The 128,327-nt window shown below is 43.7% G+C and overlaps 3 protein-coding genes and 1 long non-coding RNA gene across 7 annotated transcripts in view; 2 read left to right on the top strand and 2 right to left on the bottom strand.

Moving 5' to 3' along the window:
• LOC110503590 (SH3KBP1-binding protein 1) overlaps positions 1-4,846 on the top strand; it is an 11,385-nt gene extending 6,539 nt beyond the window's left edge. For 2 of the 3 annotated variants that reach the window (XM_021581996.2, XM_036961596.1), the window contains exons 13-17: positions 32-220; positions 505-660; positions 810-1,091; positions 1,206-1,338; positions 2,197-4,846. In XM_021581996.2, coding sequence (XP_021437671.1) covers positions 32-220; positions 505-660; positions 810-1,091; positions 1,206-1,338; positions 2,197-2,851 — 1,415 coding nt within the window. In that variant the 3' untranslated portion in view covers positions 2,852-4,846. The remainder of the gene's footprint in view (positions 1-31; positions 221-504; positions 661-809; positions 1,092-1,205; positions 1,339-2,196) is intronic. The other variant, XM_021581997.2, reaches the window with a different exon arrangement.
• A 2,211-nt stretch (positions 4,847-7,057) lies between these two features.
• On the bottom strand, positions 7,058-13,859 carry LOC110503588 (estrogen-related receptor gamma-like). The gene is made up of 7 exons (XM_021581995.2): positions 13,660-13,859; positions 12,814-13,235; positions 11,136-11,252; positions 10,502-10,612; positions 10,229-10,390; positions 9,795-10,064; positions 7,058-8,149 (listed from the first exon to the last, which is right to left on the bottom strand). The coding sequence occupies exons 1-7, from the start codon at positions 13,716-13,718 to the stop codon at positions 7,905-7,907; spliced, it is 1,386 nt and encodes a 461-aa protein (XP_021437670.1). The 5' UTR covers positions 13,719-13,859; the 3' UTR covers positions 7,058-7,904.
• A 6,559-nt stretch (positions 13,860-20,418) lies between these two features.
• Positions 20,419-91,198, bottom strand: LOC110503587 (latent-transforming growth factor beta-binding protein 4). 2 transcript variants are annotated; one of them, XM_021581993.2, is made up of 40 exons: positions 90,659-91,198; positions 87,106-87,176; positions 83,488-83,857; positions 71,758-71,972; positions 67,163-67,375; positions 54,404-54,628; positions 47,715-48,004; positions 47,187-47,289; positions 45,024-45,086; positions 42,898-43,020; positions 41,057-41,233; positions 39,253-39,618; positions 35,236-35,352; positions 33,928-34,056; positions 33,495-33,620; positions 33,101-33,226; positions 32,782-32,901; positions 32,495-32,614; positions 32,214-32,333; positions 31,977-32,096; positions 31,577-31,816; positions 31,378-31,497; positions 31,114-31,233; positions 30,908-31,027; positions 30,690-30,809; positions 29,324-29,449; positions 29,067-29,192; positions 28,609-28,737; positions 28,294-28,419; positions 27,577-27,702; positions 27,215-27,358; positions 26,632-26,883; positions 26,153-26,221; positions 25,678-25,806; positions 25,381-25,527; positions 24,975-25,127; positions 24,490-24,778; positions 24,121-24,392; positions 23,799-23,948; positions 20,419-21,882 (listed from the first exon to the last, which is right to left on the bottom strand). In XM_021581993.2, exons 1-40 carry the CDS (start codon positions 90,949-90,951, stop codon positions 21,749-21,751), a joined length of 6,579 nt encoding a protein of 2,192 aa, XP_021437668.2. In that variant the 5' UTR covers positions 90,952-91,198; the 3' UTR covers positions 20,419-21,748. The 2 variants fall into 2 exon arrangements, with proteins under 2 accessions (XP_021437668.2, XP_021437669.2); XM_021581994.2 differs by lacking the exon at positions 42,898-43,020 and having other exon boundaries at positions 90,659-91,197.
• Positions 91,199-96,765: 5,567 nt separating this feature from the next.
• LOC118944097 lies at positions 96,766-107,998 on the top strand. Its single transcript, XR_005039405.1, has 2 exons — positions 96,766-97,274; positions 106,465-107,998. It is a non-coding gene; the product is annotated as an uncharacterized LOC118944097 (long non-coding RNA).
• The last annotated feature ends 20,329 nt before the right edge of the window (positions 107,999-128,327 follow it).

Genomic DNA, 128,327 nt, shown 5'->3' with positions numbered 1-128,327 from the left:
GTTGTGGCTAAAATAGTGTATGGGATAAAAGTCCCCAATGTGTCGTCAGGCGACAGCGGCAACTGGATCGAGATCGCTTACGGGACCAGCTCGGGCACGGTGCGGGTCATAGTGCAGCACCCGGAGACCGTTGGCTCTGGGCCCCAGCTCTTCCAGACCTTCTCAGTCCACCGTAGCCCCGTCACCAAGATCATGCTCTCTGAGAAGCACCTCATATCAGGTGAGAATGGTTGGCTAGGAGCCTCCACGTTTTAGGGATGATCGTTACTTCGCTGTGTATTCTACCATCTCCGCTTGTGAGCTGTTGGATGTTATGCTTCTGAATTAATTTAGCTACATTTCTCATTGGGGTTGATTTGATTTTTGCCTTTTCGGATGTCAGCTGACACGGCGATACGTTAAACATTGATGTTGCTGACAGAGAAACGTTGGTCCTCCAAGTTTAGTGCAGAAGATGGGGCCCATCATGCAGATGTGTTTGGGCTAACCCTGTTGTGTCGTCAGTGTGTGCAGACAACAACCACGTGCGGACATGGACGGTGACTCGCTTCAGGGGCATGATCTCCACCCAGCCAGGCTCCACCCCCCTCACCTCCTTCAAGATCCTCTCTCTGGAGGACATCGACGGCCACGGGGGCTGTGCTGCCGGCACTGAGATAGGTAAGCAGACAGAGGTCAGGGGTCAAAAGTGGACACTGGTTTGTTAACATTTTTAGAGATGCAATGAGAAAAGGACTGTAAGGGTACGTACTGTAAGGGTACGTACTGTAAGGGTACGTACTGTAAGGGTGCGTGTTCCTCTCGAACAGGTCCGTATGGCGAGCGAGACGACCAGCAGGTGTTTATCCAGAGGGTCGTCCCCGACACAGACAAACTCTACGTGCGCCTCTCGTCCAACGGGAAGAGGGTGTGCGAGGTGCGCTCTGTGGACGGCACCTCCATCACCTCCTTCATGGTGCACGAGTGCGAGGGGTCCAGCCGCATCGGCTCACGTCCCCGCCGCTACCTCTTCGGTGGCCACGCCAACGGTAGCATCCAGATGTGGGACCTGACCACCGCCATGGAGATCGCAGGGAAAGTGGACATCAGGGGTACGACGACCTCCGCTCTACAACACGTGGCTTTTTTTTTTGTGGTTTGCTTAAGTGATGTGTCCTAGAAGTTGAGTTGAGGCCTCTGACTGTCTCTGTCTGGTTGTCCCTCAGCGCTGGGAGGCCCAACAGAGGAGGAGCTCCTGGAGCTGCTGGACCAGTGTGACCTGGCTCTGACCCGTACGCCCGACATGAGTCCCGCTGCCTCCTTCACCCACTCCTCCACACCCCGAGCCTCCACCTCCAGGTACACCAGCCACCATTGCCAACTGCCCATGTAATCACACACCTGCTACATGACCCATACAGCTGCGTATATTAACCCACTGATGCTATCCTTTCTGCAAGTGCACATGTTCAGGGCATAAAATGAACACCCACCAAAATGCGAGTAGCTTTAGTTTGGGGGGGTGGTCAATTTGCAGGGCTCTACAATGTGAGCGTTGCATTCGCATTTGTGAATAAAAATAGAATCAAAAGTAAAGTATGAGAGTATGTGCGAAAAATGCTGAAGTAGGTGCCTTCAAAGTATAGTGTTTCTAATTGCACAAAGGAATACAAATCCCACCTCACGCAGCAACAGCTTTGCGCAATGTAAGTGAACCCCTGATAGATTCATTTTTTTGTAGGCACAGGCATAAAAGTTGGTCTAATTTACTCAAGTCATCAAAGTGAGACTTTGTCCTGGTGTTTCTTGGCTATTTACATTGTTGTGTTCACAAGCGCCGTTGTTTTTCAATGTTTGTTTGAATCTGCTGCTTCAACTGATAGTGAAGACGATGTCTACTACGAGTCACATCCCAAATGTTACAGACGCATGGCATGACTCGATTAGCCTCGTTACCACGGTAACCTTCCGCCCTTAAAAGGGGCAGCTGAACATTGTCTCATCTGATATTTTGGTTAAAAGAAAAAATTAAATGAAGCATAATACCACATTACTTCTTACTAATACATTTTTTGTTTTGGAAAAATTCCAGAGATTGTAATTATGGCAAATTGTTTTTGGGCTGGTAAAAAAAAATCTGCCTGCCACAGTGGCTGGTGGAACAAAAAGTACATTTTAGGCCCTGATCATATATCTCTCTGTTTCTTGTCTCTGCAGTTTGCAGTCCCAGCTGAGTGAGAGCTCCAGAGAGCGTGGGACCAGAGGAGGTGTGAGCAGCTCGGGTCCCTTCTCTGGTAGCCTGCCCCGCCAGGCCCCTCCGGTGCCCCTCACCAAGCCCCGGGACATGGCTCTCTCCATGGCGGGGTTGGGCATCCAGCCCCACCACCTGGGTCTGAGCCAGGCCTCCCTCAGCAGCAGTGGCAGCCCCCGGCCCGGCCGCACCGTCCCCCAGGACAGAGACCGGGACGGTGGCATGGGGTCTCTGCGCAGGGGTAGTTTTGTTGAGCGTTGTCAGGAGCTTGCCAAGGTCTCGGACTCTGCAGGAGGGGCGGAGGGGGGCACGCGGCGCAGCCTGGCTGTATGCTCGGAGTTGGAGGCTAGACTGGGTCTACGGACCCCCGCCTCTTTCTCCAGCCCCCCTGCAGCCTCCCCAACTTCATCGCCGCGCCGGCCGCAGCCCACCTCACCCAGCCCTGCCCCTGCTACAATCGTCAGTCCAACCCGCTCCCAGACCCCCGTGTCGCCTCGTCGAGCTGACACCTCCCCTACTACAGAAGTCCCGCCCCCTGAGGCTGCAGCAGCCACTCCAGAGAGCTCCTCCCCTGTGCCCCCCACCAGTTCTAAACCCCCTATGAATGAGACCAGCTTCTGACTGGCTCGGTGATGTATGAGTGAGTGGACAAACAATGGACGCTTTTGGTGTTTCTGAGCATGTGTGGTTTAGTGACGGCACCTATTGTCGCATTTATGGACATTTTCTTTTTTAGCATCAAGGACACATCAAATGTCATTCTTCTGTTTTCAAAAGATGAATATACAACATATATCCAAACTGTCAATGTGTTGATGATACACATTGTAAATCTAGCCATGTATACAGTTGTTCGGTTGCATTTGGTAGAGCAGTCCATTTAATTAAATTACACTGAACAAAAATATAAATGCAACAATTTCAAAGATTTTACTGCGTTACAGTTCATATAAGGAAATCAAGTCAATTTAAATAAAATCATTAGGCCCTAATCTATGTATTTCACATAGCTGGGAATACAGATATGCATCTGTTTGTCACAGATACCTTAAACATTTTTGTAGTGTGGTCAGAAAACCAGTGAGTATCTGGTGTGACCACCATTTGCCTTATGCAGCACAACACATCTCCTTTGCAAAGAGTTGATCAGGCTGTTGATTGTGGCCTGTGGAATGTTGTCCCACTCCGCTTCAATAGCTGTGCGAAGTCGCTGGATATTGGTAGGAACTGGAACATGCTGTTAAACAAAATCGAATCCAGAGCATCCGAAACATGCTCAATGAGTGACATGTCTGAGAATGCAAGCCATGGAAGAACTGGGACATTTTGTGTACAGGTCCTCGCAACATGGGTCAGTGTATTATCATGCTGAAACATGAGGTGATGGCGGCAGATGAATGGCACGACAATGGGCCTCAGGATCTCGTCACGGTATCTCTGTGCATCCGTGGAGGCTGGTGGGCTCATAGTAATGGCTGGAATGGAATAAATGGAACTGTGTATTTAACAAATCAAATATATGGAAACCACATGTTTGACTCCGTTCCATTCCAGCCATTACAATGCGTCCGTCCTCCTGTAGCTACTCCCACCAGCCTCCATTGCCGTGCACTCAAATTGGCATCGATAAAATGCTCTTTTGTTTGTTGTCCGTAGCTTATACCTGCCCATACCGTAACCCCACCGCCACCATGGGGCACTCTGTTCACAACGTTGACATCAGCAAGCCTCTTGCCTACACAATACCGGGATTAATCTGTGAAGAGCACACTTCTCCAGTGTGGCCATCGAAAGTGAGCATTTGAGATTTTTTTTAGGATGAGCACGCAGATGAGCTTCCCTGAGACAGTTTCCGATAGTTTCTGCAGAAATTGTATTATTCGGTTGTGCAAAACCACAGTTTCATCAGCTGTCCAGGTTGGCTGGCCTCTAAACGTTTCTGATATCCTCTATAGATTTCTCTTTCAGTCTTCCTGCTTTGCGCTACGGTTGGCTTTCTGTACCTTGAATGAATCAATAAGCCTACTGCACACGCAGTATCAAATGTAGTGATGATTGTTGACGAAGAATCCGATGGCAAATCTATAGATAAATGATAGACATTTTATCATTCATATGTTTAGTTACATCTGACTAACTTACTGCCATTTTGGATCATTCTTTTTCAAGTCTTCGTCCAGATCACAACCCAGTGCCTCACGTACCTGTGTTTTATCTTTTTTTTTTTTTTTTTATGGGTTATGACCATTTTACCCAAACTTCGTTACAAGGACAAGCAACTTGATTGTGGAGTGATTCTACCAAATGTCGGTAGAGGTCTATCTCTTTGCTTTTTCTGAACACATGTTTGTGTATTTAGTGGTTTCTGTCGCAATGTTAACCGGTTTGATTGATTTGTCACTGACAACAACGTAGTTCAGCGGTATTTCCTGTTGCACCAATAGCTCAGATGAAGAGGCGTGTTCAAGTGTCTCTGTTTACTGTCTTGTCTAATACTTGTCACACTTCTTTTTTTTCTTTTTTGTCTTTCACTTTGGTAGCATTTGTTTTTCCTCTGCAATTCCATGATGTGCCACATAAATGAAGCAGAAAGTCATACTATTAATCAAACTCTTACATTTATGTGTGTGTTTGTGTCATTGGTTAAACTGGCACCACCTTGAATATTTTGTGAAATTGTAAGAAACACAAAGGTAGGCTTTTAACCCATTATCCTACGTTGTTTTAAATGCCATTTTCTGACTCTATATATATAATAATATATACACACACAGTAACAGTCAAAAGTTTTGATGTCTTCACTATTATTCAACAATGTACAAAATAGTAAAAATAAAGAAAAACCCTGGAATGTGTAGGTGTGTCAACTTTTGACTGGTACTGTGTATGTATGTATATATACAGTTGAAGGTGGAAGTTTACACACTTAGGTTGGAGTCATTAAAACTCGTTTTTCAACCACTCCACAAATATCTTGTTAACAAACTATAGTTTTGGCAAGTCGGTTAGGACATCTACTTTGTGTATGACACAAGTAATTTTTCCAACAATTGTTTACAGATTATTTCATTTATAATTCACTGTATCACAATTCCAGTGGAATTACGTACACTAAGTTGACTGTGCCTTTAAACAGCTTGCAAAATTCCAGAAAATGATGTCATGGCTTTAGAAACTTCTGATAGGCTAATTGACATAATTTGAGTCAATTGGATACATTTCAAGGCATACTTTCAAACTCAGTGCCTCTGCTTGACATCATGGGAAAATCAAAAGAAATCAGCCAAGACGTCAGAAAAAAATGTGTAGACCACAAGTCTGGTTCATCATTGGGAGCAATTTCCAAATGCCTGAAGGTACCACGTTCATTTTCTAGACTACTAGACTACCTGCCTCCTCTAACCACTAGACTCATCTGTACAAACAATAATACACAAGTATAAACACCATGGGACCACGCAGCCATCATACCGCTCAGGAAGGCGACGCGTTCTGTCTCCTAGAGACGCACTTTGCACCAAAGTACGTTCAAGTCATTCCCAGGACAAAACCAAAGGACCTTGTGAAGATGCTGTAGGAAACAGGTACAAAAGTATCAATATCCACAGTAAAACAAGTACTATATCGAAATAACTTAAAAGGCCGCTCAGCAAGGAAGAAGCCACTGCTCCAAAAGAGTCCATAAAAAAGCCAGACTACGGCTTGCAACTGCACGTGGGGACAAAGATTGTACTTTTTGGAGAAATGTCCTCTGGTCTGATGAAACAAAAATAGAACTGTTTGGCCATAATGACCATCGTTATGTTTGGAGGAAAAAGGGGGAGCCTTGCAAGCCGAAGAACACCATCCCAACTGTGAACCACTGGGGTGGTGACAGCATCATGTTGTGGGGGTGCTTTTCTGCAGGAGGGACTGGTGCACTTCACAAAATAGATGGCATCACGAAGAGGAAAATTATGTGGATATATTGAAGCAACATCTCAAGACATCAGTCAGGAAGTTAAAGCTTGGTCGCAAATGCGTCTTCCAAATGGACAATGACCCCAAGCAAACTTCCAAAGTTGTGGCAAAATGACTTAAGGACAACAAAGTCATGGTATTGGAGTGGCCATCACAAAGCCCTGACCTCAATCCCATAGAAAATTTGTGGGCAGGACTGAAAAAGCGTGTGAGGCCAACAAACCTGACTCAGTTACACCAGCTCTGTCAGGGGAATGGGCCAACATTCACCCAACTTATTGTGGGAAGCTTGTGGAAGGCTACCTGAAACATTTGACTTAAGTTAAACCATTTAAAGGCAATGCTACCAAATACAAATTAAGTGTATGTAAACTTCTGACCCACTGGGAATGTGATGAAATGAATAAAAGCTGAAATATATCGTTCTCTACTATTATTCTGACATTTCACATCCTTAAAATAAAGTAGTGATCCTAACTGACCTAAACAGGATTTTTACTAGGATTAAATGTCAGGAATTGTGAAAAACTGAGTTTAAATGTATTTGGCTAAGGTATATGTAAACTTCTGACTTCAACTGTGTGTGTGTGTATGTATATATATATATATATATATATATATAAATCAGCCTATATATGTCTATGTAACAAATATCTTAAATGGAAATGTAACATTGAATGTTCTGTGTTTGTCTGTACAAAGTACATATGTCTGTCCATGAACTAATAATTATTATTTTGGCAACAGTGGGATTGCTTTGTCAGTAGCAGAATGTTAGCCGAGGATGCTGGGAGTGCATTTCATATACAATACCCTCGAGTTTCTCCCTTTTTTGACTGTACTTTTCTAATCTGATCTTCATAAATCGAATAAAACTATTAACTAATTAGTGAGCCTACATTGGGGTTCAACATGAAAAACAATGTTCACGCTCCAATGTCTGTCACACTCAAACCGCATTTAATTCCAAAAGCATTTTATTCAAACGCATACAAACTAGTAGGAAAGCAGTTAATGTCTTTGTACAGCGATCATGTAATAAATAAATAAAATACAAATGTCATGGCAACGCACCTTCTTAGTACATTATAAGGCAGGTAAGTCCAAAAGAATGTTCTGTTTGTAATGATAGCAGTACTAATAGTCTGGTTCAGCCTGGCTAACAGTTTGCAGAGGCCTTTGGCTATGTGATATCTAGCTAACAGAATGCATCATCAATAAGTGCTATTATGTTTTCATCATGAGTGACATTCTTTCATATTGACTGAATATCATGGCTGGAAAATCCCCACGATATAAAAAAAAACCAATGTAGTGTACATACTCTCTTCTGTAAAAAGTACCAAAATATATGAATCTACTAGACTTGGAACTCTATTCAAACTGTATCGCTGAAGAGTTCCAGATTGCCCGACAGCAATGTAAAGGTCATTTCTGATTGAGCTGACATAAGCTAGTATTTAGCGTGAATGCAGTCTCCGCTGACGCAAGAACTTCCGCGATACGGATTGAATAGAGCCCTTGGCTTTTGCCCTAATGAGAAATGAGATCTATCACTTGTATATGTTGTTCTACAGTACGCAGTTATCAGGCTCGTTCCATGACACCATGACTTGTCATTAAACTGTGACCCACCAAAACCCTGAACTTCTGACCCCACAACAATGGGCCACCTGGTTACGGTTTGTGAGGGGCCAATGGGAGGTTAGGTTAGTCATATGTTGGCATCCAGCATCTCCAGGAAGAGTTTGTGCATGGGCACGTGGCCCTCCAGGTGGAGCCGGCAGAAGGTGTCCACGGCACGGTTGGCAGTCTGCCGGAGCAGGGGCAGGGTCATGAGCAGTTTGCCTGCCCGGTGGAGCTCTGCTGTGTGCTGGGCGCTCTCGTACTCCTGCAAAGCCTCATGGAGTCCGTCCTGGAACTGCTGCACTGCCTCCACACTCTCCAGGTTCTCTGCGTCTGAGCGGGGAGAGACAAGGTCAAGGGAGGCCTGTGGGTGTTTGGGTGTGGGTGGAATTGTGCGATAAACCTCCCCTTGTTTCGGCACGACAGCGTGTCCGATCCCATTGTCCACCTCATTTGTTTCGCCATTGAGGGCTAATGGACGGGCCAAGGTTAAGTTGCATGCAGCCGACCCTCATTTTCTCTGAAAGGACTGTAAATGTAAAAACAAAGGCTCTCTCCTCTGATCCTTCTAGCCACCTCAGGCAGTTGTGACTGCCCCGGAGTGTCAGGCTAACGCAGCCAGACTCGCCTAATGGATTTCTGAATTCCTGTGATAATTTGCAGGGCGCTGGGAGGCAGATGGATTTATTGATCAGGGCTGAGGGCAGAAGCAGCCTTCTCACTGCTAGGATATTGATCAGTTTCCACTTGCTGTGGCCTGGGGAATAACAGCGGGAGCCGGAAGGGAGGGGAGGGAGGGGTGAGAGAAGTGGGTGTTGGAGAACAGATTTGGCAGACGTCTAGACCTCCCCACTCTCTGTCATGGTGGTCTGAAGACTGGCAGTTTGTACAGAGGTAATGGAAAAATGATTCATCAACAAATGTTTTGGCGCACACAAGTATGTAGTATAGCATCGGTAATACCGTTAGTCATTATATACAATTATTAATGGTAGTTGTAAAAAAAGAAGTGGAGGGCTGATAGTGACATGGGTCATGCTGAGAGAATCCCATTACTAAAACACGAGACCTGTGAGGGACGTTTGCCAATATGAGGGGTCTAGCCACTCATTCAGTCCCTGACAGCTAGTAGCTTTTCAAGGTATTGACCATCATTTAACAGCCTTGCCCTGCTAGGGGACCTGACCCTGGAGCAAAAGTGTTTTCAAGGACACACCCTGAGGGAAAGTCACTGTGGCTCACACTTAGAGGCTTGAATCAATCTAAAGCATTTCAGAATACAAGATAGACATGTAAAGGGTAATTTCCGATCGAGCCGACATCTGCAGCGTTTACGTAAATACAGTCTCTGCTAACGCGGTAACATTGCCTCTACATTTCAATCACGCTGCAACGCTGAACTTCCACAATACGGATTGAATAGAGCCCTGACTCTCTCCACAGTCCTGAAGGAGTGGCTGTATGTAGGGCTGCCTGAGGACGGTGTCGTAGATTTTGTACCAAGCCAGTGTATTGTAAAGCTGAATTGAACACAATTATTTATTGTAAGCAGTAGCCGGGCAGATTAGATAGTTGTGTATATTTTTGATAGTTCTGTCATTCTTATACTGCTTTCTAAGAGGGATTGTACAAAGGGTACAGCTAGGTCTCTTGAGTTTGCTCTGTCACAGTTACAGGATCCTGAGTGGCGCAGCGGTCTGAGACATTGCAGTGCTAGAGGCGTCACTACAGACCCGGGCTCGATCCCGGGTTGTATCATAACCGGCTGTGATCAGGAGTCCCATAGGGCGGCGCACAATTGGCCCAGCGTCGTCCGGGTTAGGGGAGGGTTTGGCCGGGGTAGGCCGTCATTGTAAATGAGAATTTGTTATTAACTGACTTGCCTAGTTAAATAAAGGTTAAATAAAACAATAAATAAACAGCTGACAACACTGAACTACTGATAACAGATATCCAGTGCAGGCCATGTAGTTAGTACCTGAGTTGGCGAGGGCCATAGCCTTGAGAGTGACCACTTCCTCTCGGCTCAGGTTCATCTGCCTGTACTTGGTGGTCAGCTGTCTCAGGGCGGTGTAGAGGTCAGAGAGTCCGGCCGCTCTGCACTGGGCCTGGCCCAGACGCAGGTTCCCAGCAAACACCAGCTCCTCCCCATAGCCCAGAGACTGAGACACAACTGACAGGACCAGTGTCTCCATCCAACCACTCTGCAGCAGGGCCATCTGGTCCACCAATGAAAGGGCAGAGAAGCCTGGAAGGGCAAATATGGAAATGTAATACTCTATAAGTTCTCACAGTATAAAAAGTGAACTTTGTCCCTTTGTACCAGTGTAAAATGGCATAGTATTTTAATTGTTTTTAAGCAGGGAGTCACGCTTATTTAAGATGACCTACAAGAGCAACAGGAGTGGGTACCTGGGATATGCTTTGCCCAGCCAATCATGACCAGGAGTTCCCTGTTTAGGAGGTCACAAAGCATCAGCAGGGCTTTAAGGTTGTCATCCTTGGTTGAGTTGTCAGGCGTGGCACACAGGGGGGCTGGCTCTGTCAAGAGGAGCTGGGAGATCACTTTGTATCCTGAAAGAGGTCAAACAGATATATTAGTAAGGCACTCTATTGTACTCCCCGCTTGTGACTGACAAGACTCTTATTGGAGTGTGTGAGCGTTGCACGACAGAGGGTACACACCGTTGGACTTGGCGGGGTGTGTGTCTGGGGCCTTCGTATAAAGAGAGAGGCCAGAGTCCCCCCTTCTCTTGTACTTCTGACGTCCTCCTCTGACTCGGTCCATGCGAACACCTGTGGTGACACAAACATGATGATCAGTGATCATCCTCTTTGCTCATTGATTGAGCCACAATCCCCAAGTCAAGAACAGACTATGGGAGGTGCACAGTACTACATAGAGTCATGGCGCCATTGAACTCTATTCCACATCGGGTAACTGATGCAAGCAGTAGAATCAATTTTAAAAAAGAGATACAAATAAATGTCTAAGTCACCCCAAACCTCTGAACGGTAGTGTATGTGGTAGAAGAGTAGTGGCCTAAGGGAACACACTTAAAGTGTTGTGAAAAGTGTTAGGAAATGTAATGTTGTGTAATATTTAAAATGGTATATTACTGCTTTAATGTTGCAGGACCCTAGGAAGAGTAGCAGCTGCCTTGGCCACAGCTAATGGGGATTGAAAATAGAGGTTGAGTAGTTAAACACTCTAACTCAGGCTGCATGTGTTCTGCAGACCTGCACACTTAAGCATGTCCGTTTATTGAGCCCATTGATCCCACTGAGATGAGTTGCTGAGTTGGTCATCAAGTCTCACCTTCCTTCATCATGCCGGCACGCAGGCACTTCTGGAAGCGGCACGCTTGGCACGACTTCCTACGACGCTTGGTGATCTCACAATCGTTCATCAAAGGGCAGCTGTACTCAATGTTACCTGGAAACAGAGAAAAGCGCAGCTCTGTTTACACCACGCACACTATACTTGAGGTTTACCAGTCAGAAAAGCCAATGTCGCAAAAATGCAATCCAAATGGTGACACTGTATTTTGCAGTATCTCTCTCACAGTGCATTCTCGATGCTTAACTTTTCAGAAAGCCTAAAGGTCAAATTGCCATGCTGTAAAACAAAGTGTGTTTTTAGTGGGGCGTGCCACCATGGCTAACCCTTGCCATCTGGTGGTTTACTGAGTTTCACTGTCTGTGGCACTATGACAGAAGTCCTTTGCCTCTGTGTCCGCTGGCACCCTGAGCTTTCACACAGCAATCAATAAAAGCCCAGACAAAATACAGATATTGATTGGCTTTTTCACACTGAGCCTAACGACCACAACAAGTGTTACAACGTTTGGTCTCACACAAGACAAAAAGGGGATTTAATAGAGTATTGATTCATTTATCCCACACATCTATACCCAGACAAGCGGGTCTGGATCTGGGGGTGATCTAGGGGCCAAGGGCCCTCGATCAATGAGCTCACCCCTAAACCCCCCACCCCCCTGGACAAGAGGCTCTGAGATTAGGGCATCCAAATTACAGCTCCTAGCTTTTAACAAGAGATTGGCACCTCTTCAGAGTGCCATTCATCAAGAAACTAAAATGTGTTGTGTGGTGTTATAGGTGCAATAACACATGTTTAAGCTGCAGTTTCATACTTTGAGATGGGCACTGTTGCTAAAAGAACGCATTATGAAAAGCCACTTTTGATCAATGATAATACAATAAGTATTTTCATTCAACTTCATACTTGAAATTAGACGCATAGTCAAATAATGTTGAGATTCAGTCGTTAACGCATCAAGCGCCACTGGATCAATATCACGCGTCAGTTATTTTGGAACATTTGTAGCAGAGAATAATCCGCTCTGGTTTCAGACTGTAAAAAACAAATATTCAGGATTATATTAAGAAATCAAAACCAACGAATATACAAAATACATTTTTCCCATTTAGAAACATGGCAACAATAAACATATCGTTGTCGCCCCCCCTTAAATTAACTACTAGGCCATAGCTCTCGCGGCCAATCCGTGTAACATTGTAAATGCCGGATCTCTAATTGCAAGACGCATCAAAATCGGCCCAGTGCTGTTTGAGATAGCAGATTGGCCTATCGCGTGTAACGAACGTACGAACGGACCGTGATAGATCCACAGTCCCCTCCCCGATTTCATATTGGGGGACAATAAAGCATTTCTGGGGCCATCAACCAATATGAAGCACATTGAGTCTTCACACGAAAATCAATCCCATAGCTGAGTCTGCGGCTGACAGAACTATTGGAAATCTGTGTATGCCGCAATCAGCCTAATTTGCGCTTCCCCCTCTAATAGATTATTGATTATATTATTAATTAAGATCTAGCCCAGAAGTTCGCCTTGTCCTAAAAGTATCACACGTGCACGCTCGCACACAGTGCACGCAACACACACCATCACAGACTGCTTGATTTGATGTTCTATCAGGTTTTTGCAGAAACCTATACACTTTTTGTTTACCTTGAATTGTCCTCTTGAAGAAAGCCTTGCATGCCTCACACGACGCTACTCCGTAGTGATATCCCGATGCAAAGTCGCCACACACTAGGCACAGCCTTTTAGGTCCAGAGCCCAGCGACGATAAGTAGTCACATTTGAGGATGGAGTCAACGTGCGAGGAGAGCGCCAAACTGCGATCCGAGCAAAACTGAGATGCGCTGCTAGAGTCCGGTGCTGCGCTGACACCGCTGCCGCTGCTGCTCGAACTCGGGGATTCCGGGTCCAGCGAGTGACCCGGTGAGAATAAATTGTATCCACTGCTGTCCGAGCTGGGACTGAATGCTGTGGTTCTGTCCAGGGCGAAGGTAGGGCTGGGGGGGTCCGTCTTGATACATATATCATCTAGTAAAGGAGCGTCGTCGGTGTTTGAGGAGTCCAACAGGCTGATGGCACAATTGAAATTATCATGACAACAATATCGTGCCACTGATATAATGCCCTATTATTTATAGAACTGCTACGATAACAGTGTGGCATGCAGACCACAATATAGTCTGCCTATTAGGTGGACCACCTCAAGGACCAACAACTCTATTCATGTTCCCTATGGAGGACACCAAATTTTGCATTTATTCTGCAGACAATTAATAATAACTTTTTTCCCCCCCAACTGAATTAAGCCTTATATCACGCTTAAATTTAAAATAAACACACATCAACAGCACATAATTGGTGGCAATCAGATTAACGACCAATAAAATGTATCTATGATCACATTCAATTGTTCATTGCTTTCATACCAAATATGAATGTAATTAAAAAAAAATAAAAAATTAATAAAAAAAAAATAATCTCAATAATTCTTACTGGTTGTGCTGGCTGCGGAAGTGGACGTTTTCACTCAGGCAAAAATCCTTTAGATCCATATCCAGGAAGAACGTGTCAAGGAGATGAAATGAGAACTATAGTTGTCAATGCAGTAGTAGTATTCTAGTATTCTGGTTTGGGAGCTAAAGGTAGAGAAATGGTGACAGAGCGAGGACACTGAGACAAGGGCCACAGTTATAGTTGCAGGTTTATTTAGCTGAAGACTTGTGTCATTGCAAAGGGGCGGGGCCTGGAGGACAAATCCTGACAAGCACTAAACGTTTGTTGATGGTTTCATTCTCTTCTCACTTCCATTGTGTTGAGCATACAACATACATATGTACATATTTACATACTACACAGAAGGAAACATGTATACATGATACACTAGTCAAAGTATGAATAAGATTTGTTAAAGAGGATTTTCACTGGTACCTCTTATTGACAAAGTGTTATCAAAGTGAAGTGAAAACATGAAACGTTTATTGCTTATGATGGAACACCATGCACTATGTCCGTCATTAAATGCATTTTGCTATTCTTGTTTTCCAGACTCCGCCCTCCCTCACCTCTGTAATTGTTGGACCAGGATTTCCCTCTTCTACTGTTTGGTGTAAACAGAGAAAGCACTCAGAACAGACTCACGGACACGGCATCCTCTTTGCTTTCAGGTATTCGTTGTTCCTCATAACAATGTCTCACTTTTAAAAGCTATAAATTGCATACTGGTGACAGCACTATTCCAGTTCCTGAACCAAAATGCATCACTTATTACTGAAGCATTTGAATTAAAGATTGTCCAGTCTCGCATAGTCCTTTCTCTTTGAAGTGTGTTTTCATGGTTACTCTTTGAAAGTCAGGTAAGGTGAGCTTGGAGCTTGAGAGAAAGTGAGAGGCAGGGGGGGGGGATTAGAACAGGCCGGAAAACCAAGGGATAGAATTAGACTAGAGAAAGGGAGGGGAGGGAGGTAGTGGAAAGAGAGAGGGGACTTTTACTTGGAACTGGTCAGTAGGTCAGGTACATGTGTACAGGACAGGGCTTACATCTGGTGAAAGGGGAGGCGGTGATGAGGTAGGAGGGCCAGGGCGTCTGGAGGGTGAGGATTATGAGCCATCCGATGCCAGTGCGTTGGCAGGGGTGCTAAGGCAGCACTTTTGGACAACCCTGATGTGTGAAAGCCCTGTGAGGAGAGAGAACATCCAAATCCAGCCATCAGACACCTTAGCCAAGTTTATACCTGGTGCTAACATGGGTCCTTTGTTCTGATCTTGTCTGCATTCTGATTGTGCGCACATTTCCAGAAATGTGTCTCCACACACGGCATTCAAATGTGTCGGTTATCCATCTACTGTGTTTGCATTGTGACCACATTTCCTGGTCCCTTCTTTTATGCAAATTATTTCACAGCTATTCTTTCAAAATAATATGTATTTATTTTTTGTAAGACACATTGATATAATCATTCACTGGTGCCACCTGTGAATGATTTTAGAGGGCGGAATGATGACGATTTAAACGGTTTCTCTGTCCAGATCTGTCTACACGTGTAAGGTATCCACACACAAGGCGTGTCTGACTTCCTCTGGAGGAGGGCAGGATGATCTGATCACAATCTTTTGATGTCTGCACCTGTCCAAAAATATCGGCACAATCCGAATGCGGACAAGATCAGGACAAAAGACGGAAGTTAGAATCAGGTATAAACGCTGTTCTAGATACCTGCTTCACTTGAGTTACTGGTATTAGCTGGATCCCAATAAGTTTCAAAATAGATTATCCAACAAAAATGAATCAATCCATTTGGCATATTATACAGTGCAATTGGAAAGTATTCCAACCCCTTGACTTTTTCCACATTTTGTTATGTTACAGCCTTGTTCTAAAATGGATTCAATCGTTTTTTCCCCCTCATCAATCTACACACAATAACACATAATGACAAAGCAAAAAACGTTTTTAGAAATGTTTGCAAATGTATTAAAAATTAAAACAGAAATATCACATTTACATAAGTATTCAGACACTTTACTCAGTACTTTGTTGAAGCACCTTTGGCAGCAATTATAGCCTATCGCTGCACAGCTATTTTCAGGGTTCAAGTCCGAGCTCTGGCTGGGCCACTCAATGGCATTCAGAGACTTCACCTCCTTGACCAAGGCCCTTCTCCCCCGATTGCTCAGTTTGGCCAGGCGGCCAGCTCTAGGAAGAGTGTTGGTGGTTCCAAACTTCTTCCATTTAAGAATGATGGAGGTCACTGTGTTCTTGGGGACATTTAATGCTGCAGAATTTATTTGGTACCCTTCCCCAGATCTATGCCTAGACACAATCCTGTCTCGGCGCTCTACTGACAATTCCTTTGACCTCATGGCTTGTTTTTTTTCTCTGAACTGCACTGTCAACTGTGGGACCTTAAATAGACAGGTGTGTGTGCCTTAGCAAATCATGTCCAATTAATTGAATTTACCACAGATGGACTCCAATCAAGTTGTCAAGGATGATCAATGGACACAGGATGCACCTGAACTCAATGTCGAGTCTCATAGCAAAGGGCATTTCTGCTTTTTATTTTTAATACATTTACAAAAATGTCTAAAAACCTGTTTACACGTTGTCATTATGGGGTATTGTGTGTAGATTGAGGAGGAAAAGATTTTGTTTAATTAATTTGAGAATAACAAAATGTGGAAAAGGTCAAGGGGTCTGAATACTTTCCCGAATGCTCTGTACAACTAATACATTACGATTCCTTTTTTCCCCCTCTAAATTGTGGATATTCCAAACAAATATGATTTTGGCTAGTTCCCTGAGACATTTCCACATGGTATCCCACCATATGAAAATGATTTGGGATGAAAGGTTCCCACAGTGGACCCCTGATGCCTCTTCTCTATTGTAACACATTCCCCTGCCCTTGTCATCCCCCAGCTGTGAAATGTATTACAGCGCAGCAGCACACTGACCCGGTTCTGACCCGGGTAGGCACCCAGTACAGGGAGATAGGATTACTGTCTAGTCTGACACTACCTGACACTTCTCATTCCTCCTCAGCCCTAATCCAACAACGGCTACATCAGCAAGATATCCCCACACACACACACACACTCAACGCACACACACACTCACACAGATACTCACACTCACACAGAGAGAGAGAGAGAGAGCCTCAGTTGACCCTGTTAACACAACCAGCACCATCAGGGCTAATGGGTGAAATCAAGTGATTATATAGCTCCCTGGGTGTGTACTGAGGCGCGGGTCAGCCTGGGTGCAGTTTTCATGCTCTGTTACAGTGTAGGTCAATGGTACATACAGGACTGAACTCTCTCCCTCTCTGTGATGGAGACAGTGGAGCAGGAGGATACTATTAGCCCATCTTGTCCCTTGTCCTGATCCCATATCATTACATTGTAACAGGCTGAAAGTCCACTTACAAAACTATAATAATACTAATGCCTGTTTTTAAGGTACTCTTACTGTTTGAATGATCATTTAATAAAGGCTCCATAGTCACGACATGTTTTAAGGCTGAGTGATATACACTGAGAATACAAAACATTAAGAACACATGCTCTTTCCATGACAGACTGAACAGGTGAATCCAGTTGAAAGCCATGATCCCTTATTGATGTCACTTGTTAAATCCACTTCAAATCAGTGTAGATGAAGGGGAGGAGACAGGTTAAAGAATTACTTTTAAGCCTTGAGTGAATTGAGACATGGATTGTGTGTGCGTGTCATTTAGAGGGTGAATGGGCAAGGCAAAAAATGCTGGTTTGTGTCAAGAACTGCAGCACTGTTGGGTTTTCCCATGTGTATCAAGAATGGTCCACCTCCCAAAGGACATCCAGCCGACTTGACACAACTGCGGGCATTGGAATCAACACGGGCCAGCATCCCTGTGGAATGCTTTCGACACCTTGTAGAGTCCATGCCCCAACGAATTGAGGCTGAATTGGGGGTGCGGCTCAATATTAGGAAGGTGCTCCTAATGTTTGGTATAATGTAATTGTAGACCCACTCGAGTGGGCTATATTTGTAATAAACAAAGGATAAACAAAGGAACAGCAAATGTAGTTGTTACTGGTTATTGGTGAACACAGTAATAATGAGGCATTACAATTACTCCGAAGCTGCCACTTATCGTATTTGTGTTAACACCGGTCTTCCAGTCATTTGGCCCAGATTCAGGATAGTTCATGAGGAGAGAAAACAGAGAGTGTACAGTCCAACAGAAAAAGCGGATATTTGGCTAGCCCTTGCAATCCGCAAGAGATAATTAAGAATGAAGTGAACCTCTTTAATCAGCTTTGTAGTATGTGGTGGAGAAGGATTGGCCTATAAAAGAGATTAGACATGGGATCTTTATAAACACTCCTGGGAATTAGGGTTAGAGTAGCAGGTAAATGGATTAGAGGCCTGGCCACATAGAGCATGTGTGAGAGAGGTGGAAACTGCTGTTATGATAGTGTAAGATAGGGACAGTGATGATTCTAATCAAAATTTGCCTGGCTACCCACACTCCTTTCTCCAGCCAAACGCTACACCACGCCCACAGACGTTACTTTCTTCTCCGCAATGAGTCTGGTTCTGAATACCTCTGCAACCCTTCACCGAATGCAACCACATCCTGGGCCGTCTGATTGGTCCAGAAACCAATAGGTTGAGCCAAAGCTAGAACACACATGGGTAATGTAGTGGTTGGGAAATTCGTGATTGGTTTTGATACGCTGATTGGTTAGAGATGATCCAATCGCTGATGACTTTGTTTTGTACAACGCCCCTTGTGCCCCTCGTCAACACAAAGTATGTAGCGAACGATAGTGCAGCGGAATAATTTACTTTGAGCCATCAGGCTAAATCAAAATACTGTGTAATATCTACACCACTGGTTTACTCCTAATGTATACTGAACTAGCTTCCAATATGTTACTACTTTATAACAACAACCTTGCAGGCCCAGACGGCATCCCCAGCCGCGCCCTCAGAGCATGCGCAGACCAGCTGGCTGGTGTGTTTATGTAACAGTATAACTTTAGACCGTCCCCTCTCCCATACCCGGGCGCAAACCAGGGACCCTCTGCACACATCAACAACAGTCACCCACGAAGCATCGTTACCCATCGCTCCACAAAAGCCACGGCCCTTGCAGAGAGCAAGGGGAACCCCTACTTCAAGGTCTCAGAGCAAGTGACGTCACCGATTGAAACGCTATTTAGCGCGCACCGCTAACCGTTTCACATCCGTTACATTTACGGACATATTCAATCAATCCTTATCCCAGTCTGCTGTTCCCACATGCTTCAAGAGGGCCACCATTGTCCCTGTTCCCAAGAAAGCTAAGGTAACTGAGCTAAATGACTACAGCCCCGTAGCACTCACTTCCGTCATCATGAAGTGCTTTGAGAGACTAGTCAAGGACCATATCACCTCCACCCTACCTGACACCCTAGACCCACTCCAATTTGCTTACCGCCCAAATAGGTCCACAGACGATGCAATCTCAACCACACTGTGAGAATGCTGTTCATCGATTACAGCTCAGCATTTAACACCATAGTACCCTCCAAACTCGTCATCAAGCTCGAGACCCTGGGTCTCGACCCTGCCCTGTGCAACTGGGTACTGGACTTCCTGACGGGCCGCCCCCAGGTGGTGAGGGTAGGTAACAACATCTCCACCCGCTGATCCTCAACACTGGGGCCCCACAAGGGTGCGTTCTGAGCCCTCTCCTCTACTCCCTGTTCACCCACGACTGCATGGCCATGCACGCCTCCAACTCAATCATCAAGTTTGCGGACGACACTACAGTGGTAGGCTTGATTACCAACAATGACGAGACGGCCTACAGGGAGGAGGTGAGGGCCCTCGGAGTGTGGTGTCAGGAAAATAACCTCACACTCAACGTCAACAAAACAAAGGAGATGATTGTGGACTTCAGAAAACAGCAGAGGGAGCACCCCCCTATCCACATCGATGGGACAATAGTGGAGAGGGTAGTAAGTTTTAAGTTCCTCGGCGTACACATCACGGACAAACTGAATTGGTCCACCCACACAGACAGCGTGGTGATGAAGGCGCAGCAGCGCCTCTTCAACCTCAGGAGGCTGAAGAAATTTGGCTTGTCACCGAGAGACTGAAAAACAGCTTCTATCTCAAGGCCATCAGACTGTTAAACAGCCACCACTAACATTGAGTGGCTGCTGCCAACACACTGACTCAACTCCAGCCACTTTAATAATGGGAATTGATGGAAATTGATGTAAAATATATCACTAGCCACTTTAAACAATGCTACTTAATATAATGTTTACATACCCTACATTACTCATCTCTATATGTATATACTGAACTCTATATCATCTACTGCATCTTTATGTAATACATGTATCACTAGCCACTTTAAACTATGCCACTTTTGTTTACATACCCTACGTTACTCATCTCATATGTATATACTGTACTCGATACCATCTACTGCATCTTGCCTATGCCGTTCTCTACCATCCCTCATTCATATATCTTTATGTACATATTCTTTATCCCTTTACACATGTGTGTATAAGGTAGTAGTTTTGTAATTGTTAGGTTAGATTACTCGCTGGTTATTACTGCATTGTCGGAACTAGAAGCACAAGCATTTCACTACACTCGCATTAACATCTGCTAACCATGTGTATGTGACAAATACATTTGATTTGATTTGAAAAGTATATACGATAAATGTGATTCTGTAACAAAGAATGAGATCCAAAAGTCACTTGGAATGGAAAGTGTGCAAATATATTTTCAAATTGTTTTCATAGCAATAAAGTTTTTTTTTTTTTTTAATCACTGACAAAACAGTTAACCAGAAACAAATACAAAAAATTACAACAACAAAAAAATATTGTTTATAAAAAGTACACAACGGCTATGTTGTCCACAAATACAGTGCATAGTGTTATACATCTTTAGGTGCTGGAAGGAGGAAATGTTTTCGGGTTTGTTTCAGTTTGTAAACGACACCAGGAAGGAACATTTACAGAAATGGTTCTACTCACTGAAACAGATATCATTTGGTAAAAAAAAAGAAGTTATTTCTCAATTGTAAATATATACATGGTATGTTATCACTGATTGTTTATTGATCACACAAACATTTCAAATTGTGAATACAAAGTCAACTATCTTATATCAGCTTTAAGGTACATTCGATTCTCGTGTAAAAAAAAAAAAAAAAAGTCTAAAGAAATAAATGTACAGACAAGTCAGTGACGTGTAGCTTCCTCTTCCGCATATACATTTCTATAAAATAATACAAGTTATTATTACACAAAGAGTCATTTCACTTTGAACAGCATAAATTAATACAAGAAGCAATCAGAAACATCAGTGGGGTTGTAAAATCAACAAATGGAGAGAATACAAGTCACTGACATTTTAGAGGAATACAAATTTGGTTCAGCGATGTCATGATGTTGCTGTGTTTTTTTGTACAGTCCAGCTGAAGAGAGCGTTTGTTAACAAAACATCCACAGACAGAGATTCTGACTTAGACAAAGGCTCTGCTCGTCTGTGGCAGTAGCGTGTCATCTTTGCCTTGGAGACTACACTGTCCCCATTCAATGGTTCCCGTCTGCCTCAGGTCTGGGCACAGAACACGGTGTGTTGATCATGATTGAGCTCAAAGTGAGCAATCTCAATGGGCCGGATACTACCTTTAAATACGTGTTTGTATCGTTAGGATTCTGGACAATGTACATTAACCTCTTTTTCACCACTATGCATTTCAACTTCAAAGGAAAGGATGGCTAAAGGACATACTTATTTACCTGCTTTAAAATAGCAGTCTCAAGTGTGTGTGTGTAGTTGAGCTTATGTGTATGTATAATGAGTTGTGTGTGCTGTATAAGACTCAAACTGTATTAATATCAGAGTTCTATGGACTCAAATCTCTCTCAGACACGATACGTCAGTACGTTGACGTTTTCTTCAGAGAACAACCCTCTCAGCTTTTTTGGACAGGTATTTTAGTGAGCCCCTGACACTTCCCTAGTAGCAGATAGGACTGTTGAGTGGGGGAAGACAATGTTCAAAGTAGTAGCTGTGTTATGCTGCCACACAGTGGTTGGGCCGGCGGGACATGACGTAGCCCCGGTGACACACACAGCGATAGGAGCCGTCTGTGTTGATGCATCGGCCGCTCGCACACACGTTGTCAGGATCCTCACATTCATTGATGTCTGGGCATAGAAGCAGAACAAGGAAACAAGTGAAAACACATACATGTGAATCAGTGAACGTCCAAATGTATATACAGTACCAGTCCAAAGTTTGGACACACCTACTCATTCAAGGGTTTTTCTTTATTTTTGTACTATTTTCTACATTAAAGAATAATTGTGAAGACATCAAAACTATAAAATGACACGTGGAATCATGTAGTAACCAAACAAGTGTTAAAACAAATCAAAGTATATTTTATATTTGAGATTCTTCAAAGTAGCCACCCTTTGCCTTGATGACAGCATTGCACACTCTTGGCATTCTCTCAACCAGTTTCATGAGGAATGCTTTTCCAACAGTCTTGGAGTTCCCACATATGCTGAGCAATTGTTGGCTGCTTTTTCTTCACTCTGCTGTCCAACATCCCATACCATCTCAATTGGGTTGAGGTCAGGTGATTGTGGAAGCCATGTCATCTGATGCAGCACTCCATTACTCTCCTTGGTCAAATAGCCCTTACACAAGCCTGGAGGTGTGTTTTGGGTCATTGTCCTGTTGAAAAACAAATGATTCTCCCACTAAGCGTAAGCCAGATGGGATGGCGTAACGCTGCAGAATGCTGTGGTAGCCAATCTGGTTAAGTGTACCTTGAATTCTAAATAAATCACAGGCGGTGTCACCAGCAAAGCACCCCCACACCATCACAACACCTTCTCCATGCTTCATGGTGGGAACCACACATACAGAGATAATCCGTTCACCTACTCTGCATCTCACCAGGACACGGCGGTTGGAACCAAAAATCTCAAATTTGGACTCATCAGACCAAAGGACAGATTTCCACCGGTCTAATATCAATTGCTCGTGTTTCTTGGCCCAAGCAAGTCCCTTCTTATTATTGGTGTTCTTTAGTAGTGGTTTCTATGTTGCAATTCGACCATGAAGGCCTGATTCACACAGTCTCCTATGAACAGTTGATGTTGAGACGTGTCTGTTACTCGAACTCTGTGAAGCATTTAATAGGGCTGCAATCTGAGGTGCAGTTAACTCTAATGAACTTATCCTCTGCAGCAGAGGTAACTCTGGGTCTTCCTTTCCTGTGGCGGTCCTCACGAGAGCCAGTTTCATCATAGCGCTTGATGGTTTTTGCGATAGAACTTGAAGAAACTTTCAAAGTTCTTGACATTTTCCAGATTGACTGACCTTCATGTCTTAAAGTAATGATGGACTGTCGTTTCTCTTTGCTTATTTGCACTGTTCTTGCCATAATATCGACTTGGTCTTTTACCAAATAGGGTTATGTTCTGTATACCAACCAGTGTCCCAACACAACTGATTGGCTCAAACGCATTAAGGAAAGAAATTCCACAAATTAACTTTTAACAAGGCATACCTGTTAATTGAAATGCATTCCAGGTGACTACCTCATGAAGCTGGTTGAGAGAATGCCAAGAGTGTGCAAAGCTGTCATCAAGGCAAAGGGTGGCTTTGTTGAAGAATGTCAAATATAAAATACATTTTGATTTGTTTTAACTCTTTTTTGGATACTACAGTTATCTCATAGTTTTGATGTCTTCACTATTATTCTACAATGTAGAAAATAGTCAAAAATAAAGAAAAATCCTTGAATGAGTAGGTGTGTCCAAACCTTTGACTGGTACTGTATGTTCCGGTAGATGTGTAAATCGGTAAATCTATACATTTCCCTGGAAATTTCTAGATTCTCCATTGCACTGGTGAATCTACAGATTTTACTGTAACATAAATGTCAATCTGAGAATAAGAGAATGGCTCTTGCTATGTGACGCATACAGTATGTAGATTGAAAGGCATAAGGTTTGAAGGACAAGTGAAAGGCAGGGAGTTTTGCATATAGACAACTGTGATTAGTTGAAGGGTTTGTCTTGTGGATTGTGTGAGGAGGGATACCTACCTATGCAGGCCATGGAGGTCATGTCCAGCTCGTATCCCTCGTAGCAGTCACACGTGTATCCCTCCGCCACACGGATACACCTGCCGTTCTCACAGCCGTGCAGTATCCCACAGTCCTCTGTGCTCAGGCCTGCATACGGCTCATATTGTCCTGGAGCGGGGAGAGGAGGAGATGGTCAGAAGTAAGAACACACGTTTTTTTCACAGGGCCTAGGCTAAGTTTACATCTTTAAAAAAAGTGAAATATTTTGGGTAATGCAGCAGCATTGACAAAATGACATTAATGCAGTAAATGCAGTAATGCACAGAAAGAGAGGGCGTACTCTCATAGACTCTCCTTGGGCCTCCGCCTGGCCCCCGTCTGTCAGGGAAAGGGGGTCCCACACGCCAGGGTTCTGGCCCTTCCTCCTCCTCCTCACTGTAGGGGTCACTGTCCGGGAGGGGGGCCAGACTCAGAGGGAGGCCCTCGGGGATGGGGAGAGGGGGCCGCGCCCCAAAGGAGAGCTCAGAACGAGGGTCTGGGAGGGTGCGGAAGGGAGGTCTCGGAGGAGCGTCAGGCGGGCCGTAGTCGTCCTCGTCATAGTACCGCTCAGGACTGGGAGGGAGAAATCCAACATGTTTGTCGAGAACATATGTTGTGTCTTGTGATGATGTATGTGAATGAGTGTGTGGTGAATAGGGCAGTGTGTTACATGTATCCTGAGGGCTGTCTGTATGGGATCTCTGGGACCCTGAAGGTGCTGGGTGTTCTGCTTCTGAATCCAGATCTGCTGCCCCCTGGTGGTGTGTAGTCGTCATAGTCAGGCCGGGGGTACTCAGGCCTGCGGGGGATGGGGTCTGGGAAGGAGTCCGGTCCATAGGGCACGCGATACCCCCCTCCTCCTCCTCTACCTGGCCCTGGGTCCGGACCGTAGCGGTCAGGGAAGGGGGGAGGAAACTCTGGGGGCCTCAGGAAGACGTTACACCGAGCCTCATAGTCCTCTGACAGAGAGAGAGAAGGAAAAGAGGCGTAGACCAAAAATGACACCATAAACACAACTCTTCCACAACAGAGCTACATTTTGCTTGTATCTCGGGACAGAATGCTAACACAGCGGAATGTTCAATGTAAATACTCATCCACAATCAGCGTGGCCATAGTAGCTTATCAGTGAGTGTGTGGTCAGTCTAGTAGTACCTGAGTCTCTGGCAGGACACAGAGCACACTGCAGTCCCCAGCCCTCTCCATACAGACAGCAGCACTCAGTGAAGGTGACCTGTCCGCCCAGCAGGGGGCTCTGACACACCAGGTCTGGTGTGACATACTGCCAGCAGAAGGACAGCTTCTCATCTGGAGACAGGAGGGAGAGGGCAGGAATGAGGAGGGGAAGGGTGAGATGGAAAGAGAGGCAAACAAAGATGGAGAAAGGGAGGTGGGAAAAACGAGGGAAAGATAGACGGGGAGAGCAGGAGCGAGAGATAGATTGAAAACAGACGGTGAGAGAGAGAGCTCACAGTTTGAGCTAATAAGTAAAAAAATGAGTAGTGAGGACTCATAAGGTGAGTTATTGGGCACTCCCGTCTCCCAGCGTGTGTAGTCTTACCCACGGCGAGGCCAGTGGAATTGACACAGCTGCGCTGAGTGTCGTCCAACACAAGAGGAGGCACGCAGGTACAGAAGTGTGAGCCTAATGTGTTGACGCAGATTCCCCCTGGACAGCTGTCCTCCCCTGCCTCACACTCATCAACATCTACCAGGAGAGGACAGAGACAGAGAGAGAGAGAGAGAGAGAGATGAGATTTTAGGAACCTACCCATTATATACATCCATCTAATTCAACCGCAATTATGAAGACTGGGTCAAAACGGCCCAATATCACTGATAATGATTTGCCACTAACCGATGCACTCCAGAAACACGTTGTCATAGTAGTAGCCACTGGTGCAGTAGCAGGAGTAGCCAGGGATGTTGTTGACACATACACCGCTCTTACACACCTCAGGGTGGAACAGTTTACACTCATCCACATCTGTGAGAGCAGATGAAGGCCTGGATTACAGGTACAGTACAGTATAAGCAATAAGCATGACTACAAATCCTGTGGGTCAAAAAAAGGTCAAATAGGGGTGCTTATATTTTGTCCTGTTTCACACATGTACATGTGTGAAATCAAAATGTGTTGTTCTTTTTGCCCTCGAAGAGAGGGGTCACAGCCAGGGGTCAGCCACTATCGACAGCAACCCTGGAACAATTAGGGTTAAGTGCTTTGCTCATTTAGTCAGCTCAGGGATTTGAACTAGCAACTATTCAGGTTACTGGCCCAACGCTCTAACCGCTAGGATACCTGCCACGTGTGTATGAGAGACAGCTGTTACCTTTGTAGCTAAACGCTCCTGGCCCAGTCACATATCCTCGTCCGCTGGGGCACAATGCCTGGTGCTCGGCTGAACAGAAACCACAGGAAACAAAACGACATATCAGAGAGGAACACTTCACGACATCAGGGACACCTTTTTCTGAGTGGGTTGATAGGTGGAGCTGACTCCAGGAGTCTACCATAGACATACATACTCCCTTTAGTTATATATATATATATCCCATGGAGACCACAGGAGGCTGCTGACGGGAGAACAGCTCATTATAATGGCCGAATCGGAGCAAATGGAATGGCATCCAACACATGGGAACCAATGCGATTGACGTATTTGATACCATTCCACCGACTCCGCTCCAGCCATTACCACGAGCCCATTCTCCCCTTTTCGGTGCCACCAACCTCCTGTGCTAGATACATACTCAATATAGTCATACCATAGACATACTCTTCACATCAGTGCTGATCACTGGTCCCTACCTGTGCCTAGCTGAGGACAGGGGTCGAACTGGCAGCCCATTCCCCAGCCCTGGCCCACGGTGCAGCAGCACTCCTGCTGGGTGGTGTTGCGGGCCAGGACGCTGCACGAGCTCTGCTCCTCGGTGTTGTAGTAACACTCCCTCAACTCGCCAGGCCGGGCAGGGGGCAGCTGGGACGCATCGGGCCGACGCTGGGGACCGAGGCCGGTGGTGGAGGAAGACGAGGAGGAGCCACCGGAGAACACTGGAAGACCTGTGAGAAATGTGGACGTGACGTCTGTGGGTTGAGGTGTGTGTGGTTATGGCAGCACTGCTGACCACCAAGACAACATAGTGTTCCCTGATGAACAGCAGGGGGCAGCAACACCAAGCTGTTGGAATGGGCACCTGTTGAAGAGGTCTCACCAAACTCACCATGCACAAACTGGTGTCAAATGCCATTAAAACGGTGTAGGAATGAACATTTGAAGCAGGGAAAGTGTTATTCCCATCAGGGAATAGAAATGTTTATTTTCATACGGGGAAAAACAAGCTTATCTAGATAATCCTCGAAAAGCACAACAGTGTTGGACAGCGTACAGTACCTGGTCGGGGCGTGCTGAGGCACTGTCCTGAGCGCGTATCAAACTCTTCCCCCTCTCCTGGACACTCACACATGAAGGAGCCATCCACATTCTCACAGCGCGCCGCACCACACACGCCCTGCATCGTCTCACACTCGTTTTCATCTAGAGACAGAGAGATTGATAGAGAGATAGAGAAATAGAGCGATAGAGAGAGACAGAGAGAGGGAGAAAGAGAGTGAGCGCGAGAGAGAAAGAAAGAGAAATATGGGGCAAAAAGGTATAACCATGTCGGCTAAATCAAGCAAAGACAAATGACAGGACAGCAGAATGGTAGCGTTTGTACACTTATCAGAGACTCGTGCATCTGTGTTGAGACGTACCCACACATCCCTTCCCATCGCTGGTGGCTGTGTAGCCCTGGTCACACATGCACTGGTATGTTCCAATTAGGTTCTGGCAGAACGCATGCTCCCCGCATACGGTCTCATTGGCACACTCATTGATATCTGTGAGCGAGAAGAAGAAACAGAAGTGGAGAGAGAGATGACATCACTCCTAAATTAATCTGAAGTATGGTCTCAAGTATGGTCACTCTCATCATTATATTTAGATGGATAAACTTGATTCAATAATATTGAAAGGTATAAATCAACAGTCAGTGAAGACAACACAGTGAGATATATCCCTAGCTCTTTTTCCACCATGTCTGTGTGTGTCTGCGTGTTACAGACGCATATCTTGGCAAGGAAAGGCGAATGGCATTCTTGTGACTGAGCATCTGCGAGGTGAAAGCCTCCAACCTGACACATCAATCAAACACAGCTGCCATGACGACCAAACCCTTACGCACCGCCCTCAGCCTGGATCCCACATCTGTGTCCAATCTGCCAAACATTCCTACATAAACTATCATGGCTAAACTGTATGACAGTATAGTGAGAATGGCATTCAATCTCTATTGTAGCATAGAATCAGATCATTGTAAAATAAATCAAGTGGATTAATAAATACGAGAATAATAAAAAGTAGATTCTTATGTGTGAACTAGATTTAGTAAAGGATGAAGTCGATGAGTTTGATGAAGAGATGGAACTGACCGACACACTCTCCGGTGCGGGTGACCCGGTAGCCCGGCTCACAGGAGGTGATACAGCGGTAGGAGCCAATGGTGTTCTCACAACGCTGTGTCCGACACACTGCTCCCTCTGAGCACTCATCTACATCTGGGGGAGAGAGAGTGGGGATTACACACACACACACACACACACACACACACACACACACACAAAACTTCAGCATCCCCACAGCTCAATCTCGAAAGCTGTGCGTATTACATAAAAGCGACACAAGGTTTCAATGGTCTGTCTACGGTGGATGATGAACAGTGCAAAGTAGTTGAGGTGTTGAGTTACCCAGACAGGCTGTCTTCTCTGGGTTGGTGGTGAATCCCACTTGGCACTGGCACTGGTAGGAGCCCTCTGTGTTGACACAGCGCCCATCCTGGCACACCCCCGGGCCTGACCTGGCACACTCATCCACATCTGGGCACGCAATGACAACACGCCATTACATCACCACAGACAACCCCGCTGTGCCTACCGCCAAGCAAAGCAATCTCCCTGTGTGAGTGGCTATGAGTAATATAATCTGTGTAAAGTAGCCTATAAGGGATTGTTTGTATAAGGGATTAGAGTTGTCCAAGTTAACGGCCTTGCAGTTTAAACTGCAGAGTAAACAGCAAATATATGTAATGAGTAGAGACTTCTCCATTCTGCAGGTTTAAGAGTAGCCTACAGAAAGGCCAGTGGAACTTGGGTGTGTGTATGAGGTGTGTATGAGGTGTGTGTGCGTGATGGTCGTGAGGCCTCACCTAGGCAGGAGCTCCCGTCGCTGCTGGTGGTGTAACCCTGGGAACACACACAGCGGTAGGAGCCCTCTGTGTTCACACACTCTCCCTTAGGGAAGCAGTACTCCCCCTCTAGACACTCGTTGACGTCTGTGAAAAGACACGACAACCACGTTAGAATATGACAGAAAAGAACAGCAACATGCATATACACGTCATCAAAAGAAATCACCAACATTGTGGCATTCATCACCATCAGTAGCACCATCATCGATACTGACCTCGACATTGGCGTCCAAGGCCAGTGGTTCTGTAGCCTGGTTGACAGTCACAGCGGTAGGAGCCGTCCGTGTTCACACACAGCCTCGCTGCACCACAAGTGTCAGGGCTCTGGCATTCATCCACATCTGAGGAAGGGAGAGGGGAATGCTCATGGGTACTGCAGGTGGGTCGCACGCACACACACACACACACACACACACACACACACCTCTGCTTCATGTATAGGGTCTTTCTGTTCCCCCTAAAATAGGTTAAACAGCTTCCAAGTGTTTCTCTTAAATCAACACAGCACAAATGGGTTCAGTCCCTCGTGGATATAACTTTTTGACAGTGAAACCACTCCAACGAGACATCCACCCATTCCCAAGTGTTACATCCATTTCTAAGGTGTCTCTGATTTACAAGCTATCCCCTTTGAAGTCGAAACATCTGTTGCAAACTCTGTTGGTTCACATCAGCACCAGTCTAACAGCCAGACATCCGTTGAGTACCTCGGAGTGAATACCTCGTTGAGTACCTCGGAGTGATTTTCATGTGCTCTGGATATCCCAGCATGGGTAAAGTGCTGACTGACAGTGAACTGTGAAGGAAACGGTATATTCATATGAATTGTTTATGTGGTCTCTTGTTTTTTGTTTATTTTGAGGTAGAGGCAATGCACCCAGGTGGGATGGTGCACAGTGTCCTTTAATAATGACACTCGGGCTGATTATTTGTGTGCCCCACGGAAAATAAACTGCTTGGTAGTGAGTAAGAGAAGTAACAGAAGCCAGAAAAGGTGAAGTGAGGAGAGCAGAGGAAAGGAATGCAGAGGAGAGAGCTGACTGCAGTATGGAACTGGGTCTAGAGGGCCACCCCCTTTGCTCACTCATCGCCTACTGTAAGATGATGAAAATCGTCCCGGTCACACTGCTCTGTGCAGTTTATATAAACAGTGTTGGAACAGCTTGATTCTTCAGCAAACTTTAGTATGGTGACGGTCTTAGTCAAGCTGCCTCACCAATAACACCAACGGTGTTAGCGATGTGATTGTCTGATTCCATAAAGCCGTATGAACGGAATACAATCTCAAGTGGAAGGCGTATGAAAAAGAGTTTGGTGCTCATTTCGGTCTCGTGTCACATTCCGCAACATTGACACAATTCAACTCTTTAAAAATGTGTTTCCTCATTAGGCAGAAATGTGCAGTTGTTCATAAATCCCCCTCCTCTCCTTGGCCGTAAAAGAGCCATGGCATTCCTTCCCAGAAACAAATGTGGCAGGCAAGTGTGAGAGCCATAAAACACCTTGGAAAAACATGTCGACTACATGGACAGAATGCCTTGAATTGACTTGATATACTGCCTAATAGACAGCTAGTCTTACCTGCGCATAACCCATCTTGCATTCTGTGGCCAGCTTTGCAGGCGATACACTTGTAGGAGCCTTCAGAATTCACACACCGTTGCCCAGGACACTGTGAGGGGTCTGCACATTCATCAACGTCTAAAATGAAGCAAGTGGAGGTTACACATCAAACAGTGATATGGACCTTGAACCATCATGTAAAAAGACATGTAAAAGTCAGACACATGCAGCCTCACCAATACAGACGCTGCCCTGCAGTTTGAACCCGGTGCGACAAACGCACCGGTAGCTACCGAGAGTGTTTTCACAGAGGCCGTTGGCACATAGGTCGGAGGTCTGCCGACACTCATCGATATCTGTGTGAAAGTATCAATATCAGTATTGATGCAATTATCAATATGGAATACAAATGGGTATGTGTGTGGTTGAGAAGGTTGTTCACCTGTACACTGTCCATTTCCAGCCACAAAGCCTGGGCTACAGGCCACACATATGAAAGAGCCCTCAGAGTTGATACACTCCTGACCAGGACACTGTAGAGCGTTCTCACATTCATTGACATCTGGAGAAGCCAACAGAGGTTATTCTTTACAATCCCATAATAAAGTTGACAGAACAAAGACCATTTCTGGTAGTATTTTACTCTATTCTGTGCTAAAGAAAGTCATACATTTGACCGCCCTTTATCGGCTGAAGTAAGTCTTACCTGTGCAGGTGTTGCCCTGTAGCCTGAAGCCAGATCGGCACGCACACTTGTAGCTTCCAGCCGTGTTCTCACAACGACCGTTAGCACAGCGAGATGGGCTGTGGAGGCACTCGTCAACATCTGCAAAGAAAAGAAGGAGAAAAACTGTCCGCAATCGCTCCAATGTGCTGTTGTCGATGAAGACCATGTTGTGTCCTACCTGTGCAGCGTCTGTCGACCAGCCCAAAGCCTGGCTTGCAGGACACACACTTGTATGAGCCCTGGGAGTTGACACACTCCTGGCCAGGGCACTGGGACGGGTCTGCACATTCATCTGAGTCTGTACAGGTATCACCGTGTAGTCTGTAGCCAGTGAGACACGCACAGCTGTAGCTTCCCTGGGTGTTCTCGCAGTGACCGTTGGTGCATGGGCCGGGGGATTGACGACACTCATCTATATCTGTAGGAATGGAGAGGAGATACAAGAGATTGCTGAAAGGTAGATGCCAATTTGAAATACATACATTTATAGTGTATCAATGGACGGATGGATGGATAAAAAAAAATAATCACAGACGCACGGGTATACCTCAGAACACACAGACACAATGTCATTTTACCTGAGCATTGTCCATTGATCATGCTGAAGCCTGGCTTGCAAGACACACAGTTGTAAGAACCCTGAGAGTTGACACAGGCCTGACCAGGACACCTCAAAGGGTCCTCACACTCATCCACATCTGAAATAGAGCCAGAACATTAATAGTCCGGCAGAATCTGTTTTCCATAGAATGAAAGTTCCTTTCGCTGACAGGCTCAAAAGAGGGAATGTAGGTAAATACAGTCATCGCTCGTACCTGTGCAGGCCTTGCCTTGTAGTTTGTATCCCGTATGGCAAACACACCTGTAGCTCCCGGGAGTGTTCTCACAACGACCATTGGTGCAAAGGCTGGGGGTCTGACGACACTCGTCAACATCTACAACAGGGGGGCGACACAGACCGTTAGCGGCCTCTATCAAACAGCCTGTGTAGAATTCGACTTAAACTCCCTTTAACATTGGTCATTACCTCAACATTTTCAGAAGAAAGGTTATTATTTGGTTTTGTGTACAACTGCTTCCGGACAAGGAGTGTTACCTCGGCATTGTTCGTTGAGCAGCCCAAACCCTGGTGGGCAAGACACACACTTGTATGATCCTGGAGAGTTGACACAGGCCTGACCAGGACACTTCAAGGGGTCCTCACACTCATCCACATCTGGGGAAAGGGAGAATGATAGACCGGAAGTTTAATATGTCCGAATGACCAATAGTATTATTTCACAAACATCACACAATCTTTGGTGAGTGAAGACAGCAATATATACAGTACAGTCGCTTCGGTAGTGAAACAATGTTGACTAGACGCAGAGATAGCTTCCTTACCTTTACACGTGTTGCCCTCTAGCTTGTACCCAGTGCGGCAGACACACTTGAAGCTACCAGGGCTATTCTCACAGCGGCCGTTGTTACAGGGGTTCGGAACCTGACGACACTCGTCAATATCTGTGCCACAAGAAAAGTTTGTCCTTTACTCAAAGACTTGACAGTTAACAGTTATCTAGTTTCTTCTAGAATGATCACAAGGACTTCTGCACAGCTATCATAATCAACATAACGTTCCTTAAAACAATCACAATCATGTCAATAGTACTTGTTGACTGCTGCTGTTGTAATACTACGTTGAGTACGCGTCCCCTCTTACCTTGACACTGCGTCTGTTGGAAGTTGGCTCTGAAGCCAGCAGGACACACACATCTGTAGCGGCCTGGTGTATTCTCACACTCCCCAACAGAACAGGGACTGGGAGCCTGGATGCACTCATTGACATCTACAGATACAGACGAGAGAAAAAGAACAACGTGAGAGATTCTCAAAGAACAGTGACCAGAGTACCAGACACCATTTCCTAATCCTTGACTTCCAAGTAGAACACAGAGCATTCCAGGGGGACGCCAGAAGGTCTCTCTCTATACCCAACGAGACAGAGTAGCTGTTGTCTGAATAAACGTCCAGAGCACAGCTGCTGTGGCTAGCGACTGTGTGTGTGTGTGTGTGTGTGTGTGAGAGTGGTGTGCACAGTGGGGTGAGGGCTGTACCTATACAGCTGGTGCCCCGGGGTCCCGGCTGGTATCCAGAGGGGCAGCTGCACCTGTAGCCCCCTTCTGTGTTCTGGCAGCGGCCGCTGCCGCAAGGCGGGGGAGACGCCCTGCACTCGTCTATGTCTGAAAGGAAAGGGGGGGGATGTGTGGGGTTAGAGAGGTCAAGAGGAGCCTGACCAAGCCTACAGTAATCAAGCTGCCTCTTAGGGGATGGGATTGTAGTGAGATGCTTGCGGCACCTAACCAGTCTGAAACTGACTCATCCATAAAGACTATCACATGTTCAACGACCGCACACTATAAATACAGCTGAGGGCCAGTATAGCATCAGGAACAGCCAATATTGGTCTGTGTATGTGTGTGTTTGATGCTTCCTAATAGTAGTTAAGTAGTTTAACTAGAAACAGTGCCCTAACAAAACAACATTCACCTTGACAATGAGTCTGCTGAGCGTTGTGTTGGTATCCCTCGTTACAGATGCAGGTATGTCTCCCTCCGGGCTGGTCCACACAGCGGCCCTGTCCACACACCTGGGGCATGGTCTCACACACACCCCGCACTGGACGCCCAAACAGATGGCCGTAGACGCACATACACGCGCATGCACGCACACGTGGACAGATATGCACATGTAGTTAGCTTGTCTGTCACCGTTTCAAAAAACAATTCCAAAGTGTGATCTTAGTTGTCATGTCATCCATATCAGCCGTCTGAGGACGTGAGAGGGGATAACAATGGTGTGAGGAGGATCTGATCTCTTTTCTTTCTTCTAAGTGTGCAGCTCGCATATTTCTCAGGGACCATTATGAGGATTTATAGTCTCAGAACTCACTTATTATGAGGCAGGTTCAAGGCTGTGGGCATAATAGTGTTCAATTCTAGGTTACAGCACAAACCTGCCACCTCCCTCACGAGCTAAAAGTTAGCAGCTCTTTGACAGCCCCGCCTTGAGATTCAAACCTGACAACGTGATAAACGAACAGTCCGGTGGTGAACAGTTGGCTCACATTAGGCAAAGTCTTGCGGCACAAACAGAGCATTGTACCCATCTGGTTACTGCTTATATCTTGAGCCAGACCTCCTGGCTCAGGATGTGTGAGGGTATTCCCTCTTTGAATCTCTCTTTCTATTGCAAAGAAGTGCATTAAAGAATGTAAAACACCTTTTATTGACTGAGGCTTTGAAGTTGAGGTGTGTGTGTGTTCGTGTGTGTGTGTATGAGGGTCAGGGTTGACTAAGTACTCTAGTGGAGACAGAAAAGGCCAGAGCCAGAAACACATCTGATGTCTAGTTAAATACAGGTTAAATAAAACATGTATTTGAAGGTGGATAAAACCGGCAGTAAAAATCGACACCACCAGAGCATTCAACCACCTACCCGGGATTCTTAAGCACTCATTATTATGGTCCATTTGAAAAGTGAATTCATGCGTTCAAGTGCTGTCACATCAAATGAGAGCGGAACAGACACAGGAAGACCAGTTGTCATACTTCAATGGAGAACTATGAACTTTTTCTCACTTCACAATACAGACTCCAAACTATACGCTTCTTTGTTCTTGAGTCAGGTGTGGAGTACAATAGTTTATAGGAAATGTTCTAATAGGAAATGACATGGAGTTGGCAGTGTGAGAAGCCAGAAAGTTGAACCAGCGTTTATCAGAATTTGACCTAATCTTGGAGCCATTACTGTATCAAGATTAAACACTTTGTGGCTGTGGTATATGGTTTACGGTACCTGGCCTGGGGATGGGTGGGCGGGGCGTGACCGGAGATGGGAGGGGCTGTGCGGGTCTCACTGGAGATATTGGCCGTTGGTCAACTGGAGGCCGTTTGGTCTGAGTGGGGGTTCGAGCTGGAGAAACCAAAACAGGACATAAACATTTACTGAGAATGTCTAGATACATTAGAGCTTTCACTTGTTGAGAAGAGGCAGCTTGATGTGAATTGTCTTTCTTACAGCCTTCTGGACACAAACATCAAAATACTAAACATTGCAATTCTGTCTCAATAGTTGGATGTTGCTATGTGGAAATGACAAGAGCATGTGAAGGGTTTGATTCCAAAACGTGATAAGTGCACATTTTTCACATTTGCATATTTTCTGTGTATGAATTATGGCTGTTTTCATATTTTTAAAACATTTCCTTTAGATGTGCTTTAGAACGTGTTTTTTTGTTGTTGCAAAAAGTAATATCCGTATTGTTTCATACCAAAACGCGCTATATCCAGAGCCATGTGTTTAGAGAGTTGGGACATTGATATTTCTGCAGTATGACACATTTACATTTCACTACAACATTCTAGCAGCCATGTTAGCTCCGGTTAACATTAGGCTACATTTGGAATATTTAAAACATTTATATGTAACTGAATGAATAGAATTAGAACAATATTAAAAATTCAAAAAGTTGGTCCAACTCTTTAAATATATTGATCTGGTTATATCCAGTGTACAGATGGCTGAAACAATCCATATGCTTTTTTTTTGCCAATGGTGCAAAAGTGAGTCATTTGCATGATATTTGTCTGCTTAGTCGTAAGTTAGGTTTCTCTAAATATTTTTCCAACACCTAGGAACGTAATCAGAACCTTACCTTATCCATTTAGGCTAACCCCTGGCTTAGTCAGCTGTTCGCGCGCTGGGTAGTTGCTACCGAGCGTTACGCTAGCGTTGAGCTCTTGAGTGTCACGGACCTTTTGATTATGGATCCCTTCGACAGTTTGTAGCCTGTTATACCTGTTCCCGTTGGCTGAAAGAGGAACTTTTTAAACAAGCTCATGAAAAGGAGAGAGCCAAACAGCGTGCCGTGTCACCCCGACAACAACAATCAACCCATCCTTGCAAATTAATTGCGACAGACTTTCAATGTCCTTATTATTCCTTAAATCCTTCCCTGATGTTTATATAATCAAACTCATAACGCTTGCCTAGATTTATCCTAATGAATGAAAAAAAGAACTTTAAAACCCCAATAAAATTGTTACAAAAGATGCTTAAATGTCCAAAAAGAAAGCACACTGCATACACTACAGTACACTGTTCACCCTCTGGATACAATACATTGGCTATATGATATTTGCACAATTTAGTTGAAACAAACAGATGATTTTAATATGTATTTATTTATGTATCTATACTTAATTACATGTAATTAAAACCCAATCGGGAAACTTTTTTTATTGGAGTTCTGTTTGGGGCAGATATATAGCGTTTTGCCACAAAACATGATTATTTGTCTCTCTAAAAGAAAATGACCTTGCAACACATTTCAAACAGAATCATGTCTTTTCACTAACCCATGTCATGGTAAGATAATAGATCTCTTTCATAAGACTAGGGTTGTGGCGGTCATGAAATCTTGTCAGCCGTTTATTGTCAAGCAAATAACTTCCCTTCTCATGGTAATTGACTGTTAAAAAACTTCTTAGGGCTGCAATCCCGTTAACGGGATCGATATGACAACAGCCAGTGAAAGTGCAGGGTGCCAAATTCAAAACAACAGAAATCTCATAATTAAAATTCCTCAAATATACAGTACATGTATCTTATACCGTTTTAAAGGCAATCTTGTTGTTAATCTCACCACAGTGTCCGATTTCAAATAGGCTTTACAGCGACACCACCACAAACGATTATGTTAGGTCACCACCAACTCACAGAAAAACACAGCCATTTTTCCAACCAAAGAGAGGAGTCACAAATAGAGATAAAATGAATCACTAACCTTTGATGATCTTCATCAGATGACACTTATAGGACTTCATGTTACACAATACATGTATGTTTTGTTTGATAAAGTTCATATTTATATTAAAAAAACCTCAGTATACATTGGTGATTTACGTTCACTAGTTCCAAAAACATACGGTCATTTTGCAGAGCCACATCATTTTACAGAAATACTCATTATAAATGTCGATGAAAATACAATAGTTAGACATGGAAATATAGATATACCTCTCCTTAATGCAACCGCTGTGTCAGGTGTCAAAAAAACTTTACAGAAAAAGCAAACCATGTAATAATCTGAGAACGGCGCTAAGGACATTTTTTTTTTATCCGCCATGTTGGAGTCAACAGAAATCAGAAATAACATTATAAATATTCCCTTACCTTTGACGATCTTCATCAGAATGCACTCCCAGGAATCCCAGTTCCACATTAAATGTTTGATTTAGTTTGATAATGTCCATTATTTATGTCCAAGTAGCTACTTTTGTAAGGGCGTTTAGTACACAAATCCAAACGCTCGTGCAGGTCCAGCCGAACGTTAGACGAAAACTTTAAAGAGTTATAATACAGGTCTTAGAAACATTTCAAACTAAGAATGAAATCAATCTTCAGGATGTTGTTATCATAAATCTTCAATATCGTTCCAACCGGATAATTCCATTGTCTGTAGAAAAGCCATGGAACGCAGGTCGTGTGAAATGAGCGTGACCAGGACCTGGCTCTCTGCCAGACCACTGACTCAAAGAGCTCTCATCCGGCCCCACATCACAGTAGAATCCTCATTCAAGTTTCTAAAGACGGTTGACATCTAGTGGAAGCCTTAGGAAGTGCAACATAACCAATATCCCACTGTGTATTCAATAGGGGCTGGGTTGAAAATCGACCAACCTCAGATTTCCCACTTCCTGTTTGGATTTCTTCTCAGGTTTTTGCCTGCCATATGAGTTCTGTTATACTCACAGACATCATTCAAACAGTTTAAAAAACTTCAGAGTGTTTTCTATCCAATACTAATAATACTATGCAAATATTAGCAACTAGGACTGAGGAGCAGGCCGTTTACTCTGGGCACCTTTCATCCAAGCTAATCAATACTGCCCCTGCAGCCATAAGAAGTTAATTAACATAAACACATTTAGCATCTCCTGGCTTCCACACAAGCCACTGATGCAGACCTTTGGAACATCTACATTTGAAAATGTCTAATAAATCAATTTAATATAGCTTACACTATCACAATAACTCCATTATTTATTTTAGACCGGTCCAAGAAACATGATATGAATAAAATGTAGTCTATTTCAGAAGAACAGAATAGCATACTCTGAGTTGTCCTTATGTTAGGCCCTGATTGGCTACACTAGCTAATTTAGCAGACAATATTTGCTTAGAATTCCGTGGCAATATTTTATATTATTTTATAGCATGAAGAATACAATTGAACATACAGTTTACATACACTTAGGTTGGAGTCATTAAAATTTCTTGTTAACAAACTATAGTTTTGGCAAGTCGGTTAGGACATCTACTTTGTGCATGACACAAGTAATTTTTCCAACAACAGTTTACAGACAGATTATTTCACTTATAATTCACTGTATCACAATTCCAGTGGGTCAGAAGTTTACATGCACTAAGTTAACTGTGCCTATAAACAGCTTGGAAAATTCCAGAAAATGATGTCATGGCTTTAGAAGCTTCTGATAGGCTAATCAGACTATTCTTGATTTAATCTTGTCTTTACATACACTAAATAATAGATGTGTGAATTTATTTTTGATTTTAAATGGACCATTATCATGCACCTGTATCGGATCAGGGGAAGGGGGAATTTGACTGAGGTCATGACTCGTGACTGCCGGTGTGGCGGTACTACGGTCACCATAACATAAGATGTGTTTTTAATTCATGTCAATTTACAAACAGTTCTGAAAATGGTTATATCGCGTTTTGGAATGAAACTCTTCATTGTACGGTGAGGAATCTCCTTAAGGTTGCTATGAGTTATTCTCTACTCACCTGTCACCACCCGGGTGGGTCCTGCTGTAACAGAGATGGCTGGGATGTGTGGTCTGCCCTGGGGGGACAGGGAGCCTCCACTCGATGGCTGCTGGGGCCTGGTCTGAGGTATGAGAGCTCTACCATCTGGCTGTTGGGGTCTAGTTTGGGGAGTGAAAAAGCCTGAGCTTGAAGGTTGTTGGGGACTAGTTTGGGGAGTCTGTGCACCACTACTGGCTGGTTGTTGTGGCCTGGTCTGTGGGGTGCTCTGGGATATGACAGGGGGACCTCCAGTCCCGTGCTGCTCCACCACCCTCTGGTTGAACTTGATGGCAGAGGCAGAGTAGTGGTAGCCAGGCCCTGCTGGGCAGATCTCCTTGAAAGCAACTGTCAGGAGCAAACAGAGAACGCCACAAGCAGGATTCAATTGGTTAGTGTGTTTCATACCTATATACAGTGCATTCGGAAAGTATTCAGACCCATTGACCCAAGAAGACTAGAGGCTCTAATTGCTGCCAAAGGTCCTTCAACAAAGTACTGAGTAAAGGGTCTGAATACATATATACATGTGATAAAAAACTGTTTTTGCTTTGTCATTATACCCTTCTGGAAGGTTCTCACATCTCCTCCACGGAGGAACTCTGGAGCTCTATCAGAATGACCATCGGGTTCTTGGTCACCTCCCTGACCAAAGCCCTTCTCCCGCGATTGCTCAGTTTGGGGGAGAGGCCAGCTCTAGGAAGAGTCTTGTTGGTTCCAAACTTATTCCATTTGGAGGCCACTGAGTTCTTGGGTACCTTCAATGCTGCAGACATTGTTTGGTACCCTTCCCCAGATCTGTGTCTCAACACGATCCTGTCTCAGAGCTGTACAGACAATTCCTTCAACCTCATGGCTTGGTTTTTTGCTCTGACATGCATTGTCAACTGTGGGACCTTATAGAGACAGGTGTGTGCCTTTCCAAATCATGTCCAATCAATTGAATTAACCCCAGGTGGACTCCAATCAAGTTGTAGAAACAGCTCAAGAATGATCAATGGAAACAGGATACACCTGATCTCAATTTTGAGTCTCATAGAAAAGGGTCTGAATACATCCTTGTGACATGGAGCTGTGCATTATCATGCTGAAACATGAGGTGATGGTGGCAAATGATGGCACGACAATGGGCATCAGGATCTCATCACGGTATCTCTGTGTATTCAAATTGCCATCGATAAAATGAAATTGTGTTCCTTGTCCGTAGCTTATGCCTAACCATACCTCCACTGCCACCATGGGGCACTCTGTTCACAACCTTGACATAAGCAAACCGCTTTCCCACACAACGCCATACACGTGGTCTGCGGTTGTGAGGCCGGTTGAACGTACTGTCAAATTCTCTACAATGACGTTGGAGGCGGCTTATGGTAGAGAAATTAACATTAAATTCTCTGTCAACAGCTCTGGTGCACATTCCTACAGTCAGCATGCCAGTTGCCCCCAGCACAAGGTGTAATGAACATGCTATTTAATAAGCTTCTTGATATGCAACACCTGTCAGGTAGATGGATTATCTTGGTAAAGGAGAAATGCTCACTAACAGGGATTTAAATTAATTTGTGCACAACATTTGAAAGAAATAAGCTGTTTGTGCATATGGAAATGTTCTGGGATCTTTTATTTCACCTCATGAAACCAACACTTTACATGTTGTATTTATATTTTTGTTCAGTGTACATACTGTGACTTAGGCAGATGTTAACACTGGGCACTAGCTGCATTATGATTATCCAATGCCGGACCAGTATGATGTGGAGGTTTGAATCAGAATAGGGATGCTCACCTGATCCAAAGTAGGGACACCTCTCACAGTTCTTGCCCCAGGCCTTGCCCACGCGGCTGCAGCAGCAGATCTGCTTGGTGATGTTCCTGAGGATGGGCACGGAGCAGCTACCACGGCCAGAGGCAGAGTTTAGGATACGATAGCACTGGCCCTTATCCTCCGAGATCACCTTACGGGCTGCAAGAGGAAGACAGGGTGAGGACATGCCAATGGGAGAATGGTGGAGAGAAGATAGCGGTATTATAGCCATACTGAAACAGCTCCATGCCCCAAAAGGCCTCAAGCAAAAGAAGACACCAAACCCAACATGCAGGCCCAACCACATGCTGATTGTTGATTCACACATTATCTTGAAATATAATGCTGGTGTACTCTTCGTCTTTGCTTTTTGTATCACAATTTGTGTCACTTCTGGTAGACATTCTGTTGCTTTAGTCGGGTTAAGAAACAGAAATATTCAACTGAAGACAGACAATGAGTTGCAGAAGTACCACACGTCAGAAAAAACAAGAAACGTCAGAATTTATCGCTGTTAAACCCTCACTTCAGAGAGCAAGAAAACAGAAAAGCTGAAAGCATTCCCATGAACTTTTTGGCAACACATTATTTAAAGATGACCGCTCAGAGTCAACGATGCACAAAACAAACAACTTCCAACAGTTAGAGCCAAGAGCTGGGGCGGACTGGATAGAGAGGGTGGCCCCAGACAAGCAGATGCAAACTGCGTCAGATCCAAAGGCAACACACAGGCCAACCAGCATTTCAGAAGCACTGACCATCGTAAAATGCCGGTTAGAATAAGCAGGCCGAGTGTCACAGAACTTCAGGCGCTGTAATGTCATGTTTATGATGTGCGTATAGATGTGTAATGTATGTTTTATGTATGATATAATACAGCACAGTTAATGTAAAGTACTACTGAATAATGTTCAATCTAAAAGTGTGTGAAAGTTGAACTCATTTTTGGGATCAGCATGAGTAAAGATAATGGACATTTTTATTACATGAGGTAGTTTACCTGTCCTACACAGTGTTTCCCCAGCCGTCGCTGCTAAACTGTTGCCGCCACTCCAAAAGATAGAAAACATTTTTTTGGTAGGTAAAACGTTTTCAGTGTAAAATGACGAAAACCTGATATAAAGTATGAAGAAAAGATAATGGAGTTATATATTTTTTCCCTTAGTTCTCAAAGACCACCTTTGAGAACTAAGAATCACCAAAATAAAAACTAGATATTTAGAGAGAATCAAAAAATCAATACAAATATAATGATTGATTTAGATTTTTGTATCCCATTGATTTTGTTCTAATGTTTGAGTCACTCAGATAGCATGAGAACACGACATAAGCCATGACAAAATGTGTAGAATTGCAGGAAACTAGCTTGAAAACGGCAATTTATTCTCTCAGCCTCATGACAAAATATGTAGAATTGCAAGAAACTAGCTTTAAAACTGTAAAAAAAAACAAAAAAACATCACAAATGGCAAAATATGTAGAATTACAGGAAATGACCTGTAAAACAAAATGTTTGGGGTCGGTTTGCACCATTGGCCATGCCCTCCACCCCCCACCTTTGCTACCGCTGCTGGAAGTAAATCCTTGGGGAAACACTGCTACAGTATGTTGGCTAATATCCAACACATCCTAAACACATTACATTTTCCTCTATCTCTTTACTCAACATGTTTTTGTATGGGAGGTTGTGTGTAATGTTTTGTACAGTTCAGCTCCATAGCACCTCGGCCATGCGTTATTCCTGCTCATTCCAGACACCGCGGCATAGCAGCGCAGCATTCTCTTCCTTTTCCTTTGAGCAGGGTGCCCTGTAGGCTACTTACAGATACAGATCCCGTGAGAGGCGTCCAGTATGTATCCTTGCCTGCAGACACAACTGTAGCTCCCCCGAGTGTTCACACAGTTGCCGTTCTCACAGAAGCCTGGCTGCAAACACTCATTAACATCTAGGAAGGGAAACACTACGGTCACATCCCTATTCCCTAACCCCATCCACCCATAGGATCCACAGACAGGAAACAGTCATGAACCCTCTTCCTGAAGGCCGGGGAGATAATAGGGCTCCCCACTGATATACTGTACTTGCAGGGGGAGACCCTGGTCACAGAGGACATTAATATTCTACGGATATTAATAGTGACTGACTTGAAACCCAATGAGGATGGTTAGACATGACAAACATTTGTGTTCAGAGTTAATTCTATGTGAAACAAATACATTTTTCTAAACTGTAGTGTTAGCTGAGACCTTGGACAAACTAGCCCCAACCTGAACTCATAATCTTGGAAACACTCAACTAAAAAGTCTGGCGACATCCAACGTGAGTGTAAACGAAAACCATAACATAAACATATCAGTGTTTATCCAACCCCGTCCTCATCAATATCGTAGCAGCTTACGACACGAGATGTACTGTAACTCTCAGGGAGTTAGGGAGATCGAGTGAGTGATGCAACAGGGCCTGGTGTAGTCATTACTTCTCACACTATCTGGCTCTTCCTGGAGAAATGGTTATAGCAGTCAGGTTATACAACCAACTGGCCTAGCATACGCTGCATCTGTTGGGTTGTAGGAGTGAACTGAACTCATCACCAATTCACTGTAGACCTTCTTGCTACAAAATAGACATTTAAAGGCAGCGTTGCAAATATGGTTTGTATCATCATCTGTCAGAACCTAATCCATTCGAGTTACTATGTTAAATCATTCTATATAGATGCAGGAGTGAAAAAGTTTCTCCTGACAAATAACAGTAATACATATATCCATTGAGGCATGTTAGTGAGGTGAATACAGTATGCTCCTTTAAGTTCTTGAATTTAACTTACAGATCACTGTAGTTTTTTTCTCTTCCCATTTATATCAGCTGCTAACTAATGGGCGTGTACAATATAATACCAGGAGCCTCAATGCTATTCTGAAGAATCGCAGGTGATGTTTTCGCAATATGTAATTTATCAACTAAAACTACATGCATATCATCATACGGATGAGTGGCATGGTGTCACTGTGGCCTGCCTTTGGGTATGTGTCCCTCTCAGATCAATAGCAGATTCACCATGAATGAGCGCAACCACATTGGTATGTCCCCATCTGAGCGCTATATCCCATGTGTTTGAACGAGCCTGAGTGACTCATAGCTAGCATGATAGCATTTGCATGTTGCCATCAGCGGAGACTTGTGCTCTGTTTTCTCCGTTCCCTCTCATATCTTATTAGGCTCTACAGAGACAGATGAAGCAGCCATTCCATAGTGGCAGATAATCAAGGCATGGCTCATGGTTTCAGAGCTTATCACCTCAGACTCTTCAGCGTTCGGCAGTAGATCTCTGGGCCAAGTGACAAGACTGGGTTGAATAACGAGCTGCTTCAAAGAGCTTTTCTGTGTGTGTGGTTGAGCTGAGCCTATATGGAATACAGTGTGACAAGCTAAGGAGACATCTGCAGACTCGATGAAGTGATATCATACATGGTTACACTCAAAACATCAAATGAAAATGAGAGAGGTCATATTATGAAGATAGACCATTGCAATGCTTCTCTTTTCCACCCCTGTTTCACCTGGTATTTGCTTAAAAATAAATACTGTCAAATATAATTTCATAACATTTCAACACACATCTCTTCCTGTCAGTTCTCCTGTTCCAAAATAACCTAAAAGGGTTCTTCGGCTGTCCCCATATGAAAACCCTTTGAAGAACCCTTTTTGGTTCCAGGTATAACCTTTGTTTCCAGGTAGAAAGAACCCTTTTGAGTTCCATTTAGAACCCTTTCCACAGAGGGTTCTACATGGAACCCAAAAGAGTTCCACCTGGAACCAAAAAGGTATGGGGATAGTAGAAGAACCCTTTTGGAACCCTTTTATCTAAGATTGTAGAAGACCACCATCATTCTACAGTAAGTGGTATAGTCAGGTGTACTCAGAGGGACTGATGTGTTGGGTACTCACCAACACACTGGGTGCCGTTGATCCTCTCAAATCCAGCCGGACAGCTCCCATCGACTCCATTTCCTGAAAAGGCAATTCACATAATGATGTTTAAATAGCAATACTCGGGAGACCCTGTGTGATCCCTAATGTTGTAAAGGGAAAGGGGATACCTAGTCATGTAGTGCCAATAGCTGTGTCTACAGTAAAACCAGAGTGATGGGTCAAAATTCACCGGGTCAATCTTTTCTAGACTGTCTTTCTCCTGCAGAGCCTGGATGAGATTTCAGATACTTTTAGTGGTCAATCTGTGTGTGCTGTACAGTCCCTGATCCCACCATGGAAGACTAGCAGCATGTAGCACCACAGAGAGAGAGCCAAGCGTACAGGAGCCATGGGATACATCGGAACGCTCTGAGTCAACTAAATGAAGCAAAGCAAATAACGTTTTTTTTACCATACGAGCATGATGACTCACCGTCAGTCTAGAGTGGAAAACACACTCTCATCTAACATTGGCTATCAACCCCATCTCCAGCGAGCTAGCTAGCTATGTTACTCCCAATTGTTTGCTGGACTGTTGGCAGCCTAAATCACATAATATTGGTCACCTGTCTGCTAACAATCTCCCTCCCAGCTGTCTCTCTTCTCACATCAAACAAAGCTCTATTTGGAGGACTTTTGCAGTCTTGGGAGACAAGTGGGAAGTTGTGAAGTAACTTGAGGTTGCAGAGTAAAGATTCAAAGGACATGGAAAGGAGAAAGTACTTAGTGTTTCAAACGACTCTGTGATCCCAGGCCAGAGTTTTGGACAAGGCCTCTATTGTTTGGTATTAACCATTTATTTATGGTAATGTTTGGAGAATTGTTTGCAAGGAGGGAGAAATTGCAATTGAGGAGGTTTCATTCGTGGTCTAAATCAAAATGATGAAAACCATGCATATCTTCCAGGTTGTCGAACAGAAAGAAAAACAGCCTTGTTTGGTGATTTACTTCCATGTGTTTGTATTTATCAATGACCCTACAGAGCAGGCGACATAATGTTCTGTATTTCTTACGGGCTCTGGCTAAGCGTGGAGTCAATCTGTTACATAATATGTCCATTACTGATAACAGCAATAATAATGTGGAATAGTATGAATTCCCTGTTAGTTAAAAGGAACAGATACAAACAAGACTGTGTTGATTTCTAGGCATTGCTATCTAAAACAAGTCATTTTCTTTTACCGGCATGGCTGAGGAGAGTTACCTAAAACATTCTCAGGACTGTCTGGATTCCTGTTAAAATGAATAGTGGTGATGAAAGAAGTTGAAAACAGAAACATTAGCTCACTACTTTTTAACATGATGTTGATATGGTCTAGGAGGCGAGAGGGCAAAGCCAACTTAATGACAAATATGGCCAAGAGAAAAGTACATTCCATTCAGGTTAGTCAGGTCTGGAGTAAAACATGTCAACAACTTTATGTACTGTTTATAACTAGTTAATAATTTGACACTGTAATACATAAGTTCTTATTTAATCTCAAACAACAGAGCAAGGCCATCTGGTTTAAGGTTTCTAAAAAGGAATTCCACTCCAATCTGAAGCACTCCGGCCTTTCGAAAAACCATAGTCAATGTCAATAAGGTAGTGAAGAGGAGATTAACAAGAACAAGCTGGTAGGCTAGCCACCATACTGTAGCATGGGACATACCGTTTAATTTTTTTTATTTAAGTGTCACACAATAACACAAAAAAATGTATTGTGGACCACTCAAATTGAGTTTTGAGACACTAAAAACAAATCATAGTCAAACATGGCATAGCTGTCATCTACAATACTTTACTTAATCTACACATGTACACATAAACAAAGTGCATATGATCATAGTGTACAACAAGTGTTACTTTTTGTTGATTGTTGCACATGGGATTACTAATCAGCAGTGACCTCCCCATTTGTTTCTGGTATATATTGATTGGTTTTGAGATGAGAGGAGGGGTAGGTACACAAAGGGGACAGAAGGTAAAAAGGATTAACCCATTTTGTGATAGAAAGACTGAAAGGAGAAAACCAGTGTACTTGCCTAGTTAAATAAAGGTTCAATTAAAAAACCTTTTAAAAAAAGAGAAGTGGGATACGGACAAAAGGCCAAGCTTCACTTTAAAGGAGAACTGGGACAGGGCACACTGTATTTCACCTGTGTTAGGAGGACATAGGACACACTCGTTGATGCCCCAGGCCAGTCCAATCCCTCGGCAGCAGGTGTCCTGACTCCTGAGTCCTGGGAGAGGTGAGCTGCACTGAGGGGTATAGGAGAAGGAAGAGCATTGGATTTAAACTGGCACAACCACAATGAGAGATGCCACCTATTTCTATTGGCTTGCTTAAGACTTAGCTACATCATTTAATGCATATTACATATATACAGGTAACTGCCAAAATAAAGGAAACACCAACATAAAGTGTCTTAATAGGGTGTTGGGCCACAACGAGGCACCAGACCAGCTTCAATGCACCTTCTAGCCATGGTAGCCAAAATAATGGGCAACTGGGCCTGCTCAGCATTTTTATACATGACCTTAAGTATGATGGGATGTTAATTCCACACCTATGTGGAAGCACCTGCTTCCAATATACTTTGTATCCCTCATTTACTCAAGTGTTTCATTTATTTTGGCAGTTATCTGTAGGAATCAATAGTATAAGTCATTTTGAGAAGTCTCACCTGGCCGTTGCGGACCTCCCTGAAGCAGTACTTGAATCCGGAGGATTCTGTGTAGGTGGAGTCACCGTGGAGGGTCTGGGCCTGGACTCTGGGTTTGGGTGGTGGGGCTTCGGCCCGCTCCCCTGGCAGAACACTGGTCCTGGCCCCCGAGAGGCCTGCTGACCAGGTGACCGTCTCCGACTGCTCCCTAACTGTGCCTGGCCCATACCCCACCTTCAGCACCTGGTGGATCTTCACGCTGGCCTCTGGGGGGTGCTGCACCCGCACCTTGACCATGGATGAGCCAGAAGCTGGGGGGAGGGTGAGACGGGAATGGGGTTTAGGGGTTAGCTAGTGGGGGTTAGCATTAGTAAACACTGCTGACTCCATACAGTCTCTGCACAGAGCCTGACCCTGCCCTGACCCGTTGTGCCTCCAGGGGTCAGAGGTCATCCTATGAAGGACCTCTCACTTGAACTCTGTCCTGGTGGTTCACATTTACCTACAGCTGAATGGTTGACTTTACATTTTAGTGTTGACGGCTAACTAAGGAAGTGGATATGAATGGGAGCTGCCATGTATGTGAGGTGCCTTTGGTGCGTGATACAAAGTCTTTGATGTGGTTTCAATTCAAAGTTACATTTTGAATGGCGGTCTTTAGTCATTCCATTTGTTAGGAAGCGAGTGTGAAGCCCTGTTACTATTGCAGATCTTAAGAATCAAAGGAGGGTGTGTGTGGGGTATCCACCCCCCTGTATGTATTTTATTGAGTGGTTGTTCTCCTAAAACATGCTATTACTGTGAGTCATGATGGCAGCCTCTCATCGTTTAAAGACTGGAGTGGAAACGTTGGCACAACGTTTCCCCCACGGTGAAGCAACTACACTGCCAAGAGGCCCAGACTGAGCGGAAGGCCAGAGCCTGACTCATATCTCAACCTTTTCTTGGGCTTTATTTACAGACAAAAAAGGCAAGGAGATAATCAGTTAATTCTGGGTGACTGAGTGTCCCAGATCTGTTTGTACTAAAGGAACAGTTGTGCACAGTTTGTTCTCGGTTGAAAAAAATGAAAAGGCAAAAAATAAGGCTAAAATCAAGACCCAAAATCAAGACCCAGGACCTCCTAGCTATCCGTAATATCAGACCCATAGGACCTGGTTTACTATTCAGGGCTTTACGCAACTGTTTACACGAGGGCCCTGGAGATATGCAGCCAACATAATGTTTCATTTACAGATGCAGTTTGGATTGTGTTTTTCATTTGCCCCAAAACAATGAGAGTGCAAATGGGTCTTTTGTTCTATGATCGTACTATGGATTTTACAAGGCTCACTTGCTGAACTCCACAACACGGCTGCATCAATTATAAAAAGCGTAGACAATGGAACCATATCAGAGACAGTGTTTTGGAACCAAACATGTCTCAGGTGTTCGCTCTCTGTGGTTAATAAGCAATCCCACTGTCTCACCCCTGCAGGATTTCCCATAACTGTTCATAGACTAACTCTGAGATCATTTGGAATTTACTCGCTGATGGTCTACACCCCACTTGAGTTGTGACAAGATGTTTTTAATTGCCAATTCACTATTTCACACTGTCTGGCCGTGACATACAGCCCAGTATTGCAGTAATGGCCGACCTCGTCCTCACAGCTTGTTCTGACAGCATAACAGAGGTGTCCTTTGTTTTGCACGCTAAAAAATAAAGGTGACCTCACAAGGTACACGCATGAAAAGTTTGCCTTTTAGTCAACAAGGAGATGAAAACAGAGCAGGCATCAGCCCTCCTAAATGCACTCCCCCTCAAGCGAAGAGAGGCTGAATAGCCCTTAGGGGTGGTCCAATTGATGGTTGTCAAACTGCGGTTGTGATGCTAAATTGCATCACAAGTTGCCAAGGAAATAGAGTGTAAGAGTCCTGGCTGCGCTAGAAAAAAAATATCAGTGTATCAAACTTGCCATTAGAAAGAGGTACAGTATATTGCTGATACAAGTGGATTTGTGAGATGTGCATGGACAACGATGTTTTATGATAAACACTACAGAATAGAGCCCCACAGTGGTGTTGTTGTAAGACCCATAAAACCTAGCGGCCAAACATGGAAAAGGTTCCAATCGTTTTTCCACCATTCATTTTTCCCATAGGGAATTTTAGAAACACAAGGGCTGTGTTTTGCGTAGGCTTACCCTGGCGTAACATTTTGATAACTGCATAAATCTCTCTCAGACAAGGTGACTTTTATCAATATATTCTTCTCTATTTACTCTCAGATTCGAAACTGCTAATTAGCATCAAAGTAGACATCAGGAAAGACTACATATCCCTGCAAGCTCCTGCACATCATCTCTATGTCACACCCTGATCTGTTTCACCTGTCTTTGTGATTGTCTCCACCCCCCTCCAAGTGTCACCCATCTTCCCCATTATTCCCTGTGTATTTATACCTGTGTTCTATGCTTGTCTGTTGCCAGTTCGTTTTGTTCATCAAACCTACCAGCGGTTTTCCCCTTGCCCCTGTCTTGTCTATAGTTCCTGGTTTTCTAGTTTTCCCAGTTTTGACCTTTCTGCCTGCCCTGACCATGAGCCCATCTGCCGCGCTGTACCTTTGCCCCACTACTCTGGATTACCGACCTCTGCCTGACCTGACCCTGAGCCTGCCTGCTGTCCTGTGCCTTTGTCTGACTGTGTTTGATTTAATAAACTTTTACTTCGACACTGTCTGCACCTGGGTCTTACCTTCAAACCTGATAGTACGAACTGGCCATGACTGTCCCAGCAGACTCGGACCAGCTTCACAACGCCATCTCCTCCCAAGGAGCCACCATTGCTAGGCATGAGGAGTTGCTTTGTGGCCTTGTGGAAGGGGTCCAGACCTTGGCCGAACGCCATGACCAAGCGTTGAAATCATTGCTGGGGCAATTCCACGGGCTGTCTGGCAGACAGCCTACCACGATGGTAATCTCACAGCTCCTCAGTAGCCCAACTGTCAGCGGCGCCGCCTTCCTGGGAACCTCGCTTACCTCCCCTGGAACGCTTCGATGGAGAGCCGGGCACCTGTCGGACGTTCCTAGCTCAGTGTGCACTCATCATCGAGCTTCAGCGCTCCTCCTTCCCCTCGGACCGCTCTAAGATAGCGAACCTCATCACGCTGATGTTCGGGAGGGCTCTTGCCTGGGCTACGGCAGTATGGGAACAACATGCCCCACTGTCGATGCCCCACTGTCCGGGAGAGAAGGAATTGGAGGAATTGAAGGACGAGCTTGCAGCCTGGGAACTACAGACGGATTGCGATTCCCTCATCGCCTTGACCATCAGGCTTGATGGGCGACTACGGGAATGAAGGAGGGAGAGGAGATTTGATTGCACTCGTCCGTCCAAGTATTCCACCTCGCCTACGAGGCATCTCGGAAGTCCCCAACGGCCCCGTTGCCAAGAGAACCCAAGGCTACCCAAGTTCCCCCGAGAGTCGTCAAAGACTGCCGATCCACCTTTCCCGAGCCTCTGCAACAAGGCAGAGCTGGGTTGTCTCCAGCTGAACGGCTATACAGGCTCAAAACCAAGAGTTTCCTGTATTGCGGTCATGGTCATTTTGTGTCCACCTGTCCACTAAAACCAGGCTCACCGGCAGGAGCGAGTACTCTGGTGGGACATATGGGGAACTTTTCTTCTTCCCTTATTCGCACCCCTTTTCATGCCATTTTGCTGTGGGGGAACCAGTCGAGATCGCTCCGGGGCCGATGAGAGCTTTTTGGACTCTACCCTGGCTTCCAAGCTGGGCATCCCCATTCAACCCCTCTCCATTCCCATGGACGTTAGAGCACTGGACAGGCGCTCTATAGGCCGGGTCACCCACAACACCCCGACCCATCAACCTACTTGTGGCAGGGAACCACAGCGAGGCTATCCTGTTCATGCTCATTAAGTCTCCTCAGATTCCCATGGTATTGGGATTCTCCTGGCTCCAGAGACACAATCCCCTCATTAACTGGTCTACTGGTGCCATCATGGGCTGAAGCCCGTTCTGCCTCGCCCATTTCCTGAAGTTAGCACAACAAGCCCCGGGATGTCTTCCTGAGGGCTCGGGAAGTCGCTACGGACCTCCGCCATTCCCGCGGAGTATCAGGACACCTCCGGGAGGTGTTCAACAAGGTCCGGACCACTTCGCTTCCGCCGCATGACTGCGGGATTGACCTTCAACCTAGTGTGACTCTGCCCCGGGGACGACTGTACTCTCTGTCGGGACCAGAGACCAAGGCGATGGAAACCTACATTGGGGACTCCTTAGCTGTAGGATTCATCCGACCTTCTTCTTCTCCCGCCGGCACAGGGTTCTTCTTTGTGGAGAAGAAGGATAAGCCCCTGTGTCCATGCATCGACTACTGGGGTCTCAATGACATAACGGGGAAGAACCGCTACCCCTCATCTCCTCGGCATTCGAGCCGCTCCAGGGGGCCACCGTGTTTTCCAAGCTGGATCTACGTAACACCTACCTTACGTAGATCCAGCTTGGAAAACACGGTGGCCCCCTGGAGCGGATACGGGAAGGGGACAAGTGGAAGACCGCCTTCAAAATGGTCGGCGGTAATGCCATTTGGCCTTACCAAAGCCCTGCTATGTTCTGATCTGTTTCACCTGTCTTTGATTGTCTCCACCCCCCTCCAGGTGTCACCCGTCTTCCCCATTATCCCCTGTATATTTATACCTGTGTTCTCTGTTTATATGTTGCCAGTTCGTTTTGTTCATTTTGTTTTGTTTGCCCCACTACTCTGGATTACCGACCTCTGCCTGCCCTGACCCTGTCTGCCGACCTGTAACTTTTCCCCACTACTCTGGATTACCGACCTCTGCCTGACCTGAGCCTGCCTGCCGTCCTGTACCTTTGCCTGCCCGTGTTCGATTTAATAAACTTTTGTTACTTCGACACTGTCTGCACCTGGGTCTTACCTTCAAACCTGATCCTCTAGCTGACAGGTATTGCGTCAATTTAAAACTTGCACAAGACAGTACACAGAATTCTCAATTTAAAGAAATGTTGCCAATTTATTCATTACTAAATGTAGCTAGCATTAGATAGTTAATGCAGAGATTCTTACCTTTGCCTCGATTCGGCAGTCTCGTCCATATAATCACGGCATTTGTAGTTCTTTATGATAGTCACATTAGCAGCTAATTAGCATTTCATTTTTGGGGAATAGATACAGGCGAATATATTGATAAAAGTCACCTTGTCCTAGAGAGATTTACACTGTTATCAAAATGTCACGCCAGGGTAAGCATACACGAAACAGAGCCCTTATTTTAAGTGTTTCTAAAATCCCCTATGGGAAAAATGAATGGTGGAAAAATGATTGGAACCATTTCCTTGTTTGACCACTAGGCTTTATGGGTATTATGACTCATACTGTGGTACTCTATTGGCAGGCCAGATAAGTCTAAGACCCTTCTATCAATGTAGGCCTCCTCAGTGGGGTTGCGTAAGCCCTCAGAGCTCTACTCCCAAACACTCTCCCAGCCCTGGAACAGAGCGTGGACTTTTGGAAGCAGCTCGTCAACATAATTGACCCCGACATTTCTTTTGTTAGTATGAGTTCAGCCCATTGTTTAGATTTTACTGTCATTAACTTTTGGTTGTGTTTCACCATCCCCCCCCGAGCGAACACAGCCCACACTGATGTCGTTGGGCTTTATAGAGCATGGACAAATACACATGAGCTCAGGGTTGCATTCTTATGATAACATCTTTAAAAGCAGCAGAAGATTACCAACCATATTGTATCCTAAAACAAGTGTCATCTAACTGCAGTGTAACTGTTAAAGCTTCAGATTTCACCAACTGCGTAGTTAGTAGTGATTGGCAAATATGATGACGTGTATTTTCCAGGGCCTCAATACCACCATGCAGGGAAACGTCAGTGTTTGTCTTTTCTTCATGTTGTACAAATATACTTCACCATCTGAGAGTGTATGTCAACTGATAAAATTTGGTCAGAAACATCTGGCTGCCATAACATCCAAAATTCACATATGGCAAAACAGTGAGAGTATTCGTAAGTAGCCGAATCGGAGTGTTCTCAATATGCATTGTAATGATGTTAAAACAATGGGAAATTAGTGATTGTGAATGTCTCAGAGACCTAGAGGAATTACTGTCCGTGTTTCAAGGCTTATTACCTATTGGCACTGAGCGGCACAATTTAAGTGTTGAGTCCTGGCCAAGGGAAAACAGTCATGTATAACTGTCATCTTTAGCTCAGCACACACGGTGCAGTTTGAATGGAATTAATCTACAGGAAAGATGTGTGTAACTGTGTGACGTGTGAACCTTAGTTGACCATTTTTGCACATTCAAAGCCAAACCACAGATAACTAATGTCAGACGAAAGCATCATTTTTTAATGCATTATTAGGCAATTCATGATGGTTAATTTGAAAATGTGAAAAAATGCTGTTAGCTATGATTGTATTTTATCAACATGTCAGAATCACACCATAATTTGCAGATAATTAGCTGTTGTTGTGCTCATTCAAGAGCTCTTCCTTCTTCTATTTGATATGAATCCCAGTCTTACTGTCAAGGAGAGGATCCTTCACTAGAGACTCTGCTTTAAAGATTTGTGTCTAATGTATTAATTTAAGAGCAACTTGTGTTTCATTCATCACCATTCAGATCCCACCGCTGCCACAAATGAGGCCGGCCTTGTCACACTTACCACCGCTGGGCTGACTGTGGCTCTGCAGAGGGAGAATGTATTCCGACTGGGTCAGCAGCTGCTGACTGGCCAGCACTGAGGGGATGCGCGGAGGCTTCTCAATGTCATTGGTGGAGGGAATGGCCACGGGGATGTGGCAGAACTTGCCGGTGAAGGTTGGCGGGCAGAGGCAGCGATCCTTCTGGATGCAGACCCCTCCGTTTTGACACAACATGGGGCACAGGACTATAGGAGAAACAGAGGAGGGAGGGAGGGAGACAAACAGAATGACTCTGTTAATAACTGTGACCAGATTGAGGGAGAAACACGGAGTCCAAGACATCAACAACTGAAATAGAACTCTGGAGCTTAGAGAAACTATAACCCTCTCGTTTTATGTCCTGTAGTCCTGTAGTGATTTCTATGGTTCAGTTACCATTAGGGACAAGAGTTCCTCCCTGTTGTGGTTCAAATGTAACAACACAAACTCACGATTCAGATACAATCCGACTACAAAACCAAGGGCAGAGTCAAACAATTTTACGCCTACCTTGCCAACCAAGACAACAAGGGAAAACCTCCAACACATGTCCTTGTGACAGAGATAATTGATAGACCGTTTGGGCACACTGTAAACAATGCCATTCAAAACAACACTGATTTGTTACAGAACACACAAATACAATCCTTACACTGTGTCCCCCTTTTTTACCCCAATGAATGGAAAACAAGCAGCACTCTGACGAAAACCATGCCTCTGCTTATTGTGCCCACCAGCACATGCTTTCCATATCACATGGCTGTGTTGTATTAATGCTCATAATAATAATAACTTTGGAAAGCATGCACATGCCCAAGTTCATGGAAATTACTTTACAACAGCTAGGCAGAGAGAGAGAGAGAGAGAGAGAGAGAGAGAGAGAGAGAGAGAGAGAGAGAGAGAGAGAGAGAGAGAGAGAGAGAGAGAGAGAGAGAGAGAGAGAGAGAGAGAGAGAGAGAGAGAGAGAGAGAGAGAGAGAGAGAGAGAGAGAGAGAGAGAGAGAGAGAGAGAAAAATATGGATGTACTGATGGTCCTGCTTGTGTGACTTTCTATCCACATTTTAATTAGGTAGAATATAAACTTGCTCTCTCTTAAACACTCTTTGCGTTTGTGTTCTGTGGTAATTTTACCACTCAAATTATCCTGCAATCAAGAAAGAGGGTTCAGCTGAAGCTGTTTCCTCTCATCAGAGTGGTTTGGAGAGGATACTGTAAAACATAACTATTGGACTGTACGAGGTCCCGACAGTCACACTGATTATAGGCATTCACCTTTCCCTGAGCCTTCCCGGAACTTGGAAAGACGACGGCAGCTGAAGGCTGTCCAAAGTACACACTGATCCATCATTTTTAGTGTTCTTCCTTTCCCTAGGGGGGCACAGAATTGATTTTCCGTCTGAATACGAAGTCCTCTGGGCTCCAGTGAGCGTGTCAGCGTCGGGGTAACTACCGTACAGGTCTCTGTTCTCAGTTTCTGGCATGCCCTTGCCCATTGTTCCAGAGGCCATGGTGAGGAACAGGAAAAAGGTTGGTGGTTTTGTCAGGAAAAAGCATTTTACAAGAGGAATTTACAGTACAGTGGCTTAGGGGTTCTCTAGGTTCCTATCGCAGAGAACCTGTGTCCGGCCCCTGGGGCTAGAGCAGCAGCGTTCCGCTGTGTGGAGTAGGTTTCCGGTGGAGAAATCATGTGTGGAACATATGCAGTGTATCAGTGTGTGTATTCCCCGCAGTGGTGTAGCCGTGGTGATGAGGTCATGTACAGTGTGCAAACTGAGAAGGTGACCTAATTGTTTGCTCCGAGTCGGACGTGTTTGTCCCTCCAGATGCAACGGATCCATCCACACGAGTTTACACAGGGAGAGGGGGAATTAGATAGAGAGAGAGAGAGAAAAAGAGGGAGAGAGAAAGGAAAAGACTTAAAGAGAGGGAAACAGACAAAAGGAAAGACAGACAGAGAGAGGGGCAGAATGGGAAAAGAGAGAGGCAAAAAGACAGAGAGTGAGAGAAAGTTGCATGACGACTCATCCTGAATTTAATTTGGCTGCTCTTTCAATCACTCCATACATGAGTCTGACCCTACCATCCCAGAAGTCGTTTGTGCTGATTCATGTAGACCAGCTCTGGTCCAACCCATCGGTTTATGGGACCAATCAGAACGTTTTGAATGTGTTCGCATTCGAGAAGTCGTCGGTGAGGGAGCAAACCAGATTCATCGTGGAGAAGAAACGTTAGTGGGCGTGGCGTTTGGCCCGAGCAATGTGGATGGGTAGCCAGGCAAGGGTGCAGGTGCCTCCCATGAAAAACAGTGATGTCAGCTGAGCTGTTGAGAGGCAGTGAGCAGCTGCCTAGTTCTCCTCAGGCCCTCCATGAGACACACAACGTTAGCCCTCTCTTCTCAGAGAAGTTCCCCATGTCTTTCACTGCATTCATATCCATGTAATGGAGTACATCTCTCAGGCCAGTATGGAACAACAGGTCATCACACCATGTAGAGTTTTGATTTTCACCAGAAGCTGTTTTATTGGTGTTTAGAGGCACAATACCTGTCTAAATGATGGAGGGACACCAGTGGAACCCCATGACATCACTTCCTGTCTCCCCTGGCTTTGCAGCTAGTTTTGAGAGGGTTTCACTCCAAATGGTGGTTTAAAAATGGGTGTCATCACTCAAACATTCTGGGCATGTGTGTGTGTATGTACTTCAAGGTTGACAGCATTAGCCCTCCCTGGAAATAATCAAAAAGTGTGTGTGTGTGTGTGTGTTTGTGTGTGTGTGTGTGTGTGTGTACAGGGAAATGTTTTGAGGCAAATCAAAGACACATGCCATTTGGGCTCCCTCTTTGCATGCAGGAGAAGGAAGGTTCAGCTGGCCATAGTTTCCACAGCTTGCACAGAGATGCTTAACCCATGATGTCCTCATGCACCCCCTGACTTTAGCAAGACAACCTTTAGCAAGACAACCCTGAATACTCCTCAATATGGGTGAGAAGGATATTAATACAGCAGAAAGCTGAAGAGTAATTATCAGGTGAATACAGAATTAATACCAGCAATGCAACTTGATTCAAACAAACCAGCTGGCATTTGGAATCAAATTAAATCAAAGCTGATTTATCATATGCACAGGATACCGCATAGTGCACACGGTATAATGAAATGCTTACTTGCAAATAGACTCACTGTAGTGCTTCATCTAGTTTGCCTCAGTGCAGCTAGTGTAACCGGTGTGAAATGGCTAGCTAGTTAGCGGGGTGTGCGCTAATAGCGTTTCAATCGGTGACGTCACTCGCTCTGAGACCTTGAAGTAGTTGTTCCCCTTGCTCTGCAACGGCCGCGGCTTTTGTGGAGCGATAGGTAACGATGCTTCGAGGGTGTTGATGTGTGCAGAGAGTCCGTGGTGTGAAATGGCTAGCTAGTTAGCGTGGTGCGCGCTAATAATGTTTCAATCGGGGAAGTCACTTGCTCTGATACCTTGAAATAGCTGATTTTGCGGCTTTTGTGGAGCGATGGGTAATGATGCTTCGTAGAAGGCAGTTGTTGATGTGTGCAGAGGGTCACTGGTTTGAGACCAGGTAGGGGCGAGGAGAGAGACGAAAGTAATACTGTCACACTAGCAATCAGCATGAGATCATGAGGTTCAACTGCAACAATAAAACTAATCATAATGGCAGTTATCCAAACCATCCCAGATCAACTTTGCCATAGCACCTCGCTTTGAATAGTTGTAAAGTTAGGTCTCTCTTTGAACGGTCAAATATGCACTGAGATATTTACAGAGATATTTTGGGCTCTGTTGACCACATCTGCCTGACAGACATTTTTCACAAGTCCATGCTAGAGAGCATCGACTGGGTCGTAGAAAATAGGACCAGAGAGTGACACTACAGTGTATTCGGAAAGTATTCAGGCCCCTTGACTTTTCCAACATTTTGTTACATTATAGTCTTATTGTAAAATGTATTAAATTACTTTTTTTCCATCATCAATTTACACACAATAATGACAAAGCAAAAACAGTTTTTTTAGAAGAACAAAAATACCTTATTTACATAAGTATTCAGACCTTTTGCTATGAGTGCCGAAATTTAGCTCAGGTGCCTAATTTTTCCATTGATCTTTCTTGAGATGTTTCTACAACTTGATTGGATCCACCTGTGGTAAATTCAATTGATTGGACATAATTTGGAAAGGCACACACCTGTCTATATAAGATCCCACAGTTGACAGAGCATTTCAGAGTAAAAACCAAGCCATGAGGTCGAAGGAATTGTCTGTAGAGCGCCGAGACAGCATTAGCCCCAGATCTGGCGAAGGGTACCAAAAAATTGCAGCATTGACGGTCCCCAAGAACACAGTGGCCTCCATCATTCTTAAATGGAAGAAGTTTGGAACCACTAAGACTCTTCCTAGAGCTGGCCGCCTGTCACGTTCTGACCTCTATTTCCGTTGTTTTGTATTTATTTAGTATGGTCAGGGCGTGAGTAAGGTGGGCAGTCTGTTTGTTTTTCTATGTTTTGGGGCATTTCTATGTTTTCGGCCTAGTATGGTTCTCAATCAGAGGCAGGTGTCATTAGTTGTCTCTGATTGAGAATCATACTTAGGTAGCCTGGGTTGCACTGTTTGTTTGTGGGTGATTGTCTATGTTGATGGCTTGTTTCAGCACAGTCCATATGATTAGCTTCACGGTTGTTATTTTGTTTACTGTTTACTGACAGAGCTTGAGAGGATCTGCAGAGAAGAATGGAGAAACTCCCCAAATACAGGTGTGCCAAGCTTGTAGCATCATACCCAAGAAGACTCAAGGCTGTAATCGCTGCCAAAGGTGCTTCAACAATGTACTGAGTAAAGGGTCTGAATACTTATGTAAATGTGATGCAAACATAAAAAACTTTTTCTGCTTTGTCATTATGAGGTATTGTGTGTAGATTGATGAGGTGAAAAAAACTATTTAATCCATCTTAGAATAAGTCTAACGTAATAAAATGTGGAAAAAGACAAGGGGTCTGAATACCTTCCAAATGCACTGTGTACTGTAAGTATGGCAAGACAAAACAAGTACAATATATTTTACACTAGTACACAGTTGAGCACTGTGTAGTGTCTAATGTAACATGATTGGTGCAAGGGGATAATGAGCCATTGTTACTGGTCTGTCTGTTTCATGCTACCCCACCGGACATGTGACTGGCCAGTAACATGGCTTGTTTGTGCATAAGTCTGACTTCGAGCTGACATCATCTGAATGACCTGGTCTAGGAACAAGCCTATAAACCAGATGTATGCTAAGCGGACGAAAGGGGAGGGGACTTTCCCCGAGCCTGTTTATACAAGGTACTGTATGGGGCATTACTCAGGTCATAGGAAAACAAACAACTGGCTTGGTAGATTTTTAAAGCTTACCAAGTCTGAGTTATTATGAATTAATGAAATGTTCAAAGTTGACTGTAGACATAGGCCTACATTGAGAAACAATACTACAGTACACACTAGAGGTCAACCGATTATGATTTTTTCAACGCCGATACCGATTATTGGAGGTCCAAAAAAAGCCGCTACCGATTAATCGACCGATTTTTTTTACCAGTGTATTTGTAATAATAACAATTACAACAATACTGAATGAACACTTATTTTTACTTAATATAATACATCAATAAAAATCAATTTAGCCTCAAGTAAATAATGAAACATGTTCAATTTGGTTTAAATAATGTAAAAACAAAGTGTTGGAGAAGAAAGTAAAAGTGCAATATGTGCTATGTAAGAAAGCTAACGTTTCAGTTCCTTGCTCAAAACATGAGAACATATGAAAGCTGGTGGTTCCTTTTAACATGAGTCTTCAATATTCCCAGGTAAGAAGTTTTAGGTTGTAGTTATTATAGGAATTATAGGACTATTTCCGTCTATACCATTTGTATTTCATTAACCTTTGACTATTGGATGTTCTTATAGGCACTTTAGTACTGCCAGTGTAACAGTATAGCTTCCATCCCCCTCCTCGCTCCTCCCTGGGCTCGAACCAGCAACACAACGACATCAGCCACCCTTGAAGCAGCGTTACCCATGCAGAGCAAGGGGAACAACTACTAGAAGGCTCAGAGCGAGTGACGTTTGAAACTCTATTAGCGTGCGCTAACAAGCTAGCCATTTCACTTCGGTTACACCAGCCTCATCTCGGGAGTTGATAGGCTTGAAGTCATAAACAGCGCAATGCTTGACGCACAACGAAACGCTGCTGGCAAAACGCACAAAAGTGCTGTTTGAATAAATGTTTATGCGCCTGCTTCTGCCTACCACCGCTCAGTCAGATACTTAGATACTTGTATGCTCAGTCAGATTATATGCAACGCAGGACACGCTAGATAATATCTAGCAATATCATCAACCATGTGTAGTTAACTAGTGATTATGATTGATTGTTTTTTATAAGATAAGTTTAATGCTAGCTAGCAACTTCCCTTGGCATACTGCATTCGCGTAACAGGCAGGCTCCTCGTGGAGTGCAATGAGACTAGTTAACTGTAAGGCTGCAAGATTGGATCCCCCAAGCTGACAAGATGAAAATCTGTCGTTCTGCCCCTGAACGAGGGAGTTAACCCACTGTTCCTAGGCTGTCATTGAAAATAAGAATGTGTTCTTAACTGACTTGCCTAGTTAAATAAAGAATTATATAATATAATATATAAAATAAAATAAATCGGCACCCAAAAATACCGATTTCCAATTGTTCCGATTCCGATTAATCGGTCGACCTCTAATACACACGACTCCCAACACCATCATTAGGTTTGCCGACGACACAACGGTGGTAGGCCTGACTGATCACCAACGACGATGAGACAGCCTATAGGGAGGAGGTCAAGGGCCTGGCAGGATGGTGCTAAGACAACAACCTCTCCCTCAACATCAGCAAGATAAGGGAGTTTATCGTGGACTACAGCAAATGGGTGGGGGGGACCGAACGCGCCCCCAGTCACATCGACACAGCTGTAGTAGAGCAGGTCGAGAGCATCAAGTTCACGAAGGACCTATCATGACCCAAACACAACAACACAGTCGTGAAGAGGGCATGACAATGTCTCTTCCCCTTCAGGATGATGAAAAGGTTTGGCATCTGATAGAAGAATTTGTATGTTTAAGATAATGACTAAAGTATTCCACCTTGAAACTGTATAACTGTGTGAAATGTGTTAGAATCATAAGAATATCATCTGATGATGTGTGTAGCTTGGTTAGAATTATAACTAGGGTAATGTATTATTTTGTAGCTATGCAAGCAGGGAGCAACTGTGAGACGAGATAACTGTGTATGGGGGTAGTGGGATAAATACTGCCTGTCTAAGCAGGGAGTAGCCTATGATAAGAAATTGTGTGTGTGTATGTGTATAAAAAGACTGGCTCTGCATTTGAGGGGCAGAGCGCTCTCTGAATAAAGTGTTGATCTATTGCAGACTGGTACTTTGTCTAATTCTTCATTAACCAGAGCCTTACAACCTCTGAGAATTGGTCAAAGCTATAAAATAGTTCAGTTAGAACATTGGGATAAAACTTCTCGTGACAGCATCGTCCCTCAGATCCTCAAAAAGAACTACAGCGGCACCATTGAGAGCATCTTGACTGGCTGCATCAGCGCTTGGTATGGCAACTGCTCGGCATCTGACCGCAAGGCGCTACAGAGGGTAGTGTGTAGTACATCACCGGGGCCAAACTCCCTGCCATCCAGGACCTCTATACCAGGTGGTGTCAGAGGAAGGACCTAGAAATTGGCAAAGCCTCCAGCCAAACAAGTCATAGACTGTTCTCTCTGCTACCGCATGGCAAGCGGTACCGGCACACCAAGTCTGGGACCAAAACACTCCTGAACAGTTTCTACCCCCAAGCCATAAGACTGCTGAACAGTTAATCAAATGCCTACCAGGACTATTTACATTAGCTAGGTTTCCATCCAATTGGCGACAGATTTTAATGCTAATATTCTCAAATCTGCATATGCACATATTCCCAACAGAGATGTTTCCATCAAATGTACTTTTTGCAGATCAAAGGCTGTACGTGATGACGTAGTGCACATACAAATCAATTTTGCGGTTAAATTCCCATGTGCCGAATATAAATACAGGTTAAATGGGTTTCCATCGCATTTTCAACTCCACTGATGGTTCTCACAAACAATGTTGAGTTATATAGCGAGTGTACCCACTCTGGATTTGGCACGTGTGCTCGAGAGCGCACGTATAACCTACATGTTGAAATTACTACAAACAAAAGAGCGAGATCATTTTTATTTGTCAAACGGCAGCCAAGCATTATTATCATGTCACCAGAATAAGACCCTTGATATTTATTGGAAAGGATCACCACCTTGCACTTTCAACACACTGTGAAGTTAATAATAAATAGATTTAATCTGTAGCCTAATAAACTGCATGCATTCCCGACATAGTGGGAGGACCACACAATATGTCATCTTGCGACTCCCGAGTTTACTTCGATATGATGGTTATTATATCAGTATATGCACATAAAAGCATTTCCACAAGCATTTCTCGCATAATACATTTTGCCTACACAAAAAGATCCCATCTAGTATATTTTGTTTTGTCGACATTTTAAAATCTACCGAAAAAATGATGTTTCCATCAGGCCTGTCATGACATTATTTATCGGACATGTACTTTATTTGCATAAAAAGGTTGGAGGTTAACCTGGTTACCGACCCGCTTTATTATTTATTGTATTTTGTGCACACTCACTAGATTCTACCCACACCCTACATACGCTCACACACATGCATATTGACGGTACACACACACACACACACACACACACACATGCATATTGACGGTACACACACACACACGCACGGACACACACACACACACACACACACATGCATATTGACGGTGCACACACACACACGCACGGACACACACGCACGGACACACACGCACGGACACACACACACACACACACACACACACACAAACATGCATATTGACGGTACACACACACACAGACACACACACGCGCGGACACACACGCACGGACACACACACACACACACATGCATATTGACGGTACACACACACACACATGCATATTGACGGTACACACACACACACACACACACATGCATATTGACGGTACACACACACACGCACGTACACACACACACACTTTTTAACAGTTTATTAGGCCACAGATTAAATAAATCATTATTAAATTCACAGGGTGGGGAAAGTGCAAGGTGATGATCTTTTCCAATAAATATCAAGTAAGCATTTCACAGTAAAGTCTACATCAATACAATTTGATTTGTTACCCAATTAAACAGATGGCTCTTAGTGGCAATAATTAGGGTGTAGCATTTTATCGCATTATGTAATCTAGGTAATTCAAGAGCCATCTTCAAGGCAGTCGTCTTAAACATTGCAACACATCTTGTGCATTCATTTACCACCCCCTATAAACCAGAGAGGTCGTTATGGAGCCTGGATATAAATGATGTGATGATGGTAACAAGCTAGCGCTGATGGACATGATGGTAGCAGAGGAAACACGTGGCTGTGATTAGCTTCATATGCAACGGCCCTAGTCGTGTCCGTCGATCATTTCCAAACATTATGCAACTAACTCCTCTCATCTCAACTCTCAAACATCTAAAAAGTCCCCCGTCTAGGGTCAAGGCACTCTGGCTCAGAACATAAAACTAAGGCTTGTTCAGAAACTATGAGGAAGTACAATCACTCTGGCCCGGTGTATCAAAACACAGACAAAAACACACAATCTCTCTGATTAGCCAGACACGAGGCAGCCGTGGTCTGGTCACTGAAGTTTAGTTTTATTACTGAACAAATGCAGCTAATCTCCACTTAATCCCTGGACGGATTTGGAGTCTTGTGTCGGTCTGCCTTAATGTCTCAGTCTAGGAGGCAGCGAGTGTGTAAAGAAGTCGCACTCCGAATGACTGCATTATAGAAACGAGTATGCAAGATTACAACAAGCTGGGCAACAAGATCAAGAGGAAGGGTGAAGAAATAACAGGCGTAAGGGAGAGAGAGATGGTGAGAGAGAGAGAGAGAGAGAGACAGAGACACACAGAGAGAGAGAGAGAGAGATAGAGAGACAGAGAGAGAGATAAATGAGGTGAGAGAGAGAGAGAGAGAGAGAGAGAGAGACAGAGAGAGAGACAGAGAGAGAGACAGAGAGAGAGAAACAGAGAGAGAGAGAAATGAAGAGAGAGAGAGATGGTGAGAGAGAAAGAGAGAGAGACAAAGAGAGAGAGATAGAGAGAGAGAGAGAGAGAGAGTGAGAGAGAGAGAGATGGTGAGAGAGATAGAGAGACAGAGAGAGAGAGAAATGAAGAGAGAGAGAGAGAAATGAAGAGAGAGAGAGAGATTGTGAGAGAGAGACAGAGAGAGAGAGAGAAATGAAGAGAGAGAGAGAGAGAGAGAGAGAGAGATAGAGAGACAGAGAGAGAGAGACAGAGAGAGACAGAGAGAGAGAGAGAGACGGTGAGAGAGAGAGACAGAGAGAGAGAGACAGGGAGAGAGATAGAGAGACAGAGAGAGAGAAATGAAGAGAGAGAGAGAGAGAGAGAGACAGAGAGAGATAGAGAGACACAGAGAGAAAGAGACAGAGAGACAGAGAGAGAGACAGAGAGAGAGAGATAAATGAAGAGAGAGAGAGAGAGAGAGATGGTGAGAGAGAGAGAGAGAGAGAGAGCGAGAGAGAGAGAGAGAGAGAAATTAAGAGAGAAATAAATGGAGAGAGAGATGGATAAGGAAAGATGGAGAGAGAGAGCGAGAGAGAGAGAGAGACAGAGAGAAAGAAATGAAGAGAGAGATGGATAAAGAAAGATGGAGAGAGAGAAAGAAATGAAGAGAGAGATGGATAAAGAAAGATGGAGAGAGAGAGCGAGCGAGAAAAGGGGGAGAGTGGTAAAATACCACTTTATTTACTACCCTGTACTGAATATAACCCTAAATGTGGTTTAAGACATCATGATATATCTCCTCTGTGCACCTGCATGTTGAGACCAGTGATATACTGTAGGAGACCTGGCTTGTGCATCTTCTTGACACTCAGGAATAACAAACAGAGAATCAGCTGAATCCAGCTGGTCCACATTTCAAACTTTTCTCCTCATGTCTTCTCTGGAAGCCTAGAGTCTCAATGTGGGTTGCTAGAGCCACACTTGAATAACCTCCGTAAAAATGACTTGAAGGGAAAGTCAGACATGGAATTAAAAAACACAACATGTAAAGTGTTGGTCCCATGTATCATGAGCTGAAATAAGATCTCAGAATTTTTCCATACACAAAAAATGCTAATTTCTCTCAAATTCGGTGCACAAATTAGTTTACATCCTTGTTAGTGATAATTTCTTCTGCCAAGATAATCCATCCACCTGACAGGTGTGGCATATCAAGAAGCTGATTAAACAGCATGATCATTACACGGGGGGTGCACCTTGTGCTGGGGACAATAAAAGGCCACTCTAGCTCAGGACCTCCACATCCAGCTTCTTCACCTGTGGGATCGTCTGAGACGAGCCACCCGGATAGCTATGGGCAGGCATAAGCTACGGACAACGAACACAACTGCATTTTACTGATTGAAATTTGAATGCACAGAGATACCGTGACCAGAACCTGAGGCCCATTGTCGTGCCATTCATAATGACAATGCACGGCCCCATGTCACAAGGATCTGTACACAATTTCTGGAAGCTGAAAATGTCCCAGTTCTTCTATGGTCTGCATACTCACCAGACATGTCAACATTGAGCATTTTTGGGATGCTCTGGATCGACATGTACGACAGCATGTTCCAGTTCCCGCCAATATCCATCAACTTCACACAGCCATTGAAGAGGAGTGGGACAATATTCCACAGGCCACAATCAAAAGCCTGATCAACTCTATGCAACTTGAGATGTGTCGCGCGGCATGAGGCAAATGGTGGTCACACTAGATAATGACTGGTTTTCTGATCCAAGCCCCTACTTTTCTTTTAAGGTATCTGTGACCAACAGATGCATAGCTGTATTCCCAGTCATGTGAAAACTATCAATATGGCAACAGACAGAAAGAACATCCAAAGAACAAATGATTCACTGTCATAAGATCACACATTACACACACAGTCTGAGAGGAGATAGAGATTCCCTGGCATGTAGAATGGATCCATCAAAGAGTACATTAACCTTGATGTTTGGTCATACATTCCTCAAGGTGCTGGAAGGGAGACAATCTTTCTGTTTTTGTCTATCCCTCTCTCTCTCACACACACACATGCACACGCATACACTATTTGAAGTGGATCTCATGTAAGCACGGTCCCAACGCAGTTGCTCTGAGCCTGGGTAAATATGTGCACGTCTGAATGGTTGCCTCTCAAGACGGTGTGAATACCTGTAAAGGAGGCCAGCAGAGCCAAGGGGCTACTCTCTCATCCCTCCAACCTGTCCACATTTAAGGTCTAGCCCTTACCATTCTCCCAAACCTGTCTCCACCACTGACCTAAAATCACAGTGATGCTACAACCACACCTCCAGCTCATCATTCCCAGTGGCTTACCCATAATGTCACTCTGTCTGGATCCCAGAGTGGAAGGTCTCAGTGGGGCAAATGAAGCCCGAGTTGAGTCCTCTGGCTACTTATGGCTAGGAGAGAATACAGTATACTACATGCTTACAGAGAGAGATGGTAAACAGAGATAACAAGTGAGATAACTTACAGACTCTGAAGCCCGGTCCCAGCGCAGCCCGGCCCCCCTGTTCACTGTTGTAGAGGGTGGTCACATTGCCCTGCTCGCAGAAGTTGGTGCAGCGTCCCTGGGTGCAGCGCACCTTGCAGATGGTCGGGGTGAAGAGCACTTTGATGCGCTCAGCTCCTCTCCTTCCTGCCCCTGCTGCCGTTCCTCCTCGGTGGCCGGCGGTCTGGTTGCTGGCTGGAAGGGGGAAAAAGACGAAGCAGAGGTAGAGCAGCGGTAGGAGCCTGAGTCTGGGTCTGAGCTGGAGCATGGTGCCGTCCGTTTACTGACGATGCATCCCACGGAGAAGAGACACCACAGAGATCCACGAGAAGAGCTGCCGTGCACGGCAGGAAGAGATGTGAGGGGAAGACCAGGGAATTCCACGCTTACTCTTACGCTTCTTTCAATCACACACACTCTCTCTCTCTCTCTCTCTCTCACTCTCTTGCAACTAGCGCAGGACGAGGAGGGGAAGGAAGAGAGGAGAAGAAAAAAAAAGAAAAACAGACCCAACGCTTCCCTTCTTTTTTCCCTAAACACACCAACCAAAGAAATTATGAACTTTGAGGAGGGAAGCACCCGTGTGTGTGAGTGCTACATAAAAAAAATAATTCTTAAGAGAGTGCCTGTCCACTTAATTGGAAGCAGTATAGCGAGAATGCTCTGGGCGAGCCTCCAAACACAATGTTTATAAGGGATCCAATCCATCCCCCTGTACTGGGAACTCTTCACTGCGGCCCCTGACCCTCTCTCTGTACCCTGCCGTTATGCTGTAACTGTAATCTGTTTTGTCCCCCCCCCCCCCCTTTTCCTTGTACTCCCCCCTCCCCCCTATAGTTTCATAACATGGACCATTTTGTCATCTGAGGAAGAGACCACAAGGAGGGAGTTGGGTGGGTGATGCAAGGTTTGAGTTTCAGGTCCTTGCTGGCGTTGTAAACTGTGGTGGTGAAGTCATCTTTCTCTCTCTCGTTCTGCTCATAAGGGAGCGGGAAAGGGGGGGGGGTATTTTCCTTTCACTACGCATTTTTAGAGATGTCATTTCACAAGCCCCACAGGCTCTTCCATGACATACACAATGTGCATTAAACCTGTTGCCTTACCGAGCCAGCTCATTCCTGAGCAACAGGGGAAAGAAACAAGCTGTATCCACGTTGCACTGGCTCACATCAGTCTTACTTGGACCTGTAGGCCCACTAGGGTGAAATCACATCACTTTCACTAAACTAAAACATCACATCAGAAAACTATAGGAGTCAAATGTTTAAAAAAATCATTTTATGGTCATTCATGGATATAAACCCCCAGAAACATCCCAACTCGATTCGGAAAAAAGGAGGTTGGTTGGAAACACCTCAATTATTTTGCTCGGAAAGGAATGGTAAAGAATGGAAAATATAGAAAAACAATTTATAAAGAGATTCATTGTAATGCTAAAGTTATGAGCTAAAACTGTATGGTCGTTAGCTTTACAAACATGACTTGTTCTTTATATTCACTAATAATGAATCCCTAAGCAAAGCTGAGCAGAAATGCCTTGTCCAGTTTGGAAGACAAACAGCTGCGTTGGACTGGGCTCAAACACAGGTGCCCCATTACAGCAATATCTCCAGTTTCACCAGTATAAAACCTGGAAGACAGGAATGGGAGGACAGCGAAGCGAGGCACACGCTAGCCAACTTCACCAAGGCCCTAGACCACATCAAAGGTGAGGTTAAGTGCTGAGAGAATTATGTTTTACTTGAAGCTTATGGGTCATCAACAAATTAGGGAGAATGACCTAATACAGGTCATGGGAACGGACCAAGCTAGGACTTAGAGAGAGCTAGGTTCTGTAACAGCTCCTCCTGGGTTCTGAAAGGAACTACAGGTACACTGGTACTTTGCTCAGTGGTCATCCCTTATATGGAGTGTCTGAACCACCTGAGGAGGCAGTCTCCCTGCCCCCTCTGTTTGTGTAACAGCCCTTTGGCACTGCACTGCTCGTCTGACCCGCACCTGTAGCTCAACCTGGCCTGGCCCAGAGAAGTGAGTCATTATGGGCCAGGACTGGGAGGCTGGGAGTTGGGATACACTGCCAGAAAGAGAGAGAGAGGGGAGGGCCTTGGCGTAGGCTAGGACACACAGTAAATGACCATGCTACCGCTGGGACGAGCCGTCTGGGTCTGGACTGTGGGTTCCTGTCTTGCTGGGGGAGGAGGAGGTATTGGTGTCTGCTCAGGACAGGTGTTGTTCACAATGTTTTCTTGTATGGGTCAAAGAGGTCACAGTTCAGGTTATTTTGCCTCCTTTTTAAGTGTTTTATGAGGGATATTAGTCAATGTAAAAACTGTAGTCCAATTAGCATTCACTTATAACCTTTCAAATACTGCCATAAAAATGCTCCAAGGTTGGGGATTATTAGCTATGGTAAATTGCTGTTAGTTAGCCAGTAAATCATATGAATCCGAACGTGAAGTTTCACCCTGGAGGAAGCAAGTCCTTTATGTTTAGGTCCTGCAGGTTCAGGACATTTAGTGCAGCCTGGGTCTCTGTCTCAGTGCACTCAATCCCTCTGCCAGTTGTCCAGACCAGTCCTCCTCACACACACAACCACATGTTCCCCAGATAGGAGTATTATTCCAATTACAAACAGGAAGCTCTGCTCCATGTACAACAGATTGCCCCTTCACACATGGAAGCAACAGCTACCAAAATACTATCAATCAGTCTAGTGGCTCTGTAAAGGACCAAGAATGGAACTGTGTGTGTGTGTTGTTTATCTTCATGGAGGATGAGTGTGTATACGTCTGCATGATGGCCTTTATGTTTGCAGGGTTTTTCTCCAGCCTTGTCCAAGGCAAATCAGCAGATCAACATTATGAAGAGATTGAACGATTGGAAATAACTCCCCATATTACATAGCAGACTTTGGTTTATGACCCTTAAACGGGTGTGCTAACTCTTTGTTCGTTTTAAAATTAAATTTCTTTAGTGAGATTACCAAGTGTGATTGACAGGTGTGAAAACGGAAATGACAGTATAATGATCACTTCAGTGGTCAATGGCCCTGTCAACTCTTAGCCCATAGGGGATTGCAAAGGGAGGGAACATGAGGTATTTATCTTGTGTTAACAAAGACTTTATTCATACACAGCAACTGTTCATCTACAATGCTCCTGCTTGCCACTCAAAAGAGGAGAAGCCCTCTCTGACTCCCGGGACGATTAAACCGATAGAGGAATTTAGAGAAGGACCTTTTACACAAACATTTGCAGGAAGAAAAAAAACATCCAAGCACTTGCGTACTTAAAGAGGCCAGGGGACACAAAAAAAACTAGGACCATCAGCCCTTGTGGAATGTTGACAGATTGCCTTGAAAATGTTGAGCACTTTCTCACTTCTAGGAATAAAATCTGAAAAAATAAAAAACCTGACCCTTACCTGTCTGATTTGGAAACTTGGATTAAAGCTTTATAGCAGATATTTAAATTGGCTTTTGAGGGGAAAATCAAGCATTATAGAGTCATACTCTCTCTCCATGCGAGACAACATGCTCTGTTCGAGTGACTTTCACCATTTGGATATTATAGGAGAGTAGGGCACAGCAGTGGTATGTAGATACAGCTGTACAATACTTAGAACGGATCTTACACTGTTAGTCAAACCAGGTTGCTGAGAGAAATATAGTGCTCTTGCTTGTGGTGTAGGGTAAGTGCAACTAATGTGCTATTTTGCTATGAGATCATGTCTTGAATAGCGCTGAGTGATAGGCCTAACCATTACACTACCCTACAAGTCAGTAGTGTAAAGTTGTCAGAGCTATGTGTCGCAGCTAAAACTGAATACCACACCAGAGAACTTGCAATACATACAGTACATAAACTAAAATATGGTTTGCCATATTATGGCAGGCCAACTAATGCCAGTTGCAAACAGGTCATTTACTCCTATTAGATTCCGCTACTATGGAGTTAAAATCTGAGCTAAAGGGACTGGAATCTCATTGTGGGAGATTATGTCCACCCTCGTAAAAAATATAACAGTTTAACCCTTTCGATTAGATTGGTTTCCACATGCCATGAGGTCATTTTGGCAGGAGATTTGGGGGTTCCCATTAGTTAAACATTGTCCATCATCTGGGCCATTACTGTACCTATGCCAGTTGGCCAAGAAAAACAATGTCAGGAATTGGTCACAATGGGTTTTAAGGGTACGTACCGGTCTGACCGATAACCTTATCTTATTCCTAAAGTGTAAACAACTAGGACATGGGTTAAATCATTCAAATAAAGTCAGGGTGTTTTATTTTTGATGTGGAAAGTTTTCGTGGCAAATTCCATGCTATGTTCATGGATGTACCCACACGATATCCATTCTAAACACATTACTTTGTCAACACCAGTCCATTGGGAGCAAGGCATTCGAACATCAACACCCTGTTAATCACAACAAGAACCTAACACAATATGATATCTGATCATTTGCTGCCATGACAAGTATAATATTACTCATCACAACAACCTATGCTTTCAGCACATAGTGTAGTCAAAGTAAGAGAGGCTGGGTGTCTAAGTGAAGGGCCTGTCTGTACTCACCTGCAGGTGGGCTCGCGTGGACAGTGTACTGGCCCTTCTGGGTGTGGAAGCTCTTGACACTTGTGGTCTGGGTGTCCTGTAGGTCTGACTGTGAGGCTGATTGGAGCTTCTTCCTCTCTGTCTCGATGTGTTTCATCAGGATGGTGGTCATCTTGTCGCCTCGACCGCCACGGGCCAATGCCTTCTTTAGTAGCAGTAACTGGGCCTCCTGCAGACTGAACGGAGACACAACACACAGTCAACAGACACTCAACAGACTGGGCTTCCTTCAGTTTGGACAAGGGCGACTACAGACAGTCAACAGACTGGGCCTCCTTCAGACTGGGCAGGAGAGACAACAGACAGAATGTCAACAAGTACGGTAACTAAGAGTGTATATAGTATAACTCATTGCCGTGCGTCTGTTACTACTGACAGCAATTTAGAACACTAGATTGGCAGCTAGATAAACTCCCTGGCCTAAAGATTTACTCACTGTATTGTTTACATGGGGGTACAGATACACTATTGTAGTGTATTATGCAAGCAACTACAGCTAGTTAATTCAATTAGAGACTTATTTGATCAGCACCAACTCTCCTACAGTATCTGCCAAGAAATGAAAGAAAACCCATGACATGTTCATCCATGTTTTTTTTATACACAGTTATCAGTTTATCAGCTTGTTGGGGCAGACACACTGACTAGGCCGGGGACTTATCGGCCAGACTCCATGTCTTTCTCAAGCCCTAAGGTCTTCTTGGCCCAGGGTTGTTTGGCAATTCACGGTTTCCATGGCAAATGGATAAAACATGGAAAAAAAGGGGCAGGAGCTTAGCCAATGTTGTAAGCAGGGTCTGGATTACTTTTTTGATATTGCCCAAGTAAACCATCTAGCATGTATTTACAGTGCATTCGAGTGTACCTGCGGCACTCTCAATAGAGTACACACACCCACCTTATTTCCACTCAATCATACAGTAATACCATTTTAGTACGCCTTGTAAGCCAGCAACCTAGATGTTTTTATTTGTATTTCTCTGCAGTTGTTTTTCTAACACACCCCAAAAGTGTGACTTCATATTTTTCACACTGGATGAGTGGGCCTCAAGTGAGCCATGAGAGCAATGTGTCTGATGTACTGTAGACTATAACACAAACATAAAAACATTCACCTTAAACATTCACCTTAAATAGTGTTTTACTGCACTAAAGCAGGAGATGGATGTTTGAAAGATAGTTTTACGTAATGGAAAGCCTGTGTAAAAGAAGAGCAATCATGGGCGGTTGTTATTTGAGAGATGCACTATATCCAATTAGTCATTATTAAAAATGATATATTTGGCTCACTCTCTACTAGTGTTGGGCTGTATCTAGATGTTTATATCGTCATTTGCGGTTTATATTCGTCATTTGCGGTTTAGTACACAAGGGGGCACTAAAAGCACAAAATGTGTCTATTACCAGAATGCTAACAAAATTAGCACAAGTAATAGCGAATTTCCATAGAGGCTGCTAGCTAAATATGCTAACAAGCGCATACGAAAATAAACTAATTGCAAAGACAGGAAATCCAGCTCATAAAGTTATACATATATAGGTAGTAGCTACCAAATGTCATGTTTTGTTGAGTTTGGACATTTTGAAGCAAATGTGAAAGAGAGAGAGACAAAAGAGAGACATTGTGCAAATGAACAAAGTTTTGACGCATGCTTGTTTGAAGGAACAACACTTGCTCTGGAGCAGCATGTGTACAAGCTGTGTCTGTGTGGAGTCTGGAGTCGCTAGGGCAATGATCTACCGGCCTGCTCTGCTCAGAGAATAGGGGGAGGAGCAGACTGAGAGGCCAAGAAGGAGAGAAAAAACCCTCAAGGAAATCAATATAGCAGTGGCAGTTATACCGATAACTCCGACAAAGAGCTTTGACTTCTCAAACACGGCAGAAAGCTAACACTGTTTCATCCCCTGTCTCCATGCAAGTTAAACCAAATACACAGCTATCTCAACTGATCTGGGGAACTTCACTAAGCCTCAATTGTAAAATAATGTGACAGGTGAAATGAAGAATGCGATCTGCTTCATCTCCTAACATATTGCACAAGTTGACTGCAGGTATTTACTTAAAAAGTAACTACAAATATTAAAATGTATTGAAAAAGATCTAAGGAATAGTTTACACATACATGTTATTCAACCATGTAATCCAAACTGCACGTGGGTGATTGTAAGATGAACGAGGTCCACACTCCAGGGTGGCGGTAATGCACCTTAAAGTTGGTTACCAAACACCATATCAAATTCACACAAGAAGAATAAAGGAGGAAAGATGAATCAAAGAAAACTACCTAAAAACGAACCATGCTTCCCCTTTTATCTGTAGATTAATTGTCGGAGTTGAGGACACATGATTTTGTGTGACTAAAAATGGGTTCGAATTCTACAAAGGACCATATGCATTTCAGGTAAAATAACAACCCAATGTTAATCTCCCACGACAAATTAGCTAGCAACAGCAAGCTAGCTAAATGTCCATGAATGTTTCATGTGTGTTTTGACCTGTGCTCAAATTAATATAGTTGGTTCAGAGTTGGTTTTGGTATTTAAAACTGCGTGTCATGAACGCATCTGGTAGACATAAACAAAATCAACATGCGCACTATGGCGCAAGCACGGAGCTGGTTTGGTTAGCCATGTATGAATCTCTCAGTAGTTGAGAGACACTTGAACCTCAAAGTTGGATATGTTTTGGTGATAGCATCATTTTGATATTCCCCAGCTGAACATGTAGTCCTGACCTGCACTTGACTGACAATAACTTGTGTGTGTGTGTGTGTGTGTGTGTGGGGTGGGGGTGGGGGGGGGGGTGGGGGGGGGGGGGGCAGACCTTGAAACAAACATCCAACATCAAACAGATTCAGTGGAGGTACATAGTGGGAGTAGGGATAAAGCCAGTGTTCTCCATTACAGGGAGGAGTGTGGTGAATGCAAAATCAAACAAATGGGAGGCCAGTTCATTCAAGCTTGAGAAATCAGCATTGGGATGACAGACCTCAGTCTGTTACAGGCTCCACCATACCAAGACAGTACTGTACACGAACCTCCCATAGTCCTTAATAAGGACTGCCAACATCCCTATGTTTTAATGCGATCACTGTTTACTTAACAACAGCAAGCTAGCTAAATGTCCATGAATGTTTCATGAGTGTTTTGACCAGTGCTCAAATTAATATAGTTGGTTCAGAGTTGGTTTTGGTATTTAAAACCTCTAGGAATGAGCTTTACATCTAGATAGGATGTGGTTCAATTATGTTGAAATATTTTTTTGTAAAGTCTAATCTCTCAACACATAGATCAACAACGGGGTGAAAAGCATGTTGACATTTAGTGTGTCACTAATCCATGAGGTGGAAGTCAGCCTACTGTGCCGGCTGCAATGTGCTGGCATTTCAATAGTCTATTGTGTGTATGCTGTTTATCTATGCTGTTTATCTAGGATCGACCCTCTTCCTTCCCCTGCTGAAGTCAGTGCACTGCAACCAGGTCAACACTGCAAGATGGCACTCCTAGATTACCGCACTGCTTTCACACATACAGCTCCGTTCTGCCTAGTTGAAAACGCTCCGACGTGTCATAGCCCACTCTGTCTAGGCAGACTTCAGTCCGTGCGATGCCGTTCCCAGATTACAGCACTGTTTTTTCAGACAGACAGCGGTTCTGCCTCGTTTCAGATGCCTATGTCATTCTGTGGAATTCTGAGTGCACTGTGCCTGCAGACAGAGTGATCTTACAGAGTCTACCTGTGGCCGAGCCACTAGTACAGAACTGCATGGGTGTGTTAGGAGTATTTACCTACATTACATACTACATTTACTTTCTTATGGATACCTGTTGAGTACCATGGATCTAGTGAATCAGTAACCCAAGATATTTACTTAGTTACAGTTTAGCATTAGCATCGTTGAACGCAAAACAATGAGAATAGTTGGAATAGGACCCCTTTTAGCGTGTTCCAAAAAGGTTGCCTAAATCAACTCCGAGTAACTTGAAACCAAGCAGGAGCAACTTGCTACCAAAAGAGGTTTAAAAGCTTTGGACAGGGAATTAGTTTTACCTAAAAACATTATGAAACTATTTGGACACGTCGCTAAAATTCTATCTAATATCCTGATCCCTGGGTGTTGTTGCTGGGCAGAATGATTAAAAGCCAAGAGAATAGAGATAAGGAAAAGTCAAACTATGAAGAGGCACTGGGGTCATACACTAAGAACAAATAGAGCTTGTGTCTAACTGTCTCAGAACCAGACTAAACCCACGTGTGTGTGTGTGTGTGTGTGTGTGTGTGTGTGTGTGATGACAGGGAGCAGGGAGCCGGCCTGGTGGTCTGAGGCATTTCACTTAGACTGGACAGAAAACAGCAGAGATGGATGGTCAGTGGTTGAACCTATTCCATCAATCTGACCTACAGCACCACAGTCTAGCAGATTGCCTGTAATCCTATAGAATGGCCATAGTAATGCATACATACTAGAGGTCGACCGATTAATCGGAATGACTGATTAATTAGAGCCGATTTCAAGTTTTCATAACAATCGGAAATCTGTATTTTTGGGCGCCGATTTATTTTTTTATTTTTTATACCTTTATTTTACTAGGCAAGTCAGTTAAGAAGACATTCTTATTTTCAATGACGGCCTAGGAACGGTGGGTTAACTGCCTTGTTCAGGGGCAGGATGACAGATTTTCATCTTGTCAGCTCGGGGGATCCCATCTTGCAACCTTACAGTTAACTAGTCTCATTGCACTCCACGAGGAGCCTGCCTGTTACGCGAATGCAGTAAGCCAAGGTAAGTTGTTAGCTAGCATTAAACTTATCTTATAAAAAACAATCAATCAAACATAATCACTAGTTATGGTTGATGATATTACTAGTTTATCTTAAAAGCGCATTTGCGAAAAAAAGCACAATCGTTGGACGACTATACCTAACCATAAACACTAATGCCAATAATATCTTAAAATCAATACACAGAAGTATATATTTTTAAACCTGCATATTTAGCTAAAAGAAATCCAGGTTAGCAGGCAATATTAACCAGGTGAAATTGTGTCATTTCTCTTGCGTTCATTGCACTCAGAGTCAGGGTATATGCAACAGTTTGGGAAGCCTGGTTAATTGCAAACTAATTTGCCAGAATTTTACGTAATTATGACATAACATTGAAGGTTGTGCAATGTAACAAGAATATTTAGACTTATGGATGCCACCCGTTAGATAAAATATGGAACGGTTCCGTATTTCACTGAAATAATAAACGTTTTGTTTTCGAAATTATAGTTTCCGGATTCGACCATATTAATGACCAAAGGCTCGTATTTCTGTGTGTTATTATGTTATAATTAAGTCTATGATTTGATAGAGCAGTCTGACTGAGCGATGGTAGGCAGCAGCAGGCTCGTAAGCATTCATTCAAACAGCACTTTCGTGCGTTTTGCCAGCAGCTCATCGCAAGCACAGCGCTGTTTATGACTTCAAGCCTATCAGCCTAATGGCTGGTGTAACCGATGTGAAATGGCTAGCTAGTTAGCTGGGTGTGTGCTAATAATGTTTCAAATGTCACTCGCTCTGAGACTTGGAGTAGTTATTCCCCTTGCTCTGCAAGGGTCGCGGCTTTTTAGGAGCATTGGGTAACGCTGCTTCGAGTGTGGCTGTTGTCGATGTGTTCCTGGTTCGAGCCCAGGTAGGAGCGAGGAGAGGGACGGAAGCTATACTGTTACACTGGCAATACTATAGTGCCTATAACATCCAAAAGTCAAAGGTATATGAAATATAAATGGTATAGAGAGAAATAGTCCTATAAATACTATATTAACTACAACCTAAAACCTCTTTCCTTGGAATATTGAAGTCTCATGTTAAAAGGAACCACCAACTCTCATATGTTCTCATGTTCTGAGCAAGGAACTCAAACGCTTTTTTACATGGCACATATTGCACTTTTACTTCTCCAACACTTTGTTTTTGCATTATTTAAACCAAATTGAACATGTTTCATTATTTATTTGAGGCTAAATTTATTTTTATTGATGTATTATATTAAGTTAAAATAAGTGTTCATTCAGTATTGTTGTAATTGTCATTATAACAAATAAATAAATAAATAAACCGACCGATTAATCGGTATCGGCTTGTTTTGGTCCTTCAATAATCGATGTCTGCGTTGAAAAATCATAATCGGTCGACCTCTAATACATACTGTACATCAGACAGCTTTGGCTTTGGTTCACAGTAAACACAAACATGCTCCCATTCCATGGTTTGGCTCAAAGCAGTGGATTAACGCCCCGCATAGGTCGTGTCCCAAACGTCACCCTATTCCCTATGTAGTGCACTACTGTTTACCAGGGGGCGTCAAAAGCAGTGCACTACATGTGGAATATGGTGCCATTTGGGACACAACCATAGAGGTGTGATTAGTTTAAATCCAACATACTGTGGTGTCGAGGCCTGCAGAGATCAAACTGTTTACATGGATGAGGAAGCTGGGTTAGTGAAATGTGAACTCAGAAATGAGACGAGAAGCAGAGCCAAAGACGAGAGAAGACGCTCCATCCTTTCCAAGATACATTAAATCACTCCTGGGTTTAACTTCTCCACGGTGTGTTTTTTAATCTGAAGAAGACATGATTTCATTGGACACAGACACAAACACAAGGCTCAAATCAAAGAAAGCTCCCTTAAATCCTTTGAAAGATTGCTTTGTTTGTAGTGATGCATGTGACATAGGGTGGTGTGATGCTCTACCTTTGGCTGGAACAGCAAGTTGGTTTGCCACAACAATACAAGACACGAAATCAAGTCGTAATCAAGAAGACATTTGTTATGTTGTAAATGTCAATAGCCTTGGTATAAAAAAAACTATGTTGAGGTCGCCACTGAAACAATACAATTTCACTATACACATCATCAGAAACGATTATGGTAATTCAGTCCAAATTCCCACAGAGCTGGAGGCCTCAGGCCAGTGGATATCTATTTTGCAGACAGTGTTTTTGCTGCTTTTGTGAATGAGTAGCAGTGGATGCTGGGGGTTGTAAAGGGAAACTCTGTTTTCCTCATTAGTCCTAATTGGAGACATACAGTGCCAGTCAAAAGTTTGGACACACCTACTCATTCAAGTGATTTAGTTTATTTGTACTATTTTCTACATTGTATAATGATAGGGAATACATTAAAACTATGAAATAACATATGGAAACATTTAGTAAGCAAAAAAGTGTGAAACAAATCAAATTGTTTTTTATATTTGAGATTCTTCAAAGTAACCACCCTTTGACTTGATGCCAACTTTCGCACGCTCTTGGCATTCTCTCAACCAGCTTCATGAGGTAGTCACCTGGAATGCATTTCAATTAACAGGTGTGCCTTGTTAAAAGTTCATTTGTGGAATTTCTTTCCTTCTTAATGAGTTTGAGGCAATCAGTTGTGTTGTGATAAGGTAGGGGTGGTAAAAGATCAAGTCCATATTAGGGCAAGAACAGCTTAAATAAGCAAAGAGAAACGACAGTCCATCATTGCTTTAAGACATGAAGGTCAGTCAATGCGGGAACATTTCAAGAACTTTCAAAGTTTCTTCAAGTGCAGTCGCAAAAGCCATCAAGCGCTATGATGAAACTGGCTTTCATGAGGGCCACCACAGGAAAGGAAGACCCAGAGTTACCTCTGCTGCAGAGGATAAGTTCATTAGAGTTAACTGCACCTCAGATCGCAGCCCAAATAAATGCTTCAGAGTTTAAGTAACAGACACATCTCAACATCAACTGTTCAGAGGAGGTTGTGTGAATCAGGCCTTCATGGTTGAATTTCTGCAAAGAAATCATTAGTAAAGGACACCAATAATAAGAGAAGACTTGCTTGGGCCAAGAAACACGATCAATGGACATTAGATTGGTGGAAATCTGTCCTTAGTCTGAGTCCAAATTTGAGATTTTTGGTTCCAATCGCAGTGTCTTTGTGAGATGCAGAGTAGGTGAACGGATGATCTCCGCATGTGTGGTTCCCACAGTGAAGCATGGAGGAGGTGGTATGATGGTGCTTTTCTGGTGACACTGTCAGTGATTTATTTAGAATTTAAGGCACACTAAACCAGCATGGCTACCACAGAATTCTGCAGCGATACGCCACACAAACAGAAGCGATCTGGTTTGCGCTTAGTGGGACAATCAATTATTTTCAACAGGACAATGACCCAAAACACATCTCCAGGTTGTGTAAGGGCTATTTGACCAAGGAGAGTGATGGAGTGATGCATCAGATGACCTGGCCTCCACCATCCCCTGACCTCAACCAAATTGAGATGGTTTGGAATGAGTTGGACTGCAGAGTGAAGGAAAAGCAGCCAACAAATGCTCTGCATTTGTGGGAACTCCTTCAAGACTGTTGGAAAACAGCTGGTTGAGAGAATGCCAAGCGTGTGCAAAGCTGCCATCCAGGCAAAGGGTGGCTCCTTTTGAAGAATCTCAAACATAACATATATTTTGATTTGTTTAACACTACATGATTCCATATGTGTTATTTCATAGTTTTGATGTCTTCACTATTATTCTACAATGTAGAAAATAGTAAAAATAAAGAAAAAACCCTGGAATGAGTAGGTGTGTCTAAACATTTGACTGGTACTGTAGCCTGTACACAGCTAGACAATGCTCCTCAAATATATAAAAACCTGACTTCAAGTGACTGGCCTCAGTGCAGTAATTGAATCACTACACAAGGCAATATGGTGTACACGTGAAATAACTAAAATTGCAGTATTGTATACATTAAATAACATGGGAATTGATGTCTTTTTAACCAACTTCCACAATGCTACAAGACGACGCTGACGAGGCACTTGAACCCAAAGTGGGTCGTGACACGTCAGTGTAAATTACTTTTGAGAGTTAGAATATTAGAATACACAAAGGTGTAATTTCAGACATTTGGTTGTGCCAGTCACAGACAGTCACTCCAATTAGCGTTGTAAGCTAACAATGTTTATTTAGAATGTTAAGTTAGTCTAGCCATAGATTTTGTTAGTCACTTTCACTCATATCATATTAACATGGCATAAATGTGTACAATTTGAATTGCAGGAAATTAGCTTTAAATCTGCAAAGATTTCTTTCTGCCCCATGGAAAAATCTGTAGTATTTCATGGAACTTGCTTTAAAACTGCAATTTTGTCTCTACGTCCCATCGCAAAATGCTGGCAAGAGGGGCCACTAATAAAAAAAGGTGGCATGTTTTCATGAGCATGGGTCCCAGGAAAACACAGATTCATTTGGGTCCCAGGCTGAAAAAGTTGAAGAACCCCTGAACTATTATATGAATGACGAACAATAAAGTTTCCAACAGCAGTCATACACCAATGACTTTCTAATTTTGGCAAAAGACTTATGGAGACTAAAAGCTTTATTTTTCATTTCAGAGCATAGAGATGTATTTCTTTCACAGGCAATCCTACTGCATGCCTTCAAGGGCTGTTTGGTGTCTTTCCATCACTCATTTTGACCTTTGTCTGCATAATTAACAGTTTTGAAAATAAGGACCAGTTGTAGAAACCAAATCTCTTTACTATGAACAAGAACACGAACACACACACACACACACACACACACACACACACACACACACACACACACACACACACACACACACACACACACACACACACACACACACACACACACACTCCATTTGCAGTACAGTATTAGTTCCACTTTGATTTACAGTAGATTTTATTTGGAGAACAGTTCCACCTGCTGACTATCATGGGTAACTACACCTGTTAATTGTAATGGAAGGCTGCTTTCCCATTCCGCAAACTAAAGGGTTACCTTTCTATCAGTTGAGGCTACAAAATATTGTCACCACTGGATTAAGTGTGGGCTTTTTATTTGTTAACTAAAGTTTCAATTAGCTGCCAAAATAAATATTTATGATGAATAAAATGTGATCTGGTCGACAGCACAAAGCGATAAGTCTTCATATTTTTCTCAACTTATATTTCATATTTTAAACTGGGTGGTTCCAGCCCTGAATGCTGATTGGCTGACAGCTGTGGTATATGAGACTGTATACAATGGCTATGACGTTTATTTTTACTGCTCTAATTACTTTAGTAACCAGTTTATAATAGCAATAAGGCACCTCAGGGGTTTGTGGTATATGGCCAATATACCACGGCTTAGGCTGTATCCAGGCACTCCGATGTGTCGAGAGTAAGAACAGCCCTTATCCGTGGTATATTGGCCATATACCACACCCCCTCGTGCCTTATTGCTTAACTGTACTCTATATAAACCCCTGGGCTGGCACTGAGCCAACCCTCTCAATCATTTGGAAAGGTGCCACTCTTCAACCGATCGCTGCGTGCACCTGCCCACCCGTCCACCATCACTACTCTGGACGGTTCTGACTTAGAAAACGTGGACAACTACAAATACATAGGTGTCTGGTTAGACTGTAAACTCTCCTTCCAGACTCACAGCAAACATCTCCAATCCAAAGTTAAATCTAGAATTGGCTTTCTATTTCGCAAAAGAAGCATCCTTCACTCATGCTGCCAAACATACCCTCGTAAAACTGACCATCCTACCGATCCTCGACTTCGGCGGTGTCATTTACAAAATAGCCTCCAAAATACACTACTCAATAAATTGGATGCAGTCTATCACAGTGCCATCCGTTTTGTCACCAAAGCCCCATATACTACCCACCACTGCGACCTGTACGCTCTCGTTGGCTGGCCCTCGCTTCATACTCGTCACCAAACCCACTGGCTCCAGGTCATCTACAAGACCCTGCTAGGTAAAGTCCCCCCTTATCTCAGCTCGCTGGTCACCATAGCAGCACCCACCTGTAGCATGCGCTCCAGCAGGTATACAGTATCTCTCTGGTCACCCCCAAAACCAATTCTTCCTTTGGCCGCCTCTCCTTCCAGTTCTCTGCTGCCAATGACTGGAGCGAACTACAAAAATCTCTGAAACTGGAAACACTTATCTCCCTCACTAGCTTTAAGCACCAGCTGTCAGAGCAGCTCACGGATTACTGCACCTGGACATAGCCCATCTATAATTTTGCCCAAACAACTACCTCTCCCCCTACTGTATTTTTTTTAAATATTTTGCTCCTTTGCACCCCATTATTTCTATCTCTACTTTGCACATTATTCCACTGCAAATCTACCATTCCAGTGTTTTACTTGCTATATTGTATTTACTTCACCACCATAGCCTTTTTTTGCCTTTACCTCCCTTATCTCACCTCATTTGCTCACATTGTATATAGACTTATTTTTCTAATGTATTATTGACTGTATGTTTGTTTTACTCCGAGTGTAACTCTGTGTTGTTGTATGTGTCGAACTGCTTTGCTTTATCTTGGCCAGGTCGCAATTGTAAATGAGAACTTGTTCTCAACTTGCCTACCTGGTTAAATAAAGTTTAAATAAAAAAATAAATAAAAAATTGGAAAGGTGCCCTGATTCTAACACCTGCGCTGCATCAGGTGGACCACACTAAGCGCCACAGACACACTGCACCTGTGGCCCACATGCTGGGCTAACCCAGGCCTTTGACTGGAGACTGGCACTTCAAAGCCAGCAAACTGAGAGAAGGAGGAAATGGAAGAGTAGAGAAGGGACTAAATGGCACAAGCTGGTGATGCAGTAAATCAAGGCAGTGCACAGTAAAGAGAAGTCAGAAACTCACGTAAGAGGTTGCCAGCGCACAGCGTAATATTTCTTGGTCTCTGGGTTGGTGGTGCTGGCTGGTGTCCCCGCTGTCCTCCATGCAGCTGTGGTCTCTGCGGAAACTGGGGTGGTGGTGGTGGGGATGACGGTGGTTGGTGGGAGGGTGATGGTTGGTGAGAGGCTAGTGGTAGGTGGGAGGGTGATGCTTAGTCCTGAGGTGGTGGTGCTGACCATGGGGCTGGTGGGGCGCAGTAAGGCCCAGGGAAGGCCTACGAGGCCATAGGTCACGCTTGCAAACTCACAGCGGGCCCCGTAGAAGCCCGTTCTGCATTCACAGATGTTGGGCTGCCTGCACACGGCTCCGTTGTGGCAGCGTGGAAGGCACCTTGCTTCAAGTGAGGGGAGAGAGAGGAGGAGAATGTTCATTAAACCAGAATAGTGGACTGTGGTTGAGAGAGCAGAAACTCAAGCGTAAGAGGATAACTGGTTTGTCCAGCACAACCTCAGCACAATCTCAATAAAAACTCAGTAGCACAAACAGCTTAATGTGCATTGTAACTTAACAAGGAAAACAGCCAATGGTGAATGTCAAGATTTCACTCCCCTGAAATAAACTAAGAAATGAAAAGGGGAGAGGAGGGAGAGAACCATGGTCCTGGATACAGGGAGGGGGCATTCATGCATACACAATGCAAAGTTTATGGGCTCCGTGCTCCTCCAGGCCCCCAACCCTGGCCCCTAGCTCTTGATTTCTCCCATCATCCCTGGCTGGGCGTCATTGTGCCAGGGCCGAACCCCCTGGAGGGCTCCAGTAATGGCCCATTGGCCACAGACAACAACAGCGTATCCCAAACCCAGCAGCTTACCACAAATCTCCTGGCCGCCTCCATGAATAGCGATGGGCACCGCTTACTGACATTGTTTCGGGAGTTGTGCACGGAAACACTTTTTCTCCATGGATTTTTTCACATGAAGGCTAGCACAATGTGCTCAAACAGAAGTGAGACTCAAAGTGCACAGTGGACTGAATCTAACGAAGGGCTCTATTCAAATCAGATCGGCTTTAGCCGACATCCGCATAGCGGTGGTTTTGACGGTGGAACTGCGTAAGGGCTGTCAAATGCACAAGCGGCTGCTGGTGTTATACCTAATGCCGACATTGCTATTGGCTGCACTGAGTCGCATTAAAAGAAATCTCATGCAGTCTTGTTTACAAGATGGAACACTGGAATGTGAGATGTATCTACACCTCCATTAGGATGATAGAAACTCTAATTATTTAGTTTCATGATTTTCAATTTGAGACTCATATTTCTATATAGACTAGGCCTACACTTTCTCGTTCTGAACTTGTAACGCGAGTGAGACAGGTGTTGTTTCAGAACAATGATCAGAAGAGCAGCTGCTCACCGATTTGACAGCTCCAACGCAGTTCCACCTCCGACAATGACAAAACATCAGCTATGTGGGTGTCGGCTATCGCCGGTGAACGCTTGATCTGATTGAAGTGGAAGCAGATTTAGGCCTAGATTCAGAGTTTCCTTCTCAGTGTGGCTATTATCTTGCATCACTAAACCTCAGAGGGGGAAAGGAAGTATGGGTGTTTATTTTTGTGTGTGCTTGCGCCTGTGTGTGTGCGTGCGTGAATGAACGTGTGTGACTGTGTGAGATCCACAGTGAGTCTGGGCTTCCTGACAGAGTGCAGAGCTGTGCTTTGCAGAAATGCTGAGCCAGGTTGTTTTGACATGACACTGGCCCTTTAAATCCTCTGGGTCAAGTGGTTGGATCAAGTAAAGGTGTTCAAATCCCTGTAAACAAGGCTTATGGAGGTGATAATGATAACACCACAGAGATGTTGGCGACGGACATGAATAGGAGCTCTTCCTTTCTTCCAAGGTCCTGACCTCTTCTCAGTGTACAGCATGGTGTGTAGACAAAGCAGGGCCTGTATTCATAAACCGTCTCAGAGTTACATTGCTGATCTAGAATCAGTTCTGCCTTTTAGATCCTGATTATATGGACAGGGTGGTATCTACATCATAAATCAGCACTCTTACTCTGAGACACTTTAAGAATATTGGCCCAGGCCTGTCAGGGGTTTAGCTAAAGGTTTGCTGGTCCAGGGTCAAATCCAGGTTTAGCCACCATCACAGACCACTATGGCTGTGTTTACACAGGCAGCCCAATTCTGTTTTTTTTTTCTCCCAGTAATTGGTCTTTTGACCAATCACATCAGATCTTTTTCAGAGCTGATGTGATTGGTCAAAAGACCAATTAGTGAGAAAAAAATATCAGAATTGGTCTGCCTGTGTCGATGCAGCCTAAGACAGGCTCTCTAAGACCAGAGGTGCTCAACACACATGACATATTCACTTTTATAACCTATCGAAACACATCGATACCGGACACTTTTTGCTACACCCTGTAAGCCTACAGGTGTCCTATTTTACATTTGATCAATCTGTTGTTGCAGAGAATTTTCCAGTGGGAAATTTAAATTGTAGTGTATGAGGTTTAAAAAGGTCAAATGTGAGATATTATATCTGTAAACTGTGTAGGTCTTGACCGGCATTCATATTTGCCATCCACACCTCCACCATAATCAGAAAATGATGATACAAAGACATCTGGAGCGTGTATGATTTCAGACTGAGTGAAATGGGAGAAAACACAGATTGGACTGGGTACTGCTGATGTTGGATGTGACATTACAACTTCCAGCTGGGTGGAGAGAACATTCCATTGTCCTATAGAGCCTGATTGATGGTCTCTCGCTCCTTTTTAAACCAACTATTAACAGCTTGCCGTCTATATACAGTACTGGGAATAGACCATTCACAAGTACCATGATAGGGACTGTCATCATGGGCGCCATAAAGCCCAAATATCTGAGGGGGCAAAAAAGTAAATGAGGGTGGCTGGGGGGTGGTATGGAGGCCTGAAATGTCTTTTTCTTTTTTTTAAAGAATCCAAAAAATATGCTTCTCTTCATCTCTGATAAAATAATGAATGGTAGTCAGTATATTTAGTTATTGCTTGCGTTTCTAAAGTCTACCAACCTTACCAGCAGGCATGCAAGCTAAGATGGTGATAGACAAGCTAGCTACGCTAACTTGATTGACAGCCTGGTACACAGCTGCCTGATTGACAGCTTAGTAGCTAGATATAAAAAATAAAAAAAAGCCAACTTCATAAACTTGCTAGGTGGCTAGTAGTATTATACAGGGACACGTGCCCCCGTGCCCCATATGGGCATGACACCTCTGGCTGTCATGGTGGTATAAGGACAGCCATCCCTACTGTATAAGGCGGCTTCTTGCAAGAAAAAAAACAGAATCATGCGTCAAATTTTATTTGTCACATGCGCCGAATACACCAGGCGCAGACCTTACTGTGAAATGCTTACTTAGAAGCCTTTAACCAACAATGCAGTTCAAGGAATAGAGTTAAGAAAATATTTACTAAATAAACTAAAGTATAAAAAAAATAAAAAAAAAATAGACTTGGCTATTCATGTTATTCCATGATACGGTATGACAAGATCTTTATATCATATTTCCACAACAATGTGGAACAACATTACACATAATGGAAGGGCTGACTGTCCTGCTATGGAGAAAATGGATGAAAAACTTACGTTTGGTGCATTTCTGAGTCTTGGGTGAAACAGTCCATCCGTGGCAGCACCTGTTTCCACATACATTAGGCCTGCAGAGAGCATGGGAGACAGACAGCATGTTAAAGATAGCTGAGTCTACAGGAATCTGAGCAGGATGAGATCATTGCAGCAGTCAGGGGTGGACTGGGACCAAAAATTGCCCCTGGCATTTCTAACACTGGACCATTTTTCCCTTGAGGCCCCCACACGGGCTCTTTTTTCCCCTCAAGGGCACCACAACAGCCCATGTTGTTCCTTGAGGCTACCATTATTAGCCAGATAACAATAGTTTTGCACAGAAAATCCAAGTTAGACAGGCCTACTAGGCTAAAAATGGACCAACCCATCTGGCATTTGCCAAAATGCCAATGGCAAGTCCGCCCTTGGCAAACGTTATCACAGTACATAGTTTAGGCTGTCATAAATTAAGATTATGCTTAAAGACAGGAACCCCACATACTCAAAAATCACAGACACTACTGCTTTATAACAGTTCAAGGTCATGAATACAAAATAAATCACTTAATTTGATCACAAAAGGATCTAAACACGGTCCCATTTTCACAACTCCCTGGATATTCATAAAAAACTACTTGGGCCCCCAGAAATGTACTGTTGCTTCAGTGTGAAACAATGAATACCTCCTTGTCTTTACACTTGCCTTTGGACATAATAGATTCAGGGTGTTTAAAACAGGAGCTATGAATATGAATGAGGGGCCATGGTGTGGTTGCCCTGGGTGAGAAGGGTATCTGTCCGTCCCGTGCACAATGGATGACAGATATTGTGTTCCCACACTGGTCTGGCCATATGTCTGTCTCTGGACCAGCCGCTTGGCCACTCTCTTTCACAGATTGGGTAAACAAAACCGGATTAAGGGTCCTCCACAACGTCTCGTTTCTGGGGCACCCGCCTGTTTATCCAGGGGGCTTCTGGGAGAAGAGGCAATTAGCACGCCAACACAAGCAAGGGTGACGACTCCCACTTCAAAGTGACAGCTCAGCGCGACCCACGCCACGGAGCTGCCCTTATACCGCCTTTGTGGGATTTGCTAATTAGTTACAGTTTCCTGGCTTTATTGTGTGTTTGCAAATAGTGGGCCAGGTGCCTCTTCCAACAGGGACTGACTGGGGGTCTGCAAAGGAGCAGAGGTAGGGCCCCTATTCAAACCCAGCAGTGAACTGACCCAGAGGAAGGTGAGCCTGTCTGGGAGACTGGGAATAACCTTTAACCCCAGGCCAAGTTGGAGGCTAATTCAGCAGATGTCACTGCCAAAACAGACTTTACCACACCATTGTTGCGCCGGAATTACTCAAACATCACCGCTAAATTGCTGATCTTTCAGTTTGGACACCATCATGAAGGATTTTTTAATTGACCAGCAACATCCGATCTCAACAAAATATTTGCAAACTTCCTAACCAAACCCAAACACCTAAACATGACTGTGGTACACATAGCATCTCTGACTGACAGTTCCCTTCAGTGCAGGTGTTGAACTGAACTCCACCCGGGTTCTTCCAACTATGAAGACGGGTGTTAGTCAGAAACCACTGAGACGAGGGGGGGGGGGGGGGGGGGGGGGGGGGGGGGATTTCATTCCAAATAGGGAGTTGTCAGCGGTGGTGATTATGGAAAATGACTGCCTGTTTTGTCTCTAGTCGGATCTTAATGCAGTGCTGACACTGCTCTAATAAAGTAGAAGAATCCCCAGGCCCTGTGCTTACAGAACTAAGTGGGACCTGTCGTCTGGCCGGAGGAGCTACCCCCATTAAAAGCCTGCATACTCACACTGCTCCCGTCCACTGCCACAGGCCATCCATCTTTCAATCTTGACCGTTTTCGTCTGGCGACTGAGCACTGATTCTGAAGTGCCTGACTCTTAGACTTGGGCTTCCTATCCTCTCATCTTCGAGGAGTTATTCTAAAAGGCTCAGACTGAATGATGACTCCTTAGTTCTAGTGTCTCTCTGCTCTGGAGCGGGACTAATGTTCTCGAACTCGAGAGAGTCCCGAGAGCTTCTGTATTGCGGCATGTGCTGTGTTAGTGCCTATAGCCTGCCGTACAGTACGAGCACCTCATAACACTGCAATGTTTCAGAGGAGCTCTGTGGCTGTGAATAAAAAAAAGACTCACACAAAGAGAGCCTTAGTTACAGTCACACACTATGGGCTCACTGCAGCTCCGCCAAGTCAATCCATGCTCTTGTTCTAGCAGAGTTCAGGAATTTCTTCCCACTTCCCTCCACTTCACCCCCTTAGAGCAGATCAATAATATATGTGACCCTCTTTTAAATGACGTGGGCTGCTAAAGATCCTCATCAAAGAGGCTTTGAAGCGATGCCAGTTTCTGGGAAGGGTCTGTCGCTCTGTTCAATCCCCTAAGCCTGGGTTGAACTGCTGAACCGCCACTCTGTGGCCGGCTAGCGTGACTAACCTGAACGCAAACTCCCCTCGTCCACCCTCCAGTGACTGTGAAAGTTCTCCCATTTACCCCCTCGGGCCCAGCCTGCACCCTCACCCCAGAGCGGAACAACGACAGTGTTTATTTTGGACATTCATTCAGGCTCCTTCTGTGCATTGGGGCTAAATAGAGCAGAGTGGGACTGTCGTGGCCCACAAAGAGAAATGGCCTGTTGGTGATACTAGTACACACAACTAATTTACCTCAATTAGTGAAATGTTTTTTCACTACATGAAAACATGAGTTCAGGCATTCAAATCATCCAAATTAGGCGGTCTGGAAAAAGGGAAGTAATGATTCATCCTATTCATTGCTTAGAGAGCTTGTACACGGTTCTACGCTCATGACCAGAAGTACTGTAATGTGCCAATGCAATGGGATAATCAAAATTCCTCCCCTAGCTTTAATGATCAACATTTCCTCTGCGGGTCAGGGGAATACTTCACCGGATGATAAATGTGTCGAGTCTCTAATCTGGCCAAAGTTCAGAAAGTGCCAAACTCCATTAAATGTTTGTTGTGCATGAAGTGCCATTTCCCAGCCCGGTGTGATTTGACTTTGGGTCCATTTATCACTTGTTGTCATGCACTTGAAACAAATGTCATTGATATTGATAACTCTTGCGTCAAATAGAAGAATTTCACACATTCCAAGAGGGACTAGTGCAAGCATACATACCTGTGTACATTTTTGGGATGTAAAAACATTCACATTGGATTGTGGTCTACCACTTTGATGGATAATTTAAACAGATAGCTTTAAATAGGCTACCGATCAGGAATTTTTTTGTTTTTTACTTCAAAGCATTCTGTTCTGTAGTATGATTTTCCATGGGACAATAATTGACAAGCTATTAGACAAAATAATAAACCCCCAAATGTTTACTATCTTAATCAAAATGCTCATGAAGCTATCAAATGACAAAGGACACGGAAACATGGACTGATTATGTATACTATAGGCTACATTATGTAGCTATTGTAAACCACCTGCTTTTGACTGTTGGGGTCCGGAGTTGAAGGCTGTACTACCATTTTTAAATCACACATTTATCACTAGGCTACTCACCCGTTTAACTGTAGTGTCACATTAGTTGCGTATTTCCAGTGTTTCTTTCCATTAAAATGGAACTGTTTCTGTTTTAATGTGGGTTTTGAAGTCGTTGGCATCCTCCGCTGAGTGTGATAAACTTGATAATTAACGGTCGTATGGTGGTACCTGCTCGCAGTTCTCCGCTGCGTCTCGTGCACTCTTTTATGGGTTGAACGCCTCACTAGTGTCCCATATAATTTCGAAAATGTAAGAAAGAAAATAAATGCCACTCCAAGAACGAATAAGTTAGCATATCTCCTGCTTGACATCTTTAGAGGTCTCTTCTGCGTTACACATCGACCCTATAAAAAAATCCAAGAGCAACGGAATTTCCAGGAAATTTTTAAAACAAAAATAAAATGTTGATACTAAAAAATCCAACACATTTTATGCAATGAGTGAGCCAAAACAAAATCATATAAAATTAGACAACATATGTCTTCGTTTTGCCTGTTTTTGCAAATGCAATTAATAGGCAAGATGCTCCCCTTCTCAAATAGAAAATAAACTGGTTTAAAGTTCGGTTTAAAAACTTTGAGCCAATTGGATAGGAGTTGTAAGATATGAGAACAGCACAGCCAATCAGATATGTGTCGGACCCGTGCATAGAAATGGAAATAGAGGGGTGACCACTTCAGCCTACAGAAGAGTCTGCCTGTATCTAGGCTACCAGCATCCTCGAGGCAGGACGTTTGACAATAATACAATTTGCAACAGCACACTCAAATATTTCCGATAAGATACAATAAGCAATTGATTGATTCATTTTAGTCATTTAGCAGATCCTCTTACCCAGAGCGATTTACAGGAGCAATTACGATAAAATAAAATAAAATGTAATTGGTCACATACACATATTTTGCAGATGTTATGTCAGGTGCAGCGAAATGCTTGTGTTTCTACCAAAAAGTGCAGCAATACCTAACAATACAAAACAATACACACAAATCCCAAAAAACAAAAAAGAAAGGAATTAAAAAATATCAGGACAAGCAATGTCAGAGTCCAGGAATATAAATAAATATGTATATGATGGTGTGTATTGTCACACCCTGACCATAGTTTGCTTTGTATGTTTCTATGTTTTGTTTGGTCAGGGTGTGATCTGAGTGGGCATTCTATGTTACATGTCTAGTTTGTCTATTTCTATGTTTGGCCTGATATGGTTCTCAATCAGAGGCAGGTGTTAGTCATTGTCTCTGATTGGGAACCATATTTAGGTAGCCTGTTTGGTGTTGGGTTTTGTGGGTGATTGTTCCTGTTTCTGTGTTTGCACCAGATAGGGTTGTTTTAGGTTTTTTGCACGTTTATTCATGTGCAGAGTCTTTATTAAAGAACCATGAATAGAAACCAGGCTGTATTTTGGTCCGCCTCTCCTTCAACTCAAGAGAACCGTTACATGTATAGACATTATGGACAGTATATGAATAGAAAATGTGTGTACATCAGTAGCTAGACATGCATAGGATGAGCCTTGACTAGAATACAGTATATGCATGTAAAGTGGGTAAAACAGTATGTAGTCATTAAGTGCTTTGCTCAAGGGCACATCAACAGATTTTTCACCTAGTCAGGTGAGGGATTCAAACCTGCAACCATTTGGTTTCTGACCCAATGCTCTTAACCCCTATGCTACCTGCCACCCCATCATATGTTTTCTTTCTCAGTGGACCTTTATGATTTGCAACACGTATGCTATCATGTCCTGCAGTGATCACAAATATTATATTGCTTAACCCCTGCTTAATATATGGGGTGATACGTGTCGGGGATAAGCTATTGAAGCGAGCTATCCGCTACTTGTGCGTGTACTTTGCGTGTGGATAAGTAATCAATCTATGCAATTAAGGGCAGCAGTTCTTCCTGTCATGATGCTTGGTACACTGTAGTGTAAACATACACAAACACCACCACCAAAAGGTGGAGCATTGTCCCAATGATTCCAAGGATGCCTCCATGTCCCTCCTGGACTCAACACCTGTGCAGCTGGGGAGGGCTATAGGCAGTACTGCATATTCACTGGCTCTGTTACCTGAAAGAAATAAGGAGTGGAAAAGGAAGTGTTAATGAGAAGATAAGGAAAGATTTGTTTTGCAGACCAAATGTTTTTAGGTAAACAATGACAAGACTGAGACAGACAGGCTATAACCAAAATGTATTGAAAACTCTGAAGCTGTAGCATGTACACCATTGATTTGGTGCTAAGGAATTTGAAATAGGAGAACAATTTGAGAATGTGCGGAGGTGAAGGATATTCAAATAGCCACTAGGTGGCAGCAATGGTTCAGATATACAAACTAATTGAGGCAAAGGACAAGTTTCTGATTGTATTATTTCTAATTGTTCATGCTTGATAAATAAGCTGTTTCACCAGTAGTGACAAGTGAGACAGCAATCTGAAATACTGTAATTGTTTTAGCCTATTGTATGTTTTTGGCATAGTCGATATATTGCATTTTGCACAATGAAGCAAAATACATCATATAACGCAAACCGTATCACTATCGTGATGATGATGTGGCAAGTGACACTTTGCTTCTTGAAAATCCTATATCTTGAAGATTTGACTTCTGACATGCAAAACATTTTGTGACTGTATCAACAGTTGCCTAATTAAATAAAAAAATATCAAGACTTTTTGAGTGGATTTTTCCTTTAATGTGAAACTAGGCTGTTGAATGCCTAGGCTTCAGATAAATTATAAATACATATTGCAGGGAGACAATTTAATATAAGATAAATACCCATGAAACAAAAACAGCATGTGAAAATCTACGTTGGGAAGTGGATAGATACCGTCTCAACCCAGCTCACAATCACATGGCCTCTCATAGTTTCCCTCTAGGACTTGTTCAGATGCTTAGACACTGAGTGTGTCCAAATACACTGAGTGTACAAAACATCAGGAACTCTTTCCATGACAGACTGACCAGGTGAATCCAGGTGACAACTACGATCCCTTATTGATATTACATGTTAAATCCACTTCAATCAGTGTAGATGAAAGTTAAAGATGGATTTTTAAGCTTTGAGACAATTGAGACATGGATTGTGTGTGTGTCATTCAGAGGTTGAATGGGCAAGACAAAATATTTAAGTGCCATTGAACGGGGTATGGTAGTAGGTGCCAGGCGCACTGGTTTCAGAGTGTCAAGAACTGCAACACAGCTTCCCATGTGTACTAAGAATGGTCGAACACCCAAAGGACATCCAGCCAACTTGACACAACTGTGGGAAGCATTGGAGTCAACATGGGCCAGCATCCCTGTGGAACGCTTTTGACACCTTGTAGTCCACGCCCCAATAAATTGAGACTGTTCTGAGGGCAAAAGGGTGTCAATATTAGGAAGGTGTTCCTAATGTTTTGTACACTCAGTGTAGATAGGGAGGGCCTCAGCCTGGCACACTATGGTTATCAAGTTTTTGCAGCTTTAAAAAACCTAAGAGCCAAACCTAAGTATAAGCCTTAGAGACATCCCAGTTCCCCTTTGATGTGACATGTGACTGACATTGGACTAAATTTGGAAATTAGAGAGGAAGAACCTCTAATCTCATGGTTGCCACAATCCCATGCATGGTGGGAATAGCCCCCCTGGGGGTTGATGAGGGTTAGCTAGGGGAACTGGAGAGCTGTAACCACTGGCCAGGGAAATGAGAGAGATGTTATTATCAAACCTCTAATGTAACTCTGATTAGCTTAGACTCCAACTATAATCATTATCACCCAAACACCCCCCACCCCCCATCTCTCGATATTAACCTGAGCAATCAAAATTAGCTTGGTTATCTTAGTCACTGGCTGTTTCACGCCTGGGAGCTTCCCCGGCCTGCCCAGTACTCTGCCTGTAAGACGCCACATTCCCTGGGGCCGTGGAAATGTGCTAATGAAGACGGTGGTGGAAATAGTGAATTACCCTGTGATACTGTATATAGCTTATATCGCTGCAGGCTCCATCATTAAATGGCTAACAATCAGTGGAGCAAAGCAGGCCTTTGATCTGATTGATAGGATGGAGGCCAATGGGCCATTTGATAGGATAGTCATCAGTACTAGCATTGCAGTAGCACGTTGACATTTCTTTGTGTAATGATACCATTAAGTCAGTTACATTCACATTACCTTTCACTTCTACCATGACTAAAAAAAGGTCCCTGCAACAACGGTAACTTTTATTGACCGTCTTGGACCTATGCGATCTCCATTGACTCCAGATCCAGCTAGCTGTATGAACTATGGTGAAGATGAAGTGGGTTGAACTGTGAGCAAATATACGTAGCATGGAGTTCCATGAGTCTCTAAGGTGTACACACACCCACTCCACTATTGGTATGCACAGACTGCTTCATTCTTTATTCCCCCGGTCTCGGTCTTCTGTTCCACGTGAGCGCTTTAATTAGTTTAGCATATCTCTCCTTCCTCGTCCTGTTGAAACAGGGATTTTTATTGTCGCAAACTGGGAGAACTGAGCAGCATTTTGCTCGAGGAGATTTTCAATGTGCAACAGGCTTGATAGGGCTAATGATGCAGATGGTAATTGTGCATGAGTGAGTTTGAGATTGTGCATGCGGCGTGCATTTGTGTGGGTCTGTTTGCATACAGCACATGGTCTGTGTACAGGTCACGGTGTGTGTTGGGATGTGGGTGGTAGCCTCGAGCTACGCAAACCCCAGGAAGTTTTTTTTCCTACTCTATGGCTTTTCATAAATATTAGTATATTGATTTAATTTATGCTGGAACTTGATCTACGTGCACAGCTTAGAATAGAAGTGGTCAAAAATGGAACAAAATTGCCTCTTGGGAATTTGCACTTCTCTACTGTGGAATTATGTGGAAATTGTGCTACTTTGAGGTCTTGTTACCTCTAACATTAATATGACACATCGTTCGTTCCACAGAATAGAGTACATTTTTGCCTCCCTTAGATATTTTAAGTAGAAATTCAATGTCAGATGTTTTATATGAATAAAGAATTGTTAAAGTGCCAAAAAGCAGCATTTTTACATATTCCTCGTCAACACCAAGGAAGATTCCAACCCACTTAACGCCAACGTTTCTTCAAGTTTTCACCATCCTTGTAAAACCTTACCCATTGGGCACAGACATCAATTCAACGTCTATTCCACGTTGGTTCAATATCATTTCATTGAAATGACAAGGAAACAACGTTTATTCAACAAAGTGTGTGCACAGTGGGTTGTCATGTTTTCGCTTTGACAATGTCATTTCTGAAGATTATTATTTATTTCATGGGATTAGTGATTCATTCACTGTCCCTCATATTAAGGTCAACCCTGTTATGTGAACTGAACTCTTATTTTAATACGTTGAAACTATTGCTTTTTCAAAAGGAACATTAAACCTATAACAGTCAAACTATAGCGTAAAAGCAGATGAGCTGGTCCTACTCTTTTTGTCCATTTTCTGGTGTCTTGTGGTTGAAAACAGAGCGTGTCAGGAATAACATGTCAACAATTTATTTGTTATTTTTTTACAATCATTTTTACAACGTTTTTTTTTGGTGAAGCTTGCACTCAATTGCCCCTCCCTGTTGCACACAATGAGCTTCCATTCCCCCTGTCACAAGGGGAATTATGGTTGATTTTGGCTCAAACTCATTAAGAAGGAAAGAAATTCCACAAATTAACTTTTAAGAAGGCACCCCTGTTAATTGAAATGCATTTCAGGTGACTTCTTCATGAAGCTGGTTGTGAGAATGCCAAGAGTGTGCAAAGCTGTCATCAAGGCAAAGGGTGGCTATTTGAAGAAATACATTATGATTTAACACTTACACTTCGGGTTACAACATGATTCCATGTGTTATTTCATAGTTATCATGTCTTCACCATTATTCTACAATGTAGAAAATAGTAAAAAATAAAGAAAACCCTTGAATGAGTACCAAGTCACACTATCAAAAATGTACTCTATTCGTGGAATGACCTGATATACTGTAGCTCCCTAATGTTGTTTTGGGGTATTTGTCTCCTGATTTCCACACCTCTGCAGGTTCTCTAAGCCTACTGTAGAATGCTTGTAAAGAGAGGTCCCTACAGCGTCAACATTTTCGTAGCTGTACTTCCTCTTCCGTCACATCCCCACAGAGTCACACATGGAGAGGGGTGCTGCTGCCTGTCTCTCTACCTTCAGAGGCACCAGAGTGCATGACTCAGACCGTGTTGCTTTAGGAGAATGATTCTTGTTGTCAAGTTGTTTTCTGAGGGATATGCGAACGAGAGTATACCTGGGCCAGCACAACATTTGAATGCTCCATCATAATAGCCTACATGCGTAGGGTGCGCGTCAATATGACATTACTTGACCTTACAGCCATGACAGCCTGCATATATTATGTAACATCTCCGGAGTCCGTTCCTAAACAACTAAAGTATAGCACGCGGAATGCTTTAAAACAGCCCATCCCTCACCGGTCATCCCTCGTTCCTTTCTCTCACTTTTTACTCATCTGAATTGTCTTCAGCAGGCTGGCTGTGATGAAGCAGGGGTCTCCACAGAGGCAGATGCTTAGCAACCACCTGCTGCTTGATTATGGGTTAAGTCAGACCCAAGGATATCCGGCAATGGGAGAAAGAGGTGAGTAGAGTGTGTGCGCACATCTGTCACATCTGTGTGTGTTCTTATCAGTATTTTCTCGAGGTAAAAAAAAAGATGGAGGAGTTTCCCCTAAATAAAGGAGGAAATAATTATATAAGAACTGACTGCCTCCCTTCTGACTGCCCTTCTGACTGCCCTTCTGACTGCCCCTCCCCAACCACCTCCCACTGCCTTAGTTTCTTTCCAGTGCCAACACACTTTCCAATTACACTAGCCCTTCTATGTCACAGTGAGTGTCGTCTATACCCTGTGTTCTGCTAATCGAAAGATAATGTGCCCATTCAGCCTACAGGAAGGGTTATTCTCCTACTCGCCATCACCATGGTTCCAGTTAATTATTTGGTGGCTTTGCTCCAGTTGGCGGAGAACATTTTAAAAATTAAATAAATGAAGTTTCACCACCTACGGTGTTGATTTAAATGTTTTTTGGCAATAAAGCTTAAGCTACAGGAAATGCTTTTCATTCGTCACACCTTGCAACAAAGCCATCATTCATGTCATTTAAATCTCTGATAATGCGATAATGTATGTTTGCACTTTTCTGTGTGTGTGTGTGTGTGTGTGTGTGTGTGTGTGTGTGTGTGTGTGTGTGTGTGTGTGTGTGTGTGTGTGTGTACTTGTTGTACCTATATAGAACATGTAGCAAAGAACGTGAGGTAAAGTTGCAGTATGAGTTCTGTTCCGTTCATTGTATTTCAACAATCTAATGGCACCAACTCCACAAATCCTCCCAAACATAAACAGAGACCGACAGAACTGTAAATGCCTCCTCCTTGGTTCCAGCGAGCATGTTTCCCCATCTGTCGGCCTGTGTGCTGGCTGTCAGTGCCAGTGCCCAGATGGTGGCGTTGGATAGTGGGTATGGAGCTGGAGGCCAGTGGGCCACAGTCCCAGGCACATTGGCACCGGTGTTACTGGACGACTGTAGAGAATACAGCAGCTCATACTGGTGCTATACCAGAAATGGGACCTGTTAGTACGGCAGCACTGATTCTGCTGCTTGAGCCTTAGACTAGTTCTGCGGTAACGGCCTTGTGAGTAGTGCTCAAATTGTTGTTTTGAGTCAGATATTTTGTTGTCATTTGTTGTATTTTATATATAACCACACTATATACTACTGTAACCTAACACTCCATCATGTATGTCTCCCCAGAGTGTGTGCTGGTATCTTTTTGTGCATTGGTGTGTGCATAACAAGGAACACGGGTCATTTATAAAGCAGGATTATGAATGGTTTTTTGGATGCTGCCAGTCAGTAGCTGTTCTAGGAGCTTCGAAGTGGAGAGAGCGAGAGAGAGGGGGGGGGGGGGGGGGGGGGGGGGGTGTAGAACTGCTCAGCGATAAACAGAGACGCACGAGGAGTGAGAGAAACAGAGAGACAGACGGTGGAATTGTGAAAAGGTACAAACCTGTAAACCTGAAAGTGATGGACAGAAAGATGGTGTGTACTCCTTCAGAGGATCATGACAACGTGGGCAGGTAATAAAATGGGATTCCACTGCAGGTTTAACCACCAGGCTTTAAATCCTCATCCGGCCCTGTGAGAGGAGAAGCAGGGCGTCTGACAGCCAACCAGCTGACACCGAGGGGAAGTCAAGAGAAGGGCCGAAGAAGAGAGCGACGGTAAGAGAGGGAGAGTGACGGATGGATGAGCACATGGAGTAAGTTTAACAGCCTCAGAGAGATAGAGCGATATAAGACCTATCTGGGATTTCTTAGGCTGTTACTCACAACTTTGTGTCCTCAGAGGAAATCCATGGGTGTGACAGAGGACCAGAGGACAGCGAGACACGCAACCTGACCCACCTGTCCCCCTCCCCTTCATCCCACCCCCACATGTTTTTCTGCAACCTCCTCCCTCCCCCTTCTCCTCCATCTCCTCCTTCACCTGCTCATTCACTCTCCTCTGCTGTCAGTTCAGCAGCTCCTTCAGGGGTCTCTCTTTTTTGTTTATCTCACAATCCGCCTCTCATCCAGTGCCATTCTCATTGGCCATATTTGTGTTATGGCTACATTCCCCGCCTTTTTTGTCACTATGGAAAACCCCTCCTACTTGAATACAGCTCCAACCAGCAGCAGATCTTATTTAGAGAAATAGAAAGATAGAATTGAATAATACATCATTTTGGGGTCGGGAAGACTCTCTAAAGGTCCACAACAAGTGCAAAGGATCAGATTATGTTTTGTGAAGACTCTGATGCAGAATTGACACTGAGCAGATCGACCTCTGGGACAGAAGATGGGACTTCGACTATATGAAGAGGAGGGAAAACGTTGTCCACAGTCTCACGACAAAGACAGTGGGAATCAAGCTCTAACAGCAAGACTTCCTATCAAATATTGATAGCGACAGGCATGTTGGAAAAGCATACTTCAATGTTCCATTACCGACACAGTGGAAAGAGGTTCTTGACACCTGAGGAAAGGCTCAGATCAGTCCAGGTGGGACTCTTCCTTCTGGAGGTTTTGAAGATTGATCTAAAAACAGTCGAACCATATACAAAGCCAAGTTAAGGACTTCATTCTACTTGCGAAGCCAAAGCAATACTTAAAAGCATCAGAGTTTCAGAAGGACTGCTTCAGTGAAACACAGACTAACTGCAAACAAATCTGTGTTGCAGAAGGACATTTTGAACTATTTTCCAACAGCGAGAGACCTGGACCAGGAAGAAAGAAGTGTGCCGGTGGAAAGGGAGGGGGTGGAGAAGGAGCTTTGCAAGAAGGTGGAGACATGGAGAGGGTACTGGAATAGCAAAAAAGAAGGGGCATATTGGCTACCCCCCTGGTGCAATGTGTGGTGAGTATGCAAGTCATTAGTTGACATACTGTTCATTACAGCCAGAGATGTGTGAGCATGTGCATGTGTGCGTACTTGTGTGCATGCGTGCGTCTGCCTGTCTGTCTGTGCATGACGAGTGTCATTGTGTCGCGCTACTGTATGAGAGGAAAAAGAGAGCAAGATGTTATCCGATGCAACTTCTAAATGTTTATTGAATAGATAAAAAGCCAAACAGAGAAACAGTCACTGAACATGTGGTTGAAGAGTGCTATGTTGCTCCCATGGGACTCCATTAATGAGGCGGTTACTTCCTTTCACATTCGTTGTGCTATATTTTCCCCACAGGGCTTGTTTAGAAGGTGAGCTGGGTAAGAGGTCAGGTTGTTGTTTACTCTAAAGCATGGATGGGGAACTCCAGTCTTCGGGGGCAGTTGATTTAAACAAATTGTGTTCTAAACTGAAGATCATGATTAGTTAAGGGGGCTGGGGCAAAAGTGTGACATCAGTCAGGCCCCCGAGGACCAGAGTTGCCCATCCCAGCTCTAAAGCAGGGTTTCCCAAACTCGGTCCTGGGGCCACCTGTTGGGGCACGTTTTTTGTTGTTGTTGCCCTAGGACTACACAGCTGGTTCAAATAACCAACTCATTATTAAGCTTTCATTATTTGATTCAGCTGTGTAGTGCTAGGGCAAAAACCAGAATGTCCACTACGTTATTTCCAGCATTAGCGAGCAATAGCGAGTCCTGTCAGTGTTTTCAATAGGGCATATGGGTCAGATAGCTTCATGCTGAAAAGCCCTCCGCTTAAGGCAGAGAATGTACTATAGTTTTGGAAGCATGCGTATCCTGTAGGATATTGCTCATATGCTTGCACTTGTGCTGTACCTTCGGACTCCTTTTTGACATATATATTTGTTTTTTTGTTAAACCATATCTTTACTTTTTAAACATTTTGAAAAATATCAAATAAAGAATTATGATCGTAATGTGATGTTGCACATTTGTCTGACATTCATGTACAAAATAGGGGGTCTGTAACTTTCCCACTTTGAAAATTCCCATGTAACTGTTTGGTGTCAGTACTGCATTCCCTCATCAATTTGAATGTTTTTGCATGGCTGACAGGTGTGAATTGGCCCCCTGGGTGTATGTCCCCATGTCAGAGAGAAGCATGTCCATCTATCACTATCAACACAGGCTTTCATCCCAGACATGTGTGGCTACACAAGGCATTCCCACGAGTCAGATTCATTCACAGAGAAGCCAGGGGAGGAGGGATTGATCAATCAGAATGTAGCTGGATGCCACAGGGAAGCAGAATGGTCTCTGGTCTGTTTTCGCCTTCAAGACCCTATGCATATCCCCCTGCTTTTCACATTGTGTTCCCCAATCTCTCTCTGAAACACTACTCAATTACTAACAATCAACTTGTATTTGATAAGATGAAGTCAGTTAAGCCACCATCTCTCAGTTTTATTGGTTGGAGGAGACACTAGGTGTTTCCAGTAAACGTCAATTTAATTTGCAGAGAAAGGGAGGGAAATGGGAAAGGGCACAATTAACCTGCCACCTCTTGAACATCAAGGAGAGATCCCAAAAAGAGGTCACTGGTGAAGCTAATGGGAATGGGAGTGGGAATAACACTGGAAAAATGGGAAGCGAGGAATTGAATCCAGTGTCAGTCCGGATGCTCTGGTCGGAAGGATAGTTAGTCACTAATCCGAGCGGGAAAAAGCGAAAGATGCGCGAAAGAATGGGAAGCGATCTGACAGTCATCCGTTGGCCCCGGGCTCCACTCTTCCCTCCCACGCTGCCTGTCCATCGGAGCTTATAACGAGGCCCGTGTATGTCTGGGCCTTCATAAGGGTCTGGTTCCTCTGCCCATCACTCTCTGTGACTCATCTTGTTGGGTGTATGTGAGTGTGTCTGTGCTGTTTTAGTAAGGGTTCTAATATAATGTTCGTTTTGGGGAAAGGTCAACACTATGTCTTTAAGAGGTACATTTACTTTTTTTCAATTGCCTGAGACATCCAGACTCTTCCCACTCTTCCTAGAACAATTACATTATGGCCACATTATCTGTCGTTCCATATGGGGTGGCATAACAGTGTTATCTAAATTGCATTCAATAAGACAATATATTGAATTGCAGCTCTTTCAATTGTATTTGCATTTTATAAATTAGATTTTTGCTTCCTGTTTTCCACCCCCCTGAGCATCAACTGTCCTAACTCATTCCCTGAGCATCAATTGGAGATATACAGTACATATTGATATGCATTTATTGAAACAATACCTATTCACATTGGCATTCTTCAGTTAAAGTGTCAAAACTTTCTAAGTTACTGTTTGTTACTGTGTGGTCGGTCAGCATTTCAGGCCAGAAGGATGAGCCCATGATATGTTGTACTTCTGTAAAATATGCATTGTGCAACAAACAAATCTCATGATTATTTTAAGACCAGAGACAATGTGTGACAGAGCGGGGAGAAAATCGTAGGTTAGGCATATCTCTACGGTTTTTATCTCTGTGTTCAAGGCTGTAACCATGCCATTATCATTTATTCAATGCACATACTGTATCGAACAATAATTTTCTTTGACAAAGTTTAGTGTTTCATCCCATAAGAGAAGCGTTCACAGTCATGGTCAGTTGAATCGAATTTTGGCTACTTTTCTATATTTAGCGATTCATAAACGAACAACTGCTTTTTGAATATTGCAAAAATGTCAGGCGCCAACAATATGTTGGTGCCAAGTGTCGTCTAAACAACATAGCAACAACAGCGTTGAATACCGAATTAGTCAGGTATCCGGGCTGTAATGGCTGACATGATGATAGGAGGCGGTTTGGGAGTGTTCATCCATTTCAAGTGAGACTCAGCCTACATAGTTTGCCCGTGAGTGACACACCAATCGAAAGAACAACAGAGAGGCATCTCATTACTCCCGCTGATGCTCACCAACCATACCTCCATGCTGGCAGCATTCCCCTGACAACACAACTCTGATCCAACGTCAGTACGTTGTGCTTCTGGTTTATTTTTGCCCCATTTCTGAAGGACTCGGCTCAACACGAGTTGTGTGTGTGTGTGCATCCCTCTATTGGAGAGAGAGGGAGAGAGCTATTTTAATCCTGTTATGGGGCAGCAAGTTCCAGCATCTATGGACGTCAGAGGGCACAGACCAGGTCAGACCTAAAAACGGTCACTCCAGGACCACAGTTTGAAGACGTCTCCTAAATATACCTCGCTTTTTTTTTTTTTACACCGCTCTATCTTTCATTATTCCTTCATATTTACACCTCTGGGTGGATACTGACTCCTAAATATATAAGGTTGTGGTACCACTGTTTTTCTAGATCATGTGTGCAGTACCATTTCTCTCCTCCTGTTTGCCAGTAACACTACAATAGTAGTAACAAACTGCGTACGAATGGATCTCTACTCAGCGACAGGGATTAGCGTTACTGTTTTAACTGGCAATTAGTGTTGAGTGAAACTGGGAACATTCCGTTATCGACCTCCTCTCTCTCTCAGCGGCGGTGACCCGGAGTTCTCTCCCTGCCGCGTACGTGCGCGTGCTTGCATGGTTCCCCAAGGTGAACAGTCCGATGTCGCCAAACACTTCATCAACACCTATCTCTAATCTCTCTTTAGTGCTTAAAGTGTTTGGCTGGAAGCCAGCAGCAGTTGTTTATGATCTTAAAGATAGCCAGCTCCCTATCGAGCCCAGTGTACAGAGGGCGATACTGTACAACTCTACCTGCCAGTGTGAAAATGGGAGGTTGGGGGCAAGGTACTTGGTACTGTAGATGAGTACACGCAATCACGTTTGTCTTTATATCTCAAAACCTTTCCCATTACACTTGAGATGTAAAGTGCTCAGATGCACAGTCCATTAGTAGACCGACTTCAGAAAAGCCTAAAGAAATGGAGGAGTCTGAGCTCGGAGATTTCAGAGGGGGGGGGGGTCGTCTTTAAAGAGGTTTCGGAACTATAAATGATCAAATGGTTTCCATTAGACTCTAGCAGAGAAAGTGTCTGAACTGAGCTGCACACGCTGCTATTTTGATCTCATTTGAACGCTGTTTTAACTGCAATAGTTTTCTGCTGACTCTAATGAGGACTGCAAATGGAGGTCCATCCAGGCTCCTCCACTGAAGTAGCTCCAGTAGTGTTCTCTCTGTCTCTAACTCCGCTGTACTAGCGCTCTTTAAGGAGCAAATGTACGCGCATTAATCATCGATGGCGTCTCGCTCTGATCCCTTATGATATTAATGTTGCAGGGTGAAGCCTTGTAATCTCAGCGAGCCTATGAGCCATCACTAATACTTGCTTTCTGAACCGGCCTGTGTTGTGTTCCGACTGGCTAAGATCGAGCATTGCTACGGACTTAAAATAAGTGGGTTATACGTGCTCTTTTACTGATGATGATTGTGGATATGCCTCTGTGTGTCTGGCCATTGAGGGTTTTGCCCCTAGAGCATCAATTTCCTATCATCTACCTCGTTGTGGTTCTCATAGAATAGGTTAGTGTAATCCATATGCTGTGGTGGGTAAATTAAGAACCTGTATATCGGCAACCTGTATGAGGACCAATATACCTAAAGACAGTATTTTTTTATACCATCTACACGTAATGATTTTCAATACTGGTTGATGCTTGAAGAAGATAATATCTGTTGGGTTGGTAATGCCTTGATTACAGGTAAATAGGCATCACATTGCTATGGGTTTTCTCAGTGACACTAAAGCTGGACTAGAGGGCACATACCGAGACTCATCACCACCCATCCCATCAGATCCCGGTCCACTGTCAACACCCAGTGACTCACAGTTACACCTGGGGCTTTGGGTATGGAGTGAATAATTGAGTCAGTGGGCTACCAGTTGCACGTAAATTGAAATTAGGTTGCGATGAGATCTAATAAAGCTGGAGAAGTCAAAGTGGAGTGCAGATCTGAGAATCAAAATCTGGATGTAGGCAGGAAAAGCATCATTAAATGTTTATGTTCCACTGGAGACCCTTTAAAACCATTGTAGCCTGTTAGTTTCCGTTGCATCATGAGCAAGTGTGGTGTCTATTGAGAACGCTGCTTGAGACCGCCACATCTACTATCTCTTTTCATCATACTCTCTCGTTTTTTCATCCCTGTCTTTCTCTCCTTCTCCCCTTTCTCTCCTTCTCTATCCCTCCTCACATTCTCTCTAATTTATTAATTCTCTCTCTCTCTCTCGTCATTCGGCAGGGAACAGTCTTTTCTCCCCTCCCCCTCTGAGAGGCCAGCGCGGAGAGGACTCACCGGGGCCATGTGTGAGTGAGTGACTCCCTGGCTGGGGCCTGGAGCGAGGAGATGCCACATGTATTTCCCCCTAATTGGGTTGGAAATAATCGTGTTTCACCGCTGAATGGCTAAGTCACATCAGAGCAGACATTACTGTCTCCCAGGCCTCACTGGGGCCCCCAATGCTGCTACAACATCTGTTGGCTCCTCTATTGTTTATTCTGTTCGGCCCTGCATTGTGCAGCGAGAAGCCAACAAGTGCAGTACAGGAGAGAGTTTGTTTCTGTTTTGTCACAAACTGACCTGGACTCCCTTCTTGTTTTTATTTTTATTATTTAACCTTTATTTAACTAGGCAAGTCAGTTAAGAACAAATTCTTATTTACAATGACGGCCTACCTCGGGCCAACCCTAACCAGGATGACTCTGGTACAATTGTGCGCCACCCTATGGGACTCCCAGTCATGGCCGGTTGTGATACAGCCTGGAATCGAACCAGGGTCTGTAGTAACGCCTCTAGCACTGAGATTCAGTGCCTTAGACTGCTGCGCCACTCGGGAGCCCCGCTGCGCCACACGGGAGCCCACATTGTAAGCTGTATCAGTAAGAGCACTCCATAGACACCCACGACAATCTATCCTCTCTACTTCAGTCCTCCTGAATGGTCTCTCGATGACAAAGTAGCACAGTACTGTCGTCCCATGATGAGGCTGGAGTTGGACGATAAAACGTTCAGTTTGACATGGGCAATGATGTTGAATGAACACATGGGGCTGTTGCATGGAAATGGACAGGAGCAGGGACCCTGGGCTGCCCAGCCCAACCTCTCACTGTTATGCTGGAACCATAGAAAGGGTTACCCAAATATGGGTCATCATAAGAAAAAAGTCATGCTTGATTTTGTTCTTCGTTAACTTTTTCATCCCTTGAGTAATATGAAATGCCAGCGTGTCTAAAGTGAAACGTAGTCAACGACTGTACATGTCTGTGTGTCTGTCTGTCTTTTAACATCAGAATTGGAGACCTCTACGTAAGGTACAGAATAAACATGACTTACAACAGGTAAATGGCAGTATCCCACTCATCTCTCTCCTCCCATCTGTAGGCATAGCATCCTGTGGGGGTGGGGCTTACTGATGGTAAACATGGTCCCCCACGGCCGGCATGTCTGCCACGCCCACACCGAGGACCCTGGGGACGACCGAGAGGAGCGCATCCTGGCCGTGCTCGGGATCATCGGGACCGTGCTCAACCTGCTGGTGGTCATCTTCGTCTATATATACACCACCATCTGACCACTACCACCGCAACGATCCCACCAGTACTGGACCACGGTCCAGGCTGACACGTCACCAAGGGAGAGGGGAACGCAGCGCAGAAAATGGAGGTGGACCAAGAAGGAGTAGGACCAAGCCCGTCAAAACCACCAGTGTTATCGAGCTTTGACCCCCAAAAAATCTAAGCCGTGCCTGACCATATCGCCATCCTTTCCATCTTTAGGCCCGGGAGGGTGAGGAAGAGCAGGTTTATTCATGAAAATGGCCATTTTGATATCAGATACATGGGAAACCTCTACCATTTCGTACGATGACAAGGCTATTGTTTTGTACAGACTCTCTCACATGCATTATTTGTAGATGTTTAGATAAATTCGCCCTGTTTGATTATTCATTCGACACATATTTACCTAACGATTCTTTTTTGTTGGCCTTTTTGTTCTGAATTCACACTTTATTGTTCGCTAGGGTTAACCTTTGTCAAGAAGCACAAAGACTCTGCCCGTTGAGGAAGTGATGGAGAATTTTATCTTGGTCAAAAAGGCATTGTCACCTGGACCACATTCCAACGCTGAAGGATATGACATTCACCCTCACATAGTGAAAATGAGAGGCCGTTCACTGAGACCCCAATATCACTGCACTGTACGAAGAGCAGGCCTCAATATTCATTTCATCCTCAATATACTCTTTTCTACTAGCAAACCTGAGACGATGTGATACCAAGAGAATATCCTTGGAGCTCTTGTTTCAAGAAAACTCCTGTTTCCACACATTTTATCTTGTGATTTATAAGTGTTAACTACAATAACAAAAGAGACCGATAAGAGTCAAAACTCATTTGTATCATTATTATCAATTGACGCTCATTATATTTCCCCACATTCATGTATGATACACATTCACATACCCCCCCCCCCCTTCCCCCCCATTCCCGCTGTAGCCAACATGCCATTTTCAACTGAAAAGCTGAATATGGCTTGTCACTGCACCAGTTGAAGCAAAATATTGGGTTTCCATTTATAATCGATGTCCGAGTATTTAACCGGTAGGGTGTCAGATGTGGCTTTGAGATACTGCTGTGACATGTAGCACGTGCATTACCTGTTCACCTCCAAGAGTTTCACTCACACACGGGTACAGCACGTGTTGTTTTTGCCCCAATTGCCAACCTTGCTGCGAAACCACATCTCAAGTCAATCTCCAGTGCTTCCAGAAGAGTTCATTACTTGAACAAGAACACAGACCCACACTCCTCACCTTGAAAAAACACTTGCCTTACTGATGTCATTGAAGAGACACTTTGGTAGCTGTGATGGAAATGCTTCCTGATGCTTTTTTATTTTTTAACACAATCTCTTATATTGGTATAATGACATTGTTCCTGTTCACTATGCCGTCCACAGTGAAGTGAATCGGAGTGAATAGTAATGGGGATAGACAGAATTGACTCTCTATTGCCAGATATATTTACCTAAACCACCCAATACTGTGGCGTGTTTGTGCTGATTGTTGTCTAGACCAGTGTTTCCCAACTCCGGTCCTCGAGTAGGCTACCCCCCCAACGGCACACATTTGTGTTGTAGCCCCAGACAAAACGCACGATTCAACTTGCCAGGGCCTTGATTATTTGACAAGTAGAATCAGGTGTACTTCAAAAATATGTACTGTTGGGTGGTACTCAAGGACCGGAGTTGGGAAACACTGGTCTAGGCTGTAGTGCATGGCGATGTACACTAAATGATACAGTACAACACACAGCTGTACTGTGTCCTATATCATAAAGACATTGACTGTAAGCATGCTAAACATTCCCGAAACACTGTTAACACACAGCTAACCATTGAATAACAATGTTTAAACAAACAAGTATATTTTTATAGTGCAACACACCACTAGAAAAAATATTGGAGTTGACCATCCTTTCTAGTTTAGCTGCAGTGCAGGGCTTTGTGCCATTATAGAGCTTTTGCTTTGGACCAGACGAGAAGTGACCAGGGACCAATGGGAGGGAAGAGCCTGGAGCAGACTCAAGACCATCTGCTGTCCCTGTGGACAGTGGCACCTCCTCAACCCAGAACAGAGCCAGAGCCAGAATGGCTTCCTTATCCCTCTCATCACTCCACCACTTAAACTGAACTGACAGAAGTACTTAAATTCAGGGACTTGTGGGTAAAATGTAACCTCAGAATGTGAGTTTTTACAATGTGTCCTCAATGCCCTGTGTGTACTCAGACTTTTTCAGCACCAGTCATTTTACCAGTTTGTGTACAGTATTAGGGTAGAAAAATCACTTAGTTTGTACACTATGAAAATGCATCTTTTTTATTAAAATCCAAATGAGCTTTTGTTTTATTTCACATTGGTGTGATGCAGCACCTGATATTTTTCCACAGGGTATGTTTCATTGAATTAGATATTTCGTCTATACAATGGGTTTTATTTTGTTTCCTAAATTGTAACTATGACAATCCAACTTTAGTCATGATGTATGAGGGACCTGCATTTTGGAACTAAAGGGAATCTTTTGTGGAGGATTCAGATGTGTCTGAAGATGAACATTTTTTCACCCCTCTTGAATTATTTTCAAGTTATGAAATATTGCTAGTTCTATAGAAACAATTCAAACTCAACTTTTGCCAGAGTTATAAATCATGTTAATGTTTAAAAGAGGAGAATGGGGCATTTACAGTCCTGCATTTCTCTGGATCTCTATGCAGTTGTCTGACTCTTTATATTAGTGTTTGGAAATGTTTGCAAAATTGTGTTATATTTCATGTATTGTTTATATTATATTGAGTATTCAAATAAAAATGGAAAATGGTACCACTTCGCAAAATGTTATTAAGTCCAAAGCAAAGGCCATGTTTGCAGCATAATCAACAGGACAAGTATACCATACACACAGTGCATTCCGAAAGTATTCTGACCCCTTGCCTTTAGTCCTTATGCTAAAATGGATGAAATTGTTTTTTTCCCCCTCATCAATCTACACACAATACCCCATAAAGACAAAGCAACCCCCCCCTCTCAGTACCTTGAAACACCTTTGGCAGTGATTACAGCCTTGAGTCCTCTTGGGTACGACGCTACAAGCTTGGCACAACTATATTTGGGGAGGTTCTCCCATTCTTCTCTGCAGATCCTCTCAAGCTCTGTTAGGTTTGATATGGAGCTTCGCTGCACAGCTATTTTCAGGGCTCTAGAGATGTTCGATCGGGTTCAAGTCCTGGCTCTGGCTGGGCCACTCAAGGACATTCAGAGACTTGTCCTGAAGCCACTCCTGCATTGTCTTGGCTGGATGCTTAGGGTCGTTGTCCTGTTGGAAGGTGAACCTTCGCCCAAGTCTGAGGCCCTGAACACTGTAACATGTTTTCATCAAGAATCACTCTGTACATTGCTCCGTACATCTTATCCTCAATCCTGACTAGTCTCCCAGCCCCTGCCGCTGAAAAACAGCCTCACAGCATGATGCTGCCACAACTATGCTTCACCGTAGGGATGGTGCTAGGTTTCCTCCAGATGTGATGCTTGGAATTCTGGCCAAAGAGCTCAATCTTGGTTTCATCAGACCAAAGAATGTTGATTGTCATGGTCAAAGTCTTAGGTGGCTTTTTGCAAACTCCAAGTGGACTGTCATGTGCCTTTTTCTGTGCAGTGGCTTCCGTCTGGCCACTCTACCGTAAAGGCCTGATTGGTGGAGTGCTGCAGAGATGGTTGTCCTTCTGGAAGGTTTTCCCATCTCCACAGAGGAACTCTGGAACTATGTCAGAGAGAGCATAGGGTCAGGGTCACCTCCCTGACCAAGGCCCTTCTCCCCCGATTGCTAGGTGTGGCTGGGCGGCCAGGTCTTAGTGGTTTAACTAGGCAAGTCAGTTAAGAACAAATGCTTATTTTATTTTATTTTAATTTTACCCCTTTTTCGTGGTATCCAATTGTTAGTAGCTACTATCTTGTCTCATCCCTACAACTCCCGTACGGGCTGGGGAGAGACAAAGGTTGAAAGTAATGCGTCCTCCAATACACAACCCGACCAAGCCGCACTGCTTAACACAGCGCGCATCCAACCTGGAAGCCAGCCGCACCAATGTGTCGAAGGAAACACCGTGCACCTGGCAACCTTGGTTAGCGTGCACTGCACCCGGCCCGCCACAGGAGTCGCTGGTGCGCGATGAGACAAGGATATCACTACTGGCCAAACCCTTCCTAACCCGGATGACGCTAGGCCAATTGTGCGTCACCCCACAGACCTACCGGTCGCGGCCGGTTACGACAGAGCCTGGGCACGAACCCAGAGTCTCTGGTGGCACAGCTGGCGCTGCAGTACAGCGCCCTTAACCACTGCACCACCCGGGAGGCCAAGGCAAATGCTTATTTTCAATGACAGCGTACCCTGGCCAAACCCTCACCTGTTTTTGGTTTGGCATTATGGGGTATTGATGAAGCAAAAAATATATATATATACATTTTAGAATAAGGCTGTAACGTAACAAAATGTGGAAAAAGTCAAGGGACCTGAATACTTTCCGAATGCACTGCACCTTGTTACGACTTTTACTTCCTCTAGATAGTCAAGTTTGATCATCTTCTCGGCACTGTATGCCAGTGCATTTGTAACAACCTTACCATTACAAAACTTCTATTTGATCAAATAATGCTCAGGTGGAAAATTGGCAATTCTATTTTTTGTAGACCAAATTCAACACTTATTGATAACCATTTAAAATTCCTCCATTTGTGGACTTATTTTTGTGAACTGACTTTGAGCGGAGTAAACTCTCTCACTTCACCTCTATCTTCCTCTCCTCTCTGCTGCATGTCAGACATGTTTGGTAACTAGGAAACTGTTTATAGTTTTTAAAGCTTAGTTCTCACTCCATTCAAGTGAGAACTTTCTCCAAAAAGTTGTATTGCTTCTCAGAAGTTTCCTTTTTTGAGTTCCAATAACCTTGCCAAAGTGTGGACGGCTTTTCTAATGCCTACTTGGTTTTTTTTGTTCTAATGCTAGGTAGCTAAAGCAGCCCATTTAAAGTGGGGTCTGAACTTCCTGATTTGGCCTCGTTTTCTTTTGCTTGCTTATTAAGAAATGCTAGCGGCCATGACTGAAGCCAAACGACAGTTGTCTTGGGGGTGTGGTTTGATGTGGGTGTGTCTTGGGTGTGTCTTTGCCAATCAATCACAACAAACAAGGGCAGTCGTGAGTACAGCGAGGTAAGCTAAGCTTAGCTGGATTCTCCCCCCCCCCCCCCTCCTGACTGACTCGCCATCTCAAGATGCTCAGCTAATCCAGTTGTGTAGAACTTTCTAAACGTTGACAAAAAAAATCACTGGACAAGTTAATGGAAACATAGCTAGTGACATGCACAACTCTCTGGGTGAGGTTATGTCTTCAAGTCTCTAGTGTATTACAAGTTATGGACAGGTGCAGAAGGGGTGGAGAGCATTACACTCCATCCTGAGATGCAGGAGGATGGCACTCTGTAGGCCACTGACCAATTCAAAGCTTCCTCCAGGAGGTCAGTAGCCTACAGAGTAATATGAGAAGAGTGCAATTGCTGAACTTACTGTATGTAGGTATTCGGATGTAGATATTGGATGTAGATATTCGTTTTGATACGTTCTACGTGTAACAGTTCTACGTGCCACAGTTCCATGTCAAATAAACCATCATTATACTGTAAAAGCAGTGTTCTGCGAATATAACAATGTGCAAATATTACACGTCGTTCATCTTCGATTGTCATTCACAGCTGATACAGATATTGTCCCCCATCAGCAATTTGTCTGGTGCATGCTGGGGCTACCTTGCCAAACATGTCACTCATCATTCCTTCCTGTATGGTTTCCCGTATAAAACAGGAGTTCCCTGACATGCTTGAAGAATACACAGGGTCCTGCCCCAGATTGATAGTACCATTTGATAAACAAAAATGTACGAAAGACCTTTAAAGTAATACATGTCTTGTATAATTTCAATGCTGAGCGCAATGTCTCTCCCGATTCAGACATTAGTATCAACCTGTCTTTCAGTCAGAGGACTCCATGACCAAAGCCTCACTCCTGTCCTCCATCTGTACAAAAAAAGGAAGTGTTTATGAGTGACACATGTATTGAAAGGGTGGTATTATCTTGTCTGTATATTCTATTTGTCAATCTTTACATTGTTTTATTGTGGCAGCACAATTTCAGAGTCAAATTCCTGTACATGCAAATGTATTTGGCGAATAAATGGGATTCTGATATTACTAAACACTTGTGATTTGCTGTCTTATTACTAATCACCTTTCGTCCTTTCTGAGGTGTTTACCAGCGCCTGGTGGGCATGGCAGCGTAGATCAGCTCCAGGCCCCTCTCATCACAGGTATTGGTCATGATTTTTTGTTTTATTAGGATTCTCATTAGCTAAAGCAGCACACAAAGCAAAATACACAACATTAATAGACAAGCACAGCACAAGGCCAGAACTACACATTTTAAAATAAGAAGACAGACTTTCATACATTCATGCCTTAGAATTCCATGCATCATGTACTAATTTTAAAGGCAATACTGCAGCCATTAATCTTCCCGTATATTGCATTCTTTGCTGTACGGTTACAATGGCTTTGTCTAAGCAAGTCCTGGTATCCTAATCTCATTGCAACCTTGAATCCTGATATCCTAATCTCACAGCACCAGTTCTGTAAACACCAGACAGAATCTCACACCATCAGGAACCATCCGTGTCCTTGATTCTTCCGTTTGACGCAAGTACTATGCATAATTATGTGATTCATAGACTCTACTAAATGCATGGGCAACACATGAAATCATGTGGAGTTTCACCGAAGTTGTTAACTCCTGCTCAGTTCCCCTGGCGTGAACAGAGCCACATGTCATGTCATATCATATCATATAAATGTATACATGCCATATATACAGTGCTGTGAAAAAGTATTTGCCCCTTCCCGATTTCTTATTTTTTTGCACATTTGTCACACTTAAATGTTTCAGATCATCAAACAAATTTCAATGTTACACAAAGATAACCCAAGTAAACATTAAATGCAGTTTTTAAGTGCTCATTTGATTTATTAAGGGAAAAAAGCTATCTGAACCTTTATGGCCCTATGTGACTAAGTAATTGCACCCCCCCCCCCCCCCCTCCTTGTAACATCATGAATTTCTTGTGGTTAATCACATTTTTGGGAAATCTGAGTTCAATTTCACTAGCCACACCCAGGCCTGATTACTGCCAGACCTGTTGAATCAAGAAATCACTTAAACAGAACCTGTCTGACAAAGTGAAGTAGGCCAAAAGATTTCAAAAAGCAAGACATCATGCCGCGATCCAAAGAAATTCAGGAACAGATGAGAAACAAAGTAATTGACATCTATCAGTCTGGAAAGGGTTACAAAGCCATTCCGAAAGCTTTGTGGCTCCAGCGAACCATGTGAGAGCCATTATCCAGAAGTGGAGAAAATTGGAACAGTGGTGAACCTTCCCAGGAGTGGCCGGCCTACCAAAATTACCCCAAGAGCGCAGCGACGACTCATCCAAGAGGTCACAAAAGAACCCACAACAACATCTAAAGAACTGCGGGCCTCAGTTAAGGTCAGTGTTCATGACTCAACCATAAGAGACTGGGCAAAAATGGCATCCATGGCAGAGATGCATGGCGAAAACCACTGCTGACCAAAAAGAACATAAAGGCTCGTCTCACTTTTGGCAAAAAACATCTTGATGATCCCCAAGACTTTTGGGAAAATATTCTGTGGACTGACGAGACAAAAGTTGAACTTTTTGGAAGGTGTGTGTCCCGTTACATCTGGTGTAAAAGTAACACAGCATTTCGGAAAAGAACATCATACCAACAGTCAAATGTGGTGGTGGTAGTGTGATGGTCTGGGGCTGCTTTGCTGCTTCAGGACCTGGACGACTTGCTGTGATTGATGGAACCATGAATTCTGCTCTCTACCAAAAAATCCTGAAGGAGAATGTCCGGCCATCAGTTCGTGACCTCAAGCTGAAGCGCACTTGGGTTCTGCAGCAATACAATGATCCAAAACATACCAGTAAGTCCACCTCTGGATGGGGAAATTACTTTTTCACATAGGGCCATGACGGTTCGGATAGCTTTTTCCCTTATTAAATAAAATAATTACTTAAAACCTGTATTTTGCATTTACTTGGGTTATCTTTGTGTAATATTAAAATTTGTTTGATGATCTGAAATATTTACATGTGACAAATGTGCCAAAAAATAAGAAATCGGGAAGGGGCAAATACTTTTTCACAGCACTGTATGTACACATATATCATATACATGATACGTACGCTTGTGTATTGCATGTGTAACTCTGTGTTGTTGTTTGTGTCACACTGCTTTGCTTTATCTTGGCCAGGTTGCAGTTGTAAATGAGAACTTGTTCTCGACTAGCTTACCTGGTTAAATAAAGGTGAAATAAAAAATAAATACAAAATATGGAGTTAAACCTAAGTTTAACCCCTGCTAAGTTCCCCTGATTTGAATGCAGCAATCTTGTTCGTTAAACACCCCTGACCTAAATAAAGCTACACTGTCATCTACAGTTACCACCCACAATGGGTTTCCTGGGGTGAAATATAGACTTTATTACAGTTACCACCCGCAATGGGTTTCCTGGGGTAACATGTAATCTCTGGAACTTCTAGGCATTTTTGTTACATTAACACCCGCTATGGGTTTCCTTAGGTAAGATGCAGCATTCATGCCTTGAATCGTGGGGAGTTTCCTCCTGCTACAGTTTCAACTGAATGGTTTCCCTCGTCATCAACTTGTCTTACATATCCATTTCCCTACATCACATTCTCACCCAGCAGAATCCACCAGTCGCACACATGCACACATCAGTACATACGATTCACACCCAATTTACAAGGGACTGTGGAAGGGGGCACCTCCTTAAAACATAGACACATGCATACAAACACACACAGCACTGATTACATCCATTATCTATGATGGTTAGATGAATTCCAGGACAGAAAAGTGGTTGTATTTTTTGCCTTTAATCAAGTTGGTAACATCTGATCTTGTCAAAGTGTCCTCCTTTACTCTGAAGCGGGGCTGGTGTCTGGCCACTTCCTCCGCCTTCTGTAACAGTTCCTGATATGGTAGGTTGGTTCCCACGATGCTGCTGAACAACAAATACACCAGGTTTTGTACATAGGCAGTGAATTAAATCAAATATAATTACTCAAACATAATAGCAAGAGAAATAACTTTCTCTAGTTTGAATGTAATTATATATGGTAATAGAGGGACTGTAACTAATAGATTCAGGCCGGTGACTCTGACGCTGTTACTATGCAGCCTGCTGTATATTGCGGACACATTTTGCCATTTGCTGCCATAGTTATATGTGTAGTAGACAAGTACCATCCTTCAATTGTTTTTGCCCCAGGAAATACATGATAAACTTATGAGAACTGGTATGTTGTTTGGGGTTAGAAAACAAAAGCCCCTGAATCCCAGCTAGCTAGCTAGCCAGCTACCTAACTTGCACATCTGGGTTAGTTAGCTATCATTGTCTGAGTTTAAATGAGTTGGCTAGCTAGCTAATGTTAGCTAGCTAGTTCGAGTTGAAAAATGATTGAAGTCACCCAGGACCCCCATCCCTAGAACTATTGTATTTCCACTCAAAAGCTGCCCGATTTGATCTCATGTGATCTGTTTTTCCTTTCTGTTCCATCTACCATCTTCAGCAAGTGTTTATTCGAGTTCCCCTTGTTGTGCATCTATAATTTTATCTATAGTTATTTCTCATGCGTAAAAATGATCTCTGGCTCAAAGCTGGAGTCCACAAACAGATGTTTTTCAGAAAAATGAGCTACCACTGAAAAGTATTTAGTTCCATTCCGGTTTTGAGATGGAGGTCTGTGTGCTTTTAGGTATTTGCCCTGTGTCTTGTGCATTGTGTGTGTCACCATAGCAAATTGCACGTCATTGATTTCAACACAAAGCCTAAGAGACTGTTTCTGCTTTGGTCAATGAATGACAGAGCTGCTACAGATCTCTGTCTGTCTGTCACATCAGTAAATCCCTAAGGAGCCTGTTAACAATCAGAGAATGGGGGGAAAGTAAATGGGAGCGCCTCTTCTCCCTGACACCATCATGTTCCAATTGTTTGTGGTCAAGAGTTGATATGTGAACCTGTCACAGCTTACTGGCCTATAGAATGCCCTTTGTGCACTTTACCATGAGGCTAAAGCCACCCTGATTGCCTAGCTGTATACACTTGTCAGCTTAGTTGTGACTGGCTACGGTGGTGAGAGCAAACCATAGACACAGGGAAGTAAGGTTTGGTCTGTGTTCTATTGCCATCATGATGGATGTCTCAGATACCCTATGAGAGGAGCAGGTGGGCAGGACTTATCATGGACATGCGTTGATTCCCTGTCATTTCACAGAACCCAGAATCCGTCAGAGATTTAATTTGACTGGAGGCAAAAAAGTATGTTTTAGATGCTGCAGCAAAAATAATGAAGCATTACTTTGATATCATTAACCCTTTAGATCTGTAGTTCATTGCGTGCCAAGAACTACACACATAGAAAAAGCTTATATGACTTGTGCCAGTTTACATAATGAAGAGGAGTAACTGTAACGTTACGGAAAAGCTGTGGAAGTGTTTCACCGATGGAGAGTTAGCGCGTCAGGGGAGGGAATAGCCGTGGAGGTCATAACCTTCAGTCACATAGAAATCAAATCAAATTTTATTGATCATACACATGGTAAGCAGATGTTATTTCGAGCGTAGCAAAATGCTTGTGGTTCTAGTTCCAACAGTGCAGCAATATCTAACATGTAATCTAACAATTCCACAACAACTACCCAATACACACAAATCTGTGTAAAGGAATGGAATAAGAATATATACATTATCGTTCAAAAGTTTGGTGTCACTTAGAAATGTCCTTGTTTTTGAAAGAAAAGCTATTTTTCTTTCGATTAAAATGACATCAAATTGATCAGAAATACCATGCTCAGTTCTGCACCGGGGCCTCCCACTCCTCTTTCTATTCTGGTTAGGGCCAGTTTGCGCTGTTCTGTGAAGAGATTAGTACACAGCGTTGTACCAGATCTTCAGTTTCTTTGCAATTTCTCGCACAGACTAGACTGACTAAATAAGGCAATTTTTATCGCTTCTTTAATCAGCACAACAGTTTTCAGCTGTGCTAAGATAATTGCAAAAGGGTTTTCTAATGATCAATTAGCCTTTTAAAAAGATAAACTTGGATTAGCTAACACAACATTGGAACACAGGAGTGATATCATTTTTTATTTAACTAAGCAAATCATTTAAGAACAAATTCTTCTTTACAATGACAGCGGGTTCTGTCTTGTTCAGGCAGAACAACAGATTTTTACCTTGGCAGCACGGGGATTCGATCAAGCAACCTTTCAGTTGCTGGCCCAATGCTCTAACCACTAGGCTACCTGCTGCTCCAGTTGCTGATAATGGGCCTCTGTACGCCTATGCAGATATTCCATAAAACATCTGCCATTTCCAGCTACAATAGTAATTTACAACATTAACAATGTTTACACTGTATTTCTGATCAATTTGATGTCGTTTTAATGGACAAAAAATGTTATTTTCTTTCAAAAACAAGGACATTTCTAAGTGACCCCCCCAACTTCTGAACGGTAGTGTACATATAAATATATGGATGAGCAAGGACAGAGAGGGCATAGATAAGATGCAATAGACGGTATAAAATAAAGTATACACATATGAGATGAGTGATGCAAGATATGTAAACATGTTTAAAGTGGCATTAAAGTGACTAGTGATCCATTTACAGTGCCTTGCGAAAGTATTCGGCCCCCTTGAATTTTGCGACCTTTTGCCACATTTCAGGCTTCAAACATAAAGATATAAAACTTTATTTTTTTGTGAAGAATCAACAATAAGTGGGACACAATCATGAAGTGGAACGTTTTTAACAAATCAAAAACTGAAAAATTGGGCGTGCAAAATTATTCAGCCCCTTTACTTTCAGTGCAGCAAACTCTCTCCAGAAGTTCAGTGAGGATCTCTGAATGATCCAATGTTGACCTAAATGACTAATGATGATAAATACAATCCACCTGTGTGTAATCAAGTCTCCGTATAAATGCACCTGCACTGTGATAGTCTCAGAGGTCCGTTAAAAGCGCAGAGAGCATCATGAAGAACAAGGAACACACCAGGCAGGTCCGAGATACTGTTGTGAAGAAGTTTAAAGCCGGATTTGGAAACAAAAAGATTTCCCAAGCTTTAAACATCCCAAGGAGCACTGTGCAAGCGATAATATTGAAATGGAAGGAGTATCAGACCACTGCAAATCTACCAAGACCTGGCCGTCCCTCTAAACTTTCAGCTCATTTCAAGGAGAAGACTGATCAGAGATGCAGCCAAGAGGCCCATGATCACTCTGGATGACCTGCAGAGATCTACAGCTGAGGTGGGAGACTCTGTCCATAGGACAACAATCAGTCGTATATTGCACAAATCTGGCCTTTATGGAAGAGTGGCAAGAAGAAAGCCATTTATTAAAGATATCCATAAAACGTGTCGTTTAAAGTTTGCCACAAGCCACCTGGGAGACACACCAAACATGTGGAAGAAGGTGCTCTGGTCAGATGAAACCAAAATTGAACTTTTTGGCAACAATGCAAAACGTTATGTTTGGCGTAAAAGCAACACAGCTGAACACACCATCCCCACTGTCAAACATGGTGGTGGCAGCATCATGGTTTGGGCCTGCTTTTCTTTAGCAGGGACAGGGAAGATGGTTAAAATTGATGGGGAGATGGATGGAGCCAAATACAGGACCATTCTGGAAGAAAACCTGATGGAGTCTGCAAAAGACCTGAGACTGGGACGGAGATTTGTCTTCCAACAAGACAATGATCCAAAACATAAAGCAAAATCTACAATGGAATGGTTAAAAAATAAACATATCCAGGTGTTAGAATGGCCAAGTCAAAGTCCAGACCTGAATCCAACCGAGAATCTGTGGAAAGAACTGAAAACTGCTGTTCACAAATGCTCTCCATCCAACCTCACTGAGCTCGAGCTGTTTTGCAAGGAGGAATGGGAGAAAATGTCAGTCTCTCGATGTGCAAAACTGATAGAGACATACCCCAAGCGACTTACAGCTGTAATCGCAGCAAAAGGTGGCGCTACAAAGTATTAACTTAAGGGGGCTGAATAATTTTGCACGCCCAATTTTTCAGTTTTTGATTTGTTAAAAAAGTTTGAAATATCCAATAAATGTCGTTCCACTTCATGATTGTGTCCCACTTGTTGTTGATTCTTCACAAAAAAAATACAGTTTTATATCTTTACGTTTGAAGCCTGAAATGTGGCAAAAGGTCGCAAAGTTCAAGGGGGCCGAATACTTTCGCAAGGCACTGTATTAAAGTGGCCAATGATTTCTAGTCTATATGTAGTCTACAGACTCTCTGTGTTAGTGACGGCTGTTTAACAGTCGGATGGCCTTGAGAAAGAAGCTCGGGTCATTGTGTATGCAGCACTTCAGTGGGCTGCTCAATGACGTGATCACACAGTTCCTTTCATTCATTCCTTCCTTCATTTGGGCCAGCTCACTGATCTCTCCATCTAAATAGGCACTGAAGATGTAATCAAGCCACAATAACCGCAATAGTTTTCACTACTATATGACGAAAGTCTGGGGATCATCAGTTTAAGAACTATTTTCAGTTTGAGAGGATGGATTGTCTGACCCAGAAGACGAAGGAGAATAAGAGGGCTGTAATAATGTGACGGACCGTTTACAATGGCATTGATTTAAAACATAGCTGTCTGGATGACTTATAGATCAGGCATAACAACCTAACCACCCCAACCCGAGCGACGCATTGCATGTGTGCAGACACGGAAGCGTTCACACACAAGTCTATTTTTGGAAATCTTTTTGGGAAACTTGTGTAAGTGTGTTGATATGATATACTTTATTGTCAGTTGTCACAGACACAGAAATGTCTTCCTATGTTCCAACCCTGCTAAGAGAGAGAGAGAGAGAGAGAGAAAGAGAGAAACACACACACACACACACACACACACACACACACACAGAGGTTGGTGGAGAACAGGATCAGTTTATGAGTTAAGTGCCTTGCATGTTGAAGCATGCGTGTGTGTGTGTATATAATATCTCTCTGTCTATATATATATACCGTGTGTATATATATATATATATATACTTCCATTCAAAAGTTTGGGGTCACTTAGAAATGTCCTTGTTTTTGAAAGAAAATCACATTTTTTGTCCATTAAAGTAACATCAAATTGATCAGAAATACAGTGTAGACATTGTTAATGTTGTACATGACCGTTGTAGCTGGAAACGGCTGATTTTTATGGAATATCTACATAGGTGTACAGAGGCCCATTATCAGCAACCATCACTCCTGTGTTTCAATGGCAGATTGTGTTAGCTAATCCAAGTTTATCATTTTAAAAGGCTAATTGATCATTAGAAAACCCTTTTGCAATTATGTTAGCACAGCTGAAAACTGTTGTTCTGCTTAATGAAGCAATAAAACTGTCCTTCTTTAGACGAGTTGAGTATCTGGAGCATCAGCATTTGTGGGATCGATTACAGGTTCAAAATGGCCAGAAACAAAGCACCACAAAACACCAGTCTCAATGTCACCAGTGAAGAGGCAACTCCGGGATGCTGGTCTTCTAGGCAGAATTGCAAAGGAAAAGCCATATCTCAGACTGGTCAATAAAAAGAAAAGATGAAGATGGACAAAAGAACACAGACACTGGACAGAGGAACTCTGCCAAGAAGGCCAGCATCCCGGAGTCGCCTCTCCACTGTTGACATTGAGACTGGTGTTTTGCGGGTACTATTTAATGAAGCTGCCAGTTGAGGACTTGTGAGCCGTTTCCAACTACAATAGTCAGTTACAACATTAACAATGTCTACACTGTATTTCTGATCAATTTGATGCTATTTTAATGGACAAAAAAATGTGCTTTCCTCTCAAAAACAAGGGCATTTCTAAGTGACCCCAAACTTTTGAACGGTAGTGTACGTGACTATTACAGTATTGCATGGTTATACTTTTGTCAATGCACACACACGGGAGTTAAATTGGGACATTGCACCCTCTAGTGTTAGTAAGGGAGAATACATTACATGAAATTACAAATTGGCTTTGATAAAGACACACAGTGCATGCTTGCCCTCTGCTGGTAAAAATATCAAAGTTGAAGGTTTGTGATAAAAACTGTATGGAAAAGTGTGTGCTAGATAATCTGGTAGATTTAGGGTTGGCTACTAATCAGTTTAGCTGACTGGTAAATCGGTTGGATGGCTTATCCTCACATTGTTTATCAGTGAGGAGGTGGATTGGTCCCTGAGATGTGTTGACCTAATCCCACCAATCGGGCTCATCCTGATTCACTACACCAACATTTTAAGTGGTTACATCACAGCAAAGGCAGGAGGCAGCCACAGGAGATCACTGAAAAATAAGTGAATGAGGTCAACGGACAAATGGATTCTGAGTAGAGAGAGTTCTAGTGGTTCTTGGAAAGGTTCTGTTTTCAAATCAAATTTATTTATATAGCCCTTCGTACATCAGCTGATATCTCAAAGTGCTGTACAGAAACCCAGCCTAAAACCCCAAACAGCAAGCAATGCAGGTGTAGAAGCACGGTGACTAGGAAAAACTCCCTAGAAAGGCCAAAACCTAGGAAGAAACCTAGAGAGGAACCAGGCTATGTGGGGTGGCCAGTCCTATTCTGGCTGTGCCGGGTGGAGATTATAACAGAACATGGCTAAGATGTTCAAATGTTCATAAATGACCAGCATGGTCGAATAATAATAAGGCAGAACAGTTTAAACTGGAGCAGCAGCACGGTCAGGTGGACTGGGGACAGCAAGGAGTCATCATGTCAGGTATTCCTGGGGCATGGTCCTAGGGCTCAGGTCCTCCGAGAGAGAGAAAGAGAGAAGGAGAGAATTAGAGAACGCACACTTAGATTCACACAGGACACCGAATAGGACAGGAGAAGTACTCCAGATATAACAAACTAACCCTAGCCCCCCGACACATAAACTACTGCAGCATAAATACTGGAGGCTGAGACAGGAGGGGTCAGGAGACAATGTGGCCCACTCCGAGGACACCCCCGGACAGGGCCAAACAGGAAGGATATAACCCCACCCACTTTGCCAAAGCACAGCCCCCACACCACTAGAGGGATATCGTCAACCACCAACTTACCATCCTGAGACAAGGCTGAGTATAGCCCACAAAGACCTCCGCCACGGCACACTCAGGTGACGCACCCCCTCCAGGGACGGCATGAGAGAGCCCCAGTAAGCAAGTGACTCAGTTTTCACCTTCTGTGCCAGATAGCAGCGTTTGTGATGAACTGCAAACTCCCACAGCTGTCGATTACATCCACCCCTGCATCAATTAGTTTTGTAATGCAATGAGATATGATTGGTGTTCTGGGTAGGTCGAATGAGGTCACGCATGCCTAATCTTTATGTATGTAGGAGGCTATTCTCACTAAGATAAAATACAGTTTTCAAGACGAAGGGGTTAAAACAAGTCTTTTAAACATTGCTGTCGTTGATTTTGGGCTCTCTTTGGCGTTGCACAAATCAATCAGATGCCTTGACTGCCTCTAATTGCATGAGAGACTCCTTCATGCTGTCATGTCATGTAGCCACTTTCTCCGTGGAAGATGAATATCAGAGCGACCCAAGCCCCCCGTGGGATGTCAGCGTGACCCAGGCCCCCCATGGGGACACAGATCAAGGTGGCGGAGGGTGCTGGATCTCCGTTTGGAACAGTGACGTGCGAGTGGGGTGAGGCGGCCCTAGCAGGAACAGATGGAGCCGAGCTGCTGCTCAGGGGACTGAAGCTACCTGATGACGTTCTGCTCCACTGAGACCCCCAGGCCCATGGCTGCCCGGCCTTCCCTCCCCTCCATCCATCCGGGGTGGTCTGTACAGTCGCCCGACTGCCAAGGACCGGGGGCACAGACCTGAGCCATAACATGTTTTTTTTACCTGTGTAGATTTGTGAAGAGATATACTATGGAGTCAAGCTTGATTCATTACATTTTGTAGTGAGCAGTGTTACTTCTCCTTGGTAAATGATACATGAATGGATCTGGATGAGTCAGTCTCATTCTCAGATTAATTTATTGTCATGTTCATGTTCTGTGACCCTGGAGTGTGCGCTATGAACACTGCCTCAAATTTTCCATTTGCATAGCACTGTTTCAGCGTATACTGTAGCCTCTAATTCATCTATGACAGACAACTATAAAGAAAATGGGATAAGAGAGAAACCTCCTTCCTCAGGGTATCCAGTCAGGTAAAAAAAACAGCACAATGTGACTTGATTTCCTCCTCTTTTTCTCCTCCATTCTCTCTCACGCCTACGCGTGAGGTTATAGTTTCACACTCTCCCTCAACCATCGTAGATCCTGCTTGTCAAACGTTTGACCCCAAAACCACCCTGCTTCATCTTCATCGAGCACTCTGTCATGTATTCGGGTCTCTATTCTGTCTAACTACCCTGGTATCTTTGGACATCTTCATTGTACTGTAAGTTACTGCAGGGCAGGAGCAGAGAGACCAAGCTGGTACTTCTGACATGAATCATTGTCCAAATTCAGTACTTCAGCATAACATTTACTAAATTGTTTTGATAACGTTAAGAGCACTTTCCATAAAAACCACAACTTGAGTAACATTCAGAGAACGTTCTAAGAATGTTATTAAAAGCATAATACATTCTGTTATCGGCATCAACAAAACTGCCTTTAAAAAGCAACAAATTCCTTTGGAAAAGCCTACGTGGCATCGATATGAATCAGAAACAGTTATTCTAGAGTCAAAATTGACCACATAATGTAAACAATAATTTTGGTCATAAAGTCAGTCATCTAAAATGGAACATCCATGGTAAACAACCGGTAACAGGTAAATTAAGGTTGGGTTTTGATGTCCATTAGCCCACTAATATGGGATGAATAGCTGCGGTGATCGCATTCTATCCAATAGCATAAAGATTGTGACAGACCTGCTCAGCAGCTACGACTGTTTAGAAAAGATAACACCTCACACATTTTTTTTTAACTTGAGAAATACTGCAGCAAACACCTTATGTTCGATGTATTATTGCCCAACTAAAACTACCTCTGCAAAAATGTCCAAATGAGTTACAGATTTCTTGAGTTATCTTAGATTCATTCCGTGGTTTTTGAGGAAGTGTTCAGTGGCTCTTTAAATGCATTCAGGTCTGTTGGCCGCGCTCAATAATTTACCACACCTGACTTTATAGGTGTTTTTTTTCCCATTTGAAATGGGGTTTGTTTGAATAGACGAAAATGAACAGCTTTGTATCCGTCAAAAAACCTGGCATGCTAGCTCCATCCTGGTGACGCAGTGGACTAATTCCATGGATGAGAGGACAGAAGGTCATAGAGATGTGTTTGCGTGATTAACGCCTTAAGATCCTGCTTGTCAAACGTTCGACCCTAAACCACCCTGCTTCAACATCTTCATCAAACACTCTGTCATGTATTCGGGTGTCTATTCTGTCTAACCACCCTGGTCCCTGTGGACTTCTTCATTGTATAGGATTGACCTGGGATCAGTGCTTTGTGAATGTTGGTGTGATGTGAATGTTAGTGACAGAGTTTGGAGCTGTACCGTAGACAAGAGAGAGCGCAGCAGCTCATCTGTGAAAGATACTGTGTGCAGCTTACCATTAGAGACACTTTTTGTCTGTGTGTATACTGTATGAGTGCATGACTCTGTGTTTGTGTATGTCTTACTGTGTGTGTGTGCGTGCGTGTAGCCTTTTTACACTACAGTGAAATCACTGCACCTTAGGCAGGGTAGCCTAGTGGTTAGAGTGTTGGACTAGTAACCGAAAGGTTGCAAGTTTGAATCCCCGAGCTGACAAGGTACAAATCTGTCGTTCTGCCCCTGAACAGGCAGTTAACCCACTGTTCCTAGGCCGTCATTGAAAATAAGAATTTGTTCTTAACTGACTTGCCTAGTAAAAAAATAAAAATAAAATACAGTTGAAGTCAGAAGCACCTTAGCCAAATACATTTAAACTCAGTTTTTCACAATTCCTGACATTTAATCCTAGTAAAAATTCCCTGTCTACGGTCAGTTAGGATCACTACTTTATTTTAATGTGAAATGCCAGAATAATAGTAGAGAATTATTTATTTCAGCTTTGATATCTTTCATCACATTCCCAGTGGGTCAGAAGTTTACATACACTCAATTAGTATTTGCCTTTAAATGATTTAACTTGAGTCAAATGGCCCATTCTTCCTGACAGAGTTGGTGTAACTGAGTCAGGTTTGTAGGCCGCCTTGCTTGCACATGCTTTTTCAGTTCTGCCCACAAATTTTCAATAGGATTGAGGTCATGGCTTTGTGCTGGCCACTCCAATACCTTGACTTTGTTGTCCTTAAGCCATTTGGAAGACCCATTTGTGACCAAGTTTTAACTTCCTGACTGATGTCTTGAGATGTTGCTTCAATATATCCATATAATTTTCCTTTCACATGATGCCATCTATTTTGTGAAGTGCACCAGTCCCTCCTGCAGCAAAGCACCCCCACAACATGATGCTGCCACCCCCGTGCTTCACGGTTGGGATGGTCTTCTTCGGCTTGCAAGCCTCCCCCTTTTTCCTCCAAACATGGTCATGATGGCCAAACAGTTCTAATTTAGTTTCATCAGACCAGGGAACATTTCTCCAAAAGTATGATCTTTGTCCCCACGTGCATTTTCAAACCGTAGTCTGGCTTTTTTATGGTGGTTTTGGAGCAGTGGCTTCTTCCATGCTGAGCGGCCTTTCAGGTTATGTCGATATAGGACTCGTTTTACTGTGGCTATAGATACTTTTGTATCTGTTTCTTCCAGCATCTTCACAAGGTCCTTTGCTGTTGTTCTGGGATTGATTTGCACTTTTCACACCAAAGTATGTTCATCTCTAGGAGACAGAACACATCTCCAGAGCGGTAAGACGGCTGCGTGGTCCCATGGTGTTTATACTTGCGTACTATTGTTTGTTCAGATGAACGTGGTACCTTCAGGCATTTGGAAATTGCTCCCAAGGATGAACCAGACTTGAGGAGGTCTACAATTTATTTTCTGAGGTCTTGTCTGATTTCTTTTGATTTTCCCATGATGTCAAGCAAAGAGGCACTGAGATTGAAGGTAGGCCTTGAAATATATCCACAGGTACACCTCCAATTGACTCAAATGATGTCAATTAGCCTATCATAAGCTTCTAAAACCATGCCATCATTTTCTGGAATTTTCCAAGCTGTTTAAAGGCACAGGCATATTGTATGTAAACTTCTGACCCACTGGATTTGTGATACAGTGAATTATAAGTGAAATAATCTGTCTGTAAACTATTGTTGGAAAAATTACTTGTGTCATGCACAAAGTAGATGTCCTAACCGACTTGCCAAAACTATAGTTTATTGACCAGAAATTTGTGGAGTGGTTGAAAACAAGTTTAATGACTCCAACGTAAGTGTATGTAAACTTCCGACTTCAACTGTATGTGTCCTTCTCTCCGGTATGTCGTTAGGGATAAATAAACAATATCCTAGAGCAGAGAGAGTGATATCCTCCCATCTAGGTGCCTCCTGGTGGGCATGTAGAAAGCACAGCATGATAGGTTAATTTAGCCTCTCTGATGTTGTGGAACTGAGTTTGAATCCGTTTTAACGTGCAGAACGGTGGCATTCACAGGAGCAGTCATGTCTATCCTTACCCCCATCGCTGACTTATTAGGGTGTGTTTGTTTGTGAAGGTACTGGGGCCCACTGAGCAAGTGCACAGATCCGTGGCATGGATGTTTTGGATGTTTAGGGATAGCATTCAACCAGCTTTGTTCAATGATTCATGCCATTTGGGACAGTTCGATGTCCAACCAGAGATGCATTTTAACGTGTTAGCCTGGCCAAGTGTGTTCTGGAGCCGTCATGTCCATCCTTACCCCCATTGCTGACATATTTGTGAGGTCAGGTTACTTGAGGGTGCATGAGAAATGAGAAATGTCCATGGGAAATGAGTCAATCTAAGGACACACAAAATGAGATGCACCAGAGGTTGAAGATAAATTCACCTGACTGTCATGGGTCTAGACACCCAGTGGTCAATGACTCAGGTCAGAAGTACTAGTTTGTTCTTTCTGCTTCTGCCCTGCATTAACTTACAGTCCCCTTTATTTTCTACAGTCTCTACAGTGCACTAGGTGCGTTTCTAAAGAATAAAAGCTTAAATAAGGGATTACCTGCTGAGAACTTTGAAGGTAGTAATATCCCTGCAGTCAAACTGCTGGTCCATTTGACTCAGGCCCAAAGTGTTTTAAGAAGGTAACTTTGTGTTTTAGACAACAGTAAGAAAAGCAAAGTCAATGTTAAGTGCCAACTGTACAGTTTATTTTTTTTTTTTTTATAATTTAAAGGCCCAGTGCAGTATTCTGTATTTCCGGTGTTTTGTATCACATTGTCCAACAGCTGATGAAACTAACACTGTAAAAGTGTAGAAAAATGTGATATATTTTCGGGTTGAAAATATAAGTTACATCGGACTTTCTAATCAGCAGGTTTTTGCATGGGTGGAGTTTTGGCAATA

The sequence above is a fragment of the Oncorhynchus mykiss genome, chromosome 24 (assembly GCF_013265735.2).
Source record: "Oncorhynchus mykiss isolate Arlee chromosome 24, USDA_OmykA_1.1, whole genome shotgun sequence".
In the NCBI taxonomy this organism is placed as follows: domain Eukaryota; kingdom Metazoa; phylum Chordata; class Actinopteri; order Salmoniformes; family Salmonidae; genus Oncorhynchus; species Oncorhynchus mykiss.
Note: the sequence above shows the minus strand (reverse complement) of the source record. Positions and strands in the feature narration are given on the sequence as shown.

Coding starts and splice junctions, on each gene's coding strand:
- LOC110503588 (XM_021581995.2), bottom strand. CDS start 13,718: ATGGATCTAAAGGATTTTTGCCTGAGTGAAAACGTCCACTTCCGCAGC. Junction 10,391..10,501: donor ACACCCCGCCAAGTCCAACG/GTGTGTACCCTC, acceptor GACCTCTTTCAG/GATACAAAGTGATCTCCCAG. Junction 10,065..10,228: donor CTGGGCAAAGCATATCCCAG/GTACCCACTCCT, acceptor TTGCCCTTCCAG/GCTTCTCTGCCCTTTCATTG.
- LOC110503587 (XM_021581993.2), bottom strand. CDS start 90,951: ATGTCAAGCAGGAGATATGCTAACTTATTCGTTCTTGGAGTGGCATTT. Junction 67,376..71,757: donor CCACGCGAGCCCACCTGCAG/GTGAGTACAGAC, acceptor TCCCCCTTCCAG/CCAGCAACCAGACCGCCGGC. Junction 27,359..27,576: donor CGATGGGAAGGGATGTGTGG/GTACGTCTCAAC, acceptor CTCTGTCTCTAG/ATGAAAACGAGTGTGAGACG.